Source organism: Somniosus microcephalus, chromosome 5 (assembly GCF_052327205.1).
Source record: "Somniosus microcephalus isolate GS21.2 chromosome 5, FLI_Smic_1.0, whole genome shotgun sequence".
Taxonomy (NCBI): domain Eukaryota; kingdom Metazoa; phylum Chordata; class Chondrichthyes; order Squaliformes; family Somniosidae; genus Somniosus; species Somniosus microcephalus.
Window position 1 is genome coordinate 93,956,114 of NC_140991.1, and position 121,896 is coordinate 94,078,009.

Consider the following 121,896-nt stretch of genomic DNA (forward strand, 5'->3'; position numbering starts at 1 on the left):
AACTAAAAATTCTGACCTCCAAGGTGAACCACCAAGCTTATTCGCTCATCCAAGATGCGACTACCTATGAGGGTGCCCTCGACCTTCTTAAAGAACAGTACGCACGCCCGGTAAATGAAGTTTACGCCAGACACCTCCTGGGGTCCCGCAAACAGCAACCCGGGGAATCGATGGAGGTATACCTACGGGCGCTGAAGGTGCTCGGCCGGGCCTGCAAATGTAAAGAGGTGTCGGCCGCGGTGTACACGGAGGGACTTGTCCGGGACGCCTTCATCGCGGGCCTCAGGTCCAACTACACCCGGCAGAGACTTTTAGAGCAGGGCGAACTCGACCTGAAGAAGGCCACGGCCCTCGCACTTTCGCTAGACGTGGCCCAACGGAATATGGACGCCTACTCACCTGACCGCACGGCCGCATCGTGGATGGCGTGAGCGCCGCCATCCTGGGACACGGTAAGACCCCCGCCACATCCCGCCAACAGCCCAACTTCTGCAGCGATGTCCCGGGGCCCGAAGTGTTACTTCTGTGGCCAAGCCAAACACCCCAGAGCGCGCTGCCCGGCGAAAAACGCTACCTGCTCTGGTTGTGGGAAGAAAGGGCACTACGCCAGTGTCTGCAAGGCTAAACCTACCCCAAACTCCAGCAGTGCTGCGTGTGGGCCGAGTGGGCCGCCATCTTGGATGCCATCTTGGACGCCTCCAGCCACGTGTGGATCATGGGCGCCGCCATCTTGGACGCTCTCGACCATGTGTGATCCGTTCCGGCCGCCATTTTTGCAACGGGCCCCCGACTCACCCACCGCCTCACCTGATGACTACAGCGACGCGCCTGACCCTACGCTGGCCTCCGTTACACTGGACCAGTCTAGACCTCACCAACTAGCCAGGTCCATGATGGACATAAAGGTAAACGGCTGCGCCACGACCTGTCTTTTCGACTGCGGGAGCACAGAGAGCTTTATCCACCCCGACACGGTGCGGCGTTACTCTCTCCCGGTCCTGCCAGTGCGCCACCGGGTCTCTATGGCCTCCAAGTCCCATTCAGCGGACGTCGGCGGCTACTGCATGGTGACCCTTTCGGTGAGGGGCACAGAGTACAGAAACTTTAAACTGCTTGTCCTACCCGATCTCTGCGCTGCCGTTCTACTGGGGTTGGATTTTCAGTGCCACCTTAAGAGTGTCACGATGGCGTACGGTGGACCCCTTCCCCCACTCACAGTCTGCAACCAGCAGTTTTCAAATTGCCCACCGCGCACCTTTTGCAGCCTCTCCACGCTTAAAGTCACCTCCCCCCCGTTGTTCGCCAACCTCGCCCCAGACTGTAAGCCAATCGCCACCAAAAGCAGGTGATACAGCGCTGGTGACAGAGTTTTTATTAAATCTGAGGTGGAGCGGCTCCTGAAGGAGGGGATTATCGAAGCTAGCACCAGCCCCTGGTGAGCCCAGGTTGTAGTCGTCAAGACCGGCGAGAAGCAGCGCCTGGTCATTGACTACAGCCAAACAATAAATCGATATACCCAACTGGACGCATACCCCCTCCCCCGCATATCTGATATGGTCAATCAGATCGCGCAATACCGCATATTCTCCACTATTGACCTTAAGTCAGCATATCACCAACTCCCTATCCGCTATGAGGACCGCCAGTATACTGCCTTCGAGGCAAACGGCCGCCTCTACCACTTCCTTCGGGTCCCCTTCGGCGTCACCAACGGGGTCTCCGTTTTCCAAAGGGAGATGGACCGGATGGTCGACCAAAATGCGTTGCAGGCCACTTTTCCCTACCTGGACAATGTGACCATCTGCGGCCATGACCTGCAGGACCATGACGCCAACCTCGACAAATTCCTCCGCACTGCCCAACTCCTAAACCTTACGTATAACAAGGAGAAGTGCATATTCCACATGAACCGCCTCGCTATCCTTGGCTGTGTTGTGGAACATGGAGTCATCGGCCCCGACCCCGACCGCATGCGTCCTCTTATGGACCTTCCCCTGCCCCACTGCCTCAAGGCCCTGAAGAGATGCCTGGTGTTTTTCTCCTACTACGCCCAGTGGGTCCCTAATTATGTGGACAAAGCCTGTCCACTTATCAAGTCCACCTCTTTTCCCCTGGCGGCAGAGGCCGGCTTAGCCTTCCACCATATCAAAGAGGACATCGCTAAAGCCACCATGCACGCGGTGGACGAGTCCATCCCCTTCCAGGTGGAGAGCGATGCGTCCGACTTTGCCCTGGCCGCTACCCTTAACCAGGCGGGAAGGCCTGTGGCCTTCTTTTCACGAACCCTCCAAGGCTCCGAAATCAGACACTCCTCTGTCGAAAAGGAGGCCCAGGCCATTGTGGAAGCTGTGAGACATTGGAGGCATTACCTGGCTGGAAAATGATTCACCCTACTCACTGACCAGCATTCAGTTGCTTTTATGTTTAATAACAAGCAGAGGGGCAAAATCAAAAATGACAAGATTTTGAGGTGGAGAATTGAACTTTCCACCTACAATTACGATATCTTGTACCGGCCCGGGAAACTCAATGAGCCCCCGGATGCTCTATCGCGTGGCAACTGCGCCAACGCGCAGGTTGATAGACTGCGGGCCCTCCACAATGACCTCTACCACCCGGGGGTCACCAGGTTCTTCCATTTTATCAAGGCCCGCAACCTGCCTTACTCCATTGAGGAGGTCAGGACCATGACCAGGAACTGCCAAGTCTGCGCTGAGTGCAAACCGCACTTTTATAGACCAGACAGGGCTCACCTGATAAAAGCCACTCGCCCCTTCGAGCGCCTGAGCGTTGATTTTAAAGGGCCTCTCCCCTCCTCCGACCGCAATGTGTACTTCCTCAACATTATTGACGAGTACTCGCGCTTCCCGTTCGCCATCCCCTGCCCGGACATGACCAGTGCCACGGTCATTAAATGTCTGAACGACCTCTTCACCCTGTTCGGTTTCCCCAGCTATATCCATAGCGACCGGGGCTCATCGTTTATGAGCGACGAACACCGCCAGTACCTGCTCGCTAGGGGTATTGCCACAAGCAGGACCACCAGTTACAACCCCCGGGGGAACGGACAGGTGGAAAGAGAGAATGCGACAGTTTGGAAGGCCGCCCTGCTAGCCTTAAAGTCTAGGGGCCTTCCGACCTCCCGCTGGCAGGATGTGCTCCCCGATGCGCTTCACTCTATTTGGTCACTGCTCTGCACTGCCACTAACTCCACCCCTCACGAGAAAATGTTTGTCTTCCCAAGGAAGTCCACATCGGGGACATCGCTACCGCCATGGCTGACGTCCCCAGGGCCGGTCCGACTGAGAAGACACGTGAGGACCCATAAAATGGACCCCCTGGTCAAGAGGGTCGACCTCCTCCACGCCAACCCCCAGTACGCTTACATTGCGTACCCGGACGGGCGGGAGGACACAGTCTCCATACGAGACCTCGCACCCTCGGGGGCCCCTGAAACCAACATCACCGCTACCCACAATGTACCGGCGGCAACGGACCCATACCTAACCCCTGTAGACGGCACGCTGCGGCCCCGTGACCCACCATTGATCACCAACCAACCCAACACCCAGGAGGACCACACGCCAGTGCGTCGGCCCACGCGGGACTCGGCGTTGGAAGCTGCACCACCTCTGCCGTCGCCACGACGATCACGACGGCATACAAGACCCCCAGAAAGACTCAATTATACGAACTTTTAATACACTTCACCCCGTCGGACTCATTTTAAGCAAGGGGTGAATGTGGTAAACCACTGTTGTTCACTTCACTGTTGTTCACTTCACTGTTGTTCACTTCACCGTTGTTCACTCTTGCCCATTGTTGTACCTGTCTGTGCATACCTCAGCTGGCTCCGCCCCTGGCTCCACCCATATGCCCTGGTATAAAGGCGGCTGCTCTGCAGTCCCCCAGGCATTCAGGACCGGTCGACCACTAGAGGCATGCCTTCGTTCTTTAGCTAATAAAAGCCTGTTTGTTACTCACTTAACTTCCAGTCTTTCGCAGTAATTGATAGCGCATCAGCCACCAAAGTGGATAACCTCACATTTATCCACATTATAGTGCATTTGCCATGTTTCTGCCCAATCACCCAATCTGTCCAGATCGTACTGGAGTTTCACGACATCCTCCTCACAGCTTACCCTCCCACCCAGCTTTGTGTCGTCTGCAAATTTGGAGATATTACATCCAATTCCCTCGTCCAGATCATTAATATATATTGTGAACAGCTGGGGTCCTAGGACCGATCCTTGCGGTACCCCACTAGTCACTGCCTGCCACTCGGAAAATGACCCATTTATTCCAACTCTTTGCTTTCTGTCCGCCAACCAGTTCTCTATCCAAGTCAATACCTTGCCCGCAATCCCATGTGCCTTAATTTTGCACGCTAATCTCTTATGTGGGACCTTATCGAAAGCCTTCTGAAAGTCCAAATACACCAAATCCACTGGTTCTCCCTTATCTATTTTACCAGTTACATCCTCAAAAAATTCCAGTAGATTAGTCAAGCATGATTTACCTTTTGTAAATCCATGTTGACTTTGTCCGATCCTGTCACTGCTTACCAAGTGCTCTGCTATTACATCTTTTATAATAGATTCTAGCATTTTCCCCACTACCTATGTCAGGCTTACCGGTCTATAATTCCCCGCTTTTTCTCGACCACCTTTTTTGAATAGTGGGGTAACATTAGCTACCTTCCAATCCATGGGTACTGTTCCAGAGTCTATCGCGTTCTGGAAGATGACCAGTAATGCATCTACTATTTCCAGGGCCACTTCCTTAAGTACCCTGGGATGTAGATTATCAGGCCCTGGGGATTTATCGGCCTTTAGTCCCATCAATTTTCCTAACACCATTTCCCTACAAATACTGATTTCTTTCAGTTCCACCCTTTCATCAGGCCCTATGTTCCCCGGCATCTCTGGGAGGTTATTTGTGTCCTCCTTTGTGAAGACAGAACCAAAGTATGAATTTAGTTGGTCTGCCATTTCTTTGTTTCCCATTATAAATTCCCCTGATTCTGACTGTAAGGGACCTACGCTTGACTTCACCAATCTTTTCCTCTTCACATATCTATAAAAGCTTTTACAGTCAGTTTTTATGTTCCTTGCTAGCTTACTCTCATATTCTATTTTCCCTTTCTTAATTAATCCCTTTGTCCTCCTTTGTTGAACCCTAAACTGCTCCCAATCCTCAGGATTATTGCTTTTTCTGGCCAATTTATATGTCGTCTCCTTGGATCTTATGCTGTCCCTAATTTCCCTTGTTAGCCACGGTTGAGTCACCTTTTTTGTTTTATTTTTATGCCAAACTGGGATGAACAAATTCTGTAGCTCATCCATTCGGTCTTTGAATGTTTGCCATTGCCTATCCACCGTCAACCCTTTGAGTGCCATTCCCCAATCAATCCTACCCAACTCGCTCCTCAGACCATCGTAGTTTCCTTTATTTAAATTGAGGACCCTAGTCTCCGAGTCAACTAATTCATTCTCCATCTTAATGAAGAATTCGATCATATTATGATCGCTCAGACCAAGGGGCCTCGTACAACAAGATTGCTAATTAATCCTTTGTCGTTACATAATACCCAGTCTAAGATGGCCTGAACTCTGGTTGGTTCCTCGACATATTGGTCCAGGAAACCATCCCTTAAACACTCCAGGAATTCCTCCTCCACAGTATTGTTACTAATTTGGTTGGCCCAATCTATATGTAGATTAAAGTCACCCATGATGACTACTGTGCCCTTATTGCACGCTTCTTTAATTTCCCTTTTAATGCCATCCCCAACCTCCGCCTTACAGTTGGGAGGTCTATATACCATTCCCACTAATGTTTTTTTCCCCTTAGTATTTCTCAATTCTACCCATACAGATTCCACATCATCAGAGCTAATATCCTTCATTACAATTGTATGAATCCCTTCTTTAACCAGTAATGCTACCCCACCTCCCTTTCCTTTTTGCCTATCTTTCCTGAATATCGAATACCCCTGGATGTTGAGCTCCCAGTCTTGGCCATCCTTGAACCACGTTTCCGTAGTCCTAACCAAATCATATTTGTTTACCTCTATTTGCGCAGCCAATTCGTCCACCTTATTACAAATGCTCCTCGCATTAAGACACAAAGCCTTCAGGCTTGTTTTTTTAATGCACTTAGACCTATTAGAATTATTATTTACTGTGGCCACATTTGATTTAAACCGTTGATTTCTCTGACTGCCACTTTTGTTTTTCTCCTTCCTATCTTTTGCGTTTATCCCTGTTTCCCTTTCCTCTGTCTCCCTGCTCAGGTACCCAACCCCCTGCCATTTTAGTTTAAACCCCCCCGAACAGTGCTAGCAAACCTCCCCGCAAGGATATTTGTCCCGCTCTGGTTCAGGTGCAACCCGTCTGACTTGTACAAGTCCCACCTTTCCCAGAAGCAGGCCCAGTGATCCAGGAAACTAAAGCCCTCCCTCCTGCACCAACTCTTTAGCCACGCATTCATCTGCTCTATCCTCCTATTCCTATACTCACTAGCACGTGGCACCGGGAGTAATCCAGAGATTACAACCTTTGAGGTTCTGCTCTTTAATCTGCTACCTAGCTCCCTAAATTCTTGCTGCAGGACCTCATCCCTCTTCCTACCCATGTCATTGGTCCCAATGTGAACCACGACCTCTGACTGTTCACCCTCCCCCTTCAGAATGCCCTGAAGCCGTTCAGTGACATCCTTGACCCTGGCACCAGGGAGGCAACAAACCCTCCTGGAGTCACGTCTACGGCCACAGATATGCCTATCTGTACCCCTTACGATAGAATCTCCTACCACTATTGCTCTCCCACTCTTTTTCCTCCCTTCCTGAGCAGCAGAAGCACCCCTGGTGCCAGGAAGTTGGCTGCTGCTGCCTTCCTCTGGTAAGTCATCCCCCTCAACAGTATCCAAATCGGTATACCTGTTTGAGAGGGGAATGGCCACAGGGGTCTCCTGCACTACCTGCCTGCCTCTACTGCTCTGCCTGATGGTCACCCATTTCCTTTCTGCCTGTGCAGCCCTTACCTGCGGTGTGACCAACTCACTAAAAGTGTTATCCACGACCCTCTCAGCATCGTGAATGCTCCAAAGCCCATCCATCCGCAGCTCCAGCGCCGCAATGCGGTCTGCTAGTAGCTGCAGCTGGATGCATTTCTGGCACACGTGGTCATCAGGGACACCGGCAGTGTCCCTGAATTCCCACAGAGAGCAAGAGGAGCATAACACGGGGCTGGGCTCCCCTGGCATGACTTACCCTTTAATTAATTTAAATTATTTCACTATCACCAATTAAAGATAGCTCTAAGGCGCTTGTATGGTCTACCAACAGTCCCTGCTACACCAGAAAAGACCCTAGTAACTATAAACTACAGAGTTAAAGTTTAAAAAAGAGAAATACTCACCAACCAATTGTAGTGTATGTAACTGTTCTACCTTTAAGAGAACTATTGTATGTAACCGTCCACCTTTAAGAGAACTATTTTAGGTGTGGCACTACTTTATCTTGGCTGCTGTATACTGTAATACCGACGGTGACCACACCGGTATATAAGTGCTGTGTCAGGATTTATTGGGCAGATTCGCCCTGACCTTCGAATAGTAAAGTCCTGTTAAAGTTACTCTTGTAGTCTGTGTATTAATTCGCCATAATACCTACAGACTTTACAGTGGTGACGAGTTCGATCTTACCCTGCGGCAACAATACTTCCGAAGCAGTTAACGAGCGCCGAGAAGAGGCACCCGCCCTCGTCGTTCTGCTGAGAGAAAACTCGAGTCTGCAGAGCAAGGAAGAAGGAAGAATTCAGACATGAAGCCTTCCATCAGCAACAGGCACTGATTGTCCCTTCTGCCACAGTGGTGAGTGAGCTGATCAGCACGAGAAGCAAGTCGGCCACGGTGACTGTGAGTAAAGGGAAAATAAAAAAATAAACGGAGGATAAGGGCGGTGAACTCGACCACGGTCGGGGGAAAGGAGCCGGACAGAAGTCGGGCCCAGAGGCGCTGAGACTGGGGCAGCGTGGAGCACGGAAGCCGCGGTACAAGCGGGCTGGGAGACGCAACGGCATCGTGAGACAGCTAGACCGCAACCGGCGAAAAAGGCCGGGCAGCTACCGAGGCCACGAGGCGCTGCAACCGGGATCGTAAGGCGCGGGAAGATATAAAAATAAATAAACCGCGGTGAACTCAGCCGCAGCCGGGGAGGAAAGCACCGGACTGCGAGAGGGCTGGGAGGCGCGAGTGGAGTGAAAAAGGCCGGGCAGCGACCGAGGCCACGAAGCGCTGCGACCGGGATCGTAAGGCGCGGGAAGATATAAAAATAAATAAATCGCGGAGAACTCAGCCGCAGCCGGGGAGGAAAGGGCTGGGAGGCGCGATTGGAAGCCGCTGAGGGAGAAACAGAGCCCGAGCGAGGGAGACTGAGCGAGATCCAGCCCAGCGGCTGAAACTGTTCGCCGTCAACGGGTTGTACCCAGCGCCAGTTGCCCTGCTGAGAAAAGGGAACAAGGAACGCACTGAAGCCGACGCGCAGGCTGCGAACCCCGAAAGCCAGCGGTCGTCGCCCGAGGGAAAAGCTTACCCCTCCTGCCAGGGGAAGAAATGCGGGAAGCCGCCAGTAGGCAGGGAAGAAGACAGAAGCAGGAAACCGCCATTTTGAAAGTGGGCGGGGAAAGAAGACAAGCGCTGGAAACCGCCATTTTGAAAAAAAAGTTCAAGAAATATTTTGTTGTTGTTTCTCAGGAAGAGTGTGAAGATGCCTAAGCATAGTAACATCAACGGTTTCGATTCCGATGTGGAAGATTGGGCCACGTATGTAGAACGCATCGAGGTATATTGTAAGGTCAATAAGATAGCAAATTATGACAATGAAGAAGGGTCAAACCCGAAACGTCAACTCAAATTTCTCTCCACGGATGTTGCCTGACTTGCTGAGTTTTTCCAGCATTTTCTGTTGTTATTTCGGATTTCCAACATCTGCAGTATTTTGCTATCATGACAAAGCTCTAACCTTACTAAACTCAATGGGTGCGAAGACATACGGGTTATTGAAGCATCTTCTATCACCAGCTAAACCGGCGGATCAGTCTTTCGCTAATATTGTTGCTGTCCTGAAGGATCATTTTAACCCCGCACCGCTGATGTTAGCGGAACGATCTAAATTTTACGTGAGAACGCAACGGAAAGAGGAAAGCAACGCGGAGTACCTGGTTGAACTGCGTAGGCTAGCAAAATACTGTCAGTTTGGGGTAAATCTGACAGAGGCACTGAGAGACAAGTTCGTGTGCGGGATGTCGAAGGAAGGAACACAAAAACGACTGCTCGAAGAGAACGATCTTACACTTGATAAGGCTGTCCTTATTGCAGCATCGCACGAAGCCGCAGTGAGAGGCACGGCGGAAATGCAGCGGAAGACAGCGGTACTCAGTGTGGATCAAATGACTTCGGGTACAACGAAATGTTATCGTTGTGGGAAGACAACACACGAACAGAACCAATGCTGGTTTAAAAACCAGGAATGTAGAAAATGTGGCAAGCTTGGTCACATAGCTAAGGTATGCCGGTCAGGAAAGAAGACCAGCAATAATAAGTTACCGCAGAAGAAGTACAGAAAGGTACATAAGGTGACTGGGAAGAGTCCAGATGAACAGAATTCGGACTCAGACTCCAACAGCAAGGAACTGGGTAGCCTGAGGATTCACAATGTGAGTAAAGAAGCTGACCGACAAACTATCTGGGTCACACTACAGATTGCAAAAGTCCAAGTGAAGATGGAAGTGGACACCGGATCGGCGTTGATGGTCATGAATAAGCAAGATTACAAAAAGTTATTCAAACATATTCCCCTACGGGATACGGAGATAGTATTGTAGACATACACGGGGCACAAAGTATACCCCATCGGAAAGATAAAAGTCAAGGTGAGATACAAGGACAAAGATCACCAAGGGATGGACATGTATGTGCTGCCCAAGGGAGGTCCACCACTTCTGGGACGGGAGTGGATCAGGAAAATAAAGATAGACTGGCATTCACTAAACACAATGACGGTAGATTCCGGAAAGGAAGATGTCAAACCTGAACGGTTGTCCAGAATATTGGACGAAGCTAAAGAGGTATTCCAGCAAGGACTGGGAACACTGAGAGGAATTAAAGCAAAAATGAAGATTGCAGAACATGCAAGCCCAAAATTTTTCAAAGCCAGATCGGTACCTTACGCGATACGACCTGCTGTGGAGGCAGAACTGGAAGAGCTTGAACGTTCAGGGGTACTGTCTAAGGTGGACTGGAGTGAGTGGGCCACGCCCATTGTTCCCATCATGAAGGCTTCATCAAGTAACAAGCCAGGGGGACCGGGAAAGGTCCGCATCTGCGGAGACTTCAAGATCACAGTTAATCCGGTGCTTCACACGGTACAATACCCGCTCCCGCGGATTGAGGATATCTTTGCTTCATTGTTGGGCGGGAAACACTTCACCAAGATAGACCTGGCACAAGCATACTTACAAATGGAAGTCGAGGAAGAGTCGCGCCAGTATCTCACAATCAACACGCACAGAGGCTTGTATCGTTATAATAGACTGGTTTTTGGAGTAGCTTCGGCTCCAGCAATTTGGCAGAGGGCCATGGAGCAGGTCTTACAGGGTATTCCAAGCACTCAGTGTTACTTGGACGATATCCTGATTACAGGAGAGGACGAGGAGGAACACCTCGCAAATTTGAAACTGGTGCTCACCAGGTTGAAGGAATATGGCCTTCGAGCTAATCGCCAGAAATGTGAGTTCTTCCAGAAACGGATCTCGTACTGCGGTCATGTCATTGACCAAGAGGGGCTGCACAAGTCACCTGACAAGATAGAAGCTGTCGTGAAGGCCCCCGCTCCGGAAAATGTATCACAGTTGAGATCGTTTCTGGGGTTGATTAATTATTACCACAAGTTTCTGCCAAATCTATCCACGGTGCTGCATCCGCTGAATGCTCTGTTGTGGAAAGAAGTACCATGGAAGTGGAGCGAGGACTGTAAGAAGGCCTTTCGCAGAAGCAAGGCGTTGATTACCTCTGAGGAAGTGTTGGCTCATTTCAACCCAACGTTACCTCTTCGTCTAGCTTGTGATGCTTCCCCTTATGGAATTGGAGCAGTACTTTCACACAAGTTACCAAATGGCTCGGAAAGGCCAGTCGCATTTGCGTCCCGATCATTGACCTCCGCTGAGCGAAATTATGCTCAGATAGATAGGGAGGCCCTCAGCCTTGTGTGGGGAGTAAAGAAATTCAATCATTACCTGCAGGGCAAGAAGTTCACATTACTGACAGACCAACAGCCGTTGGTGTCCATATTCAACCCTAACAAGGCCGTTTCCACTATGACAGCGCAAAGGCTACAGAGGTGGTCTGTGTTACTTGGGGCACACCAATATGACATCGAATACAAAAGGTCCAAACAGCATGGAAATGCTGATGGGTTATCGCGCCTACCGTTGCCAGTAGTAGAAGAGGCGGCTACAGTGGACCCGGTAGAGATGTTCCACTCATCCATAGTGGAATGTCTACCAGTAACAAATTCGATGGTCGAAAATGAAACAAGAAATGATCCGACTCTCTCACGAGTCTACGATTTAACAGTGGAGGGATGGCCAGCACATGGCGAACCAACGCTGCCCGCATTTTTGCAAAGAAAAGAACAGCTGTCAGTGTGCCGAGGAACCTTGATGTGTGGATCTAGAGTGGTGATTCCACCCAAACTTCAGCATAAGGTGCTAAAGGAGCTTCACGAGGGGCATCTGGGTGGAGTGAAAATGAAGAACCTAGCAAGAGCGTTTGTGTGGTGGCCAGGTATTGATGGAGACATCGAAGAAATAACCAAGAGCTGTCTAGGATGCCAGAAGGTCCAAAACGCGCCACCACAAGCTCCTCTGCATCCATGGGAGTGGCCCTCATCTCCTTGGCAAAGGGTACACGTCGACTTTGCTGGTCCATTTATGGACTCAATGTTTCTAATCGCGGTGGATGCACACTCCAAGTGGCCGGAGGTAATAAAGATGTCCTCCACCACCACGGAAAAAACCATCACAGTATTAAGGACCATATTTGCCAGGAATGGGCTGCCGGAACAGATCTGTTCTGATAATGGACCGCAATTTGTGTCCGAAGAATTCAGGAAGTTCTTAAAAAGGAATGGGGTCAAGCACTACACGTCAGCCCCATACCATCCCGCCACCAATGGATTAGCTGAAAGGTTTGTCCAGACCTTCAAGAAGGCCATAAAGGCCATGGGTAATGAAGACATCAACCTACAACATAAGGTAGCTAACTTCTTGTTGGCGTACCGGAATGCAACACATGCGGTCACAAACCAAACTCCCGCCATGATGTTTTTCAATAGAAGACTAAGATGCCGGCTGGATTTGATTAAGCCAAACGTCAGAAGGGACGTAGAGAACCGGCAATTTCAGGGCATGAATGAAAGGCCAACTAGACCCTTTCAGATAGGTCAACAAGTTTTGGCCCGGGACTACCGTACCGAGAAATGGCAGCCTGGAACTATTGGGAAAAGGCTAGGGCCGCTGATGTATACCGTGGACATTGGTGACAGCATAATAAGGCACCATGTTGACCAGATCATAGGATCATCCACAAAGGACCAACCTACTCCACAACCTTACACGGCTAATGTTGAAGCAGAGATACCCAGAGCACCTACCTCCGATCTGGTAATACTGGAATCAGATGAACCTGACACTGTCCTTCAAGCCGAATCGACCTTGCCAGAAGAACCTACTACCCCGCCGAAAACTACTACACCACCGAGGCGTTATCCGGACAGAGTCAGGAAGCCTCCAGAGAGACTGAATCTGTGAACTGTTTTGCATAAGTTGTATATATGTTATGATGTTATGTTAATGGGGAATAAGTATGTTGTAAGCTAAAAAGGGAGGATTGTAGTGTATGTAACTGTTCTACCTTTAAGAGAACTATTGTATGTAACCGTCCACCTTTAAGAGAACTATTTTAGGTGTGGCACTACTTTATCTTGGCTGCTGTATACTGTAATACCGACGGTGACCACACCGGTATATAAGTGCTGTGTCAGGATTTATTGGGCAGATTCGCCCTGACCTTTGAATAGTAAAGTCCTGTTAAAGTTACTCTTGTAGTCTGTGTATTAATTCGCCATAATACCTACAGACTTTACACCAATCACTTACCTGCTCCCTGGTGACGTCACACTCTGATTACTTTTTACCTCTCTCCACGCTGCTGAGTTAGTGAGCCTCGGAGCTCTCCTGGTCCGATCTGGTCGGGCCTCGCCTCTCTGCTCCTTTTATCTGCCGCCTCGGAGCTCTCCTGATCCGATCTGGTCGGGCCTCGCCTCTCTGCTCCTTTTATCTGCCGCCTCGGAGCTCTCCTGGTCCGATCTGGTCGGGCCTCGCCTCTCTGCTCCTTTTATCTGCCACCTCGGCGCTCTCCTGGTCCGATCTTCTGAGCCAGTATCACTTCTCACCACTGCACTGATCCCATGCTTTACCAACAAGGCCACCCCACCTCCCTTTCCTTTCTGTCCATCCTTCCGAATTGACAAATACCCTGGAATATTCAGTACCCAGCCTTGGTCACCTTGCAACCATGTCTCTGTAATGGTGATCAGATCATACCCATTTGTATCTATTTGTGCCATCAACACATCTATCTTGTTACGAATGCTGTGTGCATTCAGATATAGAGCTTTCAACTTTGCCTTTTTACCATTTCTCCTTGTTTTGGCCCCATTTTCTGTTGCACTCTTATTGTACTGGACTCGCTAGACGTGCTCCTATCTAGTTATCCAGCCAGCTAAACACTCATTCAAATAATTCCTCGACAAGCGGGTTTGCTGTTTTGAAGCTTTACTTGAACAAATTTGTGAAACTGTAAACAAAGACAAAGTATGGTTTTTACATAGAACTGAGTACTATACATTAGATGTTACATAAGATATAAACATATTTATAACAATAGAATAGACTAATTGTATAACTAAATAGCACTTGAGCTAAACTTCTGTAGCTAACAACTAATAACTTCTTATAAACAAAGTATCGTCAAATACTACACTGACAAAGTTGCTATCATGTTAACAAACAAAGATACTCACAGACATTGCGTCCTGCCCAGCATATAAGATGAGATGACACAGGATTGAGAATCCCTCATGGGAGATTCTCCATAACTCAGTAGGTTCTTTCTGGAATACTACTTCTGGGTTAAAACAGGAACAAGGTCAAATGACCTATTGCAGAATACTAACACTGCTATACCCTAACTACCACTAGAGGGTGCTATCTGCATGTAATAAGTCCAGAACACTCCCCGTCTGGGGTCGTTAGCGACTCCACATAATCCTAACTTTACTTGTCACTGGAGTCCTCTGGCGACAAAGAAGAACCACCTCTGAGAAGTCCGTCGGTGGCGATGATAGGATGCAGCTTCCGTAGACTTCTGTGAGGGGTAGGTTGCATTCTGCTGTTATGCACTTCAACTCTTCTGAGTAACACTCATTTTGGACATTCTTTATCACAAGGATTTTGGCTCTCTTGAGCTCCTCTTCAGAGGGACTCCTACGACAGATGTGCCACCCATGGCAGCTTCTCTCTTGTGTAGACTGGGAGAAGGTACGAGCTATGTGGGTTAGGCATGCTACTGTCTTTATGAGAGTGTTCCATTTGGAGAAATGCTCAAAGCGTTTGGTGTTCATCAGGGCCTTAGAGATTTGAGTAACGTTCGCTGTGACTTGTGGGCGTATCTCTGAGTCAGAAACAGGGTTGAGGGGGTCGAATGACTCATTGGGTTCGGAGGCGTGCAGGGACTGATCCTGAAGAAAAGCAGGTCCTGACAGCCAAGTCGTGCTGCTGAGAAGGGACGCTGTTACAGATCTAGACCCATGGTCAGCTGGGTTCAGGTCTGTGGGGATGTACCTCCACTGGTCGGGGGATGTGGACTGTCGAATACATTGGACCCTGTTGTTCACGTATACGTAGAACCATCTACTTTGGTTATGGATGTATCCTAGCACCACTTAGCTGTCTGTATAATACGTGATGCTGTCGAACTTCAGATCAATCTCCTCTACTATGAACTCTGCAATCTCAACTGCTAATACTGCTGCGCACAGTTCCAATCTGGGTATGGTGAGGGCTGGCTGGTGTGCCAACTTGGCCTTACCAAAGACGAAGCCGACTTTGCTTCGTCCATCTTGAGTGGTGCCCTTCAGATAAGCCACACCTGCAATGGTCTTAGCGGATGCGTCTGCAAAGACACAAAGCACTTTGAATTGGGCATTTGAGGGAGAGAAGGACATATAGGAGCGAGGTATTCGGATCTCCTGTAAGTCTTGGAGTGAGTCGCTCCATAGAAACATAGAATATAGGAGCAGGAGTAGGCCATTCGGCCCTTCGAGCCTGCTCTGCCATTCAATGAGATCATGGCTGATCATCCAAATTCAGTACCCTGTCCCTGCCTTCTCCCCATATCCCTTGATCCCTTTAGCCTTAAGAAATATATCCAACTCCTTCTTGAATATATTTAATGAACTGGCCTCCACCGCCCTCTGTGGCAGAGAATTCCACAGGTTCACTGGGTGAAGAAATTCCTCCTCATTTCAGTCCTAAATGGCTTACCCCTTATCCTTAGACTATGACCCCTGGTTCTGGACTCCCCGGCCATCAGAAACATCCTTCCTGCATCTAGTCTGTCCAGGCCTGACAGAATTTTATAGGTTTCGATGAGATCCCATCTCAATCTTCTAAACTCCAGTGAGTATAAGCCCAATCGACGCAATCTCTCCTCATACGTCATTCCTGCTATCCCAGGTATCAGCCTGGTGAATCTTCGCTGCACTCCTTCCATGGCAAGAATGTCCTTCCTCAGATAAGGCGACCAAAACTGCACACAATACTCAAGGTGCGGTCTCACCAAGGCCCTGTACAACTGCAGCAAGACATCCTTGTTCCTGTACTCGAACCCTCTTGCTACGAAGGCCAACATACCATTTGCCTTCTTAACTGCCTGCTGCACCTGCATGCTTACCTTCAGCAACTGGTGCACAAGAACACCCAGGTCTCTTTGCAATTCCCCTTCTCACAAGCTATTGCCATTCAAAAAATAATCTGCCTTCCTGTTTTTGCCACCAAAGTGGATAACCTCACATTTATCCACATTATAGTGCATTTGCCATGTTTCTGCCCAATCACCCAACCTGTCCAAATCATACTGGAGTTTCACGACATCCTCCTCACAGCATACCCTCCCACCCAGCTTTGTGTCATCTGCAAATTTGGAGATATTACATCCAATTCCCTCGTCCAGATCATTAATATATATTGTGAACAGCTGGGGTCCTAGGACCGATCCTTGCGGTACCCCACTAGTCACTGCCTGCCACTCGGAAAACGACCCGTTTATTCCAACCTTTTGCTTTCTGTCCGCCAACCAGTTCTCTATCCAAGTCAATACCTTGCCCTCAATCCCATGTGCCTTAATTTTGCACGCTAATCTCTTATGCGGGACCTTATCGAAAGCCTTCTGAAAGTCCAAATACACCACATCCACTGGTTCTCCCTTATCTATTTTACCAGTTACATCCTCAAAAAATTCCAGTAGATTAGTCAAGCACGATTTACCTTTTGTAAAGCCATGTTGACTTTGTCCGTTCCGGTCACTTTTTTCCACGTGCACTGCTATTACATCCTTTATAATGGACTCTAGCATTTTCCCCACTACCGATGTCAGGCTTACCGGTCTATAATTCCCCGTTTTCTCTCTACCACCCTTTTTGAACAGTGGGGTAATATTAGCTACCCGCCAATCCATGGGTAGTGTTCCAGAGTCTATCGAATTTTGGAAGATGACCAGCAATGCATCTACTATTTCTAGGGCCACTTCCTTAAGTACCCTAGGATGTAGATTATCAGGCCCTGGGGATTTATCGGCCCTCAATCCCATCAATTTCCCTAACACCATTTCCCTACAAATACTGATTTCTATCAGTTCCTCCCTTTCATTAGACCCTATGTTCCCCGAAGTTGTCTCAAAGATTTGGCCACCCAAGAATAAGTATCAAAGGGATTTTTGTCTGAATCAATCCTTTGCTTAGTGTTAATGGTTAAGCCATGTGGTACTAGTGTCAGTCTAATCTCTACCCTCAAGCTCTGGAAACTGGAGCTCCTTTCCCACACTCTCAATTGAAACCAATATCCCAGCACTCTCCACTATCTGGAACCCATTCACATTTTCCCTTCATCCAGACTTCCCATAAATTGGAGCCTATCAAACTCAAATCTTTCCTTTTCACTGTAGTTGTTACCTTCTGCACTGTACACACATCACAATCTCTCTGCTTTCATCTTGCTTTTGTTAAGCTGAGCTGCTTTACTGGATCATGATCTAATTTTGCAGCCGTTTGCTCTCTAACCCCAATGTCAACATATGTGGGGGGACCTTACCGTCTCTTTTTGTGCCTCCTTGTGATGTGAAAATAATTCTAAGATGGTGGGACATACCTCAGTCAGTTAGTAAAGAATGGGAGAAGGGAGATTATGGATAGGCTCCAGTTAGTGAAGTGTTGGGAAGAGAGAATGTTCCAATGTGACTGTGATATAAAATCACCACATCTCTTGTTTTAAAATGAGTATTTGTGCTGGCTTATTGTGCTTTGAGCTGAAGGAATCTGCATCTGTTAAGTTGACCTGTTTCACTTTATGTTGTGCTCTTATTGTGCAAATAGGCATGAAGAACAATTACATTTCAAGCAGATTCATCCTGCAGGGGAGAAATATTTAAATTATTTTTCAATCTAGATTCGAGATACTTAAGCTTTACAATCAAGAGAAAGTGTAATCTCATTAAGGTGTATAAAATATTAAATAACATAGATAAAATGAACCCAGATCTTCAGATTAAATATCCTCAGACAGCCAGGTTATTTCTGATATTTGAAGTGAAATGCCAACATCTGTTTTTTTTTCTAGGTTATTACACCTTCACCTGCTTCTTCATTGCAATGTTTCCATAATCATAGGCAATAGGGAAATTCTGCCCCGAGACTTCCTTGTTACTTGACACACCTGTCAGACATCTCACATCTAACTGTGTGTTGCAGCTGTCTGACCAAGTAATTGAGCACTAATTATTTCTGAATGTAATGAGTACTATTTTGTTTACAATTCAGACTTAACTTGTTGGTTTTATTTCTCGAACAAATGGCCATCAGGCAACATAGATCATTTATAAGTATATAGCTTTAAGGGAACAAAATAGGCAAATGATTGAGACACAGAGTGAATCGATGTGTGCTTCAATGTTTTGCAGCCCTGACAATTATTTTTCTCATTAGAACATTTGAAGCTGCAGCGCAGAACAGTGTAACCTCAGCAAACTGAAGGGAGATGTTTATTAAGTGCAGTTATTCATTAACTGGCATGTTCTTAAACAGAACAACAGACTTCTAAATCAATAATATAGCTTATCAGAGGTTGTGAAGTGTGGTCTTCTCACTATCCCTATTCGTTGAAGGAGTTTCGTTTGAAAGCTGTGGTCAATTAATGATAACAGAAAATGCTGAAAACACTCAGCAGGTCAGGCAGTATCCATGGAGGTCAATTAGTGATACCTTTTAATGGGTATCTATCAAAAGGAGTACCGGTAGTGCAGTGGCGAAGGTTGTGCGATCAAAGAGCTGATTTTATCTTTTGGTGAGAGCAGAAAATGGGCAGTAGTGAAAGGTCTTCCCATTCTACAACCCGCCTGATTATACTTTCCATTGATGTCACTGGAAAGGTGTATAACGGGTGGGCAAAGTGTATAATGGGCAGGCTAGGAGTATAATGGGTGGGTGAGGGGACTGGCAGGGTGTATACTGGTCTGGCGGGGTGTATACCGGTCTGGCGGGGTGTATACCGGTCTGGCGGGGTGTATACCGGTCTGGCGGGGTGTATGCCGGTCTGGCGGGGTGTATACCGGTCTGGCGGGGTGTATACCGGTCTGGCGGGGTGTATATCGGTCTGGCGGGGTGTATACCGGTCTGGCGGGGTGTATGCCGGTCTGGTGGGATGTATGCCGGTCTGGTGGGGTGTATGCCGGTCTGGTGGGGTGTATGCCGGTCTGGCGGTGTGTATACCGGTCTGGCGGTGTGTATATCGGTCTGGCGGGGTGTATATCAGTCTGGCGGGGTGTATATCGGTCTGGCGGGGTGTATATCAGTCTGGCGGGGTGTATACCGGTCTGGCGGGGTCTATACCGGTCTGGCGGGGTCTATACCAGTCTGGCGGCCTGGCCAATCTGCTACCAGCTGTTTTCCACAACTACTAAGAACATAACAGTAGGAGTAGGCCATACAGCCCCTCGTGCACTGCTCCACCATTCAGTAAGATCATGGCTAAACATCTATATCAACTCCACTTTCCTGCTCTATCTCCATATCCCTTGATTCCCCTAGAGCCCAAAAATCTATCGATCTCAGCCTTGAATATACCAAAAGACTCAGCATCCACAGGTCTCTGGGGTAGAGAATTCCAAAGATTCACAACCTTCTGAGTGAACAATTTCCTCCTCATTTCAGTCTTACATGGCCGACTCCTTATCTTGAGACTATGCCCCCTAGTTCTCGACACTCCAGCCAGGGGAAACAACCTCTCAGCATCTACCCTGTCAATCCCCTTCAGAAATGAGATAACCTCGCATTCTTCTAAACTCCAGAGAGTATAGGCCCATAAGAACATAAGAAATAGGAGCAGGAGTAGGCCAATCGGCCCCTCGATCCTGCTCCGCCATTCAATAAGATCATGGCTGATCTGATCCTAACCGCCAATCTACTATCACAGAACCATCTCCTGAATCTAACAGAATTAGACACATGAAATAGGAGAAGGATCAGGCTACACGGCCCCTGGGCCCGCTCCGCTACCCACAGGGCCATGTCCGATCCGAACCTAGACTCATGTCCAAATTCCTGCCTGCTCCCCGTAACCCTTAATTCCCTTTACTTCTAGGAAACTGTCTATTTCTGTTTTAAATTTATGTAATGATGTAGCTTCTACAGCTTTTTGGGGCAGCATATTCCATGGACCTACCACCCTCTGAGTGAAGTAGTTCCTCCTCATCTCAGTTTTGAAAGAGCAGCCCCTTATTCTAAGACTATGCCCCCTAGTTCTAGTTTCACCCATCTTCGGGAACATCCTCCCCGCATCCACCCGATCCAACCCCTTCACAATCTTATATGTTTCAATAAGATCACCTCTCATTCTTCTGAACTCCAATGAGTAGAGTCCCAATCTACTCAACCTCTCCTCATATGTCCATCCCCTCATCCCCGGGATTAACCGAGTGAACCTTCTTTGTACTGACTCGAGAGCAAGTATGTCTTTTCTTAAGTATGGACACCAAAACTGTATGCAGTATTCCAGGTGCGGTCTCACCAATACCTTGTACAACTGAAGCAATACCTCCCTATTTTTATATTCTATCCCCCTAGCAATGAAAGCCAACATTCCATTGGCCTTCTTAATCACTTGCTGCACCTGCATACTAACCTTTTGAGTTTCGTGCACCAGGACCCCCAGATCCCTTTGTACTTCAGTACTTTCCAGTTTCTTGCCATTAAGATAATAACTTGCTCTATGATTTTTCCTGCCAACGTGCATAACCTCACACTTTCCAGTATTGTATTCCATCTGCCAAATCTCTGCCCACTTACTTAGCCTGTCTATGTCCCCTTGCAGGTTTTTTATGTCCTCCTCACTCACTACTTTCCCTCCCATCTTAGTATCATCTGCAAACTTTGATATGTTACACTCGGTCCCCTCCTCCAAATCATTAATATAGATTGTAAAGAGTTGGGGACCCAGCACTGACCCCTGCGGAACACCACTAATTACTGATTGCCAGTCTGAGAATGAACCATTTATCCCAACTCTCTGCCTTCTGTTAGATAGCCAATCCTCTATCCATGCCAGAATATTACCCCCAATCCCGTGATTTTTTATCTTAAGCAATAATCTTTTGTGTGGCACCTTGTCAAATGCCTTTTGGAAGTCTAAAAATACTACGTCCACTGGTTCCCCTTTATCCACCCTATATGTTACTTCCTCAAAGAACTCCAGCAAATTTGTCAAACATGACTTCCCCTTCATAAAACCATGCTGACTTTGTCCTATTAAATTATGATTATCCAAATGTCCTGTTACTGTCTCCTTAATAATGGACTCCAAAATTTTACCTACCACAGATGTTAGGCTAACCGGTCTATAGTTTCCAGCCTTCTGTCTACTGCCCTTTTTAAATAAGGGTGTTACATTAGCAGTTTTCCAGTCTGCCGGGACCTTTGCTGAGTCCAGGGAGTTTTGGAAAATTATTACTAATGCATCCACAATCCCTACCGCCACTTCCCTCAAGACCCTAGGATGTAAGCCACCAGGTCCAGGTGATTTATCCGCCTTGAGTCCCATTATTTTACCGAGTACCACTTCCTTAGTGATTTTGATCGTGTTTAGCTCCTCCCCCCCTATAGGCCCCTGTTTGTCCAGTGTTGGGATATTCTTAGTGTCCTCTACTGTAAAGACTGATACAAAATATTCATTCAGTGTTTTTGCCATCTCCATATTTCCCACCATTAATTTCCCGGTCTCATCCTCTAAGGGACCAACATTTACTTTAGCCACCCTTTTTCTTTTTATATAAGTATAAAAACTCTTACTATCTGTTTTTATATTTTTGCTAATTTACTTTCATAATTTATCTTCCCTTTCTTAATCAATCTTTTTGTTATTTTTTGCTGTCTTTTAAAGTTTTCCCAATCCTCTATCCTCCCACTAGATTTGGCTACCTTATATGCCCTTGTTTTTAGTCGAATACTATCCTTAATTTCTTTACTTAGCCACGGATGGCTGTCTTTTCTTTTACACCCTTTTCTTCTCAGTGGAATATATATTTTTTGGAAGTTGTAAAATAACTCCTTAAATGTACACCACTGATCATGTATCGTCTTACCCTTTAATCTATTTTCCCAATCCACTCTACTCAATTCCGCTCTCATACCTTCATAGTCTCCTTTATTCAAGCTTAGCACGCTTGTTTGAGATCCAACCTTCTCACCCTCTAATTGAATATGGAATTCAACCATGTTATGGTCACTCATTCCAAGGGGATCCTTTACTAGGGCATTTTTAATTAATCCTGTCTCGTTACACAGGACCAGATCTAAGGTTGCTTGCCCCCTGGTCGGTTCAGTTACATACTGCTCAAGAAACCCATCCCTAATACACTCAATGAACTCATCCTCAAGGCAGCCCTGCCCAATTTGATTTGTCCAATTAATATGATAGTTAAAATCCCCCATAATTATAGATGTTCCCTTATTACAAGCCTCAACTATTTCCTGATTGATACTCCATCCAACAGAGTTGCAACTGTTCGGAGGCCTATAGACTATGCCCACTAGTGTTTTTTTCCCCTTATTATTCCTTACCTCCACCCAAACTGTTTCATTATCCTGATCTTTTGACCCAATATCATTTCTCTGTATTACAGTGATTCCTTCCTTTATTAACATAGCCACCCCACCTCCCCTTCCTTCCTGCCTGTCCTTCCTGATCATTAAATAACCTGGCATGTTTAATGCCCAGGCATTGTCACCCTGCAGCCATGTTTCTGTAATGGCCACAAGATCATACCCATATGTAGTTATTTGTGCCATTATCTCGTCTATTTTGTTACGAATGCTGTGTGCATTCAGATAGAGAACTTTCAAATATGTTTTGTGACACTTAGTTCCTGCTTTTGCCCTTTTTATTACTTTACCTTTTACTCCATACCTTCTGCCCCTTCCTGACACGCTCTGGTTTTTAATTTCCCCACTGCTACCTAAGTCTATGACCTTCTCTGTTGTCATTTTTATTATTTGCTCTCTAGGAACCTCCCCCCCACTAGTTAGTTTAAAGCCCTCTCTACAGCCCTAGTTATATGATCTGCCAGGACTCTAGTCCCAGCACTGGCCAAGTGAAGCCCGTCCCAATGGAACAGCTCCCTCCTGCCCCAGTACTGGTGCCAGTGTCCCAGGAAGCAAAACCCATTTCTCCCACACCAGTCTTTGAGCCACGCATTTAATCTCTACTTTTATTTGTCCTAGCCAAATTCGCTCGTGGCTCAGGTAAGAGATTATTACCCTTGAGGTTTTTTTTTTTAATTTGACCCCTAGCTGCTCATACTCCTTTAACAGAACCGGCTTCCTAGTCCTATCTACGTCGTTTGTACACAATCTCTCATCCCAGGAATCAATCTAGTGAACCTTCGTTGAACCGCCTCCAAGGCAAGTATATCCTTCCTTAGATAAGGAAAACAAAACACAGTACTCTCACCAAGGCCCCGTACAATCGTAGCAAATCTTCCTTACTCTTCTACTCCAACCCTCTTGCAATAAAGACCAACATGCCATTTGCCTTCCTTATTGCCTGCTGTACCTGCATACTAGCTTTCTATGTTTCTTGCACAGGGACACCCAAATCTCTCTGAACACCAACATTTGAAAGTTTCTCACCATTTAAAAAATATTCTGTTTTTCTATTCTTCCTACCAAAGTGAATAACCTCACATTTCCCTACATTGTATTCCATCTGCCACCTTACTGCCCACTCACTTAGTCTATCTATATCCCTTTGCAGACTCTGTGTTCTCCTAACAGCTTACTGTCCCACCTAGCTATGTATTGTCAGCAAACTTGGATACAATACACTCGGTTCCTTCATCTAGGTCATTAATATAGATTGTAAATAGCTGAGGCCCCAGCACTGATCCTTGCGGCTCCCCACTAGTTACAGCCTGCCAACCTGTTACACCTCCAGCTTTTTCCAGTTTCTCTCTCCATGGATGCTGCCTGGCCTACTGAGTATTTCCAGCATTTTCTGTTGTTATTAAAGATCCGTTTATCCCTACTCTCTGTTTTCTGTCTGTTAGCCAATCCTCTATCCATGCTATTATATTACCCCCAACCCCATGAGCCCTTACCTTGTGTAGTAACCTTTTACATGGCACCTTATCGAATGCCTTTTGGAAATCTAAATATACTACATCCACTGATTCCCCTTTATCTATCCTGCTAGTTACATCCTCAAAAAACTCTAATAAATTTGTCAAACACGATTTCCCTTTCATAAAACCATGTTGACTCTGCCTAATCATGTTATGATTTTCTAAGTGCCCTAATACCACTTCCTTAACAATGGATTCCAGCATTTTCCCAATGACTGATATTAGGCTAACTGGCCTGTAATGCCTGTTTTTCTCTCTCCCTCCTTTCTTGAATAGTGGGGTTACATTTGCTACCTTCCAATCTGCTGGGACTGTTCTAGAATCTAGGGAATTTTGGAAGATCAAAACCAATGCATCCACTATCTCTGCAGCCAACTCTTTTAGAACCCAAGGATGTAGGCCATCAGGTCCGGGGATTTGTCGGCTTTTAGTCCCATTAGTTTGTCTAGTACTTTTTCTCTACTTATGTTAATTATGTTAAGTTCCTCACCCTCATTAGACCCTTGGTTCCCCACCATTTTTGGTATGCTTTTTGTGTCTTCTACTGTAAAATCAGATCATGGCATGTTATGAAATTGAATCCAATAAATCTGGTGATTTATGGCTAGCATCAGAAAAAAATGACCATTAAAACCTTCAGACTGTCGTACAAACTCAATTGGATGATGAATGTTCTTCAGGGAAGAGAACCTGTCACCCCCAGTTGGTCTGATCTACATGTGACTTCAGCCCACACTCAGTTGTAAAAATAATTGCTACCAGCAGTTGAAGAAGAAGGCCCATTATCTTTTCAGGGCAATTAAGGGATGGACAATAAATGTGGCCATGCCAGTGTTTCCCACAAACTGAGAACAATTAAAGATATTGGGCCGTATATTCCGATGCCTACGGGTGTGTACGCGCTGTGTACACACCCGTAGGGACATCGGAAATGCCGGTTTCAGGCATGCGAAGCGCATGCGCTGAAAACCAGCATTTCCGATCTGTCAAGAATGCTCTTGACAGATCGGACGCCTGCCCTAGAGAAGGGCCTCTGCGGGGGGGAGAGTTCCGCATTCTGGAGAACCTCCGCCCACAGAAAACCCTTAGAAATTTTACGCCTGGTAAAAGCAGGTGTAAGGCTTGCTTTTAGCAGCATAAGAGTTGAAAAGAAGTTTTAAAAAATGTTTCACTCATTTAAAAATACTTTAAGAAAGGTAAGTTTATTTTTAGCCCCGTAAAAAACTTTATTATTTTTTTCAAAAAATTAAATTTTTGTTTAAAGTATTTAATTTATTGTAATTTCAACTCATTTTAAAAACATGATGGTTTTTTAAAATGTATTTAATGTTTTACTGTGTTTTTGGGGTGATCTCCATTCATATATTTGACAGGTTTATCTGTCAAGCGTATGAAGGGAGATTCCTTTCTCCTATTGGCTCCCCATGGCCCATGTGATCTCAGGGATGCTTGTGAACTGCCTGCGCCTCTGGGATATATGGGCCCTGCACATTTCGAGTTTGGAGAGGCCCAGGAATGGAAGTATACGCACCTCGGGAGCCCTCAGGTAAGTCCGTAGATTTTTCCAGATCGGAGGTCTCCGCACGCAGGAAGCCTCCGATTGGAAAATACGGGACAATGAATTGAAGTGGAACTCCAGACTGCCCCACTGGATTATACGGAGCAGGTTGATATTGCAAGTTTGAACTGATACAGTGTAGTGTATGTACCTTTAAGACAGAACTACTTTTACAGCTCCTGTATACTGTAGTACCGGCAGTGACCACACCTGTATATAAGCCTTGCGCATGCCTCTGTACCCCCAGTCTTGAGACTACCCTCCTCCAGTAAATACCTGTTTATTGTTAAGTTACAGTATCCGTGTGGTTATTGAAAAACATCATACTCTCAGAATCACGGATCTAACAGTGGCGACGAGTGTCGATTCGAATCTACCTGCAACTCTGCATTTCCCTTCAAGGATTCGCTCCGGGAGGGCGGTGTAAGAAAGTCGAGGCCAAGAACACAGGCGTCGACCACGAGCAACCGCCCAGTCGTCCGGCAGAGAGTGAACATCGCAGGGGAGGCTGTGGAGAGCCGGGCTTGGTTCCCCAGCCACGACGATCAGCAAGAGACTGACGGCAGGTCCAGCGCAGACCCTTCCCGGACAGTGGCGGCTGGAGCCGACCGACGGCGGAGAGAAAGCCAAGCAGCGTCGACGGGGTAAGACAGAGGGTGAAGCGCACAGGGTGCAGCCGGGGGTTGAAAACCGAGCGGCGTCGAGAGAAAAAAAAAACGGAGAGAGAGAGGGTAAAGCAACAGCCGGGTTCAGGACAGAGCGGCGTCGGAAAAAAAAAAAAGAACGCGCAGAGCACAGCCAGGGCTCAAGGGCTGAACAGTGTCCGCGGGGAGAAGGGAGAGCGCGGGAGACGCCATTGAGCCACGGAGAAGAAGGAAGAGCGCGGGAGACGCCATTTTTAGAAGCCGCAGCGGAGAAGAAGGGCGAGCGCGGGAAGAAAGGAAAGCGCGGGAGACGCCATTTTGTGCCAACGGAGAAGAAGGGGAAGCGTGGGAGATGCCATTTTTGACAGTAAATCACACCCAGGGATGCCGAAGAGTGGCAGTATCTCTATGTTCGACAATGAAGTCGAAGATTGGGTGACATATGTGGAACGTATTGAGGTGTACTGCAGGGCGAATGAAGTGCCAGATGCTAGGAAAGCACTGGTTTTGTTAAATTCCATGGGTGCAAAAACTTATGGGTTACTGCGAAATCTAATAACCCCAGAGAAGCCGGTGAACAAGAATTTTGAAAGCATAGTAGAAATCCTACAGGACCACTTAAACCCCACACCGCTGCTGATAGCAGAACGATTTAAGTTCCATAAAAGGAACCAACACAAAGACGAAAGCAATGCTGAGAACCTAACGGAACTGCGCAAGCTATCGAAACACTGCCAGTTTGGAGCGGGACTAGCAGATACGTTAAGGGACAAGTTTGTGTGTGGGCTACAAAGTGAAGGAACCCAGAAACGGCTTCTATCAGAAAAGGATCTTACGCTGGACAAGGCTTTCAGTATGGCAGTATCACACGAAGCAGTCGCAAGGGGCGCTGCAGAGATACAACGGAGGCCGCAAGAATATGGCACCAATGAAATGTCCTATGGAACAGGGAAGTGCTATCGCTGCGGCAGAACAACACATGACCAGAAGGATTGTTGGTTCAAGGACCAAGTGTGCAGACAGTGTGGAAAAGCAGGACACATAGCAAGAGTCTGCAGGTCGGGAAAGAACACCAGCAGCAAGAAATCTCCACAGGAGAAGTACAAAAAGGTACACCAGGTGATGGACAGTGGTTCAGACGAACAGAAAAGTGACACAGACTCCAGAAGCAAGGAGCTGGGTTGTCTGAAACTACATAAGGTAACCAAAATGGAGGATCACCAGACTATCTGGGTTACACTCAAGATAGACGGAGTCCAAGTGAAAATGGAATTGGACACAGGATCAGCCCTAACAGTCATAAACCAAAGGGACTACAAGCGGCTATTTTCACATATACCCTTGAAAGCTACAGAGATTGTCTTGAAGACGTACACGGGGCAAAAGTCTACTCCAAAGGAAAAATAAGGGTGAAAGTCATATATAAAGGCCAGGAAATACCTAAAATGAATATATATGTATTGCCAGATGGAGGACCACCACTGCTAGGATGTGAATGGATCCGGAAGATACAATTAGATTGGCATTCCATACAGGCACTGAAGGTTGAGGCCAAAAAGGATGACGACGTCACACCTGGACGACTGTCAAAAATGCTAACTGACGCAAAAGAAGTGTTCCAGGAGGGACTCGGAACACTAAAAGGCATAACAGCAACGATTAAAATAGAGGAAAATGCAAGCCCAAAGTTTCTTAAGGCCAGACCAGTGCCTTATGCGATCAGACCAGCTGTCGAAGCAGAGCTGGAAGGGTTGGAACGTTCAGGAGTACTGTCCAAAGTGGACTGGAGCGAGTGGGCTACACCCATCATTCCTGTAATGAAGAGGTCGTTGAGTAATACGCCTGGGGAACCAAAGAAGGTCCGCATCTGTGGGGATTTTAAGGTGACAGTGAACCCAATCCTTCACACGGTACAATATCTGCTTCCACGAATTGAGGATATTTTCGCCTCGCTATCTGGAGGTAAACGCTTCACCAAAATTGATCTAGCCCAGGCGTACTTGCAAATGGAGGTAGAAGAAGCTTTGAAACAATACCTTACGATTAACACTCATAAAGGTCTCTATCAATACAACCGGCTGGTGTTCGGGGTAGCCTCGGCTCCGGCTATCTGGCAAAGGGCAATGGATCAAGTCCTGCAAGGGATTCCAGGGACCCAGTGTTACTTGGACGACATCCTGCTCACGGGCGAAAATGACAGTGATCACCTCGTCAAATTGGAGAAGGTGCTCACCAGATTAAAGGAGTATGGGCTACAAGCTAATCGCCACAAGTGCGAGTTTTTCCAGAAACAGATCTCGTATTGTGGCCACGTCATTGATGAAGAGGGGTTACATAAGTCCCCTGAAAAGATTGAGGCAGTAGTCAAGGCTCCAGCACCGGAAAATGTGTCACAACTGAGGTTGTTCCTCGGGCTGGTGAACTACAGGTAGACTACCCTTTATCCGAACTTCCGAAAACCGAAACCCTCTAAAAACCGAAGGTTTTTTCAGTCAGCGTAAGTCGTGCGCATGACATGACCAGAGTGGCGCACGACTTACGCTGAGCAGAGGGTCAGCGTAAGTCGTGCGCATGACCCCCCGCGGACCCCCCCGCGGTCCCCCACTGACCCCCCCGCCGACCCCGACCCCCGCCGACCCCCCCCCCGTGGACCCCCCCCGCGGACCCCCGCCGACCCCGACCCCCGCCGACCCCCCCGTGGACCCCCGCCGACCCCCCGCCGACCCCGACCCCCGCCGACTCCCCCGCGGACCCCCCCGCGGAACCCCGCCGACCCCGACCCCCGCCGACCCCCCCGCGGACCCCCGCCGACCCCGACCCCCGCCGACCCCCCGCGGACCCCCGCCGACCCCGACCTCCGCCGACCCCCCCGCGGACCCCCGCCGACCCCGACCCCCGCCGACTTATGCTGAGCAGAGGGTCAGCGTAAGTCGTGCGCACGACCCCCCGCCGACCCTCCCGCGGAACCACCTGACTCTCTTCCAAAGGCTCGAAAGCAACGAGAGCTCTGAGCCCGCGGCGGTGCCGGCCCCTGTTCCGACCGAGCACGACGACCTGTTGGTGGAAATGCGGAACTTCATTGCATTCCAGGCTAGCAGTGATGGACAAGCCACGACTGCGGGCCCCCCGCGGACCCCCGCCGACGCCGACCCCCCCCCCGACCCCCGCCGACCCCCCCGCGGACCCCCGCCGACCCCGACCCCCGCCGACCCCACCGCGGACCCCCGCCGACCCCGACCCCTGCCGACCCCCCTGCGGACCCCCGCCAACCCCCCCCCGCGGACCCCCGCCGACCCACCTTCCGAAATCCGAAATTTTCCGGAAACTGAAACACGGCTGGTCCCGAGGTTTTCGGATAAAGGATAGTCTACCTGTACTACCACAAGTTCTTACCAAATTTGTCCACGGTATTAGACCCACTGAACACCCTACTGCAAACAGGGGAACCATGGAAGTGGAATGACGAACGTAGACGAGCTTTCCAGAAGTGTAAATAATTGATCACATCAAAAGAGGTGTTGGCTCATTTCAACACAGCACTACCAATTCGTTTGGCATGTGATGCATCACCCTATGGTATTGGAGCGGTGCTGTCGCACAAATTCCCAGACGGGTTGGAGAGGCCAGTAGCCTTTGCGTCTCGGTCACTAACCTCAGCCGAGCGCAACTACACCCAGATTGACAGGGAGGCCCTCAGCCTAGTATGGGGAGTAAAAAAATTCAACCACTATCTGCATGGGCAGAAGTTCACCTTGCTGACTGACCACCAACCACTTGTCTCCATCTTTAATCCGAAGAAGGGCGTTCCAGTGATGACTGCACAACGGTTACAAAGATGGTCCCTGTTTCTAGGGGCGAATCAATATGAAATAGAATATAAAGGCACGAAACAGCATGGGAACGCTAATGGGCTATCGCGCCTGCCACTGCCTACTGTGGAGGAAGCACCAGCAGTGGACCCTATCGAGATATTTTATTCATCAATAATTGAACGATTGCCAGTAACGAACGCGGATATAGAGAAGGAGACCCGCAATGATCCAACGCTGTCTCGGGTATATGATTTGACGGTGAGGGGATGGCCAACACATGGCGACTCACTGTTGCCAGCATTCTCATCCAGAAGAGAACAGCTGTCAGTATGCCAGGGGACAGTGATGTGTGGATCCAGAGTGGTGATTCCACCCAAGTTAAGGGAGAAAGTGCTAAATGAGCTACATGAAGGTCATCTGGGGGGAGTGAAAATGAAAAGCCTTGCTAGGGCTTATGTGTGGTGGCCGGGAATCGATCAACAAATTGAAGACCTAACTAAGAGCTGCTCAGGATGCCAGAAGGTCCAAAATGCACCACCACATGCCCCTCTACACCCATGGGAGTGGCCCTCCTCTCCATGGCAACGGGTGCATATTGATTTCACTGGTCCATTCATGGACTCAATATTTTTAATAGCAGTGGATGCTCATTCGAAGTGGCCTGAGGTGATAAAAATGTCCTCAACCACTACAGAGAAAACAATTGCAGTCCTACGGACCATATTTGCCAGAAACGGTTTGTCAGAGCAGATTTGCTCTGATAAATGGACCACAGTTTGTGTCCGAAAAGTTTCGAAAATTTATGAGAAGGAATGGGGTGAGGCATTACACATATGCCCCGTATCATCCAGCCACAAATGGATTGGCTGAGAGGTTCATACAAACCTTTAAGAAGGCGATAAAGGCCATGTGCGACGATGAAATTCCACTACAGCATAAGGTGGACAATTTCTTATTAGCCTACCGAAACGCGACACATGCAGTTACCAACCAGACCCCGGCCATGATGTTCTTTAACCGAAGGTTGAGATCTCGTCTGGACTTGCTTAGACCAAATGTGCGAAGAAATGTTGAGGACAAACAATTCCAGCACATCAATGAGACACCGACAAGGAGCTTCAATGTAGGACAACCAGTCTTGGCCCGTGAATATCGAACAGAGAAATGGCAACCCGGAACGATATGCACAAGGCAGGGGCCATTAATGTACACAGTGGATGTCGGGGAGAACATTGTGAGACGCCACGTCGATCAGATCTTAGCGTCACAGGAACGAGTCAACCCCATGTCTCGAGTACCTGGGGATGAACCCGACATACCGGTAGCATCTACCTCAGAACCAGTAGCAGTGGAACCCGATGAACTACCCGATGAAAAGGGGCCAGAATCGCCTCTGCACCAAGAACATGAACCTCAGGAAAGGCGCTATCCCGAAAGGGTCAGGAAGCCGCCCCAAAGACTGAATCTATAAATGGACTATTGTTGTTTAATGTACATGTTAAAGTGTTAATTGTTATTTGAATATTAGGGGTACTACTAATCTAAAAGGGGAGGAATTGTAGTGTATGTACCTTTAAGACAGAACCACTTTTACATCTCTTGTATACTGTAGTACCGGCAGTGACCACACCTGTATATAAGCCTTGCGCATACCTCTGTACCCCCAGTCTTGAGACTACCCTCCTCCAGTAAATACCTGTTTATTGTTAAGTTACAGCATCCATGTGGTTATTGAAAAACATCATACTCTCAGAATCACGGATCTAACATACAGAAATCTGTTTCCTTAAAAAAAAAATCATGCATTTCAAGCACTGATTTAGAGGACATAGAGGAGAATAGCCTAGTTGGCTAGGTAATCAACTAGCTGTGTCACATCGATCATGAAAGTCCCAGCTTTGATCCTTGGTCTATCCTGAGTTAACCAATCACAGCCAGGCCAGCAGTAGTGATGCTACAACTGGCCTCATTGCCCTTTGTGAGAGGGGAAACAAACTGGCCTGAGTTCACACTCTTGATTGACTCATGCATACTTTGTTGAAGGTCTCTGGATAACAAAGTGAGGACAGCTGCAATGTCCCCTGTGGCCACTCGGTTAAGATACCAGTAAATCACTGGTGCCCTTTTAACTGTATGCAGCAAGGAGTCAATGCTCCCAGGAGAGGAGAAAGGGAGAGCAGAGAATTGGCAAAGGCAAAAAAAAAAGCAACGTCAGAAATTTTAGGAGTAGAAAGCCATTTGGCCCAAAAGTACCAGTCTATTTGGTTGATCTCAACTCATCTTCTTGCCTAATCACCATATCACTCACTCCAGCATACTTGCCAGGTTGTCTTTACAGCCTCTTTATAGTAACTGCTTCATTGCCCTTTCCTAGTACCTGAACAGAGGAATATTTATTCATTTTCAGGATATGGCTGTTATTTATTGCCTATCCCTAGTTGCCGAGAGAAGGTGCTGGTGGGTGTTCTTCTTGAACTGCAATTTCCTTTGTAGCTGTTTGATGCACCTGCGTGGCTTGCTAGACCACTTCAGAGGACGGTTAAGGGTGAACCACGTTGGTGTGGGATTGAAGTCGCATAAAGGCCAGACTGGATAAGGACAGCAGGTTTCCTTCCCTAAAGGACGTTAGTGAAACAGTTGAATTTTTTAATATGATCTGACAGCTTCACGATCACTTTCTCTGAGACCAGTTTTTTATTTCCAGATTTTTAAAACGAAATTCAAATTCTCAAACTGCCATGGCAGGAAGTTCTCTGGATTACTAGTCCAGTAACCTAACTACACTGCTGGATATTGAGTGTAAACTAGGCAGCCAATCTTAGAACAACATGGCCCAAGCCCTGGGAACAGGTTGTCTGCCTGCCTTGTTAGCTGGGGACGAGCAAGGGAAGACTAGAGGAAAGGAATAATTTAACAAAAACTAAACCATAACCAAAAAACACCAAATACAGCTACTAACTGGAGAAATAACTTCTAAGGTTACATATGGATATTATAAATAGACAAGACTTTGAAGTTTAAACTATGCTTCTATGAACCTTAGGAAGATATAAGCACAATATTTGGAGCTGCCTCACCATGTTCATGCAACATACAATAGCAAACTAGAGGCCCGCTATGAAGTTTTTATCCCCTCTTCATGACAGTGAATGTGAGTCACAGCAGTAGGAAATGGCTGGCTGATAAGTGTTTTATCCCTTTGAATAGAATAGTAGGTATTTCAAATGAAGCTTTTTCTAAGAAGTGTGTAAATACAAAAGGCCTTTATATAGGTCGGGTTTTTGTAGTTCAGGCACGTAACCTTAAGCTGCCGTGTATTATATTCTAATTGTAAATAACACAGCATGGGGTTTCCTCATTACTGATTTCCTGAGCGGTTAATGAAATTAGATAAATAAATAGCACATAGAGTACATACATAACCTTCCACTAATTAAACAAATCTTTCAAAGTTGCACTGTGTTATACTAATCTTCATATCACATTATCTCACTAAAAGAATCCTGATTACATGTGCTGCACGCCGCCTCATATTCATTTTGTTGAGTTGCATTATTTCTTGTTGAATTAAATTGACTTAATCTTGCATGCCAAATTATGTTGAAACTGTTTTAAAAGTAGATGCCTATAGGGATCTTTGGATTGAGGCCGAAAAATTATTTCAGTGCTGCAGCAGAAATTATTTAGACTTCTTGAAAGTGTAAACTCAGGAGAAATGTGTGCGAATAACATCCCAGCTGAACTCTAATAATCCTAAAACTGGTTTGTCAAGACATCTTGTGCTTGAGTCAGGATTTCTACAGCATTCAGATAAAAATAGCTGATTTGTAAATGTTTCTGCCACAGCCAATTTAATCATTCCTTCCACAATTCAGTCACAACCTAAACAGAAGAACACATTTAAGCAAAACATATTCTGTGCAAAACTGTTTCAGCCTAAAAGGTGCAGCAAGTTGTAAGCGCTCCAATTGTGTTCCATGTGCTGAACATTCGAAACTGAAAATGGGGAATATTTCTGTTATGACAACCATTTTAAATTTAAAAGTACTGCTTTGGTCAGCAATTTTACACAATAGGAGAAGCTCAGTGTATTGAAATCCTGTGTTTGAAGTGAACTAACTTCACATTGATTGTACTAGGAGCAGTGCACGGCAATTTCGTCTCTTCGCCAAGTCATGTGAAAGTAGCTCCCCCAATGGTTTGGAGGGTAGCTGAGTCATACAGATCAGGGAGGCCTGCGGTTCAATACAGCCTGTGCTGAGCTAGCTGATCTCAGCTGGGGTAGTAGTAGATGTGTCACAGTTGACTTCAGTGCCCCTGTGTTAAGAAGGAGAAATAGAACATTGTTCCAGCATCAGATCACTATCAACGACTGCTGGATTAAGGGGAGGAAGGTAAGCTTGGGGTCCAGTTGGGATCGCCATCCAGTAATCCTAGCTGGAAACATAGAAACATAGAAGATAGGAGCAGAAGTAGGCCATTCAACCTCTCAAGCCTGTTCCGCCATTTAATGAGATCATGGCTGATCATCCAAATTCAGTACCCTGTCCCTGCTTTCTCCCCATATCCCTTGATCCCTTTAGCCTTAAGAAATATATCCAACTCCTTCTTGAATATATTTAATGAATTGGCTTCAACTGCCTTCTGTGGTAGAGAATTCCACAGGTTCACCACTCTCTGGGTGAAGAAATTCCTCCTCATCTCAGTCCTAAATGGCTTATCCCTTATCCTTAGACTGTGACCCCTGGTTCTGGATGCCCCCAACATCGGGAACATCCTTCCTGCGTCTGGTCTGTCTAGTCCTGTTAGAATTTTATAAGTTTCAATGAGATCCCCTCTCATTCTTCTAAACTCTAGCGAATACAAACCCAATCGACCCAATCTCTCTTCATACGTCATTCCTGCCATCCCAGGTATCAGTCTGGTGAATCTTCACTGCACTCCCTCCATGGCAAGAACATCCTTCCTCAGATAAGGCTACCAAAACTGCACACAATACTTAAGGTGTGGTCTCACCAAGGCCCTGTACAGCTGCAGCAAGACATCCTTGCTCCTGTACTCGAATCCTCTCGCTATGAAGGCCAACATACCATTTGCCTTCTTAACTGTCTGCTGCACCTGCATGCTTACCTTCAACGACTGGTGCACAAGGACACCCAGGTCTTGTTGCACTTCCCCTTTTCCCAATCTATTGCCATTCAGATAATAATCTGCCTTCCTGTTTTTGCCACCAAAGTGGATAACCTCGCATTTATCCACATTATACTGCATCTGCCATGCATCTGCCCAATCACCCAACCTGCCCAAATTATACTGGAGTTTCTTGGCATCCTCCTCACAGCACACATGCCCACCCAGCTTTGTGTCATCTGCAAACTTGGAGATATTACATCTAGTTCCCTCGTCTAGATCATTAATATATATTGTGAATAACGGGGTCCTAGCACCGATCCCTGCGGTACCCCACTAGTCACTGCTTGCCACTCGGAAAATGACCCATTTATTCCAACTCTTTGCTTCCTGTCTGCCAACCAGCTCTCTCTCCAAGTCAGTACCTTACCCCCAATCCCATGTGCTTTAACTTTGCATGCTAATCTCTTATGCGGAACCTTATCGGAAGCCTTCTGAAAGTCCAAATACACCACATCCACTGGTTCTCCCTTATCTATTCTACCAGTTACATCCTCAAAAAATTCCAGTAGATTAGTCAAGCATGATTTACCTTTTGTAAATCCATGTTAACTTTGTCTGATCCTGTCACTGTTTTTCAAGTGCTCTGCTATTACATCTTTTATAATGGACTCTGGCATTTTCCCCACTACCGATGTCAGGCTTACCGGTCTATAATTCCCCGTTTTCTCTCTACCACCTTTTTAAAATAGTGGGGTTACATTCGCTACCCTCCAATCCATGGGAACTGTTCCAGAGTCTATAGAATTTTGGAAGATGACCAGCAATGCATCTACTATTTCTAGGGTCACTTCCTTAAGTACCCTAGGATGTAGATTATCAGGCCCTGGGGATTTATTGGCCTTCAATCCCGTCAATTTCCCTAACACCATTTCCCTACAAATACTGATTTCATTCAGTTCCTCCCTCTCATTTGACCCTATGTTCCCCGACATCTCTGGGAGGTTATTTGTGTCCTGCTTTGTGAAGACAGAACCAACGTATGTATTTAATTGGTCAGCCATTTCTTTGTTCCCCATTATAAATTCACCTGATTCTGACTGCAAGGGACCTACGCTTGACTTCAATCTTTTTCTCTTCACATATCTATAGAAGTTTTTACAGTCAGTTTTTATGTTCCCAGCAAGTTTACTCTCATACTCTATTTCCTCCCTCTTAATTAATCCCTTTGTCCTCCTTTGCTGAATCCTAAACTGCTCCCAATCCTCAGGTTTGCTGCTTTTTCTGGCCAATTTATATGTGCTGTCCTTGGATCTTATGCTGTCCCTAATTTCCCTTGTTAGCCACAGTTGAGTCACCTTTTTTGTTTTATTTTTATGCCAAAGAGGGATGAACAAATTCTGTAGTTCATCCATGCGATCTTTAAATGTTTGCCATTGCCTATCCACCGTCAACCCTTTAAGTAACGTTCCCCAATCCAGCCTAGCCAACTCGCGCCTCATACCATCGTAGTTTCCTTTATTTAAATTCAGGACCCTGGTCTCTGTGTCAAATACTTCACTCTCCATCTTAATGAAGTATATATGCTCGCGTGGATGTTAGGTGAGGACGGACTTGTTCTGGCCTGTGATGCCCCCAGTGGTTGAATAGTCTGCCAAAACAAATTGTAAAGTCTCAAAAAAATAATGGCAACTGGGGTGACATACTAGAGTATGACCAGTGTACCTGTAACCCTAGCCTCAGTTAGAATCTGTGGGCCCAAAACTTCTGGTTTCGGGGAGGAGGTATGTTGGCAGTTGCACCTTCACAGGTCCAGAAATTTTTGATGGCACCAAGGTACACCAGCGTCCCACTGCAGAAGTGTGGCGGCATAAATTCTGTTGAGTCTCAGGGTGCACGGAAGAAGCGCCCATTCTCCCTATTCCTTTAGGAGAGGAAGATAGGGGGAGAAAACATGTCCAAAAATTTGGTGAGAAAGGAAAGAAAAAAAGACGAGATGCGAAGGTACATGAGTGAGGTGTATGCTCCATCTGAAACTGGGGAAACATCAAGCAGTTTAAGGCTGTTCTTGGAGGTTCAGCTGGCGCAACTCAACCTATCACCCAAGAGGAGAAAGTGGACCAGCAATTCACTCATACAGGCAAAGACAATGAATTCAACGGAGGACCACCAGGAAGCAAGAATCCCTTGTTTCTGATTCCGCTGAACCTGAAACCAAGAACAACCGAACTGGTCAACCCTAAAACCTGCATTGCTCCCAGTTCATAGTCATAGAGTCATAGAGTTTTACAGCACAGAAAGAGGCCCTTCGGCCCATCGTGTCTGCGCCGTCCATCAATCCCTGTCCAGTCTAATCCCATTTTCCAGCATTTGGTCCATAGCCTTGTATGCAATGGCATTTCAAGTGCTCATCCAAATGCTTCTTGAATGTTGTGAGGGTTCCTGCCTCTACCACCCTTTCAGGCAGTGAGTTCCAGATTCCAACCACCCTCTGGGTGAAAAAGTTCCTCCTCAAATCCCCTCTAAATCTCTTGCCCCTTACCCTGAATCTATGCCCCCTTGTTATTGACCCCCCTACTAAGGGGAAAAGTTCCTCTTTATCCACCCTATCGATGCCCCTCATCATTTTGTACACCTCAATCAGGTCCCCCCTCAGCCTTCTTTGCTCCAAGGAAAACAACCCCAGCCTGTTTAGCCTTTCTTCATAGCTGAGGCGCTCCATCCCAGGTAACATCCTGGTGAATCTTCTCTGCACCCTCGCCAAAGCAATCACATCCTTTCTATAGTGAGGCGACCAGAACTGCACACAGTACTCCAGCTGTGGCCTCACCAGCGTTTTGTACAGCTCCATCATAACCTCCCTGCTCTTATATTCTATGCCTTGGCTAATGAAGGCAAGTATCCCATATGCCTTTTTAACCACCTTATCTACCTGTTCCGCTGCCTTCAGGGATCTATGTACATGTACACCAAGGTCCCTCTGACCCTCTGTACTTCCTAGGGTCCTACCACTCATTGTGTATTCCCTTGCCTTATTTGTCCGTCCAAAATGCATCACCTCGCACTTTTCAGGGTTAAATTCCATTTGCCACTTTTCCGCCCATCTAACCAACCCGTTTATATCGTCCTGTAGCCTGAGGCTTTCCTCCTCGCAATTTACCACCCCACCAATTTTCGTGTCATCTGCGAACTTACTGATCATACCTTTTACATTCTCATCCAAATCATTTATGTAGATCACAAACAGCAAGGGACCCAGCACCGATCCCTGAGGTACCCCACTGGACACAGGCTTCCAGTCACAAAAGCAACCTTCGACTATCACCCTCTGCCTCCTGCCACTCAGCCAGTTTAGGATCCAACGCGCCAAGGCACCCTGGATCCCATGGGCTCTTACCTTCTTGACCAGTCTCCTATGCGGGACTTTGTCAAAAGCTTTACTGAAGTCCATGTAAACCACATCCACAGCATTTCCCTCATCCACACACCTAGTCACCCCCTTGAAAAATTCAATCAGATTGGTCAGACATGATTTACCCTTGACAAAGCCATGCTGACTATCCTCGATTAATCCTTGCCTCTCCAAGTGGTGACTACTTTTGTCCCTCAGAATTTTTTCCAATAATTTCCCTACCACAGATGTTAGGCTCACTGGCCTGTAATTCCCTGGTTTATCCCTGCTACCCTTCTTGAATAATGGTACTACGTTAGCTGTTCTCCAGTCCTCTGGTACATCCCCTGTGGCCAGAGAGGTTCTGAAAGTTTGTGTCAGAGCCCCTGCAATCTCCTCCTTTGCCTCACACAACAGCCTGGGATACATCTCGTCCGGGCCTGGGGATTTATCCACTTTTTGGCCTGCTAAAACCGCTAGTACCTCCTCCCTCTCGATGCTAATATGTTCAAGTATGTCACAGTCTCCTTGCCCGATTTCTATGTCTACATCGTCTTTCTCCATAGTGAACACAGATGCAAAAAATTCATTTAAAACCCCGCCTGCATCATCTGGCTCTACACACAGATTGCCACTTTGGTCCCTAATGGGCCCAACCCTTTCCCTGGTTATCCTCTTGCCCTTAATATACTTATAAAACATCTTAGGATTTTCCTTTATTTTGCTCGCCAGTGTTATTTCATGGCCCCTCCTCGCCCTCCTAATTTCTCTTTTAAGTATGCCCCTGCACTTTTTATACTCCTCTAGGGCTTCCTCCGTCTTTAGTCTTTTGTAATTGCCAAAAGCCCCCCCTTTTTTCCTAATGCATTTTTGTATATCCCTTGTCATCCAAGGTTCCCTTTGCTTGTTGGTCCCACCCTTGACCTTTACAGGAACATGTTGGCGTTGTACAATTCAATTCAATTCAATTCAAATGCTTTATTGGCATGAAAGTTTACAGGGAACCATATTGCCAAAGCTTACATAACAAAAAGTACAGTTTTCCAACATTCTGTAGGTGTCAAACAATTTTGACCTTCATTGGGTACATACAATATTAGTTTAAACAATATTAATTTAAAGTCGTTGAACATCGTTGGGTACATTCAGTATTAATTTTAAACAGTCCTCAGGTTGTGACATGTTGTTACATATTTGGCACCAAGGTATGGTCTGTCTCCTTCTCCCAGGACTAATCTTAATTTTGACAGGTCATCCAATTCTTTGAAATCTGGGGTTGTTTGGCTGAGCTTGTCAAATAATATGTTTCTTGTTGTGTTGAATTTTTCGCATTTTAGGAGGAAATGCATCTCTGTCTCAACCTCGCCGGCCAGACATTGATCACATATTCTATTCTCTCTAGGCTGCCAGGATTTCTTGTATCTTCCTTTTTCAATTGCCAGTTGGTGGTCGCTTAGTCTGTACCTGGTGAGGGTCTGTCTCTGTTTTGTGTCTCTGATGGTCGAGAGATAGTCTGCCAGTTTATATTCTCTTTTTAGGGCTGGGTAACATTCTAATCTGCTTTGGCTTTTGGTTACATTGTTCCAATGTTCCAGGTAGGTTTCTTTGCATTGTTTAATGATTTGGTTCACTCGGATTGGTGTTTGGATGGCAGTGTTGGTCTGGGACTGGTCAGGGTCCGGCTGAGTAGGAGTACTTAGTTTCAGTAGCAGCTGACTCGGGGGACTCTTTTCTGGGTTTAGCTCTTGGGTCTGGAAGGCTTTAAAATGAAGGGTGTCTGGGGAGCTAGATTTGAGGTGATTTAGGAAGTTTAGTGCTCGTTTGTGGATGTTTATTATCAGTGGGTATCTGCCTAGTTCGGCTCTGCATGCATTTGTTGGTGTTTTCCTTTGGGTGCGAAGAATGCTTCGGCAAAATTCTGCATGTAGGGCTTCTATTGTGTGTTTTTCCCATTTAGTGTAGCTATGGTGATTGAGCGGGCCCCATACTTCACTACTGTACAGCGCAATGGGCAGGATTATGCTGTCAAATATTTTGAGCCAGATTTTGATTGGGATTTGGATGTTGTAGAATTTTCTTTTTATTGCATATAGGGCTCTTCGGGCTTTTTCTTTTAGTGCATTCACTGCTCTCTCTATTTCCCTTCTGAAAGTCTCCCACTGTTTTGATGTGGATTTTCCTATAAGTAGCTGCTCCCAGTCCACTTTGGCCAGATCCTGCCTTATCATATTAAAATCGGCCTTCCCCCAATTTAGAACCCTTATTTCCGGGCCGTCTTTGTCTTTTTCCATGACCACTTTAAATCTCACCGAATTATGGTCACTGTCGCCAAAATGCTCTCCTACTGACACTTCCACCACTTGCCCAGCTACATTCCCTAGAATTAGGTCCAGTACCGCCCCCTCTCTTGTAGGACTTTCTACATGTTGGCTCAAAAAGCTCTCTTGGATGCACTTTAAGAATTCTGCACCCTCTAAGCCTTTCACACTCTGACTATCCCAATTAATATTGGGGAAGTTGAAATCCCCCACTATTATTACCCTATTATTTTCGCACTTCTCTGAGATTTGCCTACATATCTGTTCCTCTATCTCCCCCTGACTGTTTGGGGGCCTATAGTACACTCCCAGCAAAGTGCTTGCCCCCTTTTTGTTTTTAAGTTCTACCCATATGGCCTCATTAGAGGAACCCGCTAATATATCGTCCCTCCTTACAGCAGTAATTGACTCCTTAATTAATATTGCAACACCCCCTCCCCTTTTACACCCCCCTCTGTCTCGCCTGAAGATTCTATACCCCGGAATATTGAGCTGCCAGTCCTGACCCTCCCTCAACCATGTCTCCGTGATAGCAACAATATCGTACTCCCATGTGTTCAACAACAACTTCAGTTCATCCACCTTATTTGCAAGACTCCTTGCATTAAAATAAATGCCTTCCAGCCCTGCCATATTCCCTTTTGCCTTCACATATTTGCTCTGCCTTCCCAGCTGACTTGTTTTTTCCTCTGTATTTGGCTGTAAATCACCCCCTACTATAGCTCCACTCTGTATCCCATCCCCCTGCCAAGTTAGTTTAAACCCCCCCCAACAGTGCTAGCAAACCTCCCCGCAAGGATATTGGTCCCACTCTGGTTCAGGTGTAAACCGTCCGACTTGTACAAGTCCCACCTTTCCCAGAAGCAGACCCAGTGATCTAGGAAACTAAAGCCCTCCCCCCTGCACCATCCCTTTAGCCACGCATTCATCTGTTCTATCTTCCTATTCCTATACTCACTAGCACGTGGCACCGGGAGTAACCCAGAGATTACAACCTTTGAGGTCCTGCTCTTTAATCTTCCACCTAGCTCCCTAAATTCTTGCTGCAGGACCTCATCCCTCTTTTTACCTATGTCGTTGGCACCAATGTGGACCATGACCTCTGGCTGTTCACCCTCCCCCTCCAGAATGCCCTGCAGCCGCTCAGTGACATCCTTGACCCTGGCACCAGCCAAGAAACCTTAATATATCAATGTACTCCTCCTACAAGCAGCATGTAATTGACTTGTACAGTGGCTTCATCACATATATGTATATGTGAAGGTAAACTCATGAAAATACAATGAAAATCTAAAAAGACTTGCAATGTCTTGTGAGTTCTTTATAAAACCACTAGGTGGGGTATTCCACTGTAGGTAACAAATAAAGCAACAAATACAAAAGATACAACCGTCTATTAATTCTGCTAACAGAAGAACATTACGGTATTCACTTAAAGACCAACACAGAATTTGAACAATACTCCCCACTCAGTTTTCACCCTTCTTGTCCCTCCTCCTATAGGAATGATTTAATCTGCAGCATTACACCCAGTACCTTTGCCTAAGTGGTTGTTCATGTATGACCCTGAACAGTAGGTTTTGGCAGATTATTTTACCTTGGATATCAGTACAGCTGAGCTTGATCACGTCCTCACCCGATGCCCACACATGTGAAGTGTCTAGCAGGGCTCATTGGATAGTGATCAGGAGCAGCAGTTTGCCCTCTCTTGATCCCAAGTGTAGTGAAGAATCCCAGCACCACTCCAGGTGTGCTTCAGAGATCAAACTTAGGATCCTTCCAACCTGTGCAGCTCTGTAGTACAGTTTAACCACTCTTGTGTGTGATGAAGGAGAACAAGCCATTAATAATTTTGTGTATGCTTGTATAACCTGAGGTGTTCGTGTTCTTGACCTTGGTTTTAAAAGTTATCTTTTTTTAAAGATGTGAAAGTGAAAATCTGTATAAGCAACAATGCATGAAAGTTTTCTACATCCTTGTGTTTTTATTTTCACAGTCCTCTTATCTCTACTTTGCTGCCCACTTCTCCTCATTTTAATTGAAGTGATTCTATTCCTGCAGTATTTCCCATTGGAGAGGAGAGGGCAGGTGGGAAACCTGCTTCCAGCCTCTGAAGTTCTGCTCTTTAACTGGCCGCTAGTAAATTTATAAAGGCAGCCAGAATGACTCATCCTCAAACATGCAGCTTCCATTTAGCGTGCCCAAGATGAGAAACCATGGCTGGAATTTTGCCGGCGCTCAGATGGCGGGTTTGGAGGTGGGTCCACTGTCAAAATCTAAAAAGATTGACAGCGGGTTGGGATCCTGCTCTGAACCCGCCTCTGTATCAGTTTCCCAAGTGTCGGGTCTGCCTGCGCTTTACAGACCCAGCACTAAGCAACGGGTCAGCCAATTGAGATAGTTAAGAGGGTCTTTAAAGGTAGTTGAACAGCATTTAACCACCTTCTAGCCATTTTTCCAACTTTTCCACGAGGTTCCCGTCGCTCGGGGATCACTTCAGGTAAGTGTTTCGGGTTCCCTATGACTCTCCATTGCTGTGAATAGGTGACAGCTGCAAAAGTGGTATTAAAACTACCATTTCACAACTGTTCACTTTCCAATGTCAGAAGCTTGAGCCTTCAGGATTTGGAAGACACTTTTGAACTGTATGCAGTTTGGAAGTGTTTGGAGTAAACTCTCTATCCACTGTCACCTCCTTGGAGCAACCTCTCTCACCATTGACAGATTGCTTCTGTCATCTCAACTTTAGCTGCCATCTATTCCAGTAGCATCAGTGCCCTTGAAAAAAATCTCATCTTGGTCCTCTGAATCCCTCCACGATCATCCCCAACACCAACATCACCAGGCACACCAGCAGCACCAACAGCAACACCAACCTTCTCCACAATCACCTGATGCTGCACAGGACACAGGGCATCAGCACCCGACAACATTGCTGCCTGGGATGCCAGCGATGACCTCACCATGGCCAGATTTACTTCACTTGAGGCTGCACACCCTGGCTGACACATGATGTGCCAGGTTGGCACCACCCTATACCAACACCATAAAGCATCCCTACAATGTCCAAGCCATTCCTTTCACACTCAACACCATTGGTGAGGACGGGGGGGACGTTATGTCTCACCATTCACTGGAACTCACTAAGACACTCCCAAAGGTGCACACAAATCTGTCCAAGAAAGCAAAGTGTTGAAAATAAAGGTTTCAATGTTTGATGCCACATTAACAGAAACCTTATATGAACATTGCATAAAACACCCAAATGCCTACCCTTGTGTGTTGCTAGTTGGTATGATTGGACTAGGATGAGAGTGAGTGTGAGGGGTGGCTAGTGAGATGGCAATGTGATAATGTAGATAGAGAGGGATGGGTGGAGGTGCAAGGTAAGTTGGTGTGATTAAGGATGTGCAGGGGTAGGGTAGGGAAGGCACAGTGATGGGGATGTGATGAGTGGCACAGCAGGATGAGGTTGAGTGTGGCTTTGCAGTAACGTTTTGTGATCTACTGAGACCATTGAAAGGCTTGTGCCACTGCAGCCAGGTCCTCCTGATGACATCCCTGCTTGTGTCCTCCTGTATAATGTGCAACAAGGCTGTGTTGGTCTTCTGGGGAGGTGTTTTCCGCCCATTGGAAGGGAAGAGAACCTCCCTGCGTGCTATGACTCCCTCCATAAGCATATAGAGGGAGTCATGGGAGAGCCTTAGTGCAACCCTGCACCTCTATGCAGTGCTTGTCAGTGTTTGCAGCACTTCAATGCTGTAGAACACTGACAGTAGAAATGTCAAAATGAATGTGGACATGGCCCCTTTCAGGGAACCGGCTGATGACGCGTCTTCAAATGATGTCATCAGACCGCTTCCTTTAAATTGGCCGGAAGCCTCGCAGGGCGGGCTTAACAAGGCCAATCAACATAAAATCACTTGGAGAGTGCAGGCTGCAGTAGGCAGTGGGCTGGGACCACGCTACTGACCCTGGCCACCCCAGACCCACCTCGGTCGGTGCAATCGCGACCCCTGTGTGGGGAAATCATTTCAACAAATGTATATATCATTCCATGGTGCCAATCTCTACACTGTATTCCATAGTATTTAAAATGAATATATAAACATTTAAAAGTTTTGGGCCAGTCATAGTTAAAATTTCATGTTAGTTTCTTCAATTCTGGAGTTGAGAAGTTACAAGTACCCGACAATCTGTAAACTTCCCTACTCTAATTTTCCTCAGGATATGCTAAGTACAGTAATTAAACTTAGTGCTCTTAACAAGGCAGGGCTGGTTAAACAGGGCTGCCTCTTATCAGCAGAATAATATATTGTGTATTATATGTTATAATGGTCCTGTCATTATAAAACAGCAAATCAGGTAAGCTACCATAACACCATAGGAAAGCCACTGTCTATAATATCAACATTTATAATATTAACCATAATAATTTTTCCCTGATGCCTTCTCTATTCTTTTGTTAAATATTTGTGAAGACAAAGGAGAAACAGGTAGTTGATAGATGTATAATGTGTATGCTTTATCTTTGTTGCTGATGGGTTCTGTACAATGACCTGGAAATTACCCTGTACGGTGGATACTTGACCTGTTTAGATCAAAGTTTTCTATTGCAAACGTTGAGCATGTTGTGGCTACAGAGCCATGTTTGCTGCCTACATTGAGAAGGTTGGGTCGTCTCCTGCTCTGCTGCAAGTGGGGAGAACCTTTGGTATTAGCGCTTAGAGGGTTGATGTTACAAGTGAACGAATCCTCTGGTTCGATTCTGAAGAGACCCACTGCTTATTTAAATAGTTTACAAAGTTATTTTTTAAATGACATTAGTAGGGATATATACATATGACAATATTAATTTTTTAGAAATGTAAGATTTGAAGCAAGCAAAGATCAGTCATTTACTGTGACATCATGTATTCAGTGGAAACAACAACAATTAATAGATAGAGATGGAACAATCATTGCCATTACTGTTCCATCAGTCAGTTTAATCACAATTATGCAAAAACCTGTGCCTCAACATTTCAAGTTTTCATTTCAATCCAACAAGTTTCTCAGTCACTGCTTACATCTGATGTGTCTCGTATATGTTACATCTGATGTGTCTCGTATATGGTACATCTGATGTGTCTTGTATATGGTACATCTGATGTGTCTCATATATGGTACATCTGATGTGTCTCGTATATGGTACATCTGATGTGTCTCATATATGGTACATCTGATGTGTCTCGTATATGGTACATCTGATGTGTCTCATATATGGTACATCTGATGTGTCTCGTATATGGTACATCTGATGTGTCTCGTATATGGTACATCTGATGTGTCTCATATATGGTACATCTGATGTGTCTCGTATATGGTACATCTGATGTGTCTCGTATATGGTACATCTGAGGCATCAAAGCTTAATAAACTTTGTCACATTGGGCACAAGAGATTCTGGGCTAGAAATTCATGTACTTACCACCACTCTGTAGCGCCATGAAATGGCGGCTGTCACTCTTTCGCCAGCCGGTGGCGGGTCCTGTGGCAGCTGCCATTTTCCTCCTTCCCTTTGCACTGCTGGTAACTGGCAGCACCCTGGGGAAAAAAATGCCGGTGTGGTGACTTCAATCGGCGTGTAATGCCGACTTAATGTCAACAGTCCGAACTTTGACCTTGGTGCTGAATTCAGCGCTGGGTCCTAAGCACACCAGGTAAGCCTGGCATGCAAGCAGGCAGACAGTGGCAATGTCAGGTAAGTTTGGACTTAAGCTTTTGGACTGAAATTTTTTGATTTTATTGAAGTAGTGGCTTGCTGCAATAGATGTTAAAAGCTTTTATGTGTGTAGGGTGTAGAGCACTAACGGGCAGTTTAAAATCAAGGTTGCGTGCCAGGAGCAGATATTAGGAATTCAGGCATGGAGGTCAGTGCACCTTACAGGATTTTCATGTTAATACACATGGCAGGATTTTCCATCAATAAAATGAACAGATAGAAAATCCTGTACGACAGGCTGGGCTCCTCTGGGGGTGAGGGGGATGGGGTAAAGCTCTGTGTTGGGAGGGAAAATTCATAACTTTGTTAAACTAACCTTTAATCCCAACAAGTGAACAACATCTAGGTCCAATGAAAGACGGTGACAAAAACTCAGTAGATAGAATCTTAAGGAGCTTTTTCAATGCAGTAAAAAAAAAGTTGCTCTTGTCTCGAGTGACATCTGTACAGCAGTCTTAAGCAATCTTAAGGGACGATTTTTAACCCTACTTGCTCAGCAGAGAACTGGCAAGTGGGCAGTTCAAATCGCCCTGACTCTTACCTGTCCGAAAGCCGCCATCATAAGAACATAAGAAATAGGAGCATGAGTAGGCCATTCGGCCCTTTGATCCTGCTCCGCCATTCAATGAGATCATGGTTGATCTTCTACCTCATCCCCACTTTCCTGCACTATCCCCATATCCCTTGATTCTCTTAATATTCAAAAATCTATCAATCTCTGCCTTGAATATACTCAACCACTGAGCTTCCACAGCCCTCTGGGGTAGAGAATTCCTAAGATTCACCACCCTCTGAGTGAAGAAATTTCTCCTCATCTCAGTCCTAAATGGCTGACCCCTTATTCTGAGACTGTGACCCCTGGTTCTAGACACCCCAGCCAGGGGAAACATCCTCCCTGCATCTACCCTGTCAAGCCCTGTAAGAATTTTGTATATTTCAATGCCTTGAATATACTCAATGACTGAGCTTCCACTTAAACTAGTGGCTAGAAGAATGGTGCAAGGGGGAGGGATTCAAATTTCTGGGACATTGGAACCAGTTCTGGGGGAGGTGGGACCAGTACAAAATGGATGGTTTGCATCTGGGCAGGACTGGGACCGATGTCCTAGGAGGAGTGTTTGCTAGTGCTGTGGGGGAAGGTTTAACCTAAAATGGCAGGGGGTTGGGAACCTGTGCAGGGAGACAGAGGAAAGGGAAACAAGGATAGAAGCAAAAAACAGGAAGGAGAAAATCAAAAGTGGCAGTCAGAGTAATCAAGGTTTTAAATCAAACATGGCCACAGTAAATAATAATTCTAAAAGGTCTAAGAGTGATAAAAAAAACAAGCCTAAAGGCTTTGTGTGTTAATGCGAGGAGCATTCGTAATAAGGTGGATGAATTAGCTGTGCAAATAGATGTAAACGGATGTGATATGATTGGGATTACAGAAACATGGCTCCAGGGGGACCAGGGCTGGGAACTCAACATCCAGGGGTATCCAGGAAAGACAGGCAAAAAGGAAAAGGAGGTGGCAACTGTAGATTCTTCCATGGAGAGGGTGGAAACCTCCATGGAGGACATAAATCACCAGACTCAGGAGAACATGGTAATACTTCTAAATAGATGGTCATCTATGGAGGATAGTTGGACATCTATCGAGGAGAGAAACCAGAGGTTCATGGACATACTTGTTATGAGGAATGTCAGCACAGAAATGGATCCTCATGGCCCCACTGATGTGCAGCAAGGTACTTGCTGGCAGAGAAGTGTGGGTGGTCCATGAGAGGGATGATGGTGGGAGGGGACATGGAAGTGGGGGCTCCTCTCCAAGCACTCCAGCTTTCCACCACCCCCTTGCCAACCCCTTGGTCAGAGCCCCATATGCCTCCCCGAACAGTGATGGCCGAGTCTGCCCCTGCACAGCCGCAGGAGAAGCAGACTTTGGCGGGGCCCTCAAAGGCTCCAAAGCCCAGAGGACGACTGCCAAAGGCGTCTAAGCAGGCGCGGCAGGGGAAGTGAGCAGCCTGCCTCTACATCTGGTAGCACCTTGTAGAAGCACGTGTAAAAGAAAGCTCACATATAAATAATCACTAGGGTAGTCACTTGGGTATTTACCTACAAATGAATGCTAAGTCTCAGTTCTGTTATTTTGTTGTAACAAAGTAATGTTTTGTGAATGATTGATGTTGTTGCCATCTGTATGGCCGCAAATTGAGGTGGCACAGACAAGGGTAAGCAATAAAAACAGCAGCGCCCGAGGCCCGAGACCACCGGCGAGAGCGGGACCAGGGGAGGAGCGTGACCAGGGGAGGAGCGGGACCAGGGGAGGAGCGGCAGAGATAAAAACAGCAGCGCCCGAGGCCTGAGACCACCGGCGAGAGCGGGACCAGGGGAGGAGCGGGACCAGGGGAGGAGCGGGACCAGGGGAGGAGCGGCAGAGATAAAAACAACAACACCCGAGGCCCGAGACCACCGGCGAGAGCGGGACCAGGGGAGGAGCGGGACCAGGGGAGGAGTGGAACCAGGGGAGGAGCGGGACCAGGGGAGGAGTGGCAGAGATAAAAACAACAGCACCCGAGGCCCGAGACCACCGGTGAGAGCGGGACCAGAGGAGGTGTGGGACCAGAGATAAAAACAACTAGCTGGGAGTGGACGGACCTGTGGTGGCGGAGGGGGGTGGGGGGGAGGAAAAGAAAAAAAAGTGTGACGTCACAGGAAAGCAGGAAAGTGATTGGTTGGTGAGTATTTCTCTTTTTCTCTTGTTTTCTCTAAACTAGGGCATTGGTTTAAATTAAGAGCCGTGATTATAGATTAAAAACTACACATAGATAATTGAGTGATATTTCAAAACGTAAAAAATTGAATTAGTTAAATAAAATACAATATGGCAGGGCTGGTGATATGTTGAAGCTGTAGCATGTGGTAGCTGATGGATCCCAGTGTGATCCACAGTGACCACATTTGCAGTAAGTTTCTGCAGCTCGAGGAACTTCGGCTCAGAGTTGATGAGCTGGAGTCTGAGCTTCGGACACTGCGATACATCAGGGAGGGGGAGAGTTACCTGGACACTGTGTTCCAGGAGGCAGTCACACCCCTTAGGTTAAATACTTCAAATTTGGGCTGTGGTCAGGGACAGAAGGGTGTGACTATGATTGCGGCAGGTATGGGGATCCAGATGGTAACATTGGAGGAGCCTCAGCCCTTGCACTTGTCCAACAGGTACGAGGCTCTTGCAGGCTGTGTGGACGAGAGCAGCAACTGCAGGGAGGATGAGCAAACTGACCACAGCACCGTGATACAGGAGGCCATTCAAGTTGGGGGAGTAAAAAGGAATGTAGTAATGGTAGGGGACAGTATAGTTAGAGGGATAGATACTGTTCTCTGCAGTTGATAGCGTGAGTCCTGAAGGCTGTGTTGCCTGCCCGGTGCCAGGGTTAAGGACATCTCTTCCAGGCTGGAGAGGAACTTGGAGTGGGAAGGGGAGGATCCAGATGTCGTGGTCCACGTAGGTACCAATGGCATAGGTATTACTAAGAAAGAGGTTCTGCTGAGGGAGTATGAGCAGCTTGGGGCGAAATTAACAAGCAGAACCACAAAGGTATTAATCTCTGATTATTACCTGAGCCACGAGCAAATTGGCATAGGGTCAATAAGATCAGAGAGTAGAATGTGTGGCTCAAAGATTGGTGTGGGAGAAATGGGTTTCGATTCATGGGGCACTGGCACCAGTACTGGAAAGAGGGAAAGAAGGAGCTGTTCCGTTGGGACGGGCTTCACTTGAACAATGCTGGGACCAGTGTCCTGGTGTATTGAATAACTAGGGCTGTAGATAGGGCTTTAAACTAAATAGTGAGGGGGAAGGGGTCAGGTCAGGGGAAATTTAGAAAGTTAAAGAGAAAGGAGAAGGCAATAGTGCAGGGTAGCGATAGGGGTAATGATAACCAGAGTGTGACGGGAAGGGACAGAGCATACAAACATAAGAGTGCACGAGTAAATAGGGCCAGAGTAGGGAAAAATGTTAAAGAGAAAATTGAAGACTCTTTATATGAATGCATGCAGCATTCATAACAAGATAGATGAATAGATGGCATAAATGGGTATCATCTGATAGTCATAACAGAGAATTTAATATTCAGGGGTATTTGACATTTCGGAAGGATAGGCAGAAAGGAAAAGGCGGTGGAATAGCTCTGTTAATAAAGGATGAGATCAGTACAGTAGTGAGAAATGATCTTGGCTCGGAAGATCAAGATGTAGAATCAGTTTGGGTGGAGTTAAGAAATAGAAAGGGAAAGAAGTCTCTGGTGGGAGTAGTCTATAGGCCCCTAACAGGAGCTACACTGTAGGACAGAATATAAATCAAAAAATAATAGGGGCTTGTAAGAAAGGTGCTGCAATAATCGTGGGCAATTTTAATCTTCATATCGATTGGACAAATCAAATTGGCAAAGGTATCCTTGAGGATGAGTTCATAGAGTGTATTCGGGATAGTTTCTTAGAACAATACGTTGTGGAACCAACCAGGGAACAGGCTATTTTAGATCTGGTAATGTCTAATGAGACAGGGTTAATTAATGATCTCATAGTAAAGGATCCTCTGGGGAAGAGTGATCATAACATGAAAGAATTTCACATTCAGTTTGAGGGTGAGAAACTTGGGTCTGAAACTAGTGCCTTAAAATTAAATAAAGGCAATTACAAAGGTATGAAGACAGAGTTGGCTAAAGTGGACTGGGGAATAGATTAAATGGTAAGACGGTAGAAAAACAGTGGTAGACATTTAAGGAGATATTACATAAATCTCAACAAAGATATATTCCAGTGAGAAAGGAAGACTCTACAAGAAGGATGAACCATCCGTGGCTAACTAAGGAAGTTAAAGATCGTATCAAATTGAAAGAAAAGGCATACAATGTTGCAAAGATTAGTGGTAGGCTAAAAGATTGGGAAATTTTTAGAAACCAGCAAAGGATGACTAAAAAAATTATAAAGTGGGAGAAAATAAATTATGAGAGTAAACTAGCAAGAAATGTAAAAACAGACAGAAAGAGCTTCTACAAGTATATAAAAGGAAGAGAGCAACTAAAGTAAATGTTGGTCCCTTAGAGGATCAGACTGGGGAATTAATAATGGGAAACAAGGAATTGGCAGAGACTTTGCACAAATACTTTATATTTGTCTTCACAGTAGAAGACACTAAAAGCATCCTAATAATAGTAGATAATCAAAGGGCAAAAGGGAGGGAAGAGCTTAAAACAATCACTATCACTAGAGAAAATGTTTCAGGCAAACTAATGGGAATAAAGGCTGACAAGTCCCCTGGACCTGATGGCCTGCATCCTAGGGTCTTAAAAGAAGTGGCTGCAGAGATAGTGGATGCATTGGTTGTAATCTTCCAAAATTCCCTAGATTCTGGAAAGGTCCCAGCAGATTGGAAAATTACAAATGTAACGCCCCTATTCAAGAAAGGAGGGAGACAGAAAGCAGGAAACTATAGGCTGGTTAGCCTAACATCTGTCATTGGAAAAATGCTGGAATCCATTATTAAGGGAGTAGTAGCAGGACATTTAGAGAATCATAATACAATCAAGCAGAGTCAACATGGTTTTATGAAAGGGAAATCGTGTTTGACAAATTTATTAGATTTCTTTGAGGACATAATGAGCAGGGTGGATAAAGGGGAACCAGTAGATGTAGTGTATTTGGATTTCCAAAAGGCATTTGATAAGGTGCCACATAAAAGGTTACTGCACAAGATAAGAGCTCACGGTGTTGGGGATGATATATTAGCATGGATAGAGGGTTGGCTAACTAACAGAAAAGAGAGAGTCGGGATAAATGGGTAATTTTCAGGTTGGCAAACTGTAACTAATGGGGTGCCACAGGGATTAGTGCTGGGGCCTCAACTATTTACAATCTATGGGCTAGAAATTTGGGTCGGAGGCTTCCCGCGGGTGCAAGCCCCCAACCTGCACTTACCTAGCGTGCCTGCCGTTGTGTTGTGGGCCTGCGTGGGATTCTGATCCTGGGCCTCCTCCAGTTGCTGGCGCGCAGTGCTTGCGTATCCCAGGGGCGCAGTTAGTTTGAAGCGTTCCCTGGGATCACGTGGGCCATGGAAAGCCAATCATAGCAGGGAATCTCCATTCATAAATTTGGCAGGAAGACCTGTCAAATCTATGAATAGAGATCGGCCCCAAAACCTAACTAAAACTTCAAATACATTTTTTAAAAATCACATTTTTAAAATAACTATAAATTACATAAATTAAGTATTTTAAACAATAATTTAAATTTTTGAAAAGATTAATTAAAGTTTTTAACAGGGCTAAAAATAAACTTATGTTTCTTTAAAGTATTTTAAAATGATAAACCTGTGGAAAAAATGTTTTAATTTTACTTAATTAACCTCTTACCTTGTTAAAAGCAGGCCTTGCGACTGCTTTTTTTACGCACAGCTGCTAGGGACTTACCAGCACAGAGAAACCTGTAATAAAATCGGAAGTTCCAGGTGTATGCGCTGCCTCTCTGGTGCACGCGTTTGACCTCCGAACTCCTTCCTTCAAGGGAACGGAAGTTCCGGTTTCCAGCGCATGCGCAGTGCATGCACGAAACTGACACTTTCGTTGGCCCTACGCGTGAGTACACAGCACGTACTCACCCGTGGGGACCCGAATTTCAGGCCCAATATTAATGACTTGGATGAAGGGACCGAGTGTACTGTAGCCAAATTTGCTGACGATACAAAGATAGGTGGGAAAGCAAGTTGTGAGGAAGACCCATAGGCTGCAAAGGGATATAGATAGGTTAAGTGAGTGGGCAAAAATTTGGTAGATGGAGTATAATGTGGGAAAATGTGAGGTTACCCAATTTGGTAGGAAGAATAGGAAAACAAAATATTATTTAAATGGAAAGAGACTACAGACTGCTGTGGTACAGAAGGATCTGGGTGTCCCTGTATATGAAACACAAAAAGTTAGCATGCAAGTACAGTAAGTAATTAGGAAGGCAAACAGAATGTTGGCCTTTATTGCTCGGGGGATGGAATATAAAAGTAGGGAAGTCTTGCTACAACTGTTGGTGAGCCCACATCTGGAGTACCGCGTACAGTTTTGGTCTTCTTATTTAAGGAGGGGTAAGAAGGCAGAGAGTTGGGATAAATGGTTCATTCTCAGACTGGCAATCAGTAACTAGTGGTGTTCCGCAGGGGTCAGTGCTGGGTCCCCAACTCTTTACAATCTATATTAACGATTTGGAGGAGGGGACCGAGTGTAACATATCAAAGTTTGCAGATGATACTAAGATGGGGGGGAAAGTAGTGAGTGAGGAGGACATAAAAAACCTTCAAGGGGACATAGACAGGCTAAGTAAGTGGGCAGAGATTTGGCAGATGGAATACAATACTGGAAAGTGTGAGGTTATGCACTTTGGCAGGAAAAATCGTAGAGCAAGTTATTATCTTAATGGCAAGAAACTGGAAAGTACTGAAGTACAAAGGGATCTGGGGGTCCTGGCGCACGAAACTCAAAAGGTTAGTATGCAGGTGCAGCAAGTGATTAAGAAGGCCAATGGAATGTTGGCTTTCATTGCTAGGGGGATAGAATATAAAAATAGGGAGGTATTGCTTCAGTTGTACAAGGTATTGGTGAGACCGCACCTGGAATACTGCGTACAGTTTTGGTGTCCATACTTAAGAAAGGACATACTTGCTCTCGAGTCAGTACAAAGAAGGTTCACTCGGTTAATCCCGGGGATGAGGGGATGGACATATGAGGAGAGGTTGAGTAGATTGGGACTCTACTCATTGGAGTTCAGAAGAATGAGAGGCGATCTTATTGAAACATATAAGATTGTGAAGGGGTTGGATCGGGTGGATGCAGGGAAGATGTTCCCGATGATGGGTGAAACTAGAACTAGGGGGCATAGTCTTAGAATAAGGGGCTGCTCTTTCAAAACTGAGATGAGGAGGAACTACTTCACTCAGAGGGTGGTAGGTCCATGGAATATGCTGCCCCAAAAAACTGTAGAAGCTACATCATTACATAAATTTAAAACAGAAATAGACAGTTTCCTAGAAGTAAAGGGAATTAAGGGTTACGGGGAGCGGGCAGGAATTTGGACATGAGTCTAGGTTCGGATCGGTCATGGCCCTATGGGTAGCGGAGCGGGCCCAGGGGCCGTGTAGCCTGATCGTGCTCCTATTTCGTGTGTCTAATTCTGTTAGGTGCAGGAGATGGTTCTGTGATAGTGGATTGGCAGTTAGGATCAGATCAGCCATGATCTTATTGAATGGTGGAGCAGGCTCGAGGGGCCGATTGGCCTACTCCTGCTCCTATTTCTTATGTTCTTATGTTCTTATACTTGTATTGGAGGCTGTTCAGAGAAGGCTCACTAGGTTGATTCCTGAGTTGAAGGGTTTGTTTTATGAGGAAAGGTTGAGCAGGTTGGGCCTATACTCATTGGAGTTTAGAAGAATGAGAGGTGATCTTATTGAAACATATAAGATTCTAAGGGGGCTCGACAGGGTAGATGCTGAGAGGATGTTTCCCCTTGTGGGGGAATCTAGAACCAGGGGGCATAGTTTCAGGATAAGGGGTTGCCCATTTAAGACAGAGATGAGGAGTAATTTCTTCTCTGGGGTCGTGAATCTTTGGAATTCTCTACCCCAGAGAGCTGCGGAGGCTGAGTTAGTGAATATATTCAAGGTGGAGATAGACAGATATTTGAGCTACAGGGGAGTCAAGGGTTATGGGGAACAGGCAGGAAAGTGGAGTCGAGGCCAAAATCGGATCAGCCATGATCTCATTAAATGGTGGAGCAGGCTCGAGGGACCAAATGACCTACTCCTGCTCTTATTTCTTACATTCTTATGTTCTTTATTGTCCAACAATGGTGCTGACAGTGCAATGATTGAACAGGTCATTGTAGAGATGCTCTATGATGTGGCAGTGTGGTAATGCTAACCTTCATGTATATGTGGCTGCCACATGTCGGTGCTGCATAAAGTTACATGAACTTGGCATTGATTAGGCCATCCCTGTGGTGCTCACATGCTGGTCGCACTGAGGCAGCCGCCTCCTTCAGGTCTTCCTCCTGCTGACCCTGATTCTGGTCATCGTCCTCCTCCTCCTCCTTCTCTGAAGAGGCTGTGCGCTCTGTGCCTTCTTGCTCAGGCAGCGCTAATCCTCGCTGCAGTACGATGTTGTGCAGGGTGCAGCAGACAACAACGATTCTGGAGACCCTGGCTGGTGTATACTGAAGGGCTCCACCAGATCTGTCCAGGCATCTGAAGTGCATTTTGAGCAACCCTGTTGTTTGCTCTGAGAAATTGGGTGGAAATGTGGCTTTGATTGTAGCGCTCCTCAAATTCGTTTGAGGGCCTCCTCAATGGTGTCATTAGCCACGTCTTCAGGGGATAGCCCTTGTCTCCAAGAAGCCAGCTGGAAAGTTCATTTGGCGGTGAGAAGAGCTGTAGGGGGGCACCCTTTACCTGGTTTACGGTAATTTACCTGGTCGGGCAGCCTTTTGCCACTGCACTGTGACCAATTCCAATCAACGGTTTCGAATCGCTAAACCCTCCTTCCAGTTCTGACTGGAGGAACTTATAATTAATGATATATTAAAAACAGACAAATGGTCTGGATGCAAGAAAGTCAAATTTTATTCAAACTAAAGAAACTACACCACACGATCAAAGTAATCACGGTAAAATTGCTTAACAGGGGAAGGCAGATGGCAAAAACGAGGGATAAATGGCTACAATGTTAATTTTACAATCTTAGCAACAGTTCCCTTAAATTACCACCCCTTTACTTCATACAAGATTGTCTTGCTAGTGGGTCAGATGCCTTGCTCACCTGCAGTCCAAAGAGTAAAAGAGAAGAGAGAGAGATGCTTCTGGGAAGCTATCTCTTATACCCCTTTTTTGGGGCCCGCCAGATCTGATGTTTCTGGGCTAAAACAAAAGAGATCCAAACTGTCCACTTGTCTGGGATGGGTTTGGATAAAGTTGCAGTTTAAATGTGTCCACTTGATATACATACAAATGCTAATAGCATTCAATTGCTTTGTAAACAAAGCATTGTCCTGTGGTCATCTGGAACCGCAATTGATTGACAGTCTTGAGTGCTTAGCAATCAAAGTCCCTTTGTTCATGCTGGCAGTTTCAAGCACTTGATCTTAGAGTCAATTTCAGTGAATGGATGTGTGTAAACAACCCAGTGTGATGGCTGTCCGATGATTGGCTGATTCAAATGGGCTACTCCCTAGCAACTTGTAGGTTACCGGACCCGCCCAATACCACAGGGTGACTGACAGCTCGGGCTCCATTCAAACCCACTACAGGGCAGCGCTGAGCTTTTTCATATGCTAACAGCCTGTCTGTCCTTTTAAATTCTGTTTCCATGAGGTCTGTTCAGCCATTTTTAACAGTCCAAAACTCAAGAGTACATCTTTTAATAAAATGTACAATCTTAAAGTGTGTGATTTTCACAAAGTGCTTTGATTCCAGTGTCCAAGTGCTGCCTAGCTTACGAGCTTTATAACGCAGCCTTTTGCGGTTCTGGGTATGTCTTAAAACATTGTCCAACCCAGAGACAATTTAAATCACACAAGTCTTCGTCCACGATGTGGATTAATATTTCCCAATCTTCGGGGGCTGAGGGGATTTTGCGACCCCTACATTGCTGAGGGACAGTGGACTGGCGCAGGATGTAAGAGTCATGGCAACTGCCAGGGAACTTGGCGCACACACGCATGATGCTCTTCCTGTGGTTGCACACCAGCTGCATGTTAAGGGAGTGGAAGCCCTTGCAGTTTACAAATGCTGTTGGGTTCTGATGGGGTGTCCTGATGGCTACATATGTGCAGTCGATGACGCCCTGCACCCATGAGAAGCCAGCAAGATTGACAAAGCTGAGCGCCCACTCAGTAACACTTGCATCTGTGGTGGAAAAGTGGATGTAATTTGCGGACTTGTGAAAGAGGGCATCGGTGACCTGCGTAATACACCTGTGGGCAGCCGACTGGGAGATGCCGCTAATGTCTGCTGCTGATCCCTGGAAGGAGCCTGAGGCGAAGAAGTTGAGTGCGTTGGTGACTTTGACAGCCATGTCCACCCACTCCTCTGGGCTGCAGGTCTTGATCGAGCATTGTGCAAATGTCAGCGACTATCTCTCGCGAAAGTCTCAGCCTCCTTTGGCACTGCTGCTCAGTCATGGTGAGGAAGCTCATCCTCTGCCTGTAAACCCTGTGTTGGGGGTATCTCTTGCGGCGTGGTGCAGCCCTGTGCTGATGCCCTCTGCCCTATGCAGCATCAGATGGTTGAGGAGAAGGTTGGCGCTCTTGTTGTTGGTGATGCTGTTGTGCCTGGTTCTGCTGCTGCTGCGGCTGATCCTCTTCAGATTTGGAGGACCAGGGTGAGAGAGTATAAATCGCTTCCATTCTGCTGTTATATATGGTGGTTGAGGATGAGATCTTAGAAGCAATGAGGTTATTCCAAGGAGGTGACAGTGCATATAGAGTTTACAACACACACTTGCAGCCTCAATACAGATCAAATGTGTCTTCCAAATCCTGAAATCAGCAACCTCTGACATTTGACAGTGAACAGATTTCAGAGTTTAGCTTTTATACTGAAGTTGAAGCTGTGAACTATTCTTCTCGTTGGAACTGCCGACATGCTTACCTGACGTGATCTGCGAACGACGTGAAATCCGTTGAAAATGTGGCAAAATAGAAAAAGGTTGGCAAAATAGCAGGTGACAAGCACTTAACAAGTAGTTAAGTATCTTAAATGCCTCCCCCGCTGCTTAGTGTCGGGTCTATTCTGAAATTGCAGACCCGACACTTTGAAAACTCACATGGGGGCGGGTTCGCGGCGGGTTTGCAACCCGTCGTCAATCATTCCGAATTTAACAGCTGACCCACCTCCGAACCCGCCCTCTGAGCGCCAGCAAAATCGCAGCCTTACACACACATTTTAGTTGTTCCAGATAGGTCAGGTGGTTTGTACTAACGAGTGCAGCCCACGGAAGAAGAGCCACATCTCCGAATTTGGCTGCCCTTTTGTACATGAGTGGGGTTTGGACTGGTGGGGAGACTGGGCGTCAGTGGGGTTTTTTAACTCCTGGGCCTCATCTACATACTGCTGGTCAGCTGCCTGCCCGAGATGGGCAGAAAGTGGAGGCTGGCTGGCGGGCAGGGGAGGAAGTTTAGACAGCCCGGAGGCCCCTCGTCAGCACTAAGAGAAGGCTCACTGGCACGCAGGTAAGTTGTGGGGTGTTTCCTTTGGCATGGTCTCATGGGTGGCCAGGAGAGGTTGTGATTTTCCTTGTGGGGTCTGGAGGAGCACTCCTGCTCCTACTGGCCTCTCAAAGGAAAGTGTTACACTTATCTTGGAGGGCACCTTGTGTCTGCAGACCAGTGGCAGGGTTGCTTCAGCCTGGCGGGAGCCATGGCGGCTTCCCAGCTCTGACTCTGGTTAAAATGGCATTGAGGTCCTATTGACGTCATGGGACCCCAATTAGCTTTTATGCATGAGGCTCCCGCCTGATTCTAGTGGGTGCTTCACCCACAGCCAAAACCAGCGGCGTTATAATCGGAAATCGATTAAACTACCTACTATACCATGATACAGTATCTGTAAAACTTTTGGAAAACAACTAATACATTTTTTTAAAACTTTGTGACACATTTATTAATATATACATTTGCAAGTGGCATGTCACAAAGTTGTTTAGGAAATAATGAAACATCAAGAATGTTTATATCGTATGGTGTGTCAATGTAACAATGTGTCCATTTCCTGCCCTGCTAATTAAAGTTCACTTTGTTCTAGAGCCAGTATAGGCAGTCACTGGGGAAAAGTTGTGAAGTCAGATTGTCGTCAATAGAGCAAATTGGATTTTGGTGTGGTAGATTTCAAATGCCTCCAGTCAATAATGCAATTGTTGAGCTCAGTAAACATAGGTGTCATCAGCACTATATCTTTGCACTCCGGGTTTCTGGAACTGGAGACAGCATATGTCACTAGATACAAGCATAATTATGACTTGTTCCCTGCTGCAACATTAATATTTAATTTAGATCATTAAATAAGTTTTATAAAATTTGAACACCTCAGAGGCTTCTGTTTGTCCAAAGCATTTATGATTCTGAGATTAGTGTGGAAATAACACTCTCTGCCTTATGTTGTCAGGGCTATTTTGGTGACTCTCGCCCGCTCTGGCAGAAATGTCACAGAAGAAAAGCTACCTGCTGAATTTTTATACATCACTCCACGAAACGCTCATCTTTTATAACAACAAAGACATATTATTTAACAGCTTCTCTGCTACACAAAGGAGGAATTTCCAGAGTACAATGGCCCTGTAGGAGTGTGCTTTCAAACTCACTGTAAATCTATAAGATTCAGTAATCAGCCTACCTGTTCTGTCATCTGCCTGTTAGATACTTTTTCTTACCTTACGAAAAATATTTTATTGTGACTTCCTCTAACATTGCTGGAATAAACACTTCTTTGAGTGAATACAGGCAGCAATTGGCAAATATTTTCTCACTTGGAGAAGGAAGGTAAGTATACATACCGTACATATAAAAGGTTGAGAGGGAAAATGTGATTGCAGGGTCAAAAGCATTTTATTGTTATTATTATTCGTTACATTTTTTATAATTATTTTTTAACACACAAAATTTGCCTAATCTGATAGTTGGGGCCTGCTAGTAATAGGTTCTGGGTGGGGAGGAAGGGGTGCGGGGTGTGATAGCTAGTAATAGGTTCTGGGTGGGGAGGAAGGGGTGCGGGGTGTGATAGCTTGTAATAGGTTCTGGGTGGGGAGGAAGGGGTGCGGGGTGTGTTAGCTAGTAATAGGTACTGGGTGGGGAGGAAGGGGTGCGGGGTGTGATAGCAAGTAATAGGTTCTGGGTGGGGAGGAAGGGGTGCGGGGTGTGATAGCTAGTAATAGGTTCTGGGTGGGGAGGAAGGGGAGCGGGGTGTGATAGCTAGTAATAGGTTCTGGGTGGGGAGGAAGGGGTGCGGGGTGTGATAGCTAGTAATAGGTTCTGGGTGGGGAGGAAGGGGTGTGGGGTGTGATAGCTAGTAATAGGTTCTGGGTGGGGAGGAAGGGGTGCGGGGTGTGATAGCTAGTAATAGGTTCTGGGTGGGGAGGAAGGGGTGCGGGGTGTGATAGCTAGTAATAGGTTCTGGGTGGGGAGGAAGGGGTGTGGGGTGTGATAGCTAGTAATAGGTTCTGGGTGGGGAGGAAGGGGTGCGGGGTGTGATAGCTAGTAATAGGTTCTGGTTGGGGAGGAAGGGGTGCGAGGTGTGATAGCTAGTAATAGGTTTTGAGTGGAGAGGAAGGGGTGCGGGGTGTGATAGCTAGTAATAGGTTCTGAGTGGGGAGGAAGGGGTGCGAGGTGTGATAGCTGATAATAGGTTCTGGGTGGGGAGGAAGGGGGTGCGGGGTGTGATAGCTAGTAATAGGTTCTGAGTGGGGAGGAAGGGGTGCGGGGTGTGATAGCTAGTAATAGGTTCTGGGTGGGGAGGAAGGGGTGCGGGGTGTGATAGCTAGTAATAGGTTCTGAGTGGGGAGGAAGGGGTGCGGGGTGTGATAGCTAGTAATAGGTTCTGGGTGGGGAGGAAGGGGTGCGAGGTGTGATAGCTAGTAATAGGTTCTGGGTGGGGAGGAAGGGGTGCGGGGTGTGATAGCTGGTAATAGGTTCTGGGTGGGGAGGAAGGGGTGCGGGGTATGGTAGCTAGTAATAGGTTCTGGGTGGGGAGGAAGGGGTGCGGGGTGTGATAGCTAGTAATAGGTTCTGGGTGGGGAGGAAGGGGTGCGGGGTGTGATAGCTAGTAATAGGTTCTGGGTGGGGAGGAAGGGGTGCGGGGTGCGATAGCAAGCACGAAACCCATGAAGACGTTTGGGTGCGTGGGAATGTCCGATTTCAATATGGATACCTAATTAGCATTATACTTTTGATTTTTGCATCTCCAATGCACGTCCATGGGTGTGATGCACACCACATGATGCGATCTCAACTCGACTATTTAAAGGACCAATTCATAGCTGGAATCGAGAGGAGTTGGGAGCACTTGGAAAGAGGCGGTAAAGCTAGAACATGAACTCAGGATGCACAAAGGCTGCGCCCCATTTCAACAACGCCTCACTTGATGTACTGCTGGGGGAAGTAAGGAGCAGGAAGAAGATAATCCTCTCCAGCAATGGGAAGAAGAAACCTGCTGCTGTCACCAAGAAGGCATGGTTAGAGGTGCCTGAGGAGGTCAGCAGCAGGTGTATTGTGTCCCATACCTGGATCCAGTGCAGGAAGCGGTTTAATGACCTAACCAGGTCAGGAAAGGTGAGCACAGTTGCAGATTCACCTACCTCCTGTAGTGCACACCCTGTCACTCTGTCTTGCCAAGTGTACTTTACCACATCACTCCTCACAGCTACTTAAGTTTGAAGAGCATCCATCGACACTTCCTCACCTCCAAATTTACCCATCCAACACTGTCACTTACCCCAATTCTTATGCAATGTGATGCAGCTGCCTGATAGTCCCCTTCACCAAATGCACTGCTTCCATTGGGTAAACACATGCTTTACAGACACTCATAGGTCTATCGTTCCCCCCCCTTGCAGGAAAAGTAAGCACAGAACTCTGGAGAGGGAGAGAACCAGATGTGGCCCACCATAGATAGTGCAGCTGACATCATCAGAGGACAAGGCCGTGGAGATTAGTGGTATTTTGGTGTCCTTGACCATCAGAGATGGAGAAACTGGGACGTCGCAGCTGACTTGATGACAGCATTAAATATCTCCAACCCACATGTCATACAAGACTCAGTCATGTTGACTTGATTTCAGTACCAAATGAAATATGATCATCTTAATTATGCTAAGTAGCAACATTTTTACATAGCCAGTACTAATTCATATCCGTCCCTTCTCTCCACCAGGGCCTTCACACGTAGAACAGCAGTCTGTGGAATTTTTGGATGACGATTCCTCAGAGGAGCTGATTCCTTCTGCGGGTGCACTATCACAGGATTTATGCTTATAAGACACCAGTGCAGATACGCACACTTCGGTGGGTCTTGCTAGAGAGTTCGTTGGGTTTTCACCTGGTGACTCACAGTTCACAAGTGAGCAAGAGCAGACACTGGTGCCAGGTACCGCTGTGGAGAATCCACATTGGATGCCGCAGCCCTCTCCAAGCTCTGCTCAGCTGGACATAGATGCTGAACACCGGGGGCCATTGATGACCAGGATAATAATTTGCGAGGTACTGGCAGTCATGCTATGCACGCTGCCCACAACAGCAGCGAGGATGGAGGAGTACAGCTCAAGCATTTGTGGATTGATATCTCAGGGTATTGTGAGGATGTGTTCTTCCACATATAGATTGGCCTTCTCTGTGGCAGATCAGTCATGGCAATCAAATGAGTCCATGTAGGCCATGACCAGGGACGTGCAGGCTTTGGATGCTAGCATCTCTGCCGCTTTAAACAGGATGGCACATACCTTAGATATGGCCTTGCAAAGTGTCACTGATCTGCACCAAGCAGAGAGGTAGGAATGATGTGTCACTGACCCAGGAGAGGGATGATAGCGAAAGGGGTCATGGAAGTGGGAGCTCCACTCAAAGCACTCCCAAGTCTCACCCGTTGCCCCCCAACCCGCACCTAACATGCTGCCTCCTCTCCTGATGGCCGAGTCTATCCCTGCACAGCTGCAGGTGGAGCAGACTTTGGCAGGGTCCTCATGGACTCCAACACCCAGAGGCCATCAGAAGTCACAGCAGGGATCTGAGCAGCCTGCCTCTACCTCTGTTGAAGCCACAGGAGCAGTAAGAAAAGGAAGAGAAAAGCTTTGTAGTTGCACAATATTAAATCCGTGTGTTAATGGAGACACGGAATGCAGGAGTTGGTTTAACAAGACTTTCCTGAATGGAGACAATCTGGAAACTGAAACTACAGAAGCCTGCCAGGGCCTTTTATACAGGGATGGTCACTGCCAGTACTGCAGTCTGAGACCAGTTATTCCCTTAAAGGGACATACACAACAATTCCTCCCCTTTTAGATAAACAGTACATAACATTCATTTAACAACTAAATAATAACTAATTACAATTACAATTACAGTTGCTAGATACATTAGTTGAAGTTAAGCAATTATAAGTTCAGTCTTTGAGGAGGCTTCCTGATTCTGTCTGGATAACGCCTCTTTGGGATATCAGGTTCTTCTGGCAAGGTTGAGTCGGGATCAATGTCGTTGTTTGGTTCGTCTGCTTCCAATATCACCGATTCTGCGGTAGATGCAATTGGTACTTCGGTTTCATCGCCAGGTGTATCAGATCATGGTGTGGAGTTGAGGTTTTCCAGTGACTCTAGAATCTGGTCAGCATGGCTACTTACAATGCTTTCTCCAACGTCCACGGTATACATTAGAGGTCCTTGCCGTGTACAGATCGTTCCTGGCTGCCATTTCTCTGTGCGGTAGTCCCGGGCCAAAACTGGTTGACCTATCTTAAAACTCCTGGTCGGCCTTTCATTCATATTCTGAAACTGCCTGTTCTCCACATCTCTTCTGATGTTTGGTTTAACCAAATCCAAGCGGCATCGTAGTCTTCGATTGAAGAACATCATGGCTGGAGTTTGGTTGGTAACCGCATGTGTCGCATTCCGGTAGGCAAACAAGAAGTTATCCACCTTGTGTTGTAGGGGTATATCTTCATTACACATTGCCTTGATAGCCTTCTTGAATGTTTGAACAAACCTCTCGGCCAATCCATTAGTGGCTGGATGATATGGGGCGGATGTGTAATGCTTAACACCATTGTTCTTTAAGAACCTCCGGAACTCTTCAGACACAAACTGTGGTCCATTGTCAGAGCAAATCTGTTCAGGCAGCCCATTCCTGGCGAATATGGTTCGTAAGACTGTGATAGTTTTTTCTGTGGTGGTTGAGGACATTTTTATTACCTCTGGCCACTTTGAATGTGCATCCACCGCAATTAAAATCATCGAGTCCATAAAGGGACCAGCAAAATCAATGTGCACCCTTTGCCATGGAGATGAGGGCCACTCCCATGGATGTAGAGGGGCTTGTGGTGGGGCGTTTTGGACCTTCTGGCATCCTGTACAGCTCTTGGTCATCTCTTCGATTTCTCTATCGATTCCCGGCCACCACACAAACGCTCTGGCTAAGTTCTTCATTTTTACCCCTCCCAGATGACCCTCATGAAGCTCATTGAGCACTCTATCCTTCAATTTGGGTGGAATTACTACTCTGGATCCACACATCAAGCTTCCTCTGCACACTGACAGCTGTTCTCTTCTCGGCGAGAATGCTGGCAGCAGTGGTTCGCCATGTGCTGGCCATCCCTTCACCGTTAAATCATAGACCCAGGAGAGTGTCGGGTCATTTCGTGTTTCCTTTTCTATGGTTGCATTCGTCACAGGGAGACATTCGACAATAGTCGAGTGGAATAACTCCACTGGATCCACTGCCAGTTCTTCTTCCACCGTCGGCAATGGTAGGCGCGACAATCCATCAGCATTCCCATGCTGTTTAGTTCCTTTGTACTCGATGTCATATTGGTGTGCCCCTAGGAAAAGGGGTAGCCGTTGTGCCGTCATTATCGGTACGCCCTTCTGAGGGTTGAAAATGGAGACGAGAGGTTGATGATCAGTTAGTAGAGCAAATTTCTGACCGTGCAGGTAGTGATTGAACTTCTTCACCCCCCACACCAGGCTGAGGGCCTCTCTGTCAATCTGGGCATAGTTACGCTCGGCTGAAGTTAACGAGCGTGACGCAAAAGCTATCGGCCTCTCAGAACCATCAAGGAATTTATGTGACAGTACCACCCCAATGCCGTAGGGAGACGCATCACACGCCAGTCTTATCGGTAGTGATGGGTTGTAGTGAGCCAATACTTCTCTTGAAGTGATTAGGTCCTTACTCTTCTGAAAGGCCCGCTTACATTCATTGCTCCATTTCCATGCTACTCCCGTTTGTAGTAGGGCGTTCAGTGGATGCAGAATTGTGGACAAATTCGGCAAAAACTTATGGTAGTAATTCACCAATCCGAGGAATGACCTCAGTTGTGACACATTTTCAGGCGCTGGAGCCTTAACTACCGCTTCAATTTTGTCAGGGGACTTATGCAACCCCTCTTCATCAATCACGTGGCCACAATACGATATCTGTTTCTTAAAAAACTCGCACTTGGGGCGATTGGCTCGTAGCCCATGTTCACGTAGTCTAGTGAGCACCTGCTCTAGGTTGATAAGGTGTTCACTGTCATCTTCACCTGTCACTAGGATGTCGTCCAAGTAACACTGAGTCCTCGGAATCCCTTGCAGGACTTGCTCCATCGCTCTTTGCCATATCGCCGGAGCTGATGCTACTCTAAATACCAGTCGATTATACTGGTAAAGATCTTTGTGAGTGTTTATCGTGAGATACTTCCTAGAGGATTCTTCAACCTCCATCTGCAAATATGCTTGTGCTAGGTCAATTTTTGTAAAACGCTTCCCTCCGGATAGTGAGGCGAAGATATTTTCTATCCTTGGAAGAGGATATTGTACTGTGTGAAGGACTGGGTTCACTGTCACCTTGAAGTCCCCACAGATGCGAACCTTCCTTGGCTCCTCAGACTTATTGTTTAACGTTTTCTTCATGATAGGAACGATGGGTGTCACCCACTTGCTCCAGTCCACCTTAGATAACATGCCTGCATTCTCCAGATTCTCCAGCTCTGCCTCGACGGCTGGGCGAATTGCATATGGTACCGGTCTTGCTTTGAAAAATTTGGGAATTGCATTCTCCTCTATTTTTATCGAGGCGGTTACGCCTTTAAGAGTGCCCAGTTCTTGTTGAAATACCTCTTTGGCGTCAGCTAAGATTGTTGACAATCGTCCAGGAGTGACGTCGTCATCCTTTTTACCAGCCACCGTCAGTGCCTGAATGGAGTGCCAGTCTAAACTTATCTTTCTGATCCATTCACGTCCCAATAACAGTGGTCCACCATCTTGCAGAATGTAGAGATACAATTTCCGTATTTTCTTGCCGTTGTATTTGACAGGCACCCTTATTTTTCCTCTGGGGTATACTTTTTGCCCCGTATACGTCCTCAAGACAATGGATGTCTCTCTCAAGGGTATGTGTGAGAATAGCCGCTCGTAGTCTCGTCGATTCATGATGGTTAGAGCTGATCCTGTACCCAATTCCATTTTGACTTGAGACCCTGCTATCGTGAGGGTGACCCAAATGGTTCGGTGATCCTCTTTTGCGATTACGTTGTGAAGTTTGAGACAGCTTAGTCTCTTGTTCCCGGATTCACTACCGCTCATTTGGTCTTCAGAACTACTGTCCGTCATCTTTTGTACTTTCCTGTACGGTTCCTTAATAGCCTTTTTATTGTCGTTGGTCTTCTTCTCAGACCTGCAAACTCGTGCAATGTGTCCCATCTTTCCGCATTGCCTGCATATTTTGTCCTTGGACCAGCAGTCCTTCTGGTCATGGTTTGTTCTGCCGCAGCGATAACATTTTGCAAATCCCCGTGTCATTTCGTGGGTGCCATATTCCTGTGGCTTTTGTTATATTTCCGCAGCTCCCCTGGCTGCTGCTTCGTACGATACTGCCACGCTGAAAGCCTTATCTAGCGTCAGCTCTTTCTCTGAGAGTAACCTCTTCTGGGTTCCTTCACTCAGGAGTCCACAGACAAATTTGTCCCCTAAGGTATCTGCCAGTCCTGCTCCGAACTGGCAGTGCTTTGATAGCTTGCGTAGTTCCGTAAGGTAATCAGCATTGCTCTCATTTTTATGCTGATTTCTCCTGTGGAATTTAAATCTTTCTGCTATCAGCAGCGGTGCAGGATTTAGGTTTTCCTGTAGGATAGCAACAATTTCGTTAAAACTCTTCGCCTTCAGTTTGGCTGGAGTAATCAGGTCCCGCAATAGGCCATACGTTCTTGCGCCCATTAAATTTAGCAATACCGATGCCTTTTTCCCCTCGGCTATTTCGTTTGCCTCGCAATATACCTCAACTCTTTCCACATACATGGTCCAGTCTTCTATTGCATTATCGAAGGCAGTGATATCACCATTCTTTGGCATCTTGAAAATCTAAGATGGCGCCTCCCGTGCTTTGCCTTCGTCCCCGATTTAACAAAATGGCGCTTTTCCTTCTTCCCCGCCGAGTTAAGATGGCGCCTCCCGCGCTTTCCCGCCGCTGCCGCTGCTGTCAACGCCACTCTCCGTGGTATTTTTATTTTTAACCGTTCCCGTCGTGGAGCGGACTCTCTGGGACACTTCCCTCCCTCTTCTTAGGTCCGAACGCTGCCCGGCTGCGAAGCACCGGCCGCGCCCTGTGTGCTCCACCCTCTCTCTCTCTCTTTGCTTCCCGACTCGCTGCCCGGCCCCGTTGCAGAGCCACCCGATCGAGCTCTAGCCTGCCGCAGCCCAGGAAGGATCAGTGCACTACCTGCCACCAGCCCGATTAGCTGGGAAACCACAGACTGGGGAACCAAGCCTGGCTCTTGACAGTCTCCCCTGCAAGTTTTCAATCCGATGATTTGGAAGGCGGTTGCCCACAGTTGACGCCCGTTTCTCGAGTTTCTTTGGACTATTTTTTTTTTCTTTTCTGGCTTCGACCTTCAATAACGTCGTCTGAGGTGCTGCCGAGTTGCAGGTAAGTTCGTTTCTTACTCGTCGCCAGTATTAAATCCGTGTGTTAATGGAGACACGGAATGCAGGAGTTGGTTTAACAAGTCTTTACTGAATGGAGACAATCTGGAAACTGAAACTACAGAAGCCTGCCAGGGCCTTTTATACAGGGATGGTCACTGCCGGTACTGCAGTCTGAGACCAGTTATTCCCTTAAAGGGACATACACAACACACAAGGGTATGCACATGGGTGTTTGAGAAAATGTTATGATATTACATTTCCTTTTTATAGTATGGAGACCAGAATTGTGCACATTACTCTAAGTGCAGCCTGACCAGGGTCCTATACAAATTTAACATAACTTCACTACTTTTGAATTCTGTACCCCTAGAAATAAATCCCAGGGCTTTGTTAGCATTTTTAATTGCTTTGCTGACCAGTGATGCTGCTTTTAATGATTTGTTTCCCTCTATCTCTGGATCCCTTTGCTCTTCTACCCCATTCAGTTTCGTATTTTCTAAGGTGTAGGTGATGTTTCTATTTTTCCTACCAAAGTGCATCACCTCACGTTTATCTATGTTAAAGTTCAATTGCCAATTAACTGCCCAGTCTGCAAGCTTTCTAATGGCTTCTTGTATTATGTTGCATTCTTCCTTAGTGTTAGTTATAACCCCCAGTTTTATATCATCTGCAAATTTTGATAAATTGAGTTACTTGTTCCTAAGTCTAAATCATTAATGTAAATTCTGAATAGCAGTGGTCCCAGCACTGAACCCTGTGGAACACTGATTTCTACCTTCCTCCAATCTGAATAACTACCCTTAACTTCTACTCTCTGCTTTCTATTTCTTAGCAAATTTGCTATCCATTCAGCTATTTGTCCCATGCAAGCTTACCTGAAAGATATCCATGTCCCTTTAAGAGGTGCTGACACTGTCTCTGTCAGTCTGCTGAATATTGGGTTTTCATGGCGAGCTTAGGACCCAGCGCTGAACTCAACGCTAAGGTCCAAGTTCGCTGAGGTGACGTTAAATTGGTGTGTGATGCCACCCTCTCTTAATTTACATTTCCAGGGCCAGCACTGCTATTGGCAGTGCTAAGGCCCTCACCAAAATGGCGGCCGCCGAGCCTCACGCCAGAGAAGGGCGCTAGATTGGCGGCCGCCATTTTTCGACTGGATTGCAGCGAAAGCTCATGGTCATTCGTGTTATCCTCATTCCTTCCTTTCGTTTGTCCTTCACTCTCATTTCCTGATTCTTTTACTGTTGGGTTTCTGTAATTTCTAGCAGTTCCCTGCCCCCCTCATATTATTATTTTACATTCTTGTTTACAGCCCTAGTTATCCTTTCCAGCCCAATGAGGAAGAAGGCATTGCCGGATGGGGTTCTGGGGAATGAGGTGGGTCAAGTGGAGCAATTGTCAGTAGGGGAACATTTAGGGAGCAGTGATCATAGTATCATAAGGTTTAGATTAGCTATGGAAAAGGACAGGAGCAATCTAGAATAAAAATGCTTAATTGGACAAAGGCCAATTTCAGTGGGTTGAGAATGGATCTGGCCCGGGTAAATTGGAATCAAAGATTGGCAGATTGGGCTGCCTTTAAAGAGGAAATGGTTCAGGCACAGTCGAGGTACATTCCCACGAGGGGGAAAGGTAAGATAACCAAAATCAGAGCTCCCTGGATGATAAAAGAGATAGAGAGTAAGATGAGGCAGAAAAAAGGGGCGTATGACAGATGTCAGTTTGAGAATACAAGTGAGAACCAGGCTGAATGTAGAAAGTTCAGAGGGGAAGTGGAAAGGGAAATAAGAGGGGCAAAGAGAGAATATGAGAATAGATTGGCAGCTAACATAAAAGGGAAACCAAATGTCTTCTATAGGCATATAAATGGTAAACAGGTAGTAACAGGAGGGGTGGGGCCTATTAGGGACCAAAAAGGAGACCTACGCATAGAGGCAGAGGGCATGGCCGAGGTACTAAATGAGTACTTTGAATCTGTCTTTACCAAGGAAGAAGATGCTGCCAAAGTCATAGTGAAAGAGGAGGTAGTTGAGATACTGAATGGGATTAAAATTGGTAAAGAGGAGGTACTAGAAAGGCTGGCTGTACTTAAAGTAGATAAGTCACCAGGACCGGATGGGATGCATCCTAGGATGCTGAGGGAAGTAAAGGTGGAAATTGCAGAGGTACTGGCCACAATCTTTGAATCCTCCTTAGATACGGGGGTGTTACACCTTTGTTTAAAAAGGGTGTAAGGATAAACCCAGCAACTACAGGCAAGTCAGTTTAACCTCGGTAGTGAGGAAGCTTTTAGAAACGATAATCCGGGACCAAATTAACAATCACTTGGACAAGTGTGGATTAATTAAGGAAAACCAGCATGAGTTTGTTAAAGGCAAAACGTGTTTACCTAACTTAATTGAGTTTTTGATGAGGTAATAGAGAGGGTTGATAAGGGCAATGTGATTGATGTGGTGTACATGGACTTCCAAAAGGTGTTTGATAAAGTGCCACATAATAGACTTGCCAACAAAGTTGAAGCCCATGGAATAAAAGGGACAGTGGCAGCATGGATACAAAATTGGCAAAGCGATGGGAAACAGAGAGTAGTGGTGAACGGTTGTTTTTCATACTGGAGGAAGGTATACAGTGGTCTTCCCCAGGGGTCAGTACTAGGATCACTGCTTTTCTTGATATACAATACAAAACTTGGAAGTATAGTGAACAGTGAGAAGGATAGTGATAGACTTCAAGAGGATATAGACAGGCTGGTGGAATGGGCGGATATGTGGCAGATGAAATTTAATGCAGAAAAGTGCGAAGTGATACATTTTGGTAAGAAGAACACGGAGAGGTAATATAAACTAAAGGATACAATTCTAAAGTGGGTGCATGAGCAGAGAGACCTGGGGATATATGTGCACAAATCGTTGAAGGTTGCAGGGCAGGTTGAGAAAGCAGTTAAATAAGCATACGGGATCCTGGGCTTCAAAAATAGAGGCATAGAGTACAAAAGCAAGGAAGTTATGATGAATCTTTATAAAATACTGTTTTGGCCTCAACTGGAGTATTTTGTTCAATTCTGGGCACTGCACTTTAGGAATGATGTGAAGGTCTCAGAGAGGGTGCAGAAAAGATTTACAAGAATGGTTCCAGGGACGAGGGACTTCAGTTGTGTGGATAGACTGGAGAAGCTGGGGTTGTTCACGTTAGAGCAGAGAACTGAGAGGAGATTTGATAGAGGTGTTCAAAATCATGAGGGGTCTAGACAGAGTAGTTAGAGAAACTGTTCCCCTTGGTGAAAGGGTCGAGAACCAGAGGACACACATTTAAGGTGATTGGCAGAAGAACCAAAGGTGACATGAGAAAAAACTTTTTTACGCAGCGAGTGGTTAGGATCTGGAATGCACTGCCTGAGAGGGTGGTGGAGGCAGATTCAATTGTAGCTTTCAAAAGAGAATTGGATAAGTACTTGAAGAAATTTTTTTTGCAGGTCTATGGAGAAAGGGCGGACGAGTAGGACTAGCTGGAGTGTTGTTGCAGAGAGCTGGCACTGACTCGATGGGCCGAATGGCCTCCTGTGTTGTAACCAATCTATAATTCTATGATTCCACTAGGACATTGGTCCCAGCCCGGTTCAGGCGCAACCCATCTCAACAGTACAGCTCCTTCCTGTCCCAGTACTGGTGCAATTGTCCCATGAAATGGAACCCCTCCTTCTCGCACCACTTCTTTAGTTACGTGTTGACTTTCCTAATCTGTTTGTCCCTATGCCAATTTTGCACATGGCTCAGGTAATAATCCCGAGATTATTACCTGTGAGGTCCTGCTTTTCAATTTAGCTCCTAACTCCTGATAATCATTTAATATTTGGCATTTTATATTGAATCTCTCTCAATCTTTAATCCCTTATATCTAGTTACATCGAGCCTACAGAACATAAACAGGCCATTTGGCACAACTGGTCTATGCTGGCGTTAATGCTCCACATGAGCTTCCTCCCACCCCTCTTCATCTAACCGTATCAGCACAACCTTTTATTCCTTTCACCCTCATGTGCTTATCTAGCTTCCCCTTTAAATGCATCTATGCTATTTATATATATATCCTTTTTATAATATGGAGACCAGAATTGTGAACAGTACTCCAAATGTGGTCTAGCCAAGGTTTGATACAAGTTTAACATAACTTCTCTGCTTTTCAATTCTATCCTTATAGAAATAAACCCCAGTGCTTGGTTTGCTTTTTTATGGCCTTATTAACCTGCATTGCTGCTTTTAGTGATTTGTGAATGTGTACCCCTAGATTCCTTTGCTCCTCTACCCCATTTAGACTCTTGGGGGGAAAAATTCAGTGGTTAGCACCTCCATTAGTGCCTGGCAGGGGAGCTAACAGGGAGCTTGTGCAGTAGCGCACGGCAAATCTGCCAGGGAGCTCACTGCCAGGCAGATCGTGACGTCAGTGAGCGTGCAATTCTCACTGGGCGCCCGATCTGCAAAATTCATTTTCGCCCCCTGCCTTAGTGCCTTGATCCAACAGCGACAGGGAGAGGAGGCGTCAAGCAGGCGGATGCCGGCTCCAGGGATGCTATTTAAAGGCATCCTCAGTAATGAGTCGCAGCTGTCAGATTAGTGCTGTTTCATTGCTTCCTTGTCAGTTTGACATTGTGCAACAGTTTAATTCAGTCATTTAAAGGTTGTTTAGTCTCCGGAGAGTTGTGGCTACTAAAAATTAGTTACATTTATTCTCACAACATATCAAAGTGCTACATTTGGTTACATTCATGGGGACTGTACTGGCAGTCGACCTCGCCCTCCAGGATCTATGGCGGAGGGAGCGGAGGCAGCGAGAAAGATTGGAACATGTGGCCAAAGGGTGAGAAAGGCCATGAGAGCTCTCAACAGGAGGCCTTACCCTCCGAGAGTATTCTGAGAGCACTTCTCCTATCTTCAATTAAGGGAGGCGCAATGTATTAGAAGGCTCTGCTTCAGCAAGGAGGTGGTCACGGAACTCTGCCACCTCCTGCAACCAGACCTCGAGCCTCAGATAAGGGCGACAATGGTTCCCTCAGTGGCAGTCAAGGTCACCGTCGCCCTCAATTTCTTCGCCAGCAGATTCTTCCAGCCTGCAACAGGAGATATAGCTAACATCTCGCAGTTCGCCATCCATCGCTGCATCCGGGAGTTCACAGAGGCTCTCTACAGTAGGAGAAGGGACTACATTTCCTTCCCCATCACCAGAGCGAAGCAGGACAAACATGCATGCGGCTTTGCCAGGATAATGGGATTCCTCATGGCACAGGGCGCCATTGACTGCACCCACGTGGCTTTGCGGGCACTGCATAAGAATCCTGAGATTTTCCGTAAACGCAAAGGCTACCACTCACTTAATGTGCAGTTGGTGTGCGACCACAAACACAGCGAATCCTCACCATCAATGCCTGTTATCCTGGCAGCAGCCACGACCGGTGTGCCAGCGATTCTGCGCCAGACTGGTGTGCCAGCACTCCTCCAGCCATCACATCAAGCTCGCGGCTGGCTGCTCGGAGACAAGGGCTATCCGCTCTCAACCTGGCTCATGACTCTCTTCTGCAACCCCAACACTCGTGCCCAGCATTCATATAATGAGAGCCATGCTGTCACCAGGAACATCATTGAGCAGGCCATCGGTGTGCTCAAGCAATGGTTCCGCTGCCTTGACGCGCGGGAGGAGCCCTCCAGTACTCGGCGGAGTGGGTGTCCCATTTCATCATCGTCTGCTGCATGCTCCACAACTTGGCCATCATGAGGGCCCAGCCCTTGCCACCAGGGATTGCGGGGCCGCATCATGGGGAGGAAGAGGAGGAGCAGCGGGAGCGAGCGAGGAGGCGGCCACGCAATCAGTCTTCAGGAAGGTCGGTCCGTGACCGGCTCATCAGACTACGGCTCGAATAAATTAAACCCCAGATCCCTGTTGCTCACCACATCCCCATCATTCCATCCCTGTCGCATGCCATATCACAGCACTAAGCTGAAGTGAGAGAGACCAATAAAGAATCCAAACCGAATTAATGAATTTATCAATAATCAGTGAACAGAAATTTACACCAAAAATATTAACTATTCACCCTTGTACAATCCCTTGGTGCCTGTCATTACTCTGCCTTTGCCTGCTCTAGTGCTCCTATGAAGTGTTGGCCCAGTGGCTGCAGCACAGCTGGTGGAAGGCTGCTGAGTGTACATGCGGGAGACTACAGAGCCTTGCAGTATGCCCTCGACTAGCTCTGGGCCTGGATGGCCCGGCTGTAGACTGCCCCACCTCAGCATGGGCGGCACCAGTCTGGGCTGGCTGGATGACAGGCAGCGACAAGGTCAATGGCGGAGTGGCAGTGGTGGGAGCAGGAATGCTGTCATCCTGAGAGAGGACAGCAGGTTCCTGCTCCACTGACCCACTGCCACTCCGCTGGGGCAGCACCTCAGCATCCTTAGCAATCTGTTGGAGCAAAGATTGCTGGCCTGCTATGACACCGTGAATGCCCTGCTCGACGGTGGTAGACCCAGCCATGATGGCAGCAGTCAGAGCTTGCGTGGCATCATGCTGAGACTACATGAGAGCAGTCTGAGATTGGATGCCACCAACCGTAGACTGCATTACAGCTCTAAGACATTACGTTGCTTCTGCCTGTGCTGCAATGGGCGATGCCAGATCGCCCATCACATGTGGCATCAGGTCTGGGTCACCACGGTCTCTCTGGGAGTCTAGCATCCTTTGCAGACTGCAAATGATGGGCTCCATGGTGTGCGCAGAGCTTTGTGCAATGTTGGAGGTGAACTCCTCCACGCTCCTTACCATTGCCGAGAGGCTCTCACGCACCCTTGCCATTGCACTTATCATCTCTGTGTGCATGGCCATCACCATTCTTCTAAACACCCCCCACCCCCCATTGAGATCACATCTGAGTCATGTGCAGCAGAACTCACACGCGAACTTGCTCCCCGGGGAGCTGGCCCCCAAGCTACCCTTTCCCCCTGGCCTTGCTGCAGCCCAGTCATCCCTGGTGCCTCACTCTGTGCAGATCCTGCTGCTATACTAGCCTCTAAAGAATGCATAGTGCTAGTATCTGAGCTGGTGCCTGCAGATGAGCCATGCAGTGATGGTGTCTTCTTCATCCTCCTCTTCTCCTGCCTCGCTCTAAACGGTGCCCTCAGGGGCATGCTCCCCAGATGCTTGCTGATTATCTGATAGCATAAAGGCACAAGAGTCAGGTTAAGGTGAGGGAAGAGGTGCAAGAAGGGAGAAATGCATGGAGACAGTAGGATTAGCTGGAAAGCACAAAATGCTTGTGGGGTGAGGGGTAAGTGGATGTGAGAAGAAGGAGTAGGGATGAACATACTGTTGTTGTCCCCAAGGGGGTCAACTTCGCTGGTGGCCACGGCGCCCACCACCTGGTGCCCAATAATCTGCAGCACTCGATTCTCCAGCACAGACAGTGGTTGGTTGTCAGCTTGTCCACTGCCTGTGCGCTTCTGCTCCCTCCTGTTGTGCGCCACCTTGGCCTGCAAGAGAAAGGAAAGTGTGTGAGTGAGTGTGGAGCAATGTGTTTGGGTAATGTGCCTGGCATAGTTGAATAGCTGTTATTGTGTGCAAGGTGTGAGATGTGGGTGTGAGTGTTGGTAGGTAGAGATTGTTGGTGGGTGAGTGCTGGGGGTGTGGTGCTTTGGGCACTGTGTAAAAATTGTGGTACAGATGGTGGTATGTAGCATTTGTTGAAGGATTGACTCACCCTGACCACCCTAGTAAGGTCTTTACATTTCTTCCAGCACTGTGTGTGGGTCCTGGGGACCACAGTGCTGCCCGAGACATGCTGGGCTAACTCCCTCCACATGGTGCAGAAGACTTGCAGCGAGGGCCTCCTGCCACTTGCTGGGTGCAGCACTGCCCTCCGTCTCTCCATATTGCAAATGTAACCCCACTATTTAAGAAAGAAAGGAGAGAGAAAATGGGGAACTACAGACCAGTTAACCTGACATCAGTAGTAGGGTAAATGCTAGAATCTATTATTAAGGACGTGGTAACAGGGCACTTAAAAATAATAATAGGATTGGGCAGAATCAACACGGATATATGAAATGGAAATTGTGTTTGACAAAACTGTTAGAGTTTTTTGAGGTTGTAACTAGCAGAATAGCTATGGGGGAACCAGTGGGTGTGGTGTACAGTATTTGGATTTTCAGAAGGCATTTGATAAGGTGCCACACAAGAGGTTATTAAACTAAATTAGAGCTCATGAGATTGGGGGTGATATATTAGCATGGATTGAGGATTGGTTAATGGACAGAAAACAGAGAGTAGGAATAAATGGGCCATTTTCGGATTGGCAGGCTGTAACTAGTGGGGTACCGTAAATGTTGTGTATGTAATAGGTATGTTACTTTAAACCTATGGCCAGGGCTGCACTACTTTGTAGGGCGTAGTGATACCGTAGTACCACTCCTGGCCATAGGGGTATAAATAGTACTGTGGGCACTGATCTCCCCTCAGTTTCCCGCCTGTTGGTATTAAGTAAAGACCTACGTTGAATCTTCCAAGCTGTCTCGTCATTATTGCATTAAATATAGACACATGCTTTATACTGGCGACGAGTAAGGTTCGAACTCACCAGTACACGGTGCAACAAAGGAACGGTAGCAGTACGGAGAGAGAAGGAGAGAGGCTTCTTACCAGCCAGCCTGCAGAGTCCAGCGTCGACCGGAGGAGGCCGCCCAGCACTCCGGGTTTGGGAGGAGCGGCAGCAACGGAGCGAGAGAGAGAGGTTTCCAGCGGAGGCTGCGGCAGCTGAGAGAAGAGGCTGAACGGGCGCTCCAGCCATGGGGCAAAAGTCCACCCAGGGCCAGGTAAACTGAAATCCTTCCCGGGGAACGGGAGCTGCAAGGGCCAGAACGGGCAGGCGACCTGGGGAACAAACGGAGCCACAAGGACTAGCGGGCCACGAGAGGGGAAGGTCGTTGTTAATAGTGGCGGTGGCAATAACGGGAGCTGCAAGGGCCAAAAATAACGACGCTGGAGAGAGGTCATTGACAGCAGAGGGAGAAAAGGCGGGAAAAACGCCATCTAGTGGAGAAAGCGGGAAAAGTTTTTTTTTCTCTTCAAAAGTTTAAAATGGCTAAAGAAGGTTCGTTGTCAGCATTTGTTGAGGACACAGAAGAGTGGGACGCCTATATTGAAAGGCATGAACTTTATTGCATAGTAAACAAGGTGGAAGATGACCAAAAGGTAGCAACCTTATTAAATTTTATGGGGGCAAAAACATACGGTCTGCTGAGGAATCTTCTTACTCCAGAAAAGCCAGCAGACAAAACGTACGCCCAAATTACGTTAAGGGAACATTTAAACCCTAAGCCACCATTTATAGTGGAAAGGTACCGCTTCTACAGACGCGACCAAAGGAATGATGAGTCGCAGGCAGCCTATTTAGCTGAGCTCAGAAGGTTGTCCAAACATTGCCAGTTTGGAGCCATATTGGCGGACGCGATCAGAGACAGATTTGTCTGTGGCATGTTAAATGAGAATACACGTAAACGGTTGCTAGCCAAGAAACAGCTCAGCCTAAATCAGGCGATTGAAATAGCATCGTTCCACGAAGCAGCAGCACAGGGTGCTGCTCAAATACGACAAAACACAACCGGCTATGACACCCATGAGGTGACATTTCACAAAGGTAAATGCTACCGTTGTGGCAAAACCACCCACGACCAAAGTAATTGTTGGTTTTGTGATAAAATATGCAGGCAGTGTGGGAAAAAGGGGCATATAGCGAAAGTTTGTCGGTCTGGTACGAAACCCAATCGTGGGGGCAATCCGAGCAGTATCAAGGCAAGGACAAAAATACATAAGATGTCTGACAGTAGCTCAGACGAGTCACAGGAAGGCACAAAAGCAGAGCCTAAAGGTCTGGGATGTCTCAAGTTATATGGTGTAGACAAAACGGAGGACCACAGCACAATGTGGGTTAAAATGAAGGTAGCAGGCGTTGAAGTTAATATGGAGCTGGACACGGGTTCAGCCCTATCAGTAATTAATGAACAAGATTATAACAGGCTGTTCAAACGCATTCCCTTAAAGGATACGGAAATTAAATTAAAAACATATACGGGACAAAAAGTTTACCCGAAGGGAAAAATGCAAGTAGCAGTTAAATACAATGGCAGAAAAGTGCCAGGACTTTATTTATACGTCCTACCAAATGGTGGACCACCACTTTTGGGTAGGGAATGGATAAGAAAAATCCATTTCGACTGGAAGTCGATACACGAGTTAAAAGTAGAGACCACCACGGATGATACAACCATTACAAGCAGGCTGTCGAAACTATTGGCAAAAACGCCAGAGGTGTTCCGACAAGGGCTGGGGACCTTAAAGGACATAAGAGCAAAAATAACTATTGCTCAAGACGCAAACCCCAAGTTTTGTAAGGCCAGACCGGTGCCTTATGCCATTCGGCCAGCGGTGGAAGCAGAACTGGATGCCTTAGAGAGTGCAGGTGTCCTTACAAAGATTGAGTGGAGCGAGTGGGCCACACCCATCGTCCCAGTTATAAAGAAATCTGCAAGTAACACACCGGGGGAACCAAAGAAGGTTCGCATTTGCGGGGATTTTAAGATAACTATTAACCCAGTCCTGCACACGGTACAGTATCCGCTGCCGCGGATAGAGGACATCTTCGCATCATTAGCTGGGGGTAGACACTTTACGAAGATTGACCTTTGTCAAGCTTATTTACAGATGGAGGTGGAGCAGGACTCGAAAAAGCTCCTAACGATTAACACACACAAGGGATTGTACCAGTACAATCGCCTGGTATTTGGTGTGGCGTCCGCCCCGGCAATATGGCAGAGGACCATGGAACAGGTCCTACAGGGCATTCCAGGAACGCAATGTTACCTGGATGACATCCTGGTGATAGGACAAACGGATAACGACCACCTCGCTAACCTGGAGTGAGTACTTCTGCGGTTACAACAATACGGACTCAGGGCGAACAAGCAGAAATGTGAGTTTTTCCAGGAACGTATCTCATACTGTGGTCACATTATAGATAAGGAAGGCCTGCATAAGTCCCCGGAAAAGATCGAGGCAGTAGTGAAGGCCCCGCCCCCTGAGAATGTATCTCAGTTACGATCATTCTTAGGCCTTATAAACTATTACCATAAGTTCCTCCCGAACTTATCGTCCATTTTACATCCACTAAATTCATTGCTGCAAAAGGGAGTCTCCTGGAATTGGGACGAAGCGTGTGAGGCTGCTTTTAAAAAGGGTAAACAACTCATTACATCCAAGGAAGTGCTCGCACACTTTGACCCAAAAATGCCAATGAGGTTGGCATGTCACGCCTCCCCGTACGGTATAGGGGCAGTGTTGTCACACAAATTTCCCAACGGGACGGAGAGGCCAATAGCATTTGCCTCAAGGTCGTTAACTACAGCTGAAAGAAACTATGCGCAAATCGACAGGGAGGCCCTCAGTCTGGTGTGGGGTGTAAAAAAATTCCACCACTACCTGCATGGGCAATGTTTCACACTACTGACGGATCATCAACCATTGGTGTCGATATTTAATCCAACAAAAGGGGTGCCCCTGATGACGGCCCAAAGGCTACAGAGATGGTCACTGTTCTTAGGAGCACACCAGTACCTTATCGAATATAAGGGTACCAAACAGCATGGCAATGCGGATGGCCTGTCGCGGCTACCCTTGCCTGCCGAGATCAAAGAGATAGTACAGGACCCCGTGGAAATATATCATACGGCTGTTATGGAACACTTGCCCATCACCAGCCAATGTATCGCGCGGGAAACACGGAACGACCCAACATTGGCAAGGGTTTACGAATTAACCGTGAAAGTCTGGCCGGCGCAGGGTGACGCATCATTGCCGGCGTTTTCGGCAAGGAAGGACCAGTTGTCCGTCTGCCGGGGCACATTGATGTGCGGAGCCAGGGTGGTGGTCCCTCAAAAATTACAACATAAAGTGTTGCAGGACTTACATGAAGGTCATCTGGGGGGTGTCAAAATGAAAAGCCTCGCCAGAGCCTACGTCTGGTGGCCCGGCATTGACAGGGACATTGAGGAAGTAGCAAAAGCGTGCCAAGGGTGCCAGATGGTACAGAACGTACCACCACAAGCCCCACTACATCCGTGGGAGTGGCCCTCCACGCCATGGCAAAGGATCCACGTGGACTTCGCTGGCCCCTTCCTGGATGCGATGTTCCTTATTGTAGTGGATGCCCATTCAAAATGGCCGGAGGTCATAAAGATGTCATCAACGACAGCCGAAAAGACGGTTGCAGTCTTAAGGACCATTTTTGCCCGAAACGGGGTGCCCGAGCAAGTCTGTTCGGACAATGGGCCACAATTTGTGGCAGAAGAATTTCAAGCATTCCTAAAAAGGAATGGAGTGCGACATTATACGTCCGCACCATATCATCCGGCTACAAATGGGCTGGCAGAGCGATTTGTGCAGACTTTTAAAAAGGCCATCAGGCGATGGGGGAGGAAAGGTTGCCACTACAACACAAGGTGGACAACTTCCTATTCGCATACCATAATGCTGCACATACGGTGACCAACCAGGCCCCCGCCGTCATGTTCTTTAATAGAAGGTTAAAGTCTCGCCTTGAATTGCTCAGACCAAACATTTGGAGAGATGTGGAAAACCGAGTATTTCGTAGGGCTCCTGACAGACAGACACAGAGCTTCGAGGTGGGGCAGCAAGTGTTGGCCTGTGATTATAGGAATGAAAAGTGGCGGTCTGGTACGATAAAGGCCCGCCAGGGACCCTTGATGTACACAGTTGAGACAGGGGAAGGCATAATCAGACGACATGCTGATCAACTTGTGGAGTCCAGAAACCCAACTGATTCACTACCTCAAACGTCTCAGCACATTGTTACAGCGGAATCACGGCCCAGCTCATCGTTAGAGGTCTCAGGATTGCGAGGAGTTCAGCACTCCAGTGATCTCCACGGCACAGGATGTGCCATCAGACACCGACGAGTCCAGCGATGAAGAGGTGACGGAAGTACCGCCGCCTACACCGAGACCGACTAGAGAAAGACGTTATCCTAGTCGAGACAGGAGGCCTCCTCAGAGACTGAATCTATAACATGTTTCTGTTTATATATATATATATAAGTAGACAACTCTTGATGTAAAAATGTTATGTATATTGTGTTACCAAATGTTATTAGCCCTAGTTATGGGGCATCTATTGACTTAATTGCACGGGTACGTTTTAATTAAAAGGGGAGGAATGTTGTGTATGTAATAGGTATGTTACTTTAAACCTATGGCCAGGGCAGCACTACTTTGTAGGGCGTAGTGATACCGTAGTACCACTCCTGGCCATAGGGGTATAAATAGTACTGTGGGTACTGATCTCCCCTCAGTTTCCCGCCTGTTGGTATTAAGTAAAGACCTACGTTGAATCTTCCAAGCTGTCTCGTCATTATTGCATTAAGTATAGACACATACTTTATAGTAAGGATCAGTGCTTGGGCCTCAGCTATTCACAATCTACATCAGTGATTTGGATGAGGGGACCAAATGTAATATATCCATGTTTGCTGATGATACAAAGCTGGGTGGGAATGTAAGTTGTGAGGAGGATGCAAGAAGGCTTCAAGGGGATATAGACAGGCTAAGTGAGTGGGCAAGAACATGGCAATTGGAATATAATATGGAGAAATGTGAAGTTATCCATTTTGGTAGGAAAAATAGAAAAGCAGAGTATTTTTTAAATGTTGAAAAATTGGGAAATGTTGGTGTTCAGAGGGACCTTGGTGTTCTTGTACACGAATCACTGAAAGCTAACATGCAAATACAGCAAACAATTAGGAAAGCAAATGGTATGTTGGCCTTTATTACAAGAGGATTTGAGTATAAGAGTAAAGACGTCTTACTGCAATTATATAGATGTAGGAAGTCACACAACACCAGGTTATAGTCCAACAGCTTAGAAAGATTACCTGTAATCATTTGGCAGTTTTCTCTGACTATATATGCTGTGCCTGCATGCTTCTCTTCACTTCACCTGACGAAGGAGCAGCGCTCCGAAAGCTTGTGATTTCAAATAAAGCTGTTGGACTATAACCTGGTGTTGTGTGACTTCCTACATTTGTCCACCCCAGTCCAACTCCGGCATCTCCACATCATGCAATTATATAGGGCCCTGGTGAGGCCACACCTAGGGTACTGTGTACAGTTTTGGTCTCTTTACCTAAGGAAGGATATAGTTACCATAGACGGAGTGCAACGAAGGTACACCAGACTGGTTCCTGGGATGGGGGGATTGTCCTATGAGGAGAGATTGAGTAGACTAAGCCTATATTCTCTAGAGTTTAGAAGAATGAGAGGTGATCTCATTGAAACATACAAAATTCTTACAGGGCTTGACAGGGTAGATGCAGGGAGGATGTTTCCCCTGGCTGGGGAGTCTAGAACCAGGGGTCGCAGTCTCAGAACAAGGGGTCGGCAATTTAGGACTGAGATGAGGAGAAATTTCTTCATTCAGAGGGTGGTGAATCTTTGGAATTCTCTACCCCAGAGGGCTGTGGGGGCTCAGTCGTTGAGTATATTTAAGACAGAGATCGATAGATTTTGGACTATTAAGGGAATCAAGGGATATGGGGATAGCGCAGGAAAGTGGAGATGAGGTAGAAGATCAGCCATGATCTTATTGAATGGCAGAGCAGGCTCAAAGGGCCAAATGGCCTACCCCTGCTCCTATTTCTTATGTTCTTATGTTCTTATGAAGACCAACGCCTCCAATGCCTCATCGCTGAATCTGTGGGTTCTCCCCCTAGGGCGTGGATGTGCCATCAATGCAGATTTTTGAGTTGGCCAGCTCCTCATATGTGGCCTGCTTGTGGTTGTTGAGCAGCTGCCCAGCCAGCAATGCTGAGAATGAGGTTCTGCAGCATCAATGAACCTCCCCTTTAAGAACTGGAAAGAGCATATGGCAATGCTGACTTGTGATTAGCCTGCACCTGATATTGGTCAGCACTTTGAGTTTGACGCCACTGAGCTAGGCCATTAGCGCTTCATTTAATGCTCCAATGCTTTTTTTGTACACTGAGACTGAATTCTGCGTGCAGTCTGAATCATTCGTGCCTGGCGCTAATTCTCAATCTTTTCTAACATTAGCGCCCATTCCTGGGCTATCATGAATTTCTCCCCCTTATTATCCAAGCAGTATGTGGTCTCTTTATTCTTCCTACCCAAATGTGCCACCTCACACTTACTTATATTGACATTTATTTGCCAATCACATGTCCATTCAACTAGTTTATTAAAGTTTTCTTGTATTTTGTCGCCTTCTTCCTTTGTGCTAATTACACCCCGCAATTTGAAAAAGAAAGACTTGCATTGCTATAGCGCCTTTCACGACCACCAGACATCCCAAAGTGCTTCACAGCCAATGAAGTACTTTTTGAAGTGTAGTCACTGTTGTAATGTGGGAAACGTGGCAGCCAATTTGCGCAAAGCAAGCTCCCACAAACAGCAATGTGATAATGACCAGATAATCTGTTTCAGTGATGTTAACTGAGGGGGAAATATTGGCCAGGACATCGGGGATAACTCCCTGCTCTTCTTCAAAATAATGCCATAGAATCATTTATGTCCTCCTCAGAGCACAGACGGGGCCTTGGTTTAACGTCTCATCCAAAAGGCAGCACCTCCAGCAGTGCAGCACTCCCTCAGTACTGCACTGGAGTGTCAGGCTAAGTTTTTTGTGCTCAAGCCTCTGGAGTAGGACTTGAACCCACAACCTTCACGGTTCAGAGGCAAAGGGTGCTACCAACTGAGCCACTGGATGACACACTTGGTGGCATCCGCAAATTTTGAAATTGTACTTCCAATTCCAAATCATTCATGTAACTTGTGAACAACTGTGGTCCCCGCACTGTGGAGCACTACTTCCCACCTTTGGCCGGTCTGAGTAGTTACCCTTAACCCTTTGTTTTCTATTACCAAATAACGCAACTTTAACTGCTTTTGATTTCTTCTAATCTCTTGTCTATTTTGAGGCTTGTTAACAACATGCTCATGTTCTCAACTGCTGCAATCATAGCACAAGTTAAAATAAATCGTTCTGCTCACATTACCAGTGCCTTTCAGTATTTTAAAATTATAGATTATAGCTCTTCTTCATTTTCCTCCTCGATGTACATCAGTCCTCGTAACATATTATAGTCAATTCCTGATAATTCAATCATTTTTTGCCAAAGAAAATTGAGTTATCCAATAATTTCAATTAAGAAACTTTGATTCTAAGAGGATTATACTGTAATTTGAATTTCCCCGAAATGTTTTCCCATAAGCCAATGTTCTGGTGAAAAATTCTAAAAATTCCAAAATAATTTCCAAAGGGAACTGTTCCAAAGCCATTATTAAATCTCCTTGAAATGTATCTAAAGCTTTTTTTTACCAGCTTTATCCTGACTAGGTACTTTTGGGATGTTAATGGAAGCTTCGTGTTACTTTTTCCCATTTTCATTATACTTCCAAGTTCATGCATCAGTCATATAATAAACTGCAGTTTTGAATTTGGGCAGGCTGAGCAAAATGCTACTGTAGGTTTCCACTCACCTGTAATCAGGTAACATGTGGACAGATGTGATAAGCTCAATATTTTGTCTGTTATGCCAGCTGACCTAGAGGGATGTGGGATGTACTGGGTTAGGAGTGTGCTGCTGGCATTTGAAATATATTTCTAATGCAGGTCTCTTTTGAATGTTTTACCCGATCAGATTTTCTACACTAGGTGACAGTCTATTCCACAAGTCACCTCTAAATGGGAAGAAGCTGTTTCCTATATTAACACATGAGAGGTAATTTCTCAACTTTACAATGCCAATATGGAGCTTCATCCACTGGGAATGTATATCAGGAATTCAGCTGTGGGCTGTTCACTATTTCCCAAACATTAAATGGTTGGAAGATTGCCTGAAGTGTGCCCTTGAACTTACAATTTGCATTCCCAGAAGGCGAGGCTTACTGCCAGAAGTGTGACGTCAGAAACATTGCTCTTATAATTTCCTTACATATAATCCTAGCCTCTAAATCTTCTATTTTTGATCTGCATAAAATATCTCTCTATATATGCAACCTATCATACACGTACAGTGAGTAAAACTGGATATATGCTGTCGCGTAGTCTTACTAATATTTCATAGTGCAACAATGTCACTTCCTTTGATTTACATTTTAGTAATCTATTTGTACACAGTAGGGATATGGTAGTGCACTGGTTATATTACTGGACTAATAATCCAGAGAACACAAGTTAAAACCCCATTGTAGCAGTTCGCGAATTTGAATTCAATTTTAAAAAACTTGGAAATAAAAAGCTGTTATCAGTAAAAGTGACAATGAAGTTGTCAGATTGCCATTAAAACCCAACTGGTTCACTAATATACTTTGGGGAAGGAGCCTGCTGTGCTTACCTGGCCTGACCTATAGGTGACTCCAGTCCCACACCCTCTGAAGTGGCCTAGTAAGCCACTCAATTGTATCAAACAGAAGAAGGGCAACTATGGATGGGCAATAAAAGGCATGGCCAGTGACACCCACATGCTGAGAATGAATTTTTTTAAAACTCCCATATTTTATTTATTGACAACAGGCTCAGTATGTTAACTATTAACTGTGCATCTAGCTCCTTTTCTGGATTCACAATTTTTATAAGTACAACTATAATTTTTGAATCAGATTTTCTATTACTCTCAATATGGATTAATATAAATTGCTGGATACAAAATGGCATTTATGATTCCAAATATCTGCTCAGATCGAAATCTCTGCAGATAGTTTTGAATTAATTATTATTTCCTCCATACCTCTTTTTTTCCTAGCCACCTTGGTATCATATACAAAACAGTACATGCTACTTTTAAAATCTTCATCCATGATCACGTTAATACATTGTGAATAACAAAGATCCGAGGAGGATACTATTGCTGGTTGGAGCAATTACAGTAGCTAGTATTGATCATGCTAGTTTATTTTCTATGTTTGCCAATTTATCTTCCTCCTTGCAGCTTCTCCCCTTTTTCAGCTTTCACTTTGTCAGCTGCCTTCTGAACGGCAAGATCCAGAACACCCACCATTCTGTTACATTTTCAAAGAATTCCAATAAATTTGTTAGGAATTTTCAAAACCCCCATTGGCTTGGAATGATTCCTTTTCCTCTTATTAAATGCATTTGAATTACTTCTGTTGGATAATAGATTCCAGTATTTTTCCGACTTTAAGGCCGGAATTTTCACATTGCAGAATGTGTGGGTTTGGGACCGGGTCGGTGTTAAAAACACAGAAATTGACAGCGCATCGGGAACCTGCTGACTTCCGCATTTAACTGGGGTGCTTTTAGAAGTGCGCTACTGGTCCGTTCGGGAGAGGCGGGCAACCTCATTGAGGTAGTTAACTGCTCGTTTATAGACCCTTAACAGCCATTTTAACGTGAGGTTTCATCTTTAACTGGTTGTGCACCGGACTCACGGACCTCAGGAAACTCGCCTGTGAAGGGGAGGCAGAAGCTCAGTGGCCATTGTGCTACTTCATTAAGTGACAGCTGGAAAAAGCACATAAATACTCCCACCTTACACCTGCTTCCTTGCCTAATGGAAAGGCTCTTGCTGACACCATTTTGTGCAAAGATTTAGCTTTCAGGAGTTTGCAGGTGATTTCTGGAACCTCGGAAGCCACTCTCACCACATTGCAAGTCACTCTCACTATATTGGAGGATTGTGCTTCTGATCTCCACGTTACCTGACATCTATCAGATCAGCATGGTTGCCGCTTATGCTCTCTCACCTTGGACCTCAGATTCGGACAAAGATGAGCCCCAGCGACAACAACACCAGCCATAACAGCAGTAGCCACAACACCAGCAGCCTTCTCCTCACTGACCTGATGCTCCACAGGAGAGAGGGGGTCAGCACAGGGCTGCACTGTGCCGGAAGGACACCCCAACACAGGGTATACAGGCAGAGGATGAGCTTCCTGGACATGACTGAGCAGCAGTGTGTCAGGAGGCTCAGGCTATCGCGTCAGGTCATCGCAGACATTTGTAGCTTGCTGGAACAAGACCTGCTGCCCAGAGGACCTGGTGGACATGCCTTAGACACCACCATCCTCAACTTCTTCACCTCAGGCTCCTTCCAGGGATCTGCAGCAGACATTTGCAGGATCTTGCAGTCGGCCGCCCAAAAATGCATCACCCAGGTGACCGATGCCGTGTTTCACAAGTGAGCCAATTATGTACACATTGCCACTGATGAGGCCAGCGTTACTGAGTGGGTGCTCGGCTTTGCAGCTCCGGCTGGCTTCCCACAGGTGCAGGGCATCATCGACTGCACACATGTGGCCATCAAGGCATCCCCACATCACCCAGGCGTGTTTGTGGACTGCAAGGGCTTCCACTCCTTCAATGTGCAGCTCGTCTGCAACCATAAAAAGATCATGCATGTGTGCGCCAGATTCCCTGGGAGCTGTCATGACTCTTACGTGCTGCGCCAGCGCACCCTCCCTCAGCTCTTCGCACCTCCAAACAGACTTACCGGCTGGCTGCTTGGAGACAAGGACTATTCACTGAAGGCGTGGCTCATGACACCTTTGAGGAGGCCAAGCAATGAGGCCGAGGAGCGTTATAATGAAAGCCACATGTCCACAAGATGTGTCATAGAGCAAGCTATAGGCATGCTGGAGATGTGCTTCAGATGCCTTGACAGATCTGGAGGAGCCCTTCAGTATGCTCCAGCCAGGGTCTCCAGAATCATCGTCGTAAGCTGCGCGCTGCACAACACAGCGCAGCAGCGAGGATTGGAGCTGCAGGAGGAGCAAGGCGCAGAGCGCAAAGCCTCTTCAGAGGAGGACGAGGAGAAGGAGAAGGAAACTGAGGTGGAGATGGCACCAGCAGTGGTGCACATTGTTGCCTGGGAGGCCCGGGATGGCCTCATAATGGCCTGATTTACTTAACTTGCAGCAGTGCACCCATATGGCTCCCAGATGCTGTACCAACTTCCCACCAACACCACAAAGCAGTCCCAAAATGAGCTAATGATTCCTGTCAACCAAACACCCATTGCTCGAGGTTAAGTAATGTCTCACCATTCACTCCAAGCGACAAAGCCACTTCCCAGGTGGCAGGCAAAAATGGACATGATGGGATAGTGCAAAGAAATAAATTTATCTGCATCATAAATAGAACTGAAACTTAACACTAACACCCATGTGCATACCCTTGTGCATCTACGATTGTGTCATTTTTCTTTTTTGAGTGCTTTTATGAGTTGCAACCCTTGTGGCTTCAACAGGCTGCTCACTTCCCTGCTGTGACTCGTTAGACACTTTTGGCAGACATCCTCTGGGTTTTGGAGTCTGTGAGGGCCCCGCCAAAGACTGCTCCTCCTGCAAATGTGCAGCAGCAGATTCGGCCATCGGGATCTGAGGAAGCATGTGGGGCTCTGACTGAGGGGGAGGCAATGGGGGAGGAGTGGGAGCGCCTTGAGCAGAACCCCCACTTCCATGTCCCTGATGTAAGAAAACTACTAGGCACTTGGTCTGAGTATTAAACAAGGCTTTAATCAACTGGTTTTCAACATGGAGATCTAGTTGTGTCCTTCACTAGTTCCTGTTAAAGAATGTCCTGAGCAAGCTGGGCCCATGCCCGAGTATTGATACTCTCCCTGGACAGTGCCACCAGCAGGCCACCCAGTATTACTTCATAAGTCATTTCCACATGAATGACAAGATTTATGTCATCCCCTGTCATCATGATCCCTCTCATGGGCCACCTGCACTTCCCTGCTAGCAAGGAGCTGGAGAGCACTTTGCTGCACATCAGTGGGGCGATGAATGCCCAAGTTTACATTAATATCCCTCCTCAAGATGAGGTCAATGAGTGTCTGCAATCTGTTATTCACAGCAAGTATGTTCTCGTTCGACTGGCGCATTTGCTGCTTGATGCGCCATCAATAACTCCAGAAGACTAAGAGTTAAACTTATAACAAGTAGGCTTTTATTAACAAAAGAATACAAGCATGCCTCTGCTGGTAGACCGATCCTTAAAGCCAGGGGGACTGGAGGTCAATCACCTTTATACTTGGGCTTAGGGGTGGAGCCAGGGGCGGAGCCAGCTGAGGCATGCCCAGACATGTTCTGTACAGGCAGATTAGTGGTTTACCACATTCACCCCTTGTTTAAAATGAGTCCGGCGGGGTGAAGTGTCTCAGAAGTTCGTATAGGCAAGTCTCTCCGAGGGTCTTGTCTGCCGTAGTGATCGTCGTGGTGCCGGCTGCGGCGGTTCTTTTCCCGTGGCCATTTCCCGCGTGGGCCGGAGCACCGGCGTGTCATCTTTGTGGGTGCGGTGTCGGTGGGTGTATAAGGGTGGGTCACAGGGCCCTGGCGTGCCGTCTACTTGGGTTAGATGTGGATTCCCTTCTAGGGGTGTGTCGTGGGTAATGGTAGTGGGCAATGGTAATGGGTAGTGGGTAATGGTGTTTTCGGTGGCACCTGAGGGTGCAAGGTCTCGTATGGAGACCGTGTCCTCCCGCCCGTCAGGATACGCCACGTATGCATATTGTGGGTTGGCGTGGAGGAGGTGGACCCTTTCGACCAGGGGGTCTGTTTTATGGCTCCTCACATGCTTCCTGAGCAAGACGGGCCCTGGAGACGTCAGCCATGGCGGTAGCGATGTCCCCGAGGTGGATTTCCTAGGGAAGACGAACATTTTCTCGTGAGGGGTGGCGTTCGTGGCGGTACAGAGTAGTGACCGTATGGAGTGAAGCGCATCAGGGAAGACTTCTTGCCAGTGGGAGGTTGGGAGGCCTCTGGACTTTAAGGCTAGCATGGCGGTTTTCCACACTGTCGCGTTCTCCCTTTCTACTTGTCCGTTACCTCGGGGGTTGTAGCTGGTGGTCCTGCTCGTGGCTATCCCTTTTTCGAGCAGGTACTGGCGCAGCTCGTCGCTCGTGAACGACGAGCCCCTGTCACTATGGATGTAGCTGGGAAAACCGAATATGGCGAAGAGGTCATTGAGACATTTGATGACTGTGGCGCTGGTCATGTTCGGGAAGGGGATAGCGAACGGGAAATGGGAGTACTCGTCAATGATGTTGAGGAAGTACGTGTTGCGGTCAGAGGAGGGAAGGGGCCCTTTAAAATCTACGCTTAGGCGCTCGAAGGTGGCTTTTATCAGGTGCGCCCTATCTGGCCTATAAAAGTGCGGTTTGCATTCGGCACAGACTTGGCAGTTCCTGGTCATGGTCCTGACCTCCTCGATGGAGTAAGGCAGGTTGCGGGCCTTAATGAAGTGGAAAAACCTGGTGACCCCCGGGTGGCAGAGATCGTTGTGGAGGGCCCGTAGCCTATCGACCTGTGCGTTGGCACATGTTCCACGGGATAGGGCGTCTGGGGGCTCATTAAGTTTCCCGGGCCGGTATAAGATATCATAATTGTAGGTGGATAATTCGATCCTCCACCGCAATATCTTGTCGTTTTTGATTTTGCCCCTCTGCTTGTTATTGAACATAAATGCTACTGATCGTTGGTCAGTGAGCAGGGTGAAGCGTTTACCGGCCAGGTAATGCCTCCAATGCTGTACAGCCTCCACTATAGCCTGGGCCTCCTTTTCGACTGAGGAGTGTCTAATTTCGGGGCCCTGGAGGGTTCGTGAAAGGAAGGCCACGGGTCTCCCCGCCTAGTTAAGGGTTGTGGCCAGGGTGAAGTCAGACGCATCGCTCTCCACTTGGAAAGGGATGGACTCGTCCACGGCGTGCATTGTAGCCTTTGCAATGTCCTCTTTTATGCGGGTGAAGGCTGCACGGGCCTCTGCCGCCAGGGGGAAGGAGGTTGACTTGATAAGGGGCCGGGCTTTGTCCGCGTAATTGGGCACCCATTGGGCGTAATAAGAGAAAAACCTGATGCGCTATCAATTACTCAAAAGACTGAGGTTAAGCGAGTAACTAACAGGCTTTTATTAACAAGAGAATGAAGGTGTGCCTCGAGTGGTCGACCAGTCCAGAATACAGAGGGACTGTGGAGCAGTCACCTTTATACCTGGACTCGTGGCAGGAGTCAGCTGAGGCATGTACAGACATGTACACAGTGGAATACAAACACCCACACAGGCAGGTATAACAGTGGTTTACCACATTCACCCCTTGTTTAAAAATGAGTCCGGCGGGGTGAAGTGTATTAAAAGTTTGTGTATTGGAGTCTCTCCGGAGGTCTTGTCTGCCGCTGTGATCAACGTGGCGACGGCAGGGGTAGTGAAGCTTCCGGCGTCGAGTCCCGCGTAGGCTGGGGCACTGGTGTGTAGTCCTCGTGGGTGTCGAGCGGGTCGCGGGGCCCAGGCGTGCCGTCTGCTGGGGTTGGATATTGGATCGTGGGGGGGGGGTGGTAGTGGGTAGTGGGTTACTGGGGCCCCCGAGGGTGCGAGGTCTTGTATGGAGACTGTGTCCTCCCGCCCGTCCGGGTACGCAATGTAAGCATACTGGGGGTTGGCGTGGAGGAGGTCGACCCTCTCGACCAGGGCGTCCGTTTTATGGGTCCTCACGTGTCTTCTCAGTAGGACCGGCCCTGGGGACGTCAGCCATGGCGGTAGCGATGTCCCCGATGTGGACTTCCTTGGAAAGGCAAACATTTTCTCATGAGGGGTGGCGTTAGTGGCAGTGCAGAGCAGTGACTGAGTAGAGTGGAGCGCATCGGGGAGCACATCCTGCCAGCGGGAGGTCGGAAGGCCCCTAGACTTTAAGGCTAGCAGGGCGGCCTTCCAAACTGTCGCATTCTCTCTTTCCACCTGTCCGTTCCCCCGGGGGTTGTAACTGGTGGTCCTGCTTGTGGCAATACCCCTAGCGAGCAGGTACTGGCGGTGTTCGTCGCTCATAAACGATGAGCCCCGGTCGCTATGGATATAGCTGGGGAAACCGAACAGGGTGAAGAGGTCGTTCAGACATTTAATGACCGTGGCACTGGTCATGTCCGGGCAGGGGATGGCGAACGGGAAACGGGAGTACTCATCAATAATGTTGAGGAAGTACACATTGCGGTCGGAGGAGGGGAGAGGCCCTTTAAAATCAATGCTCAGGCGCTCGAAGGGGCGAGTGGCTTTTATCAGGTGAGCCCTGTCTGGTCTATAAAAGTGCAGTTTGCACTCAGCGCAGACTTGGCAGTTTCTGGTCATGGTCCTGACCTCCTCAATGGAGTAAGGCAGGTTGCGGGCCTTGATGAAGTGGAAGAACCTGGTGACCCCCGGGTGGCAGAGGTCATTGTGGAGGGCCCGCAGTCTATCGATCTGCGCGCTGGCGCAGGTGCCACGCGATAGAGCATCCGGGGGTTCATTGAGCTTCCCAGGCCGGTACAAGATCTCGTAATTGTAGGTGGAAAGTTCGATTCTCCACCTCAAGATCTTGTTGTTTTTGATTTTGCCCCTCTGCTTGTTGTTAAACATAAAAGCAACTGAACGCTGGTCAGTGAGCAGGGTAAATCGTTTTCCGGCCAGGTAGTGCCTCCAATGACGCACAGCCTCCACAATAGCCTGGGCCTCCTTCTCAACAGCGGAGTGTCTGGTCTCCGGGCCCTGGAGGGTTCGTGAAAAGAAGGCCACGGGTCTCCCCGCCTGATTAAGGGTAGCGGCCAGGGCAAAGTCGGACGCGTCGCTTTCCACCTGGAAGGGGATGGATTCGCCCACTGCATGCATGGTGGCTTTGGCAATGTCTTCCTTGATACGGTGGAAGGCTAAGCGGGCCTCTGCCGTCAAGGGAAAAGAGGTGGACTTGATCAGCGGATGGGCCTTGTCCGCATAGTAGGGGACCCACTGGGCGTAATAGGAGAAATACCCTAGGCACCTCTTCAGGGCCTTGAGGCAGTGGGGCAGTGGGAGTTCCATAAGGGGACGCATCCGGTCGGGGTCGGGACCGATGACTCCGTGTTCCACAACACAGCCAAGGATGGCGAGGCGGGTTGTGCGGAATATGCACTTCTCCTTGTTATACGTCAGGTTCAGGAGTTGGGCGGTGCAGAGGAATTTTTCGAGGTTTGCGTCATGGTCCTGCAAGTCATGGCCGCAGATGGTCACATTGTCCAGATATGGGAAAGTGGCCTGCAACGCATTTTGATCGACCATCCGGTCCATCTCCCTTTGGAAGACGGAGACCCCGTTGGTGACGCCAAAGGGAACCCTAAGGAAGTGATAGAGGCGGCCGTTTGCCTCAAAGGCAGTATACTGGCGGTCCTCAGGGCGGATAGGAAGCTGGTGGTACGCTGATTTCAGGTCAATGGTCGAGAAGACGCGGTACTGCGCGATCTGGTTGACCATATCAGCTATGCGGGGGAGTGGGTAAGCGTCCAGCAGGGTGTAGCGATTTATTGTCTGGCTGTAGTTGATGACCAGGCGCTGCTTCTCGCCGGTCTTAACGACCACAACCTGGGCTCGCCAGGGGCTGGTGCTGCCCTCAATAATCCCCTCCTTCAGGAGCCGCTCCACTTCGGTTTTAATGAAAACCCTGTCCCCGGCACTGTATCGCCTGCTCTTTGTGGCGATGGGCTTACAGTCGGGGGTGAGGTTAGCAAACAGTGGGGGGGGGGGTGACTCTGAGTGTGGAGAGGTTGCACCTGGTGCGCGGCGGGCAGTTTGGAAGCTGCTGGCTGCGGACTGTGAGTGGGGGGAGGGGTCCACCATACGCCATCGTAACACTTTTAAGGTGGCACTGAAAATCTAACCCCAGTAGAACGGCAGCGCAGAGGTGGGGCAGGACCAGAAGTTTAAAATTATCGTACACAGTCCCGTCTACTAAGAGTGTCACCACACAGTAGCCGCCAGTGTCCGCCGACTGGGACTCGGAGGCCATAGAAATCCGCTGGTGCGCAGGCAGGACTGGGAGAGAGCAACGCCGCACCGTGTCGGGGTGGATGAAGCTCTCCGTGCTCCCAGAGTCAAAAAGGCAGGTTGTTTCGTGACCATTTACCTTAATGTCCATTGTGGACCGGGCCAGTTGGTGCGGTCTCGCTTGGTCCAGCATAACGGAGGCCAGCGTAGGGGTCGGTGTGTCACTGCGGGTATCAGATGAGGCGGTGTTGGGGGCCTGCTGCGTCCCGGCTGGCGTCCAAGATGGCGGCGTCCATGATCCCCATGTGGCTGGAGGCGTCCAAAATGGCTGCTGTTCTGGTGGTTCGCACATGGCTGGGGAGGCCCAAGATGGCGGCCCGCACGGCCCACATGCGGCGCTGCTGGGGTTCGGGTGGCTTTGGCCCTGCAGACTCTGGCGTAGTGTCCCTTCTTCCCGCAGCCCGAGCAGATCGCATTTTTCGCCGGGCAGCGCGCTCTTGGGTGTTTGGCCTGGCCACAGAAGTAGCATTTCTGGCCATGGGACACTGTTGCGGTAGTTGGGCCGTTGCTGGGATGTGGCTGGGGTGGCACGGCGCTATGAGACGGTCCTACCGTGTCCCAAGCTGTCATTCCCCGCAGCGTCCACGGTGCAGAGGAGTAGGCATCCATGCCCCGGTAGGCTGCGTCCAATGATAGTGCGAGTTCAGAGGCCTTGTTGAGGTCGAGGTCACTCTGCTCCAACAGTCGCTGTCGGGTGTAATTGGACCTGTGGCCCGCTATAAAAGCGTCCCGGATAAGTTCCTCTGTGTACACGGCGGCCTTTACATCCTTACAACCACAGGCCCGGCCAAGCACAGACAGTGCCTGAAGGTATTCCTCGGTCGATTCCCCAGGTTGTTGTTTACGACTCCCCAAGGGGTGCCTGGCGTATACCTCGTTCACTGGGCGCGTTTACTGGTCCTTGAGGAGCTTGAGAGCAGCCGTGTACGAGGTCGCGTCCTGGATGACCGAGTACGCTCGGTGGTTCACTTTGGGGGTCAGGACATCCAGTTTGTCCTCATCCGATTTGACCGTTGCAGCGGAGGCGATCAGGAATTTTTCAAAGCACCTAAGCCAGTGAGCAAACTTGGTGGATGCGTCCGCCTCCCGATGGTCTAAGTCCAGGCATGCTGGTGTGAGGATCTTCTCCATTATAAAAAAATCTTGTTAATAAAATTGATGCGCTATCAATTACTCAAAAGACTGAGGTTAAGCGAGTAACTAACAGGCTTTTATTAACAAGAGAATGAAGGTGTGCCTCGAGTGGTCGACCAGTCCAGAATACAGAGGGACTGTGGAGCAGTCACCTTTATACCTGGACTCGTGGGAGGAGTCAGCCGAGGCATGTACAGGCATGTACACAGTGGAATACAAACACCCACACAGGCAGGTATAACAGTGGTTTACCACAAAACCCCAGACATCTCTTCAGGGCTTTGAGGCAGTGAGGCAGGGGTAGTTCCAGAAGGGGGCGCATTCGGTCGGGGTCGGGGCCGATGACTCCGTTTTCCACTACACAGCCAAGGATAGCGAGGCGGGTGGTGCGAAACATACACTTTTCTTTGTTGTATGTCAAATTTAAGCGCTGGGCTGTTCGGAGGAATTTTTCTAGATTGGCGTCATGGCCCTGCTGGTCATGGCCGCAGATGGTGACATTGTCCAGGTAGGGAAAAGTGGCCTGCAGCGCGTTCTGGTCAACCATCCGGTCCATCTCCCTTTGGAAGACTGAGACCCCATTGGTGACGCCAAAGGGGACTCTGAGGAAGTGGTAGAGGCGACCGTTTGCCTCGAAGGCAGTATACTGGTTGTCTTCAGGTCTGATAGGGAGTTGGTGGTATGCCGACTTCAGGTCAATGGTAGAGAATACCCGGTACTGTGCAATCTGATTGACCATATCAGATATGCGGGGAAGGGGTTATGCGTCTAATTGGGTATACCTATTGATTGTTTGACTGTAGTCAATGACCAGGCGCTGTTTCTCGCCGGTCTTCACAACCACTACTTGGGCTCGCCATGGGCTGGTGCTGCCCTCGATAATCCCCTCCCGCAGGAGTCTCTCTACTTCTATTTTAATGAAGCTTCTATCCCCGGCACTGTACCGCCTGCTTTTTGTTGCGATGGGCTTGCAGTCGTGGGCGAGATTAGCAAACAATGGGGGGGGGCTGACTTTCAGGGTGGATAGGCTGCATATTGTGCGCGGCGGTTGTTTTAAATTTTGCCGGCTGCAGACTGTAAGTGGGGGCAGGGGCCCGCCGTACGCCATCGTGACACTCTCTAGGTGGCACTGGAAATCCAGTCCCAGTAGCACAGCAGCGCAGAGCTGTGGCAGGACAAGGAGTTTAAAGTCTTTGTACACTGTGCCCATTACTGTCAGGGTCGCTACACAGTAGCCGCCGACGTCTGCCGTATGGGACTTGGAGGCCATAGAGACCCGGTGGCGCGTGGGCATGACTGATAGGGAGTAGCGTCGCACCGTGTCGGGGTGGATAAAGCTCGCCGTGCTCCCGCAGTCAAATAGACAGTTTGTTGCGTGACCGTTTACCTTGATGTCCATCGTGGACCTGGCCAGTTGGTGAGGCCTGGATTGGTCCAGGATGATGGAGGCCATCCTTGAGGTCCGTGGGTCGCTGTTGTACTCGCGCGAGGCAGTGGGGGAGTCAGGGGCCTGGTCCCAAAGTGACGTCCAAGATGGCGGCCCGCACCGCTCACACGCGGCTGGTGATGTCCAAGATGGCGGCCCGCACGGCTCACACGCGGCTGGTGGTGTCCAAGATGGCGACCTGCACGGCTCACACGCGGCGCTGCTGGAGTTGGTCGGTTTCGCCCTGCACACTTTGGCATAGTGCCCCTTCTTTCCGCATTTGGAGCAGATCGCGTCCTTCGCCGGGCAGTGTTGTCTGGGGTGCTTGGCCTGGCCACAGAAATAGCACTTTGAGCCTCTGGACATCGCAGCTGTAGTTGGGCTGCAGGTGGGTGGTGGTGGCGTGGCGCAGGCCTGTGGCCTTACCGTGTCCCAAGATGGTGGCCCCCGCGACATCCACGGGGCAGGGAGGGCCGTATGGTCGGGGGGGTAGGCATCCATGTTTCGGAGGGCCACGTCCAGCGAGTTAGCAAGGGCCACAGCCTTCTGCAGGTTGAGCCCACTTTGCTCTAGCAGTCTCTGTCGAGTGTAGCTGGACCTGATGCCGGCGACGTAGGCGTCTCTGATTAGGTCATCAGTATTTTCCGCGGCCGTCACCGATTTGCACTTGCAGTCCCGGCTGAGGACTCTCAGTGCCCGTAGGTATTTGTCACCCGATTCCCCGGGTCGCTGTTTGCGGGTAGCCAGGAGGTGTCTAGCGTAGACCTTGTTGACTGGCTTAGTATATTGTTCTTTTAGTATCGTGATAGCGGCCGTGTAGGATACAGCATCTTGGATAATCGAATATACTTGGTGGCTCACCTGTGAGTTCAGTACTAGCAGTTTGTCGGCTTCGGTCCTGACGGTAGTGCTGGAGGCCTGCAGGAATGCTTCGAAGCAGCTCAGCCAGTGCTCAAAGTTATTTGATGCATCCGCCGTTTGAGGGTCCAGTTCCAGGCGTTCCGGTTTCAGGATTTGCTCCATTTCAAAACCTTTTGTTAATAAAATTGATGCGCCATCAATAACTCCAGAAGACTAAGAGTTAAACTTATAACAAGTAGGCTTTTATTAACAAAAGAATACGAGCATGCCTCTGCTGGTAGACCGATCCTTAAAGCCAGGGGGACTGGAGGTCAATCACCTTTATACCTGGGCTTAGGGGTGGAGCCAGGGGCGGAGCCAGCTGAGGCATGCCCAGACATGTTCTGTACAGGCAGATTAGTGGTTTACCACACTGCTCCATGCAGGTGGCCATCCTTTCCATGGAACAGCACATCGTCGTCATCGCCTGCGACATGGTGTTGCTCATGTTGGAGATGGACTCCTCCATTCTCTGTACATCTGCACACATCGTGGCTGCAAAAGCTGCCAGAGCCTCATACAATTGTTGCTGCCCCTCCAAGATCACCTTCTTTATTGATGGCCCCGAGGTTTCAGCATCTACATCCAGCTGAGCAGAGCTAAGAGTATCCTGCGGCCTGCGGTGAGCAGTCTCCACTGCTGTCCCCGTCTCCACCATCTCCTCTTGCTCACTTGTGATGTTTGAGACATCAGGTGACAACACTACTCTATGTCTAGGTGGACCCACTGAGATACACATATCTGCGCTGGTGCTGGGTGCACACTCAGAGAGTGGAGCTTCCTCTGAGGAGCTGTATTCCTCCTCTGGCTGGATAGTCGGGGGGTGGGGGCACTTGATGGACCTGTGGGAGAGTAAAGAGATGAATTAGAAGTCTTATGATAAGAATGTGTAACGTGTAAGGGGGGTGGCGGGTGTGGCGCGTGCGCCCAGTCAGTTATGCCCCTGACTGTTCTGTGAGCGGTTCGAATCGCTCCCACGTCCCTTGGGTTCTAGACACCAGACTTAGGTACAGGCGGCGATACAGAAAGACTCGAGTAGACAGGTGGCTTGGATGTAAGAAAACTAGGATTTTATTAAAACAGAAATTAACACAGTCTTACGAGAAATTACTAGCATAAAATACAGGCAAATACAAAATAACTATACTTATACAGGGAATGAGGAGCACACGGCACATCGAGGGAAAAACAAACTATATTAACAATCGCCTTATCCTTATCTCACCCCCTATACCTAACTAGATTAAGCTATGAGGGGCCAGAATTCATGCTCACCAATCCAAAACAAGGTCAACTGTTAACGAAATGCAGATTTTGAGGTTTGGTTCTCTGTCCTCTTAGGTGCCCCGTCGCCATGTGGTCTTCAGAGGCGCAGTGCGGGAGCTGCTACTGTGACGCACCTTCTTCTCCTCCGCTACCGTCGTCGTCTTGTCCCGATGGGTTCTCCTCTTCTTCTCCCTCGGGCGGTCGTCGGCAGTAATGTTATGTTTATCAGACAGTTAACAGTCTTTGTTGTTTAGATTTTGTTACCCATGCGTCAAACGACAATATATTCATGGTGGCATAGACACCTGCGTTACAGTGTTCAACAAGATGTTTGTCTTCCCAAGTGCCAGCTTATAACTCGGCGCTTGGTCTTTATCGATATGTTTTTCGCTGCCCTGCTCTGCCCTTATTGAGTTTTATCGTCTTCTTCATCTCTACTCGTCTCGTCTACCTGCTCAAATTTCGTCTCGCCCCTTTTTGCGGCCTGGGCGTCCCAGATGACGAGGGGCTTGGGTCTCGTTCTCCTCCCTGGCTGTTGGTATGGTGTCCTTTTCTGCTGAAAACTCACCACGGGGAGCGAGGAGAGACCCGCCACGAGGCCAGGGCACGAGTGAGCCAGGAACCAAGAGCGAGGGCCAAGCGCAAGAGAGAGCAGAGAGCGAGCGAGATTGCTACCCGGGGCCTATAGTTATACCCATTGTTTCATCCCTTATCTGCGCACCAAATCAGGTTAGTTCATTGTTCCAATTTTGGCGGGCTGTTTTAAATAATTACAGCAATCTAAACTAACTGTTTTTAGATGGCCATTTATCGCACCTAATGGCCCGATGTCCGAGCTGTATTGTTATTAATGCATTCTAATCGGCCTGTCCAGCCTCGATGGCTTCCTTAAGCTGTTTCTGATTATATATGCAGACAACTTGATGGCCTCAAGTATAGGACTAACTAGATCTGATCTGTCTACGATCTGGCTTAATGCATATTCAATGTTCGCTGTCTGCTTTTCCAAAACACAAAGTCCTTTTCACAGAAACTGCATTTTAGGTTTTGATTTCCCCACAAGCTGCTTGTTCTGTGCTGCAGAGTTCAAGCTCTTTTAAAATCTTACAGGCTTTTGGTCACGAGGTGCGGACGCCATCTTTGGGTACCCTTTTTAAATTGTCCATGCAGGGTCCCTTTTATTAATAATAACCTTGGGGAAATGTGGAAATTTTGCGAATCCTACAAACGTTACCATTATGCACATGATTACATTTCACTGGCTACTGACATCAAATCACCATGAGTGACTGTTGTATGCCATGTGGCTGTATGAGATTTAATTCTGTCACCAGGTGGCTGGAATGTCCCCCTCTTTCCATTTTCTGCCACCAGCAGCTCTGCAGCTCCAGAGCTCTCTAGGGCCCCCTCTTCTGCTGGAGTCAATTGAGTAAAGACTGGAGGGCCACCTCCAGTTCTCTACCTCTCCCTATTGTTGTGGGCTTCCTTCCCCTGTAAGGAGGGAAAGAAGAGAACTTTGAGCGAGAGTGATGGAATGAGTTTAAGGAATGGATGGGCTACATCTGTAGAGGGTAACTATGAGGGAGTGGCATTACTTTGCTAAATGACCTCCTTCTGTGGCATTACTTTCTATGATTGCATTAGGTTGAGGGTGAGTGTTGGTGGTGTTTATTCAGACGGGGATGTAAATAGGTGCATAGAGAGTGAGGGATTGGCACAGCTTGCAAGGTAGGTCAGTCTGAAGATTAACATGCAGGAGTAGGCTTGGGAAGGCAGAGTGATGTAGTTGGGGTGACACGCACATCAGGATGTAGTTGAATGTGGCATTGCACTCATCTTTCCTGTCCTCATGAAATCATTAAATCTTTTGCGGGACTATGTCCAGGAGCGGCTAACTACACCCCTGCTCCTGATCTCTTGGGCGATCTCCAACCACACCCTCTTGGTCTCAGTGGATGATCTCTTGCACCTGTTACCAGGGAACAGGATACTCAAACTCCCTGGAGCAGGACTTCCAGGAAGGAGTCGGACAATCTGGGCGCTGCCTTCCGCCATTGGGACTCCATGCTTCCCTCAAGCCTCCCAGCAAAAATCTTCAATGTCTCACCAACTGCCAAAGACCTGTGATGCTCCTCCAACAACCTTCAAGTGTGATGTGTGGAAAGCCCCTTTAAATATCTGAGCTCAAGGCAAGTCATCGATGACGTCATCAGACCTGCTCCGTTTATTTGGCCGGGGAACCCGCAGGCCTAACTCAATTGATTGAAGTCAGTTAAAGACAAAGTGGATAGTGTGCTGCCAAGAGGATCGTGAGGCTGACCCGCCAAGCGGCCCCCCTGCACCCGACTCGCCTCACAGGTAAAAATTCCGGCTTAAATATCAAACAAACTGTGTTATAATTGGAGGGATCAGGCTATTGACTTTTTTCAAGTAAATGTAAACATATAAAATAATATATTTCTAGGTCTGGCACTAGAAGACAATTAGTGATATTGTAGATAAGTTTTGGGATAATATATCTGTTAACAGTGCATGCAAAATATCCAGTCTCCCTTTTAAGCCATCCATACACTAGATTTATAGTGACCCACAAAAGCTTTTTAATAACCTTTTTAATTATCTAAGAGTCAATAAATTTCAAACATAATTAACCCAAGACAAATAATTCAGCAGGTGTTTAAATAAGACATTGAAAGCACATTATTGTGTAATCACTGGAAACACCTGCACTCTTAACTACACATCCCATACATGTTTTCTGGTATAATTTTATTGTTGTAATGCCATTAAGATATTAACACATGTGGGTATTCTAATTTAGTTTTTAAAAACAAATCTTTTTGGACTGCTATTTTTTGCCTAATGTGTTGCCACTGCTGCCTCCTACTATCATATATTCTCTGGCAATTGATTGGCTGATGGTTTATCGACCAGACTACAATGCTACTTCTGTGATTGGACACAATTGTGTTGTTCTGGAGGGTGGGCCTGTTAATGGAGGATTTTTTGCCTCCATGCAGTAAGTCCAGTCAAGAACAGGCCAAACATAATTGATGTGACTGCAAAGCATCACACATGGGGGGGGGGGGTATCTTTGACTCTGTGCGATAGCATAGAACAGGTGATAGTGAATCGGCAACCCGTTTGACATCTCTCTCGATTTTTTTTTCCCTTAAGTTGAATGGAAATAAAGATCGGGGGCGATGTAAAGCAGGCTGTCAATTTGCTATCATCCGTTTTAGACTATCGCATAAAGTCAGAATTGCCCCCATGGTGCCTGTGTGAGCATTAAATGTTATCAACACCATGGCCCAGAAATTCGGGTCTCCACGGGTGAGTACGCATGGGGTGCTCACCCGTAGGCCCAATGGAAGTGCCGGTTTCCTGCATGCACTGCGCATGCGCGGGAAACCGGCACTTCCGTTCCCCTGAAAGCAGGGGTTGAGAGGTCAAACGCGTGCACGGGGGAGGCTGCACACGCGCATCGAACTTCGTTTTTTTTTACAGGTTTTCCCGGGTAAGCCTGCAGAAGTTAGAAATGTAAAAAGCAGGCGTAAGACCTGCTTTTTACAAGGTAAGTGGTGAATTAATTAAAATTAAAACATTTTTTCCGCAGGTTTATTATTTTTAAATACTTTAAAGCAAGGTAAGTTTATTTTTAGCCCTGTTAGAAAATAAAATTATTTTTTTCAAAAATTTAAATTATTGTTTAAAAGTTATTTCATGTAATTTATAGTTTATTTTAAAAATGTGATTTAAAAAAAATTTATTTGAAGATTTAGTGATGTTTTGTAAGAAGAAGGGGCTCATAGTATTTCTAAGCTTGACAGCACTTCCTGTCAGACTTATGAATGGAGCATTCCCTGCTCCGATTGGCTCTCCATTGCCCACGTGGTCCCAGGGGACGCTTTGAACTAACTGCGTCCCTGGGATACGCAAGCACTGTGTGCCGGCAGCTGGACCAGGCCCCGGATCAGAATTCCACGGGGGCCCACAGCTCAACGGCCGGCGCGCAATGTAAGTGCAGGTCGGGGGCTTGTACCCGCGGGAAGCCCCCGACCCGAATTTCTGGGCCCATGAATGAGAAAGAGTTTTCACTCTATTAACCTTCATGTGGTATCTGACAACAGAGATGTCATTATACAGTCTACAGGTTGTTACCCAGGAAACAGCCATGATGTCTTCATTGTGTTTCAGTCCACAGTGCCGCATCTTTTGAAGGAAGAGAAACACTGGATAGATGATGCTTAGGAGAATCAGGTTTTCTTTTTCATCTATGCCTGCTGACTCCACTGACAAAGCCCATAACAGCAGAAAATTAGCTGTGCCTGAACATCTCAGCATCCATTTGCTGTTTCTCAGCTCCACTTCCACTTTCAAGAAAAAAGTCTACCAGGCAGCTTAGATGCAATGAAAGAGTGTGCATACAAAAGGGCAACAGTCGTGCACAATTCTTCAAATGGTACCTCCCCAAAGGGTGGATTCCTTGATTTTAATGGACAGAAAAAATCACACCCAGCACCAGACAGACCTTACCAGAAGGTAGGCGCTGACCTATTCGTATGTCAAGGGAAGGACTATCTTGTAGTCACAGACTATTACTCCCTGTATCCAGAGGTTTGTAGACTGCGCACCACCACTGCAGATGCTGTGATAACATGAATGAAAGCCATATTCTCCAGACATGGCGTGGCAAGCGAGGTCTTCACAGACAACGGACCCCAGTTTTACAATGCAAGTTTCCGACACTTTGCCAAAGAGTGGGACTTTGTCCACACAACGTCAAGTCCTCACTTTCCACAGTCCAATGGACTAGTGGAAAAATCGGTCCAGACAGTGAAAAGACTGATGTACAAGGCAAGAGATGGTGGAACTGACTTCTACCAGAGCATGCTTGTATACCGCACAACGCCGCTCGAGTGTGGTATGTCACCAGCCCAACTCCTTATGGGACGTCTGCTAAGGTCAAACCTACCCATCCCGGAGAACCTCCTGAAAACAAAAGAGGGGGAGAAAGTGAGGAAGTTCAAAGAACAACAGAAAGAAAAGCAAAAGTACTACTATGACAGAGGAACACAAAACCTACCTGAACTCCACACTGGTGACCAAGTAAGGTTCAAAGACAAAACAAACATATGGACTCAGAAGGGAACTGTCCTGAGTGAAGTCCAACCAAGATCATACACCATTCAGACAGATGAGGGTGCTGTTCTGAGAAGAAATCGTCGAGATCTTCTCATGGGACCAGCCACAGCAGGTCAAGAGACTGATACTGTTGAACAACCTGATCACACAGCTGAGAACACATCATCTGAGGCAACAACTCAGATTCAAGGACAATCAATCAGAAAATCCTCAAGACACGTGAAGCCTCCTGAGAGACTCATTGAGCAAATTTAAGGACTACTGTTATAGAAGGAAGTAATGTTATCTTATTCTTTCTTCAAGTTCTATTGTATTGACACATTTCATGTGAACACACAAAGCAAGGGTAAAAAACCTTGATCATGATAATGATAATGTAAGTTCATTAAATGTTACAGTTGAAATGCAGATTAATACAAAGAAAACATGTTGTTAGTTAAAAGTAAAATACTTTTGTTTTAAGCAAGGGAGATGTAATGATATCAGCAAATAGTGATGATATTTGTCTGTGTTTGATTGCTTGTGCCTGAGCAGCAGAGGTCATGTGACACAGACAAGCAGGCTGAGTTTCAGTTTCATTCCTAGCTGGAGCTGGAAGCATGGTCTCCTGAAAAGCTGTATGAATTCTTGAACAAACATTAGATTAAAAGTTATTCTCTTTTATATAAATGTCTCATCATTGAACCCACAAGGAAAACAATACAGCTGTCACCTGTATCTTTCCTGGAGGGTGACCTTCCTGTCCAAGATAGGGTCACCCACCTTGAATGGACCTCTCATTGTGCCACTGTGATTAATTATTCCGCTTTTCCATTAACACTACAAGTTTCCCATTTGTGTAAAGCTGCATCCAGGTTTAGCACTCCCTAGCCAAGCAGGCTACTAGTCAATTAGCCTTGTCAATTTAGGAAGAGGACTTCCCATCACAAAATTCAGGCACAGCACGGCCTGGCCCCTGAGTTACTGGTGCACTTGCACCTTTGGCCAGTGCAGTTCCATTTTTTGCATGATTTACAAAATCAGGTCTTCTATATTTGCTTTGCTGATGATGAAAAATTAATTGAACACCTCAATAAATAATGCCTGCGCTTCAAAAATCACTGTGGAATCTAGTTTACATTTTAGACATTTCCAGAGAGTTCATCTAAAAACTGGACTGTCTGAAACAGAAGTAGACAGATGGCAACTCTCGTTATGATCAAAATTTAATTTTTCATAGCAATTACTTACAACCAATGTCAGGTCAGTGTCTGATGAATACTCAAAGGACATACAAGCTCTGCAGTCCTGCCACATCCAGTTGTGAATGGTGGTGTACCATTAAGCAACTAGTGGGAGGAGGAGGTTCCATGAATATCCCCATTCTCAATGATGGTGGAGCCCAGCACATGAGTGCAAAAGACAAGGCTGAAGCATTTACAACCATCTTCAGCCAAAAGTGGCGAGTGGATGATCCATATCGGTTTCCTCCTGAGGTACCCATCATCACAGAAGCCAGTCTTCAGCCAATTCGATTCACTCCATGTAATATCAAGAAACGACTGAGCGCACTGGATACAGCAAAGGCTTTGGGTCCCGACAACATCCTGGCTATTGTGCTGAAGACTTGTGCTCCAGAACTAGCCACACCTTTGGCCAAGCTGTTCCAGTACAGCTATAACACTGGCATCTATCCGACAATGTAGAAAACTGCCCAGGTATGTCCTGTCCACAAAAAGCAAGACAAATCTAACCTGGCCAATTACCGCCCCATCAGTTTACTCTCAATCATCAGCAAAGTGATGGAAGGTGTCATCGACAGTGCGATCAAGCAGCACTTACTCACCAATAACCTGCTCACGGATGCCCAGTTTGGGTTCCGCCAAGACCACTCGACTCCCGACCTCATTACAGCCTTGGTCCAAACATGGACAAAGGAGCTGAATTCCAGAGGTGAGGTGAGAGTGACTGCCCTTGACATCAAGGCAGCATTTGACTGAGTGTGGCATCAAGGAGCCCTAGTAAAACTGAAGTCAATGGGAAATGGGGGCAAAACACTCCACTGGCTGGAGTCATACCTAGCACAAAGGAAGATGGTTGTGGTTGAAGGTCAATCATCAGGGCAGTGTCCTAGGCCCAACCATCTTCAGTTGCTTCATCAATGACCTTCCCTCCAACATAAAGTCAGAAATGGGGATGTTCGCTGATGACTGCACAGTGTTCAGCGCTATTCACAACTCCTCAGATAATGAAGCAGTCCATGCCCAAATGGAACAAGACCTGGATGATGTTCAGGCTTGGGCTGATAAGCGGCAGGTAACATTCGCGCCACAAAAATGCCAGGCAATGACTATCTTCAACAAGCGAGAGTCTAACCACCTCCCCTTGACAGTCAACGGTATTACCATCGCCGAATCCCCCACCATCAACATCCTGGTGGCCACCATTGACCAGAAACTTAACTGGACCAGCCACATAAATACTGTGGCAACAAGAGCAGGTCAGAGGCTAGGTATTCTGCGGTGAGTGTCTCACCTCCTGACTCCCCAAAGCCTTTCCACCATCTACAAGACACAAGTAAGGAGTGTGATGGAATACTCTTCACTTGTCTGGATGAGTGCAGCTCCAACAACACTCAAGAAGCTCGACAGCATCCAGGACAAAGCAGCCCGCTTGGTTGGCATCCCATCCACCACCTTAAACATTCACTCCCTCCACCACCGACGTACCGTGGCGGCAGTGTGTACTATCTACAAGATGCACTGCAGCAACTCGCCAAGGCTTCTTCGGCAGCACCTCCCAAACACGCGACCTCTTCCACCTAGAAGTACAAGGGCAGCAGGCGCATGGGAACACCACCACCTCCAAGTTCCCCTCCAAGTCACACACCATCCTGACTTAGAAGTATATCGCCGATACTTCATCGTCGTTGGGTCAAAATCCTGGAACTCCTTCCCGAACAGCACTGTGGGAGTACCTTCATCACACGGACTGCAGCGGTTCAAGAAGGCGGCTCACCACCACCTTCTCAAAGGCAATTAGGGATAGGCAATAAATGCTGGCCTTGCCAGCGACACCTATATCCCTTAAACTAATAAAAACACACATTGGCCAACATTGGGGCTGGAGAGGAATGGCATTTTATTCATCCCGACTTGCAATTTTTCACTTTTTATCCAACACAGTTGCCCCAATATTAACGGGGATCCAGGGAGGGTGTGGGGTAGGCCAAAATTTGCTGAAGAACCGGCAAGGACGGGGAAGTGGGTGCCCTGTCGATCTTAATGGTGTGGCCTCATTAGCCGGCAGGTGGGGGTTGCAGCCAGCGACCCGTGAGGACAATCCCCAGCACAAAGAAGGGAGCATCAGCTCCGAGCCTCGATCAGGAGGCTGGTGATTAGGAGCGCTGAGGGAGGTGAGGCTGGAGATTGCTGGGGGGAAGCCGAAGCTTTCCTTAAGGCCTGGGGAGAGCACTCCTGCTCCTCCTGGCCCACAAGAAGTGCTAAAAGAGCAAATTACCGTAGGCGGTTGGCAGCTCCCACCTCTGATCAGTTATCGATAAGAAACGACGCCAATGATGTCATCCGGACATGACTTTGGTATGTTAATTAGGCCCCCACCTAACTTTTGCGGGAGCCTCGTCCATGGTCTGATTTCTGCACTTAAAATTTAAAGAGGCGAGAATGGGGTTGGTTTGGGTTTGGTTTGCCCGATCCTGATATTTTAAATCCCCCCCATCCCCCCACCACCATCTCTAGCCCGTCAGGGTGGAGGGGGGATTAATATCGAGGCCAATGTTTCAGTAAACATAAGCCTTGAATTTACACACTAACTTCAGCACTTACACCGTTATTGATTGCGGTGTTATTGCGCTAAAAAGGGTTGGGGAAACTCCTGTTTAGCACATTATGACATTTGTGCGCCAATAATGTACCAGTCCCAAGTTTCCTCGATCTTCTTGGCAGCTTTGATGATCCACCCGCCTAAGTTCTGCTCATTTGCATAGGAGCACTACTCACTTGGTGACGCTGTGCCCAGGAATTTCCAGGTTTTACGCTCTACTGAACTCTGGGAAAGTTTGTCCCATATAAAATAGGTGCAGCGCCTCCCCCAGCCACCTGAGTCAGGTGGAAGTGAAGACTTTGAGAGCTTTGTAGAGTCCCCAAACTTTTATTGCTGATTTCTGTTTTCACAGACATTTTGCAACCCATTTTTTCACAGCTTTGCTCACTGAGACTTGCACCTATACCCTCTGCAATGTTACAGTCTTGCCAGACCCCTAAATCTTTAGACCCCCCCCCACACACTCCAGCCCCCCATATATTCAGAATGACTCTGGAGAAGGCCTGGCATTTCCCCATGAACTACCTATTTATGCCATTGAGGAGGAGAAGAGGGGGGAGGGGAGGAACAGCAGTGTGTGGAGGCAAGGAGAATAAGGCAGCTTGGCAGAAGATGGTGGCATTGGGTGCCAGGACCGCCTCGCTCCAGGCAGCAATGCTAACTAACACTTCTGGATGGTTTGTTTCCTGGCACATCCAAGGGATGTCTTCCCCTCTTCCAGGAGGGGCTTGGAGGTCTTTCTGTAAAATATTCACAGCCCTTTGGTAAGTTGCTGCCCTGTCATGGTTCTTGTAATGATATCAGCAAATAGTGATGGTATTTGCCTGTTTGATTATTTATGCCTTACCAGCATATTTGCCTGATTGATTATTTATGCCTGACCAGCAGAGGGCATGTGAGAGACAAGCAGTTTAGTTTTAGTTTTGTTTTAGATGGATCTCTAAGATGGTGTCTCCTGTAATGCTGTTAACTGAGTTGAACATACTTTAGATAAAAAGTCATTCTCTTTCATGAATGTGTCGTCATTGAACCCACATACAAATCAATACATGGTGTCAGAAGTGATTGAAAGAGATGAAGAGGAAAAATCTGAAGTTAGCAACTCGACGAGATAGTGGCAAGTAAGCTACCCAGCGAAATCAGCTCTCTACATATTAGCAAGCCAAAAGAGAACATCGTTACTTACCATTGGAGAATAGCTAACGAAGTGAAAAATGGAAGGTTTACACCCACCGGCGAAGCTTCAGTTGACAGGTAATGTGGCTAAAAATTGGAGGAGATTCAAACAACGTTTGGAGTTGTATTTAGCGGCAATCGGAGCTGACAAGAAAAGTGATAAAATGAAAGCGTCAGTGTTCTTACATGTCGTGGGTGATGAAGCGCTGGAGGTGTATAATAACTTCACATTCGCTGCTGATGGAGACAAAATGAAGTTGGATAAAATAATGGAACAGTTTGAGGCCTACTGCATACCTAAAGGTAACGTGATGTTTGAGAGGCACAGATTTTTCACATGTGTACAGAAAACGGGAGAGACTATTGATCAGTATGTGACTGAACTGAGAAACCGAAGCAAAACATGTGGATTTGGGGGACTGACAGACTCGCTGATAAAAGACAGACTGGTGTGTGGTATTCCAGATAATGGTCTAAGGGAAAGACTGCTAAGAGAGCAAAATCTAGACCTGGGAAAAGCCATAGCACTGTGTAGGGCTACAGAGACTGTGAAGTCGCAGGCAAAGGAGCTGTTCAGTGACAGTAGCTGCAACGTGGATGCAGTGAGAAAGAACGGATACAAACCGTTTAACAAAAAGAGCGCCAATGTGAAAAAAGAGGCGTGGCCAGCGAACAAAAATGAAAGGGGCAATCGAAAGTCATGTAGTCGATGCGGTACACAGCATCCACCAAAAAAGTGTCCAGCATATGGTAAAACATGCAATAGTTGCAACAAAAACAACCATTATGCCCGTTGCTGTAAGAACCAAGCGCAACAAAGCAAGGTCCATGCAGTAGATGAAAGCGAGATAGAGGAGTTCTTTGTGGATGTTGTGTCTGAAAACAAAAAAGAAGAAAGAGACTGGATGTTGACACTAAAAGTGAATGACATATACATTCCATTTAAATTGGATACTGGAGCACAAGTTAATGTGATATCAGAGACTGATTTTAAGAAAATTAGACCCAGACCAAAGATACATGGAATAAAAGTGAAAGTGACAGGATACTCAGGTACTGATATACCAGTGAAAGGAAGATGCATTGTCAAAGTAACACACAAGGACAGAGAGCACACGCTAGCATTAATCGTGGTGCCAAAGGATGTGCAAGCCATACTAGGTTTAAAAGCCTGTGAGAGACTGAACCTGGTAAAGAGAGTCCTCATTGTGGAAAGCGAAGGAGAGACAGTCTATGATGAACTCATGAAAGAGTACAACGACCTATTTCAGGGTCTAGGCTGCCTTCCAGGAGAACACATGATCAGAGTAGATAAAAGTATGCCAACGGTCATACATCCATGCAGAAAAGTTCCGTTTGCTCTTCAAAAGCAACTGAAGGCAGAGTTGGACAGGATGGAAAGCCTGAACGTGATTCAGAAGATAGATGAGCCAACTGAGTGGGTGAGTTCCCTCGTCGTTGTGGACAAAAAGAAAGGAAAGCTCAGAATTTGCCTGGATCCAAGAGATCTAAACAGAGCAATAAAGAGAGAGCACTTCAAGCTTCCTACACATGAGGAAATCATGTCACAGTTTGCAAATGCAAAGTATTTCAGCAAGTTAGATGCATCATCAGGATTTTGGCAGATGAAACTGGACGAGGCAAGTTCAAGACTGTGCACGTTCAACAGTCCATTTGGCAGATACAGATTCCTATGGTTACCATTTGGCATTGCCTCAGCTCCTGAAGTGTACCACAAAACTATCCATATGATCTATGAGTACCTGGAGGGAGTTGATACATCAATGGATGACATCATAGTATGGGGAACCACGAGAACTGAGCATGACGAGAGACTGAAAAAAGTGCTGGAAGCAACAAGGAAAACAAACCTGAAGCTGAATAGAGAGAAATGCCAGCTCGGGGTGACAGAACTAACATTCGTGGGAGATATCCTTAGCAGTGAGGGCATCAGACCAGATCCCAGAAAGGTGTCCACCATTGAGAATATGCCAAAGCCACAATGCAAAAAGGACGTGCAGAGGTTTAATGGAATGATCAACTACATGGGTAAATTCATATCCAACCTCTCAGAAAAGATGGCGCCACTGAGAAGACTAACTGAAAAGAGCATAGAATGGGAATGGAATCATGAGCATGAGAAGTCATGGAGCGATCTAAAGAAACTGCTCACAGAGGAACCAGTTCTGAGGTTTTATGACCCAGCGAGACCCATCAAGATATCATCAGATGCATCACAGAGTGGGCTCGGTGCCGTTCTTCTGCAAAAATATGACTACTGGCAACCTATTGCATATGCATCGCGCTCAATGACAGACGCGGAGACGCGATATGCTCAAATAGAAAAGGAGCTGCTCAGCATCACATACGCCTGTGAAAGATTTCACCAGTTTGTGGCAGGACAAGCAATCAGTGTAGAGACTGACCATAAGCCCTTGATTGCATTGTTCCAAAAGCCACTAAATAGCTGTCCGCTTAGAATACAAAGAATGATGATCAGGCTGCAACGCTATACACTGAATGTTGCGTACACACCGGGTAAGCTGATGTATACAGCAGACACGTTGTCCAGAGCTGTTGACCCAAGTGAGCCCGCAAACACCAAAATGGATGAAAAAGTGAACGCCTACGTGGACATGATCACAAGTGCACTGCCCATAGCAGATGCAAAAATGGAGCTCATAAAGACTGAGACAAACAAAGATGAAACAATGAGACGACTGAGGAAAAGCATCTTGGATGGATGGCCCAACATGAAGCAAGACTGTTCACCTGACATGGCAGAGTACTGGAACTGCAGGGCGGAACTATCAGTGGTCGAAGACATCATCTACAAAGGAAGTAAAATAGTTATCCCAAAGAGTCTGAGAAAAGAGATGCTAAAAAGGATCCATGGAGGACATCTGGGAATCGAAAAGTGTAAGAAAAGAGCACGAGAGGTGATGTACTGGCCACGAATCAACCAAGATGTGACAAATGAGGTGTCAAACTGCACAATATGCCTGAAATATCGAGCAAGCAATCCGGTAGAACCACTAAAGCCACACCCAGCGCCAGACAGACCTTACCAGAAGGTAGGCGCTGACCTATTCGTATGTCAAGGGAAGGACTATCTTGTAGTCACAGACTATTACTCCCTGTATCCAGAGGTTTGTAGACTGCGCACCACTACTGCAGATGCTGTGATAACATGAATGAAAGCCATATTCTCCAGACATGGCGTGGCAAGCGAGGTCTTCACAGACAACGGACCCCAGTTTTACAATGCAAGTTTCCGACACTTTGCCAAAGAGTGGGACTTTGTCCACACAACGTCAAGTCCTCACTTTCCACAGTCCAATGGACTAGTGGAAAAATCGGTCCAGACAGTGAAAAGACTGATGTACAAGGCAAGAGATGGTGGAACTGACTTCTACCAGAGCATGCTTGTATACCGCACAACGCCGCTCGAGTGTGGTATGTCACCAGCCCAACTCCTTATGGGACGTCTGCTAAGGTCAAACCTACCCATCCCGGAGAACCTCCTGAAAACAAAAGAGGGGGAGAAAGTGAGGAAGTTCAAAGAACAACAGAAAGAAAAGCAAAAGTACTACTATGACAGAGGAACACAAAACCTACCTGAACTCCACACTGGTGACCAAGTAAGGTTCAAAGACAAAACAAACACATGGACTCAGAAGGGAACTGTCCTGAGTGAAGTTCAACCAAGGTCATACACCATTCAGACAGATGAGGGTGCTGTTCTGCGAAGAAATCGTCGGGATCTTCTCATGGGACCAGCCACAGCAAGTCAAAAGACTGATACTGTTGAACAACCTGATCACACAGCAGGTCAAAAGACTGATACTGTTGAACAACCTGATCACACAGCTGAGAAACCATCATCTGAGGCAACAACTCAGATTCAAGGACAATCAATCAGAAAATCCTCAAGACACGTGAAGCCTCCTGAGAGACTCATTGAGCATGTTTAAGGACTCTTGTTATAGAAGGAAGTAATGTTATCTTATTCTTTCTTCAAGTTCTAGTGTATCTACATATTTCATGTGAACACACAAAACAAGGTTAAAAAACCTTGATAATGATAATGATAATGTAAGTTCATTAAATGTTACAGTTAAAATGCAGAGTAATACAAAGAAAACATGTTGTTAGATAAAAGTAAAATACTTTTGTTTTAAGAAAGGGAGATGTAATGATATCAGCAAATAGTGATGGTATTTGCCTGTTTGATTATTTATGCCTTACCAGCATATTTGCTTGATTGATTATTTATGCCTGACCAGCAGAGGGCATGTGAGAGACAAGCAGTTTAGTTTTAGTTTCGTTTTAGATGGATCTCTAAAATGGTGTCTCCTGTAATGCTGTTAACTGAGTTGAACATACTTTAGATAAAAAGTCATTCTCTTTCATGAATGTGTCGTCATTGAACCCACATACAAATCAATACAGTTCTCTGTGGGCACAGCTGGCCAATGACTGCTCATGGTTCTGGCACTTCAGATGAGGGTAGGAGATGTCCTAAGTGGATAAAATCCAAAGAGGTCGAGGAAAGTATCTCTCTCTGTAGTCTCCTCATGCTGTCCCCAAGTGCACTAATGAAGACTGCAGTCTTTACAAAGGCTGCTCTGCTTCTGCACTGAAGATTCCTGGGCCTAGAAATTCATTATAGCCACTTTTGGGGCGGTAAAGTCGGGCGGCCGCTAAAGTTTGCGCCCGGCGCAAATTCGAGGCCATTTCTCCGATATTCATTAGCTTCGCCCTAAGAGTTTGCTCGAGCGCTAAAACTGGCGATGCACGCCTCTCTTTAGGTGCTAAGCCGGAGGTGCTGAGCGAGAGCACCGAGGCCGGGCGCAGCGCAGGTGCGGCCATTTCTTGATTGACAGCAGACACCCTGGCGCCGGCCAGCTCTTAAGGGGGAAGGGTCGACTTGGTCTGCTGCCACGCCCTGGATAGTGGAGCCCTCCAGCTAGGCCTGAACACTGCTGCTGGACCCAAATAGCGCCTGAAACCATGGAGAAGGCCCGTGAACGAGCGCAGCGCTTCTCAGAGCATGATCTGAGGGTGCTGGTTGGTACTGTGGAGAAGAGACGCCATATTTTGTTTCCGGACAATGGCAGGAAGCCGCCGGCCCGCGTCTACCGGAGAGCCTGGAGGCATGTCGCCACCAAGGTGTCATCCAACAGCGAGGTCCCCAGGAGCGGTGTCCAATGCCGCAAAAAGCTAAATGACCTCGCCAGGATTGTCAGGGTGAATACCCTTTCCAGTGTCCTCCTCATCCTTGCATGTGCACCTCACATTATGGGCAAAGGGACCTGAAAGCCCTAATGGCCAGCCCTCATGCAGCAGCTATGGGACACTCATGAACATCAATTGCACATTGTGCACTTAACACACTGGCCAGGCTATTCGACCATGGGAGGCAGTGCACACAAGATCAAGGCTACACACTGGCCAGGCTATTCGACCATGGGAGGCAGTGCACACAAGATCAGGGCTACACACTGTACTTAGAGGCCATCCTTTCCCTTGCAGGCCAAGCTGGCCAATAATAAGAGGAGCCGGACTGCAACCGGGGGAGGCGGACCCCAGATCCAGCCGCTCACCGAGCTGCAACATCACGTGGAGCGCATCATGGGTGCCCGGGTGATTGGCCCCGTTGCATCTGGAGATGCCGACCCTGTTCTGGGCACCAATGGTAAGGACATCACCTTTTGGACCTCTCTCGTCCCACTTGCGCATCAGATCTACATCCTTTGCCACTGTCCGACCAATGCGCTGAATGCCACCACTCATGCATCCCTCGCTGACGCCCTCTCCTCACTCTAAAGCTACTCTTGTGCCTTCCTGCTTTCAGATGGTGAGGAGGAGGTCCCTGAAGTTGCCAGTGACAGCCCCTCAGAAGAGGAGGAGGAGGAGGAGCAAGAGGAAGGCGGCCCATCAGGGGAACCCTCAGCCGCGGCAACCCATGCCAATGTAGGGGACACGTCTTCCCTGGAGGGGAGTGTGGGGGAAGTGTCTGAGGGGAGGGTAGCTCCTGGGACCAGCGGCCTGCGGAAACGCGGGAGGGGGGTGGAAGCTCAGCGGCCTTCTCCCCAGAGGGGGGAAGGGTCGGAGGGGAGTCCAATTGCTGGGCCCAGCGGCGTCCAGCAACGCAGGAAGGGTCGGCCAGCTCGGCGGCCTTCTCCCCAGAGGGAGAGTCCGGCCTCCAGTCCGGAGACGGCCAACGCCGAGGAGATGCGCCGCCTCGAGGACTTGTCCGCGGACTCGGAGCGCCGGCACACGGAGCTCATGGGGGTAGTGGCACGGTTGCCTGAGGCCATCGAGTCCCTGTCTCGGAGTGTGACCGAGCTCAGGGCCTCACAGGCCACCAGTCGGGCGGAATTCGGGGCAGCTCAGGCAGCGAGTGGCCAGGTGATCAGTGGTGCCGTGCAGTCACTGGGTGCTCTGATGCGGTCACTGAACAGGTCAACACGGGCACTCACTGCTGCCACACTCGCTGTGTCAGCCAGGCATCGCCAGGGCAGCCGGCGCGCTGCAGCAGCACAGCGGTCTGTCCCTCGGCAGATTGGTGCGCATGCTGCAGTGCTGGCCCGGCCGAGTGCCAGTGTCTCAGGTGACCAGCGAGCGCCTGCCATCCGCCAGCTTGCCCCCATTCCTCCAGCCGCCACTGCCACTCCCCCAGTGGAGCTGCCAGGAGCTGCTGCAGCGACTGATGCTGGCCAGCCACAGCTGCAGCATTCACCAGCCGGCCCCTCGACGGCCAGACCTCGTCTAGGCCGACCCCCAAGGGCATCTGCCATCATGACATGTGCCCCTCAGGAGCCTGCCCCCAGCCTTGCAGCAGCCAATGGCCTCACTTTGAGGAGGGACAGCAGGGCGTGCAGGGGCCGCCAAAGTTGGCAGACGGCATCGCCCTCGCGGGCCACTAAGTAGAGGGTGTGTCCAAATGTTGTGTTTTCTGGAATGTGTGTTTTGTGAAGGCCGAGGATGAAGGCCATTTTTGTTTACATCTTTTGTTAATGCTCCCCAGGTTGTGGGAGTGAGTCATGTGTGTGAGTGTTTTTTGGGGGTTTCGTCTGTTTTTGGTTTTCATGTGGGAAGGGCCCTGAGTTTGTACAATAAACCATTTTATTTATTCACATTGTCCATGTTTGATCTTTGAAGTGTTTGTTGCCTTAACCGGCTGACGGCTTGCGGAGCGGCTGCAATCATGTTCTTTCATTGGCACAAGCCATTCCCTGACAGGGGGCCTAGAAGTGACAGTCAATAAGCCGCCGACGGGCGGCCCTTGGACCTTCTGCCTCCCTCCTGGGCTGGTACTCCTCATCCTCCTCCTCCTCCTGCTCCTCCTCCTGAGGTGGTGGTCCAACGTGAGGTGGCAGTGCCTGAGTCCTGCGGATAACCAGGTTGTGCAGCATGCAGCAAACGACGACGAATTGGGAGACTCGCTCCTGCGAATACTGGAGGGCTCCCCCGGAGCGATCCAGACAGCGGAACCGTTGCTTGAGGATGCCGATTGTTTGTTCTATGATGTTCCTAGTCGCTTGATGTCTCTCGTTGTATGCCTCTTCAGCAGGGGTCGTGGGCGCGCGGAGCGGGGTCATGAGCCAGGTACACAAAGGATAGCCTTTGTCCCCGATAAGCCATCCTCTTGGGTGAGGCTGTGCCTGGAACATGTCAGCCACAGTTGTCTGTCGCAGGATAAAGGCATCGTGGCTGTTGCCTGGAAAGCGGGCATTGACAGCTAGGATGCGCTGCCTGTGGTCACACACCAGCTGTACGTTGAGGGAATGGTAGCTCTTCCGGTTGCGGTAATCCTCGGCATGCTCCAGAGGTGCCCGCAAAGCCACATGCGTGCAGTCAATGGCGCCCTGCACCATGTGGAAGCCCGCTATTCTTGCAAATCCCACTGCACGCTGCTGCTGCTTGTCCAGGGTCATGGGGAAGGAGATGAATTGATGTCTCCTTCTGAAAAGGGCATTGGTCACCTGGCGGATGCAGCAATGCACGGCGAACTGGGAGATGTTAGCGATGTCCCCAGCAGCGGATTGGAAGGAGCCGGTGGCATAGAAGTTGAAAGCCACCGTCACCTTCACTGCCACCGACAGAGACGTCCTGCGCATCAGCTGTGGACGCAGATCTCTGTGCAGCAGCTGGCAGATGTCTGCAACCACCTCCCTTCTGAATCGCAGTCTCCTAACACACTGCGCGGCAGACATGGTCAGATAGGAGGACTGCTGGCGGTATACCCTGGGTGGGTAAGGCCTCACTTGGCGACGCCTGTTGCCCCCTCTGCGTCTAGCCAGGGCTGCCACTCTCTCACGGCGTCTGTAAGCCCTTCCGGCATAAGGCTGAAACTCAGCGTTGGCACCCAATGCAGCCCCCATTATATGCTGGCAAACACTGAGATCTCAATGAAGGCAAAGAGAATTGCACAGCTCTGGCCTGAGCCAAAAATACCTGTCCTAGTGTTGGGCCAAAGCAGTAAGCTCTCTTCCTTGGTCTCTCTCCAAAAATCCGTTGCACAAGAGTGAATGCAGCAAAATGGCTGCCATTTATAGTGCAGGGTAAGTGCCCTTTAATTTGTGCTCCCCGCGGCCCGCCTCGGCTGTGTACCGTTCCACTTCACAGTCGTTAGGGCCGCCCGGCGCACAATGGGGCGGCGCGAGTGAAGTTCTGGTTCCGGGCGCACAAAGGACGTTGCACGACGAAATGACGTCATGATCTGCGTGCGCAGCAGGGCGCGCACTAAGACTTTGCGCCGGCGCTAAATGTCTACTGAAGTTGGGGCGAGGCGCAGATCGCGCTGCGCCCGGGCGCTAAGCGCCTAGCGCTCGAGATCTACTCCTCCTAAGGCGCTAACGGCTGGCGCGCCCAACTGAATTTCTAGGCCCTGGTGTCTAAGCTGCTCATTATGGTTCCAGAACAAAATTATGCCAGCACTTACACCACTTCATGTACAAATGAGCTTACTCAGGAAAATTGCTTGTATGCAACGTTCTCTGCTGGTGAACGACAACAACAGCGCAACGGACATTGAGGAAATTCGGAGCCGTAGGATTTATAAGCCCAAAAGTACTCATTCTAGACAGGTTAGTAGATTGGGCAGATGGATATCAGATGAAATTTAATGCGGAGAAATGTAAGTTAATTATATGCAGTGCATCATGATACTAAGAGACTCATTCGAGAGATAAAGGAGTTCAGTGGGTTGTATTAATCCACAAAAGTGTGCAATTACATAAAACTAATCCTAAACCATCTTTCCATTGGCTAAAGTCTGCCTTGAGTCCTCTTCAAAACTCAGCTGCCAATATCCTAACATGTGCCATGTTCTGTTTACCCATCATCCCTGTGCTCGCTGACCTACATTGGCAACACCTTGATTTTAAAATTCTCATCCTTGTTTTCAAATCCCTCCCTGGCCTCACCCATCCCTATCTCTGTAACCTCCTCCAGCCGTACAACCCTCTGAGATCTCGACACTTCTATAATTCTGTCCCTGATTTCCATCATTGGTGGCCGTGCCTTCAGCTACCTAGGCCCTAAGCTCTGGAATTCCCTCCCTAAACTTCTTCGCTTCTCTACCTCTCTCCTCCTTTAAGACGCCCCTTAAAACCTACATCTGTGACCAAGCACCTGTCCTAATATCTCCTTATGTTGCTCGATGTCAAGTTTTGTTTGATGACGCTTCTGTGATGCGCCTTGGGATGTTTTACTACATTAAAGGGGCTATATAAATGAAAGTTGTTGTTATTGTTCCTTTGGGCCACTGCCAATGACTGACAAGTCACTAACTTGTTTGACTATCCTCAGAATATAATGAATCACCATCTGACCCAACAGACAGCAGGAAGATTGGAAAAGTTGGTGGAATGTGCTGTACAGGTCAAAGGCCTTAATGAATCAATCTGATGGGATTCATAGAATTCACAGGACATAAGGAGACCATTTGGCTCATACAGCCTGGACCAGGGAACTTTCATCCTAACACTTGTAGCTAAATGTGAAAAAAATTGACCTTTTAATACATTTCTCAAAATAAACTATTAAACATAATTATATACGCAAATAGGAAACCCAACTGTTTTCATGCATAGGGGGCATAATTTATATTATAACAAGTGGTTTAACTCAACAATGCAATATGTGACAATGGCGCAAACTAACACTCCTGTAAATCTATCGCCCATAAATCAGAATATTAACAATATAAAAGCACTCACTTAAGTACATATTTCGAGACATCTGTAACTTGTTTATAAATATCATCTGGACCCTTTAATTAGATTGCAGCCTTCGGATCATTCCCTTGTATCTTATTATTTATAATACATAGCTTCAATGTTTCTGGTTTTTGTGCAGCAGTGACTGTCTGTGGAAGTGCTGAGCCAATTGTCAGTGTGCTTTACAGCTCTGATGTATGGTAGCATTCACACAGGAGTTAATGACTCTGACATCATTACTGTAGGTTTATAGGGAAATAATCTGCAGTATTTTCATCAGCCCAGCTGAGGTTTGAAATTGCTTCTGGCTGGCAGTTTTAACTGACAGTACATTATCTATGTTTATTGTAAATTGAAACCACTGCCTTGCTGGTTAATACTGTCTACCAGATGTTGTGCATATAGGGTGATTTCTCAGTTTTCTGATTGGTTTGATGTGTTTGAGAGTAGGAATAAATGGGTCTTTTTCGGGGTGGCAGGCGGTGACTAGTGGGGAATCAGTTCTTGGGCCCCAGCTATTCACAATGGCCCAGTAATTCCGGTCCCAACGCGTGAGTACGGACGGGGTACTCACGTGTGGGCCCGTTGGAACTGCCGGATTTCAGCATGCACAGCGCATGCACGGAAAACCGGCATTTCCTGTCCTCTGAACCAAGGGGTTCAGAGGACGAACGCGTGCGCGCAGGAGTCTGCGCGTGCGCGCTGAAATTCCTTTTTTTCCACAGGTTTGCACGTGTGTAAGGGCCTCTCCAGACGTAAGGACTTCATTCTTTAAGGTAAGTGGTCTATTACTTAAAATTATAACATTTTTTCCACAGCTTTATTATTTTTAAAGAATTTACAGTAAGGTAAGTGTATTTTTAGACCATATTTGTTAAAAAATTATTTTAAAAAAAAATTTGATTAATTGTTTAAAATAGTTTTTTACAGTTATTCATAGTTCATTTATTTAGTGGGATGTTTTTTTAAACTTTTATTTGTAGTTTAAGTGCTGTTTTGGGCGCCCTGAGTTGTCATGAGTTTGACAGTTCTTATTCAAGAAGGGTAGTAGGGAAAAACCGGGGAACTACAGGCCAGTGAGCCTAACATCAGTGGTAGGAAAATTACTGGAAAAAATCCTGAGGGACAAAATTTGTCTCCACTTGGAGAGGCAAGGATTAATCAGGGATAGTCAACATGGCTTTGTCAAGGGAAGATCATGTCTGACTAATTTGATTGAATTTTTTGAGGGGGTGACTAGGTGTGTGGATGAGGGTAACGCAGTGGATGTGGTATACATGGATTTCAGTAAGGCCTTCGATAAAGTCCCGCACAGGAGACTGGTCAAGAAGGTAAGAGCCCATGGAATCCAGGGTGCCTTGGCACATTGGATACAAAACTGGCTTAGTGGCAGAAGGCAGAGGGTGATGGTCGAACGTTGTTTTTGTGACTGGAAACCTGTGGCCAGTGGGGTACCACAGGGATCGGTGCTGGGTCCCTTGCTGTTTGTGGTCTACATTAATGACTTGGATATGAATGTAAAGGGTATGATCAGTAAATTCGCGGATGATACTAAAATTGGTAGGGTGGTAAATAGCGAGGAGGGTAGCCTCAGTCTGCAGAACGATATAGATGGGTTGGTCAGATGGGCGGAACAGTGGCAAATGGAATTTAACCCGGAAAAGTGCGAGGTGATGCACTTTGGGGGGTCTAACAAGGCAAGGGAATACACAATGAAGGGAAAGACCCTAGGCAAGACGGAGGGTCAGAGGGATCTGGGTGTGCAGGTACACAGATCCCTGAAGGCGGCGGAACAGGTGGATAAGGTGGTAAAAAAGGCATATGGGATACTTGCCTTCATTAGCCGAGGCATAGAATATAAGAGCAAGGAGGTTATGATGGAGCTGTATAAAACACTGGTTAGGCCACAGCTGGAATACTGTGTGCAGTTCTGGTCGCCACACTACAGGAAAGATGTGATCGCGTTAGAGAGGGTGCAGAGGAGGTTCACCAGGATGTTACCAGGGCTGGAGCGCTTCAGCTATGAAGAGAGACTGGGCAGATTGGGTTTGTTTTCCTTGGAGCAGAGGAGGCTGAGGGGGGACATGATTGAGGTGTACAAAATTGTGAGGGGCATAGATAGGATGGATGCTGAGGAGCTTTTCCCCTTAGTAGAGGGGTCAATAACTAGGGGGCATAGATTCAAGGTAAAGGGCGGGAGGTTTAGAGGGGATTTGAGAAAGAACTTTTTCACCCAGAGGGTGGTTGGAGTCTGGAACTCACTGCCTGAAAGGGTTGTGGAGGCAGAAACCCTCACAACATTTAAGAAGCATTTGGATGAGCATTTGAAATGCCATAGCATACAAGGCTACGGGCCAAATGCTGGAATATGGGATTAGATTAGACAGGGCTTGATGGCCGGCATGGACACGATGGGCCGAAGGGCCTCTATCCGTGCTGTATTACTCTATGACTCTATGACTCTATGAATGAACTTTTGCAACCTCCCATTGGTTGCCCAGTGCCCACGTGATCCCAGCCGGCTCATCAAAATAAC

General features: G+C 47.4%; 1 protein-coding gene across 1 annotated transcript; it reads right to left on the reverse strand.

Moving 5' to 3' along the window:
• Window positions 1-46,424: 46,424 nt before the first annotated feature.
• On the reverse strand, window positions 46,425-97,889 carry LOC147117213 (uncharacterized). Its single transcript, XM_085989348.1, has 2 exons — window positions 96,784-97,889; window positions 46,425-46,508 (listed from the first exon to the last, which is right to left on the reverse strand). The coding sequence occupies exons 1-2, from the start codon at window positions 97,843-97,845 to the stop codon at window positions 46,425-46,427; spliced, it is 1,146 nt and encodes a 381-aa protein (XP_085845474.1). The 5' UTR covers window positions 97,846-97,889.
• Window positions 97,890-121,896: the final 24,007 nt, after the last annotated feature.

Excerpts from the sequence above, each read along its gene's own strand:
- LOC147117213 (XM_085989348.1), bottom strand. The coding sequence starts at position 97,845 with ATGGAGCAAATCCTGAAACCGGAACGCCTGGAACTGGACCCTCAAACG. Across the intron at positions 46,509-96,783 it reads GGTCCACGATGGACATCAAG|GGTGCTGCCAGTTACCAGCA; the intron begins GTAAACGGTCAC and ends TTTTTTCCCCAG.